Here is a 119,412-nt window from a genome sequence, read left to right on the forward strand (position 1 = left end):
CCACCTCCCACTGCCTGTTGACATCTAGTGGAAGGCGTATGAAGTGCATGTATATCCATAGATTTCAAGCTTGCTGCAAAATGAGTTCTGTTTTACTCACAGATATAATTCAAACGGTTTTAGAAACTTGAGAGTGTTTTCTATCCAATAGTAATAATAATATGCATATTGTACGATCTAGAATAGAGTACGAGGCAGATTAATTTGGGCACGATTTTTTACAAAGTGAAAACAGCGCCCCCATATTGACAAGCAGTTTTTAACAGCAAAATATATTGTAATCAGATTACCGATACTTTTGAAAAACTAGATGATTACTTTTAAACTCAGAAAGGATGTTTGCGAAACAAAATCTTTGACACTTCTCTGTTTTCTTAATGACATTCAAATCAGCATTAAAAAAAGGCGCAATTTTAAGTTTATTCCACCTGAGCGAGTCAAAGACCAATATGATGACACACCAAATGTGTTTGATGGATCTCGGGAAAAGAGCTGGAGTAGGTTTTTGTAGGCTACAGTCCAAGCTATGTCTTTCAATGGTGTGACTGCTGTCGGCATCCAAGGATTATCCAACTTGAATTATCGCTTGGAGGTAAGGATGACAGTAGTCGTGTAGTCTACGGCATAGGGATATCACTTATTATTGATATCTACATAGCGCATTGATGTAAATCACACTGCTGCTCTCTCATGTAGCTATTTGCGCCTTACGGATTGTGGTTGTTGTGGATGGCTGTTCACAAATCTAAATGTGTATTTGAAACCAATAATGGTTGAATTCAAGAAGTTTAAACTGCCTATACATTGTTTTTGAAACCAGTGAACAGCCAGTGAAAAATGTGCTCTTGCAACAGCTGCAGAGTGCAGATCCAAGCCTATGGAATAAAAGTGGGGCTTTTATTGCTCAATCTAATTTATGCTGATAAAAACCCATAGGCCTAATGGACACATGCTCAAACTTGCACTCTTTTGATAGACTTAAAAGGGCAATCTGTAGTTGCTATCTATTTTTGGATGTATAGGTACATTATATAATAAGTACCAGTCAAAAGTTTGGACACACCTACTCATTCAAGGGTTTTTCTTTATTTTTACTATTTACTACATTGTAGAATAATAGTGAAGACATCAAAACTATGAAATAACACAAATAATCATGTAGTAACAAAAACGTGTTAAACAAATCTAAATATATTTTAGATTTTAGATTCTTCAAAGTAGCCACCCTTTGCCTTGATAAAAGCTTTGCACACTCTTGGCAAACCATGCCATTCCATGAGCACAGCATTTATTTTTCAACTCAAATCACTGAGCCCCATCAGTCCTCCATGACAACAAAATCATAAACAACAGAGTAGGGCTGGCTAATAAGTCCTTGGTTTGGGGGTTATGCTCTGGTAAAACAATTTGGCTAATATGCACTTCCATATTTCCAAGTCCTATTCTTGAAGATCAAGGGGTATAACATTTATTGGAATGACTGGAATTCTGATAGACTTTGGTTTTTAATGTAAAGATATAATTTAATCGTGTTATTATATGTAGCAGAAAGCGATGGGTTTGAAGAAGCCTACATAACCATCCCATGAAGTAAAATGTAACATCCATATATGGCCAGCTATGTAAACTTTAACATTGATTTATCCTGCAATAGATGTCGTTCAATTGGTAACATACATTTTTTTCTTCTTCTAATGAGTCTTAAGGGTAAAGTAATCTAAAAGTAACGGTATGTAAACAGATTTCTGAGTTTGGGTAATTCAAAAGTCACGTTACTGATTACAATTTTGGACAGGTAACTTGCAACTGTAACGGATTACATTTAGAAAGTAACCTACACAACCCTGATTAAGTTACAGCCTTATTGTCACGTTGGTATAAAGGATCGGGAGATAGGTGCAGGAATAAGTAATAGGGGTTTTTATTGACCCAAATTACAGCGTGCCATGTAAAGGCACAGGGACGAAGACCAAACAAACACGTATACAAAACACAGGGTTGAAACCCAAACAAAAGAGCGAGGAGTACCTCGAATAAATACACCGGGGCGAGACCCGTAAAAGACACACACACAATGATACCACACACACACAATGATACCACACGGGATGAGACTCGTAATCATCTGCGCAATACAAGCGGCATGAAAGCCAAAACAACACAGCACAGGTACTCACACGACCAACGGACATTGGAACAATAATTGACAGCCCAATGGAGAACAGAGGGCACGTTTATACAATACACAATCAGTGGGAATGGGGACCAGGCGTGCGTAATGACACAGTTCTGGAGGGATCCGTGAGACTTATTGTAAAATTTATTAAATAGTCCCCCCCCCATCAATCTACACACAATACCCCATAATTACATTTTTGCATATTTATTAAAAGAAAACTGGAATATCACATTTACATAAGAATTCAGACCCTTTACTCAGTACTTTGTTGAAGCACCTTTGGAAGCAATTACAGCTTTGAGTCTTCTTGGGTATGATGCTACAAGCTTGGCACACCTGTATTTGGGGAGTTTCTCCCATTCTTCTCTGCAGATCCTCTCAAGCTCTGTCAGGTTGGATGGGGAGCATTGCTGTACAGCTCTTTTCGGGTCTCTCCAGAGATGTTCGATCGGGTTTAAGTCCGGGCTCTTGCTGGGCCAATCAAGGACATTCAGAGACTTGTCCCAAAGCCACTCCTGCATTGTCTTGGCTTTGTGCTTAGGGCCATTGTCCTGTTGGATGGTGAACCTTCACCCCAGTCTGAGGTTCTGAGCGTTCTGGAGCAGGTTTTCATCAAGGATCTCGCTGTACTTTGCCCCATTCATCTTTCCCTCGATCCTGACTAGTCTCCCAGTCCCGGCCGCTGAAAAACATCCCCACAGCATGATGCTGCCACCACCATGCTTCACCGTATGGATGGTGCCAGGTTTCCTCCAGACGTGATGCTTAGCATTCAGGCCAAAGAGTTCATCTTTCGCATGGTCTGAGAGTCCTTTAGGTGCCTTTTGGCAAACTGCAAGCGAGCTGTCATGTGCCTTTTACTGAGACGTGACTTCCGTCTGGCCACTCTATCATAAAGGCCTGATTGGTGGAGTGCTGCAGAGATGGTTGTCCTTCTGGATGGTTCTCCCATCTCCACAGAGGAACTCTGGACCTCTGTTAGAGTGACCAAGGCCTTTCCACCCCGATTGCTCAGTTTTGCCGGACGGCTAACTCTAGGAAGAGTCTCTGTGGTTCCAAACTTCTTATAATTTAAGAATGGAAGGCCACTATGTTCTTGGGGACCTTCAATGCTGCAGACATTTTTTGGTACCCTTCCCAGATCTGTGCCTCGACACAATCCTGTCTCGGAGCTCTACGGACAATTCCTTTGACTTAATGGCTTGGTTTTGGCTCTGACATGCACTTTCAACTGTGGGACCTTGTTAAAACAGGTGTGTGCCTTTCCCAATCATGTCCAATCAATTGAATTTACCACAGGTGGACTCCAATCAAGTTGTAGAAACATCTCAAGGATGCTCAATGGAAACAGGATGCACCTGAGCTCAATTTCGAGTCTCATAGCAAAGGAAACAGAATACTTATGTAAATAAGGTATTTCTGTTTTTTATTTTTAATAAATTTGCTGAAATATCTAAAAACCTGGTTCGCTTTGTCATTATGGGGTATTGTGTATAGATTGACGAGGGCCATTTTTTTATTTAATCCAAATTAGAATAAGGCTGTAATGTAACAAAATGTGCAAAAGGGGAAAGGGGAAGGGGTCTGAAAACTTTCTGAATGCACTGTATATAGTTTTATAGTTTTTATAGTTTCATCTAAAAAGGATATGTTTGTTAATGTTTCACTATTTTTATGAAATTCACTGAGGAGGATGGTCCTCCCCTTCCTCCTCTGAGGAGCCTCCACTGTGCTCTGTTTATCAATGGAAACATGCGTAGCCTCTAGTACATCCTAGAATCTCCACGTACGCCAGAATTTCAGTAAGAAATGTACGCATGGTTGATAATGAGGCCCCAGAGTAGGCCTACTGTATTAGAATTTGAGTTAGGCCATTTCAGTTTTTATTTGCTGTTTCGTTCATCGTCCTGTTTGTTATTTTTATTTGTTGACTCCATTCTGATCCTTACTCCTCCGCCAAGAGCGTCCTCATCATAGGCACCGGCCAAGGCTCAGGCTTTAGAAAGCCTGAGCTGGAATATAATAAGGCCTAGGTCAGGAGCTATGCAGAATGTAGACCTACATGTTTTACTCTATAACGTTTCTATTTTGTATAATGTGGCCAGATAAAGACCCAGCCGTTTATTAAACCCTGCAAGAAGTTATGCTTCTAGTGTTGCAGGTGAACAAGTGTTCTTCTACAATGCCCCTGTTAGGCCATCTGTTATTTAAAGCCTACTTAGGCAAGGCCCTACAAATTACCGGACTATTTAGTCCTTCACTGTATTTTGTTCATTACTTAATGTTGTTCATGTCGAGGGGACACAGCATGCATTCTTTCTTGGAGTTGGATCAATTGTGCCACAATTGTGCCTGTCAGCGAGAAAATGTAATTTGTCAGCTTTCTTGGCTGATCTCCAGGAAAGGCTTGACCTCGCGACCCTTCCCATCAGGAGGTGAGCCAGTTACCGAAGGTATAAAAACCCTGTGTGTCCCCGGAGACTCCAGTCCAGTGGGTTCTGAAGACAAGGGCAACATTAAAGAAGTACCAAACTTACAAGGCTACGTACGGTAAGACGTATTTTCTTTGCCGTTATAGTTTAAAAGTTGAAGAACAGAAGAGTAGTGAGACATAATGAGATATAACAATTTGCTTTTTAAGATGTAATAATTTGTTAATTAATGTCTCTTATTAAATTGCTTTCATCATTGCTTAATTTTCAGTGAATAAATCCTTCTATTCTTTCTAGAGATGACGATCTGGCAACTGCCTTCCATGCTCCTTGTTGTTATATCAAGTGTCTCTCCTCATCCTCATCACTTATTTGAGTATGATGAGCTGAGCCAGTATGTTGACAGCCATCAGGAGGAATATGTACAGGCAAGTTTCTAAACAGAATAATGATGTTGTCTGTTATATTATCTGATAATTCATTATAAATAAATACTGTGTGTGTGTGTGTGTGTGTGTGTGTGTGTGTGTGTGTGTGTGTGTGTGTGTGTGTGTGTGTGTGTGTGTGTGTGTGTGTGTGTGTGTGTGTGTGTGTGTGTGTGTTAGACTCTGAGGGACTGGGTTGCTGTAGAGAGCGACTCCAGTGATGTCTTGAGGAGGCCAGACTGCCATCGCATGATGGATATGACGGCTGAGAAACTACAAGCCATGGGAGGGAAGGTGGAACTAGTGGACATCGGCGTACAAGAGGTCAGTTTTCTGAAATGTGGTCAAGTTAATGATTATGTTATAGGATCTTTTTGTTTGCTTTTAGCTTAGTCTTTAGAGTCCTTTAGTAGCAGATCAGAATGGTTTGCAGAAATAAATACTAAAAGTTGGGTGTTAACAGAAATGCTCCCTGCCTTGAAAACTGTATTCAGGTCATTTTCTGCATCTACCGTGTCTTTATCACCATGCTTAGCTACCTGATGGCAAGACAGTGGCCTTACCCAAGGTGGTGACAGCCCAGTTTGGCAGTGACCCCAGTAAGCAGACAGTCTGTGTGTACGGACATGTGGATGTCCAGCCTGCTAAGCTAGAGGACGGCTGGGCCACTGAACCCTACAACCTGACAGACATCGATGGTAGGCTATGGCTTCCAACAGTAGGCTGTGGGTTCCAACAGTAGGCTATGGTATCCAACGGTAGGCTGTGGGTTCCAACAGTAGTCTATGGTATCCAACGGTAGGCTGTGGGTTCCAACGGTTGGGTATGGCTTCCAATGGTAGACTATGGGTTCCAGCGGTAGGCTATGGGTTGCAACAGTAGGCTATGTTCCAAGGGTAGGTTATGGGTTCCCAGTGTAAACTATGGATACCAGGCATTCACAATCACAGCAATCAAATCAAATCAAATTGTATTAGTCACATGTGCCGAATACAACAGGTGTAGATCTTACAGTGAAATGCTTATTTATGAGCCCCTAACCAACAATGCAGTTTAAAAAAAATACGGATAAGAATAAGAAATAAAGGTAACAAGTAATTAAAGAGCAGCAGTAAAATAACAATAGCGAGACTATATACAGGGGTATACCGGTACAGAGTCAATGTGCGAGAGCACCGGTTAGTTTAGGTAATATGTACATGTAGGTAGAGTTATTAAAGTGACTCGTGAAATGTATTATAAGGATTTTTTACAGTGCTTTACATTAATCCATTCTAGACTCAACACACAGAAACATCTATCTACAACTAACAGCCATGAGATATTGTAGCTAACGTGAAGGAATGAAGCAAGTACTTGGGTGTGGGATGATTTTTACCATACATATTTTGAACCAATGTAATGTAACTGATGTATTGATACATGCATGTTAAATGTCAATGTAAGGTGAACAGAATGGACATTTATTTGAAAATAATTACTTTGATTCTACCCCTAAGGACACCTCTACGGCAGAGGGGCGTCTGACAACAAGGCCCCTGTCTTAGCCTGGATCCATACAGTGGAGGTCTATCAGGCCCTCAGCATTGTGAGTGTCCAGTAAGAAGAGATATCAGAGTGAACTCATAGGAGATGTAGAGACATAAGACGTGGTGAAATAAGTTAAGTTGTAGTCTATCTGCCCATTATTAGTGAGCATTCCTTTGTTATAACAAAAAAAAATCCCTCCTCCTCCTCTCCACCCCCTGCCCTCTCCCTATGCAGGACCTGCCAGTCAATGTGAAGTTCATCATCGAGGGGATGGAGGAGACCGGGTCCAATGGCCTGGACGCCATGATCGTGGCGCAGAAAGACACGTTCTTCTCTGACGTCGATTACATCATCATCTCAGACTGTGGTTGGCTGAGCCGACGCCCCGCCCTCACCTACGGGACCAGGGGGAACTGCTACTTCTTTGCTGAGGTAGGATGGGCTGGGGGCATTTCCAGTTCTGTGGGACTTTCCCAAGGAAACTCCTTTACTTTTTCAAGATCATTAATGAATAGCCATGGTGACTTTGTATGTTTGGTAGGTAGAGGGCCCAAAACAGGACCTACACTCAGGGGTGTATGGAGGCACTGTTATAGAGCCTATGACAGATCTGATCGGCATATTGGGTGAGTTTGTAACCTCTTTGAGTGACAGAATGTAATACTATCTCAACACCTACTGTATAGGTATCTCTGGGTCCTGTTTGCACGCAAAGCTATCGTCCGTGTGTCTGTGTGAGCTCTCTATTGGCACAAATAATAAAGTATTAGATATCCCTACAAATGTGTGTCCATAAGGACTGCTTGTGTGTTGACCTATCTCTCCCCCCCAGACACACTGATCAGCCCCAGTGGAAAGATCCTCATTCCAGGCATCAGAGAGGCCGTCGCCCCACTCTCAGACGAAGAGTGGAAGATGTACCAGGACATTGAGTTTGACATTGAGAGCTTTAAGTCCAAGATTGGCGTCAGCCAACTCATGTACAGCAACAAGGTGATGCACAGGGGACTGGATTTATTGTGTTCTTTTAAGGTTTTCGGTCCTCCTATCTCTGTTTCTCTGTTTGTATATAGCCAGTATGTATATAGCCTCGTTATTGTTATTTTTAATGTTTTTTTTATTGTGTTATTTTATTGTCTTTTATCTATTTGTACATTTTCGTACTTTTTAACTGCCTTGTTAGGAAAGGGCTCGTAAGTAAGCACTTCACGGTAAAGTCTGCACTTGTTGTACTCGGTGCATGTGAGTTGATCTGATTTGATTTCTCAGGTAGATCTGCTGGCCCATCGTTGGCGTTACCCTACCGTTACCATCCATGGCATCGAGGGAGCCTTCTCTGGCCCTGGCTCTAAGACGGTCATCCCTGCTAAGGTCATTGCCAAGTTCTCCATCCGACAGGTCCCCAACATGGACCCAGCAGTGGTCAAGAAACAGGTGGGTGGTACACACCTCTCACCCAGTGCATTGTACAGTTGCAACAAACACAGTTACATGCAGTTACACACGGTTCACACACATTTCTGGAATTGTTCTCACCTTCAGACTCTCTATATACAATACATCCAAGATCAGGAAACATTCATGCAGGTTGTTACACTATTATAATGTCCCTCATTCTGCTCATTCAGTTAATTTACTATTCAGTTATTCACTATTTCAGTTTGGTTTCAGTTAATGAAATAGACGTGAAGACTGCATGTATGCCTGTTACATATTTGTTCTGTTGTAGGTCACAGACTACCTGAACTCTGTGTTTGCCAAGAGAAAGAGCCCCAACAAGCTGAAGGTGACCATGATCATCGGGGCTAAGCCCTGGTTAGCAGACACCAAGCACCCCCTGTACGAGGCAGGGAAAGCAGCCGTGAAGAGAGGTACAGTTAGTCAACTCTGCTGTGGAGATGTTCAGAGGACGTTTCTTATGCTGTCTGTGTGTGTGTTTGTATGAACAGTGGTCATAGGGGTAATGATTACTGTATGGTAGCTGACTGTGGACATGTATTGCACAACAGTAGCTTCACAGTCATAGGCCTATCTGTAGTCGTTAGAGTTAAGATACCAGACATAGATACATATCCTTGTCACTAAAAGAAGCCAGTGTGCTGTGGTTCTACTGTAGACCTATCAGTGGTTAAGGCATGACAGTGCAGCGGTATTGTAATGTTTGTGTAGCAGAAAGGACTTGGAATGACAATCTCGCGAAGAGGTAGCCCTGTCTGAGGCTTATATTCCCAAATGACACCCTTGGACCTTGCAGAGGTACTCTTGGTCTAACGGTTAAGACATTGACTTGGTGAGCAGGAGACCTGGCTTCTAATCCCACTGGTTGCAGTTGGTTTTCCTCTACTGCAGGTATAATGCATTATGACTTGTCATTGTTTTCCTCTAGTGTTTGACGTGGAGCCAGACCTGATCCGTGAAGGGGGAACCATCCCCATCGCCAAGACCTTTGAGGACGTGACCGGGAAGAGCATCATCATGATGCCTATCGGAGGCTTCGACGACGGCCTGCACTCCCAGAACGAGAAGATGAGCAGGTTAGCCCTTCAATCTGCTAATACTGTCTTGTATCTATACATTTTTTAACCCTGAACATTTATAGATTTTTACGCATGCACACACACACAGATGTATCAACAGTTTTATTTCTGTTTAAAGGATTGGTTGAGGACATATTGTTTTCTCTCACCCATTCCTTTCCCAGGTACAACTACATAGAGGGGACCAAGTTGTTCATCGCGTACCTCCATGAAGTGGCCCATCTCAAGAAGGACTGAGAGCACCTCTTTTCATCACCACTGTTGAAAGACAGTTCTATAATGTTTAGCTTGTATGTGATCCCATCAGTGGAGTCTGGCTTTGTTTAGCCTTTTTCCTGACATTAACTTGTAACTTTTCTTGTTTCTTTCCCTCTAATCAAAACATTCCAGAAACCCTGTGAGTTCTTGGCATCTAATATAGCCTCAACACTCTGCCTCTCTCTCCCTCCCTCTCGCTCTCTCTCTCTCTTTCTGTATCTTTCTTCCTCCCTCACTTTCCTCCATTCTCTCTCAATGTCTCTCTCTCTCAATTTCTCTCTCGTTCACACAAATATCTACTTGAAACAGCAAATAAAACTGGTTTGACGCATTATAAGTTTTCTTAATCCTTTTCATCTGGGATTCCTTAGAAAGAACATTGTCAAGTGTAAACCACTCCAAGATATAAAAAGTGTTTCACAATACCACCACTGAATCCAAGACATAAGAGTAGCCACAAAAACAAAGAGCAGCAAAAATTGCAGTTCTCTCTTTATGTCTTGCACATAGACACTCTTTTCTTCAGCATTATGGTGAGTCTTTACTATTTTAGCAAAATATGTATACATTTTTTTCATGGACTTCCTTAATTAAATGCACTACAAAGACTTTGTCATGGAAAAACAGAAGTGGCAGCATGTTCATAGATGGTATGATGAAGAAGAAGGGTGAAATTACTTAACAGAAAAATGTGTGTGATATTGAACATCAATATGATTGTATGACGACCTGAGTGGGGTCGTGAGTGTGTATGCATAACAGGGTTTGCATGAGCAGCTAACCTTGCTGGTGTAGTGTACTGTAGCCTAGATATTGTTAAGACAGTATTATGGCATCACCAACTGTAACTTCTGGGATCATCCTTTCCGGTCTCTGTATTAGTTCTGTTAGAAAGTTAAACAGTAATCCCAGTTGAGACAGTGCTAAGTCGCGTGTTGTGTCATACTGCACCCTGATCTTTGATCCTCGAGCCCTGGCAGAGTCCAATCAAGTCAATCAGATACCAGAGACTACCTACAACCATAGACATTGAATTACTAGAACAGACAATTCCATTCAAGTCACTGCTGTGTGTTGTTTTGGAATTCTATTTCTATGCCCCTACACTCTCAGGAGGAACATGGAAATCTAAACTCACCAAACCACCGATACCTGTACAAGTATATAAATCAGTAGCTAGAGACAAGTAGAAGCCAGTAGAACTAGATTGAGGCAAATATTGCTAGAAAGTACGGTATGGAGTAAGTTGTTGGTTATTATTATCACTGGCTTCCTGTGGTGTCTTACTCTCCCTCACAGACAAAGCTCATTGTTGCTGCGTTCCTGTTACTCCACACATCGTATTCCTCTTCTTCCTCCTCTTCCTCTTCTCCTGGAGCAGCAGGCATGTTGAAACCACTGTTTCAATACATAGATGACCACCAAAATCAGTTTGTTCAGGTGAGGAACGAGCACTATTATGACATTCTACTTGGAGTTGGGACTCATACCTACTCTCTGTTACTGAACTGTAGAATGATACAAATAGAAATGTTTTTGTGCTGTAGCGAGGTGAATAGAGAGAAACCGAAGCAAAATAATGAGAGAGAGTGTAACGGCTCTCGTCGAAAGGAGTGGACCAAAGCGCGGCATGGAAAATGTTCATGATTTTATTTATTTTTATACAAAAAAAACAAAAAAGCGCACAGCTCTGTCAGGTACAGACATGAAACAGAAAACAATCTGAGACAACGATAGACAGCTGCCTCTGATTGGGAATGACACTCGGCCAAAAACAAAGAAAGAGAAAACATAGACTTTCCCACCCGTGTCACACCCTGACCTAACCAAACATAGAGAATAATAAGGATCTCTAAGTTCAGGGCGTGAAAGAGAGAGAGAAAGAGAGAGAGAGAGAGAGAGAGAGAGAGAGAGAGAGAGAGAGAGAGAGAGAGAGTGAGAGAGAGAGAGAGAGAGAGAGGGGGGGGGGGGAAATGGGAAGGGGTTTAACACTTTCATGATAAATACTGTGATCTCTGATTAAACCATCAAAATGATTCTGAATGTGGGTCAGTGGTGCTGTTACATTGTTCTCTGCACATATCCCTGACCTAGACAAAACATATCCCTGACCTAGACAAAACATATCCCTGACCTAGACAATCTATGGCTGTGTCTAGTTATTATTATACAGTCTATGCAATATTCTGACCCTCTCCTGGTTGGTGCCTGACTCAGAGGCTGAAGGAGTGGGTTGCTGTTCAGAGTGACTCAGGAGATCACACAAAATGGGGAGAAGTTGAAAGGATCCTGAACATGACAGCAGTGAGGATCCAAGAGATGGGAGGCACAGTGGATTTTGCAGATGTAGGCACTCATCAGGTAGGCTACAATACACACCACCAGTCAAGTGTATTATTTTCCAGATAATGTCACACAATTGGGTGTAATAATGTGTCTTAAAATACCTTTTAAAAAGAATGTACCTTTCCGGTCTATCACATAAGCTGCCCAGTGGGGAGACTGTGCCACTTCCACCGGTGATACTGGCTGAGTTTGAGAGGGACCCAAAGAAAAATACTCTCTGTATCTACGGCCATGTGGATGTCCAGCCAGCCAAGATGGCGGACGGCTGGACCACTGACCCCTTCAATCTAACAGAAATCAAAGGTATTGCTGCATGTTACATGCCATGAATGGAGGGGTTTGATGTACATCCAAAATAATAACAGGAGCTGGACAAAAAGAAAGTCAATTTTGAGAGAACGTAATGTCTGTTTTCCTGGGCCAAAATGGGATATTTTAAACAAATCAAAGTTTGATTACTTGGAGAAGAGGAATGTCCACTCACTGTTTTGCTGCTCCCATACGGGATCTTTTAATAAACCTTAGATGATATAACCACAACCAGGTTGCCTGCCTGCTATTCATAGGCCAGCTTCAGCTAGCTAATGTACCCTGGTATTACAAATGTGACAATATGACGATGATGGTGGCTCAAGATTTTGGTTCCCTAGGTAACCTGTATGGGCGAGGGGCCACGGACAACAAAGGGCCGGTCCTGGCCTGGCTTCATGCTGTGGAGGCCTACCAGGCCACAGAGAAGGTTAGGATTTGCCCTGAAACAGCACAGCTGAAATCTGAATGTTAATGTTCTGCTTTCAGTCTCTAGTTAGTTTTTAGACATTATCTAACCCATGCAGTGTTGCTTTACATAGCAATGGTTATTAAAGGGATTATGTAATGTATGTATTATAACCTCAATGTTTGGGGTAATCTGTGAGTCTGAATATAAAACAATTTGTGGGATTGTAGTGGAGTCAAACAGTATGTGAATGAGAGAAGGGTCACTGACTGGTAGGATTGCCTGGATCTATTGGTTTCAGGAGATACCAGTGAATATAAAACTCATCATTGAGGGTCTGGAGGAGGTGGGCTCATACGGTCTGTTGGAGTTGACCAGGAAGAGAAACGACAGCTTCTTTGCAGATGTGGACTTCATAGTGATCTCTGACAACGTGTGGGCGAGCAGAACCCCAGCCCTGACCTATGGAGCCAGAGGGAGCAGCTATTTCTTTGTGGAGGTGATGATATAGCTAATTTGATTGGTCAAATAAAAATATGACACACTCTACCAGTGCACCATTTGTTCAGTATCTTCCTCTGTTATGTGTTTCAGGTTGATGGCCCTAAAATGGACTTCCATTCTGGAGTGTATGGGGGTTCTATCCAGGAGCCCATGTCAGATCTGATAGCCTTACTGGGTGCGATACAGAGGCATTTGACTGACAGCTCTATCCAATCGTCAAGAAAATATAGGCGCAACTCTTGTCTGATAGTAAAAATGATAATTTCATTCCGTTATAGTTCAGGTCAGAAGTCCCTGCGCCGAGCAAAAAAAATAAGATAAAGGTGTATGTGAGCTAAGGTGCTTACCCAAACTCAGTTCTAGTTAAAACATGTTTCATTCCAAAATGTCTTCGTTATTTCTTATTCCTCCCAAACAGGAAGTCTGTTGGACCACACAGGTAAGATCCTGGTTCCTGGGGTCACTGATGATGTCGCGCCCCTCACTGAGGATGAGAGGAAGCTCTATGACAACATCAGCTTTGACCTGGAGGAGATGAAGAGTGTGGCTGGGGTCAAACACTTTCTACAGGACACTAAGGTACTTGTCTTACCAATTATGCTCATTGTCATGCCAAACATTGATAATGGCATAACAACCATTGGAGTTGGCTATACTATTTTACCATTATTTAACTAGGCAAGTCAGTTAAGAACAAATTCTTATTTTCAATGACGGCCTAGGAACAGTGGGTTAACTGCCTTGTTCAGGGGCAGAGCTACAGATTTTTACCTTTTCAGCTCGAGGATTCAATCTTGCAACCTTTCGGTTACTAGTCCAACACTCTAACCACTAGGCTACCTGCCGCCCCATACTAAACTAATCTGGGCGTGAGGAAGACATGTTCTGTAGAAGTCGATGTTTGACAGAGGGTGATTACTTTTTTGGGGATACACACTATCTGAGCTGTATAACATGATACAAACAAAGTGTGTTAATATATATACAGGAGGAAGTCCTCATGGCTCGATGGCGTAACCCATCCTTGTCCATCCACGGGATCCAGGGGGCCTTCTCAGATCCAGGCACCAAAACTGTCATCCCCAAACAGGTCACAGGGAAGTTCTCCATCCGACAGGTCTCCAACATGGACCCTCCAGATGTGGAGAGGAAGGTACAGAGTATCTACCTGTCATGGTTTGAATGACAGGGGTAGCACGCTTGAGACAGGAGAACACCCATAACAAACCCTTTAAGGATCAAATTACAAACACGGATACCCCATAACCCCCGCAACCCCCATAACCCCCATAACCCCCGCAACCTCTGCAACCCCCGTAACCCCTGCAACCCCCGTAACCCCTGTAACCCCCGTAACCCCTGCAACCCCCGTAACCCCTGTAACCCCCGTAACCCCTGTAACCCCCGTAACCCCCGTAACCCCTGCAACCCCCGTAACCCCTGTAACCCCCGTAACACCTGTAACCCCCGTAACCCCTGCAACCCCCGTAACCCCCGTAACCCCTGTAACCCCCGTTACCCCCGTAACCCCTGTAACCAGTGAGTGAGTAGTAAGTGATTATAAGTTGCTCTGGATAAGAGCGTCTGCTAAATTACCAAAATGTAAATGTATTGGTCTCTGAGTAAGTGTACAGTATAGAAAAGTTGGCTCGCTCTATCTTGGTCACTCTAAGAGTCAATGTGTATATTTAAAACCCAGAGACCAATGTTAACATAACCACCCTCTTCAAGCCTCCATGTCAAACTCTCCCCTGTCACAATGCCATGTTTCACAGGTGAAGGAGCACCTTCAGCAGGTCTTCTCCACTCTAAAAAGCCCTAACAGGCTGAGGGTGACCGCAACTGTTGGGGCTAAACCATGGGTGGCTAACCTGAAGGACCCACAGTACGTTGCCGGACAAAGGGCAGTCAGAGAGGGTCAGTTGTAGAGGCCATTTACATAACCTCTCTCATTTGAAACCATGTCTAACTTCATTGTTTAAGTTAAGATGCGGTTTACCCTTGTGCTAGTGTTTGGAGTGGACCCGGAGCTTATCCGTGAGGGCTCCACCATCCCTATCGCTCAGAACTTCCAGGAGGAGACAGGCAAGAGTGTGATGATGCTGCCCATAGGTGGCCATGATGATGGAGAGCACTCTCAGAATGAGAAGATCAGCAGGTAAGAGAAGATGAGAAAAAGAAGAGATAAGATTCCAGACGTTTCTCCCCTAAATTCATTTTTAATTTTTTACATGGCAGATGAATCATGGCAAACATCATCTTCAGTAAAATACTGAATATTGTTTTTCTCTCTCAGGTACAACTACATTGAGGGGACGAAGCTGTTTGCTGCTTATTTTTATGAGCTTTCACTACTAAAGTAGGTGTAGCATATATTTCCATCAAAGCTGTGACCATGATAATTATGCTGTAGGTGACAGTATTGTGCTATTTGAGTGCCCGGGTTGCCGTCAATAATGTCTGAATCCATGCTGTGACTCCACTCTCACAGGGTGTCTCAGGGGGAGTGGGATATGCAAACAACACATGTCCATTTCACCACACAATGAATAGGTTACACACTTGTACATGTGTGTAACAGGAAAAATATAACCACCCCTATTTGACCTTTGAACAGGTATTATTACATAGCCTGAATGAGGGTTATTGCTTACCATAAGTACAACATTTTAGGCCCCTCTAGAATAACTATTTCTACTATTTGTATTTTATGCATGTATTCTACTGTGGATGAACTAATAAAGGGGGAAAAGACAAATGGTGGCATGTCTTGTGAAATCAATGTATTTGTCAGAAGGTGGGTGTAGCTGGTGCATGAAGTCAGGCGCAGGAGAGCAGAATGAGTGAGCAATGTACTACTCAAAATAAAGGCACACGGTAACAATACACTTGACCAACAATAAACGGTAATCAATTACGCACGGGTGAAAACAGCACCCGTCGAAAGCCAGCCATAACGTACCGAAAGAACATAGAAACAAACACGCAAAAAATCATGGGGGAAACAGAGGGTTAAATAGATGAACATGGAATTGGGGAATGAAACCAGGTGTGTAGAAAACAAAGACAAAACAAATGGAAAATGAAAAGTGGATCAGCGATGGCTAGAAGACCAGGGACGTCGACCGCCGAACGCCGCCCGAACAAGGAGAGGGACCGACTTCGGCGGAAGTCGTGACAGTATTGATGATGGAGGAGTGGCTAACAGGAGACAATCAATCAATTTCTCTCTGAAATGTCACCCTTAAACATTGTGACCCAATTATTACTTGTTATTACTTAATTATTAAGTGTTATCCAAGTGTCAAAAGATCCAAATGTTTAAAAAAAAAACTTGGGTCTTGTGAGAACGTTTCCGGAAAAGAGGGGAGTCATCACACTTGCGTCTTTCACCTTAAACAATACATTTTTATATTGCACTTCAGATAGATATCCTCTGTTACTTATTTGTGTGACTTGTCTGTCTGTCATCTTTAGCTGAAAGAAGGTGAGTCAGTCAGTGTGTTGTCCAGACCATAAGAAATTGACAAGGGTCCTCTGAAGCTCTTGTATCATCTCTTATTAGAAACAACAATAGAGCGTTCAGGTAGGACTGGTCCTTGTGGACCAACGGCCCCGGATATTCTTTCAAACTGTTTGAGAGACACTTAGATATCATTTTATATTCTGCACACAGCAATGCAATAGGTCGGCAGTTTAAAAAAAAGAGCCAAATCCCCCTTTTTTGGCAACAATGAAAGCACAGCACGTTGACAGGATACAAGAAGAGAACCCTCATGAAAAGACTCACACACCACTTCATATAAATCCCCCCAATAGACCCCCAAAAGTGCTTATAGAAATCAGTGGTAAACCATGAATGCCAGGGGCTCGGCCTGATGAGAGCTGCATAACTGCAATGGACAGCTCCTGTTGAGTAATGTCAGAGTCCAAAGTAGCTCTCTACTCAGGGCCTAATTGAGGAAGTCCATGTAACAACTGTTCAGCACACAGAGGATCACAATCCTCCGCCTTATAGAGAGTAGAGTAGAAATCCACAGCATGTTGGCGCATCTCACCATCATCCATGGTCACCTTCCCATCAGGGAGACGAAGGCAGACCATCTGTTTGCGTTGCAATGTCTACTGCCCTAGGTAAAAAACAAAAGGCACTAGGAGTATCCATATCCTTGAGGGTAGCAAAGCGAGACCTAATCAAGGCACCCTTAACCTCTATGGGATTGTAAGCAACAAGAACATTTCCCAGGACTTAGACATGTCTTACATGGGAAGAAAGCTTAAATTCTTGTTAGTCTAACTGCACTGTCCAATTTACAGTAGCTATTACAGTGAAAAAAACATGATATTGTTTGAAGAGAATGCACAACAACAAAAAACTTGTATCATGGTAACTGGTTTGATACATTCACCTCTGAAGGTAGATAATGTACTTAACATTCAATAATCTTGTTCTTATTTGTCATCCTGAGGGTCCCTGAGATAAAAATGTAGCATAGTTTTGTTTGATAAAATACATTTTTATATTCAACTGTAGGAACTGGGTTCTACAGTTTGAATCCTTGCTGTGTCTGGCTCCACACCCACCCCACCCAGCCATCTAGATGTGTGAAAGTTAGTGTATAAGCTAATGATCCATCATGACATTCCTGGGAGTGTGTTGGCTTACATTTTGTCTTACCATATCATTTTTGTATGTTCTCTATAGTTATGTACTTCAAAATGTATCAATTGACCAATTCGGCACATTTGGGCAGACTTGATACAAAATATTGTCCAGTATTGAAATGCTTCACTGGATCAATCTGAAACTTTGCACACACATTGCTGCCATCTAGTGGCCAAAATCTAAATTGCTCCTAAACTGCAATAATACATTCAGGCCTTTCTCTTGCATTTCAAAGATGATTGAACAAAAGACAACAAAGCAACACATGTTTTTTTGTTTGTATTATCTTTTACCATTTCTAATGTGTTATAGTTTCCTACATTCATTTCCCATTTCCACAAACTTCAAAGTGTTTGCTTTCAAATGGTATCAAGAATATACATATCATTGCTTCAGGTCCTGAGCTACAGGCAGTTAGATTTGGGTATGTCATTTTAGGCAAAAATTGGAAAAAAGGGTCTGATCCTTAAGAGGTTTTAATTAAAGGGTCTGGATAATAATGTAAATGTGATATTTCAGTTTATTTTTAATACATTTTTTTTTTAATTCTAAAAACCTGTTTTCGCTTTGTCATTATGGGTTATTGTGTGTAGATTGATGAGGGAAAAAAACGTTTAATTAATTTTAGAATAAGGCTGTAACGTAACAAAATGTGGAAAAAGTCAAGGGGTTCTGAATACTTTCTGAATGCACTGTAAGTGTTATCCAAGTGTTAAAAGATCCAAGTGCTAAAAAACCACTTCGGTATTGTGAGAACATTTCCGAGAAAAGAGGTGAGTCAACAAGGTCTTTCACCTTCAACAAGAAATGTTTATATTGTACTTCAGATAGAGATCAGCTGTGACTTACATTTGTGTGACTTTTCTGTCTGTCATCTTTAGCTGAAAGAAGGTGAGTCAGTCAGTGTGGATGTCTGTCAGAGAGAGTGGCCTGGGCTGGGAGGGGGCAGGGTTATGCAGACATTAGATGAGATTAGGAGGAAGCAACAGGTGTGTTTTTACTGAAGATACTGACAGGTCACTGTGTCAGTCTGCTAGAGGAGCTTACAGAGTGAGAGACAAAGAGAGAAAGAGAGACGGAGGCAGTGAGAGAGAGAGAGACGGAGGCAGTGAGAGAGAGAGAGAGACGGACAGACACAGTCGGGGAGAGAGCGGGAGTGTGTGAGAGAAACTGCAAAGGAGAGACACCGAAATTGAGAATTGGACAGTACCACCAGAGAGACGTGATGGAACCCATGGGTGATGTTCTCCACCTGTTAGTCATCCTGTCCTTGTTGGAGACAGGCAATGCCAAAGTGGGAGACTTCAAAGCACCAGGAGCTACAGCACCAGGAGATATCATCATTGGAGGGCTGTTTGCCATCCATGAGGGAGTAGAGGAATCAGCCAACCTCTCAGCACCCCATGCATCACAGTGTGTCAGGTGAGTGCCAAGATAAGATTGGGTGTTGTAAAGAGAATCCCGAAGATTCTCTCTCTCCCTCTCTGTGGGGTGTGTGTGATTCTGTCCGCATGTATGATTAAGTGTTCGTGAGAGTTGATTTACTCTGACAGGATGACCACAGACAGTGTGATGATCCAACCACGCCTTATGTACCTTTCACAAACACACACACACACACACACACACACACACACACACACACACACACACACACACACACACACACACACACACACACACACACACACACACACACACACACACACACACACACACACACACACACACACACAGGTTCAACATGGACGGGTTCACCCAGGCATTGGCTATGATCCACGCTGTAGAGTCGGCCAACAGATCCCCTGTCCTGACTGCACTAGGGATCTCTCTGGGGTATCGTATCCACGACTCCTGCTCTGATGTCACCACCGCTCTGAGGGCCTCAACTGACTTCACACAGGTAAAAGCTCTTTAGCCGAAACGTTGGTCAAATCAATCCACAGCAAGTATAGATGAGTGTGTGACCTGTTTTTCATTTGTATAGTTTATCTTCCATTAGCCAGCATCTCATTTAAATGGTGTACATTCTTTACTTCACAGGAGCCTACCACAGACTGTGGGGGAGGGGCCAACACCTCTAACTCTTCCCCGCCGATCATGGCCGTCATTGGGGCCTCTTCCTCTGAGATTTCCATCTCCGTTGCCCGGCAACTCAACCTAAAGCTCATCCCTCAAGTAAGCAGCCAAAACCCACCCACAGAGTGACGACTGATGGACAGTAACAAAAGGGTTGATTAAATAATAAAGACCTGAGTTGTGTTGAATAAATTAAATAGACAGCAATGATGATACAGATGAATGACAAAATCACTCCAACACAATGTAGACGGAAATTCATTCTCTCTTCGAATCATCACAGATCAGTTACGCCTCCACCGCCATCATCCTGAGTGACAAGAACCGTTTCCCTACTTTCCTGAGGACCGTACCTAGCGACCTGTACCAGACACAGGCCATGGTCCAGTTGCTTAGCGACAGCAAATGGACCTGGGTGGGCGTGGTCACAACGGATGGAGACTATGGCCGTTCTGCCCTGGACAGCTTCGTCTCCCAGGCAACCGCCTCAGGGATCTGTGTGGCCTTCAAGGAGATCCTCCCTAATTCGCTAACCAGTCCTGGCGGTGAATCAGCAGTCAGACAAGCCGCCGCCACCCTCCGCCGGAACCCCAATGTCAAGGTGGTGGTGTCATTCGCCAAGCCTACTCAGATGATGTACCTATACCAGGAGCTGAGGAGTCTGGGGTCGGGGCTGGGAGAGAGGGTGTGGGTGGCCAGTGACAGCTGGTCCTCGTCCAAGGAGGTCCTGGGAAAGATGGACCTCCCAGATATTGGTCATGTGGTGGGCTTCACCTTCAAAAGAGGGAACCTGGCTCCTTTCCATCACTACCTGATGAATCTGAGTGACAGCAATGATATCATAGGAAACAACTCCTTCCTAAAGGAGTTCTACTCCCTGACAAATGGGTCGGGAGACCCCAAGGTTGTGTCCTCCTCCACAGCCGCAGCAGAGATTCTGTTAAACAACAGCTATGCGAACGTAGTCTTCAACGTGGAGATGGCTGTCAGTGCCATCGCCCATGCAGTGGCTAATATCTGCAGCAAAAAGGACTGCAAGACACCAGGCACTGTCCAACCCTGGCAGGTAGCTAATGCACAATTCCTCATGTCTACAGCACATCAAACTTTACTTATATACTGTATCTCATCTAATATACACTGAATATACCAAACATGAGGAACACCTTCCTAATATTGAGCCGCACCCCCACTTTTGCCCTCAGAAAAGCCTCAATTTATCAGGGCATGGACTCTACAAGGTGTCAAAAGTGGTCTACTGTGATACTGGCCCATGTTGACTCCAATGCTTCCCACAGTTGTGTCAAGTTGGTTGGATGTCCATTGGGTGGTGGACCACTCTTGATACACACAGGAAACTGTTGAGCGTGAAATACCCAGAAACATTGCAGTTCTTGACACCTGGCACATACTACCATATCCCGTTCAAAGGCACTTAATAGCACATATACACAATCCATGTCTCAATTATCTCAAGTCTTAAAAATCCTTCTTTAACCTATCTACTCACCTTCATCTACACTGATTGAAGTGGATTTAACAAGTGACATGAATAAGCAATCACAGCTTTAATCTGGATTCCATCTGGTCAGTCGATGTCATGAAAAGAGCAGGTGTTCTTAATGTTTTGTATACTCAGTGTATTTTGGAAATGGCTTGGGTCTATGGTATGAGAACTTGCATTTCAGGTGCTTGAAGCCCTGAGAGGCAGTCAGTTTGAGCTGGAGGGGAAAAGCTACACGTTTGACCAGAAAGGAGACATCAACATGGGCTATGATGTAACACTGTGGAGCTCTGCGAGAGGGGTCATCAACGTCCATGACGTTGTAGCTGAGTACCATCCAATCAACATCAGCTTCAGCTACACCAGCGGAAACACCAAAAATATCACTAACCTGAGGGTAAGGGTTAGGTTGAGGTTAGGGTTAGGGTTAAGGTTAGGTCTCACTCTCCTTTAGTCTGTTTTCTAGGCTGCCACACAAAGGTTCAAGTACACATCCATATTAACCTATCCCACTTGACATAGAGAGACACAAACACAAACAATCTACTTTTTCTTCCTCAAAGTGACGAAAGAAAACTAAACATACCTGTTTGAGAGACTTCTCAGCCAAACTACAACAAGTAAAGATGGAAATTAAATAACCCCTACTCAATGAAACAATGGGGATTGTTTGAAATTGAAAACCACATACCTTCCACACACTGGGAGCACCTGTCTGTTATCACACATTTTTGTTGGATCTCAGTGATGATCTAAAAACAAAACAAAAACACAAAACTCATAATTACCAGAGCATATTGGTTGAATACTTTGAATACACCTGGTCTATTGAACATGGTTTTAAATCGAGAGCTAGGTTAAACTGTGTCCAGGAAACTGGCCATACATATAAAGCCTTGTTTGAATGCTACTATTAATAGATTTCAGTCACAGTTTTCTTGGGTCATCCATTTAAATTAGTGCATTGTATCCCGGTGCAGGATGTGGTGTCTGTGTGCTCAGCTAGCTGTGAACCTGGGGAGTTCAAGAAGACTGCTGAGGGTCGGCACACCTGCTGCTATGAATGCATCAACTGCACTGAGAACCACTACTCCAACAACACTGGTTAGTTCTCCTGTACTGTCTCTCTATACACACCAGTGTACTCTAAGTCTCCTCAGTAAACTGGAGTTGCCCTGTTGTTCACACAATCTTCCTCCATTTCTAAGATTTCCCAACACTGTCCTTATCCAAAAAGTTAGTACTAGGCAACAACACACATATTTCTAAATGCTAAACAGTTGTTCAAGTACTATCCTCCCTTCCAACCCTCCTCTCCAGACATGGACCAGTGTCTCTCTTGTGACACAAAGACAGAGTGGTCCCTGGGAGGGAGCTCTGGGTGTACCCATAAGACCCTGGAGTTCTTCTCCTGGCAGGATAGTTTTGCAGTGGTGCTGCTGGCGCTCTCGGCCCTGGGCATCGTCCTGGTTCTCCTGGTGGGGGCGCTCTTCCTACACCATCAACAGACCCCCGTTGTGAAGGCTGCCGGGGGGCCTCTCTCCCAGCTCATCCTGCTCTCCCTAGTGGGAAGTTTTGTTAGTGCTGTGTTCTTTGTAGGACATCCCAGCAGCCTACAGTGTAAGGTAAGTACGGTACACACACTTTGGGAAACACTGCTGTAATGCAGTGTTCTGTGACGTCTGAATGTACCAGTGTTATTTTGTAAATTCATGGTTTATTGTGTGTGTATTGTTCTGAACCTTTTGTACCTTTGTGGTAAGGAATTTAGTTTGTAAACGGAAAGCAAATTTAAATACAAAGAGAGAATACGGCTCTGTCTCATTGTCTCATCTCTTCTCATCTCATTGTCAAGGTGCGTCAGGTGCTGTTTGGCCTCAGCTTCACCCTGTGTGTTTCCTGCATCCTGGTCAAGTCCCTGAAGATCCTGCTGGCCTTCCAGCTCAACCCTGACCTGAAGGACGTTCTCCGCCGCCTCTACCAACCCTATGCCATCATCTGTCTCTGCGTGGCCCTACAGGTCCTCACCTGCACCCTGTGGCTGGTCCTGCAGAGCCCCCGGGAGAAGGCCACCGTCTTCGCCACCACTGTGCTGGCCGAGTGTGACGAGGGCTCCCACGTGGCGTTTGGCGTGATGCTGGGCTACATCGCTGTCCTGGCGCTTGTCTGTTTCGCCTGTGCGTTTAAAGGCCGCAAGCTGCCACAGAAGTACAACGAGGCCAGGTTCATCACCTTCAGCATGCTCCTCTACCTCATGTCCTGGGTCATGTTCGTGCCTGTCTATGTGACCACCTCGGGGAAGTACCTGCCAGCGGTGGAGATGGTGGTCATCCTTATCTCCAACTATGGCGTCCTCAGCTGTCATTTCTTCCCCAAGTGCTACATCATCCTCTTCAAGAAGGAGCACAATACCAAGAGTGCCTTCATGAAGAACGTGTATGAGTATTCCAGAAAGGGCATTACTGTCTCTAGCTCTGCCTCTGAGACTTCAGTCTCTCAGACAGAAGGGAAGTGCATCAGTAACTCTTATTCCATCAGTTCACCTTCCTTCTTCATGTCTACTACACCAATAGAACCCACAGCACCTCAGAACTGTTGGTCCGTTGGCCAGGACATTCAGAGCATTGACCCTGCAACCCATTGCACCGTAGTAGACCATGGAGTGTTTTTCACAGGTCAGCTGACTCGACCACATCGTCTGAGGAGAAGCATGAGCCTATGAGTGGAGTGGACCACTGTCTGGAATTTTTACGTCTTACGGTACATCACACAGTGTGTCTCTGTGATTTTCTCTTTGGTGTGACTGTTCCCATTTTGCTTAGTCTACTGGCATGTTTTTTGCCCAAGTGGGTTGTGGATTTTACATTCAAGGCAATTTAGGTAACACTTTATTTGACACTGATATGGACATGATAAACAGGCATAAATTCTGTCATACAATGTCATGTTTATCCAGGGCCGCAACTTTGGTTTTATAAATGGGGGGGTCATAATATATATATATGCACTCCCGGTCAAAAGTTTTCAAACAACTACTCATTCAACGGTTTTTCTTTATTTTTACTGTTCTCTACATTGTAGAATAACAGTGAAGACATCAACATTATGAAATAACACATATGGAATCATGTAGTAACCAAAAAAGTGTTAAACAAATCAAAACATTTTATATTTGAGATTCTTCAAATAGCCACCCTTTGCCTTGATGACAGCTTTGCACACTCTTGGCATTCTCTCAACCAGCTTCATGAGGTAGTCACCTGGAATGCATTTCAATTAACAGATGTGCCTTGTTAAAAGTTAATTTGTGGAATTTGTTTCCTTCTCAATGCGTTTGAGCCAATCAGTTGTGTTGTGACAAGGTAGGAGGGGTATACAGAAGATAGCTCTATTTGGTAAAAGACCAAGTCCATATTATGGCAAGAACAGCTCAAATAAGCAAAGAGAAACGACAGTCCATCATTACTTTAAGACATGAAGGTCAGTCAACATGGAACATTTCAAGAATTTGAAAGTTTCTTCAAGTGCAGTCGCAAAAACCATCAAGCGCTATGATGAAACTGGTGAGGACCGCCACAGGAATGGAAGACCCAGAGTTACCTCTGCTGCAGAGGAGAAGTTCATTAGAGTTACCAGCCTCAGAAATTGCATCCCAAATAAATGTTTCACACAGTTCAAGTAACAGACACATCTCAACATCAACTGTTCAGATGAGACTGTATGAATCAGGCCTTCTTGGTCGAATTGCTGCAAAGAAACCACTACTACAGGACACCAGTAATAAGAAGAGACTTGCTTGAGCCAAGAAACATGAGCAATGGACATTAGACCGGTGGAAATTTGTCATTTGGTCTGGAGTCCAAATTGGAGATTTTTGGTTCCAACCGCCATGTCTTTGTGAAACATAGTGTGGGTGAACGGATGATCTCCACATATGTATTTCCCAATGTAAAGCATGGGGGAGGAGATGTGATGGTGTGGGGGTGCTTTGCTGATGACACTGTCAGTGATTTATTTAGAATTGAAGGCACACTTAACCTGCATGGCTACCACAGCATTCTGCAGCGATACGCCATCCCACCTGGTTTGGGATTAGTGGGACTATCATTTGTTTTTCAACAGGACAATGACCCAACACACCTCCAGGCTGTGTAAGGGCTATTTTACCAAGAAGGAGAGTGATGGAGTGCTGCATCAGATGACAATCAGATGACAACTCCATTGTGTCCTCCTCCCAGAGCGCTAAGAACCTTGGCGTGATCCTGGACAACACCCTGTCGTTCTCAACTAACATCAAGGCGGTGGCCCGTTCCTGTAGGTTCATGCTCTACAACATTCGCAGAGTACGACCCTGCCTCACACAGGAAGCGGCGCAGGTCCTAATCCAGGCACTTGTCATCTCCCATCTGGATTACTGCAACTCGCTGTTGGCTGGGCTCCCTGCCTGTGCCATTAAACCCCTACAACTCATCCAGAACGCCGCAGCCCGTCTGGTGTTCAACCTTCCCAAGTTCTCTCACGTCACCCCGCTCCTCCGCTCTCTCCACTGGCTTCCAGTTGAAGCTCGCATCCGCTACAAGACCATGGTGCTTGCCTACGGAGCTGTGAGGGGAACGGCACCTCCGTACCTTCAGGCTCTGATCAGGCCCTACACCCAAACAAGGGCACTGCGTTCATCCACCTCTGGCCTGCTCGCCTCCCTACCTCTGAGGAAGTACAGTTCCCGCTCAGCCCAGTCAAAACTGTTCACTGCTCTGGCACCCCAATGGTGGAACAAACTCCCTCACGACGCCAGGTCAGCGGAGTCAATCACCACCTTCCGGAGACACCTGAAACCCCACCTCTTTAAGGAATACCTAGGATAGATAAGTAATCCTTCTAACCCCCCCCCCCACCTTAAAAGATTTAGATGCACTATTGTAAAGTGGTTGTTCCACTGGATATCATAAGGTGAATGCACCAATTTGTAAGTCGCTCTGGATAAGAGCGTCTGCTAAATGACTTAAATGTAAATGTAAATGTAATGACATATGTGGGAACTCCTTCAAGACTTATGGAAAAGCATTCCAGGTGAACCTGGTTGAGAGAATACCAAGAGTGTGCAAAGCTGTCATCAAGCAAAGGGTGGCTACTTTGAATAATCTTAAATATAAAATATATTTTGATTTGTTTGACACTTTTTTGGTGACTACATAATTCCATATGTGTTATTTCATAGCTACAATGTAGAAAATAGTACAAATAAAGAAAAACCCTTGAATGAGTAGCTATTCGAAAACCTTTGACCGGTTGTGTATATTTTTTTATCCAGCCGGATAAACACTCCAAACAGCCTACCCGACCGCTTGGAGGCATCCGCATGGTCCTAAAGCACACTGTTGTTTGGTTTTGTATTACATTCCAATTATAAAACTGGGGGGGAAATGCAATTTCAGAATGTGAAGGGGACCCCCCCGTCCCCAGTGAAAAGCCCCTGTGTTTATCTATCAATATTTATTTTGGTTAATTTTCTATGGTATACAGGGCTGATTTATTTGTGAACTGCATATGGTGTCTAAACCCACATTAATGTGAAATGTTCTAACTGTAAAAATCATGGGGGATGTTGGAATTTGCTATGGGCATACTGTCATGTCGTGTGTTGGATCCCTAAATAGGCAGTTTCTGTACGCGATGTGTACAGTAAACAGCATTTTTCTAGGAGCTGATCCAGCAGGATACATATGAGATATTAAACAACAGGTGGGTCTAATCCTGAATGTTGGTTGGTTAAAACCACATTCCAGCTGGTGTCTATTCCACAAGTTACCACAGACTAAATCTATTACATTAAAATGCCTATTTAGTCTGTTCCATCTGACTGTGCAATCCACTATCTCATCAGCCCAGCCAAGCAATTTATAAACTTGATATCCACTATAAAAAGCATCTAGACATTATCTCACATTTATTTTAGACTAACATTTAGTTTTCAACAGCGGAGATTTGTTAACCTTGCTGATAAAAAGTCAAACAAAACGAAGTGGAGCTAGTTTGCTGTCTTTCCAGCTTCAGTTTGAAGTGATTGTGTTAGCTGTGTTGTTGGCTAGCTCCTCTGAACCACAGTGTTCTGACGAGTGAGCACATTTGCTTTGCAAGGCAAAATCGCGCTTCATTAGTTCATTGTTGTGGATGTATCCAAATAAATGTCACTATAAAACAGCCTTTCAAATTCAAATGCAGCTACTTTGTTGATATTCTTGGTGCACTTTTTGACGTGACTCTAAGTTATTTGTAGTTGGCTAGCAAGCAATGGATAAGAATGTTGTTTGGCCGGTCGGCCAGCTCTAGGAAGGGCCTTGTGTCACGTTCCTGACCTTATTTCCTTTGTTTAGTCTTTGTTTAGTTGGTCAGGACGTGAGCTGGGTGGGTATATTCTATGTTTTGTGTCTCATTGGTTTAGGTGTGTCTGATTGGCCTGATATGGTTCTCAATCAGAGGCAGGTGTTTTACGTTGTCTCTGATTGGGAACCATATTTAGGTAGGCTGTGTTCACTGTTTGTTTATGGGTGATTGTTCCTGTTCATTGCGTTCTTTGTTTTCACTAGGTTCACATGTTCAGGTCTGTAGCGTCGTTGGTTTCATTCTGTTTATTGTTTTGTTCGGGTTTATAAGTGTTCCAATAAATATGGAAACGTACCACGCTGCGATTTGGTCCTCCTCTCTTCCACCTAACGACGAGCGTTACACCTTGGTGGTTCCAAACTTCTTCCATTTAAAAATGATGGAGGCCATTGTGTTCGTGGTGACCTTCAATGCTGCAGACATTTTTTAATTTTAAATGTTACCCTTCCCCAGATCTGTGCCTTGACAAAATCCTGTCTCGGAGCTCTACAAATTCCTTCAACCTCATTGCTTGGTTTTTGCTCTGACATGCACTGTCAACTGTTGGACCTTATATTGACAGGTGTGTGCCTTTCCAAATCATGCCCAATCAATTGAATTTACCACAAATGGACTCCAATTAAGTTGTAGAAACATCAAGGATGATCAATGGAAACAGGATGCACCTGAGCTCAATTTCAAGTATCATAGCAAAGGGTCTGAATATTTACGTAAATATGGTATTTCTGTTTTTTATTTTGAATAGATTTGAAAAAATGTCTATAAACCTGTGTTTGCTTGGTCATCATGGGGTACTGTGTGTAGATTGATGAGGGGAAAAAATGTATTAAAGTAACAAAAATGTGGGGTCTGAATACTTTCCAAATGCACTGTATTTACCCATTTAAGCAGGTGTAACTTTTCTCTCTGTGTCTGTTGACATCTTGTCACCGTATCTGCTTCTTCTCACTGTCTGCTCACCTGATGAGCACACATATGCTGTCTATTTAGGCTGCTGGCCTAATGGCACAGTGACACGGGAAGAAAGAGAGTGAGAGAGAGTCAGAGTGCTGCTGGCATTTTCCTAGAGCCCAAACACATGTGCTTGTAGTAAATGTATATACACTGAGCTCTTCCCTCCATATTCTGGAGCCCTGTCCTTCAAAGCTCAAAAGTCCTTCGACAGTAGTAGAATATACCATGAATGAACTCTGGGCTGCTGCTCTGCTGCTGAACAGTCAGAAACCTGACCCTAGGCAACAGCAGAGACTAGGGTCTAGTTTCAATCACAAACTATTTTGGCAACTTTGATGAGGGAAAAGAAAATCTTGTGTGGGTTGTCTTCAGACAGACAACTCTCCTAACAAATCGCAAGGTAGACATGCCAGAACGGAGTTATTGGAAACCAAAGTTTTCAGGCAAAACCTTTACAGTGGTTTTAGTGAAAGTAGTTGATCCAAACTAGTTCCTTGCAAAATGCACTTATTAAAATGACTCTGTGATCTCTATCTTGCTAGCTACTAATTTATTCAAGCGGATAAGGTAGTGAATTGGGTAGTGACATAATTCCCCTATGCCAAAAGAGTCTGTTATTGAAACCAGACCCTAGTCACAGCTGTTCGAGACTAGCTGAACAGCATCTCTAGTCTACGTCACTATGTTTTTGTGGTAAAGGAGCCGTTTGCAGACCGGAGAGCACATTTCTGTGCAAACGGATAGGCCCAAACCAAATCAAATCAAATTTTATTTGTCACATGCGCCGAATACAACGGGGTAGAGCTTACTGTGAAATGCTTACTTACTAGCCCTTAACCAACAATGCGGTTCAAGAAATAGAGTTAAGAAAATATTTACTAAATAAACTAATGAAAAAACAAAAGTAACACAAGATAGTTACATAACAATAACGCGGCAGGTAGCCTAGTAGCTAGAGTGTTGGACTAGTAACCGAAAGGTTGCAAGATTGAATCCCCAAGCTGACAAGGTAAAAATCTGCCGTTCTGCCCCTGAACAAGGCAGTTAACCCACTGTTCCTAGGCCGTCATTGTAAATAAGAATTTGTTCTTAACTGACTTGCCTAGTTAAATAAAGGTCAAATAAAATATACAGGTACCAAGTCAATGTGTGGGGGTACAGGTTAGTTGAGGTAATTTGTAAAGTGACTATGCACAGATAATAAACAGTGAGTAGCAGCAGTGTAAAAACATTGGGGGGGGGGTCAATGTAAATAGTCCAGTGGCCATTTGATTAATTTTTCAGCAGTCTTATGGCTTGGGGGTAGAAGCTGTTAAGGATCCTTTTGGTCCTAGACTTGACGCTCCAGTACCGCTTGCCGTGCGGTAGCAGAGAGAACAGTCTATGACTTGGGTGACTGGAGTCTTTGACCATGTTTTGGGCTTTGGTCTGACACCGCCTAGTACAGTGGGGCAAAAAAGTATTTAGTCAGCCACCAATTGTGCAAGTTCTCCCACTTAAAAAGATGAGAGAGGCCTGTAATTTTCATCATAGGTACACTTCAACTATGACAGACAAAATGAGAAAAAGAAATCCAGAAAATCACATTGTAGGATTTTTAATGAATTTATTTGCAAATTATGGTGGAAAATAAGTATTTGGTCACCTACAAACAAGCAAGATTTCTGTCTCTCACAGACCTGTAACTTCTTCTTTAAGAGGCTCCTCTGTCCTCCACTCGTTACCTGTATTAATGGCACCTGTTTGAACTTGTTATCAGTATAAAAGACACCTGTCCACAACCTCAAACAGTCACACTCCAAACTCCACTATGGCCAAGACCAAAGAGCTGTCAAAGGACACCAGAAACAAAATTGTAGACCTGCACCAGGCTGGGAAGACTGAATCTGCAATAGGTAAGCAGCTTGGTTTGAAGAAATCAACTGTGGGAGCAATTATTAGGAAATGGAAGACATACAAGACCACTGATAATCTCCCTCGATCTGGGGCTCCACGCAAGATCTCACCCCGCGGGGTCAAAATGATCACAAGAACGGTGAGCAAAAATCCCAGAACCACACGGGGGGACCTAGTGAATGACCTGCAGAGAGCTGGGACCAAAGTAACAAAGCCTACCATCAGCAAGGGCATTGAAGATGAAACGTGGCTGGGTCTTTCAGCATGACAATGATCCCAAACACACCGCCCGGGCAACGAAGGAGTGGCTTCGTAAGAAGCATTTCAAGGTCCTGGAGTGGCCTAGCCAGTCTCCAGATCTCAACCCCAAAGAAAATCTTTGGAGGGAGTTGAAAGTCTGTGTTGCCCAGCAACAGCCCCAAAACATCACTGCTCTAGAGGAGATCTGCATGGAGGAATGGGCCAAAATACCAGCAACAGTGTGTGAAAGCCTTGTGAAGACTTACAGAAAACGTTTGACCTCTGTCATTGCCAACAAAGGGTATATAACAAAGTATTGAGATAAACTTTTGTTATTGACCAAATACTTATTTTCCACCATAATTTGCAAATAAATTCATTAAAAATCCTACAATGTGATTTTCTGGAATTCTTTTTCTCATTTTGTCTGTCATAGTTGAAGTGTACCTATGATGAAAATTACAGGCCTCTCTCATCTTTTTAAGTGGGAGAACTTGCACAATTGGTGGCTGACTAAATACTTTTTTCCCCCACTGTATATAGGTCCTGGATGTCAGGAAGCTTGGTCCCAAGGATGTACTGGGCCGTACGCACTACACTCTGTCGTGCCTTGTGATCGGAGGCCGAGCAGTTGCCATACCAGGCGGTGATGCAACCAGTCAGGATGCTCTTGATGGTGCAGCTGTATAACTTTTTGAGGATCTGAGTACCCATGCCAAATATTTTCAGTCTCCTGAGGAGGAATAGGCGTTGCGTGCCCTCTTCACGACTGTCTTGGTGTGTTTGGACCATGATAGTTCATTGGTGATGTGGACACCAAGGAATTTGAAGCTCTCAATCTGCTCCACTTCAGCCCTGTCGATGAGAATGGGGGCGTGCTCGGTCCTCCTTTTCCTGTAGTCCACAATCATCTTCTTTGTCTTGATAACGTTGAGGGAGTGGTTGTTATCCTGGCACCACACTGCCAGGTCTCTGACCTCCTCCCTATAGGCTGTCTCATCGTTGTTGGTGATCAGGCCTACCATTGTTGTGTCGTCGGCAAACTTAATGATGGTGTTGGAGTCGGGCTTGGCCATGCAGTCATGGGTGAACAGGGAGTACAGGAGGGGACTGAGCACACACCCCTGAGGGGCCCCCGTGTTGAGGATCAGCATGGCAGTTGTGTTGTTACCTACCCTTACCACCTGGGGGTGGCCTGTCAGGAAGTCAAGGATCCAGTTGCATAGGGAGGTGTTTAGTCCCAGGGTCCTTAGCTTAGTGATGACCTTAGACGGCATTATGGTGTTGAATGCTGAGCTGTAGTCAATGAAAAGCATTCTCACATAGCTGTTCCTTTTGTCCAGGTGGGAAAGGGCAGTGTTGAGTGCAATAGAGATTGCATCATCTGTGGATCTGTTGGGGCGGTATGCAAATTGGAGTGGGTCTAGGATTTCTGGTATAATGGTGTTGATGTGAGCCATGAACAGCCTTTCAGAGAACTTCATGGCTACAGATGTGAGTGCTACGGGTCGGTAGTCATTTAGGCAGGTTACCTTGGTGTTCTTGGCCACAGGGACAAAGATGGTCTCCTTGAAACATATTGGTATTACAGACTCGGTCAGGGACAGGTTGAAAATGTCAGTGAAGTTGGTCAACGCATGCTCGGAATACACATCCTGGTAATCCGTCTGGCCCTGTGGCCATGTGAATGTTGACCTGTTTAAAGGTCTTACTCAAATCGGCTACGGAGAGCGTGATCACACAGTCCTCCAGAACAGCTGATGCTCTCATGCATGCTTTAGTGTTACTTGCCTCGAAGCGAGCATAGAAGTCATTTAGCTCGTCTGGTAGGCTCGTGTCACTGGGAAGCTCGCGGCTGTGCTTCCCTTTGTAGTCCGTAATAGTTTGCAAGCCCTGCCACTTCCGACAAGCGTCGGGGCCGGTGTAGTACGGTTCAATCTTAGTCCTGTATTGAGGCTTTACCTGTTTGACAGTTTGTCGGAGGACAGCGGAATTTCTTATAAGCGTCCGGGTTAGAGTCCCGCTCCTTGAAAGTGGCAGCTCTACCCTTTAGCTCAGTGCGGATGTGGCCTGTAATCCATGGCTTTTGGTTGGGGTATGTACATACAGTCACTGTGGGGACAACGTCATCGATGCACTTATTGATGAAGCCAGTGACTGATGTGGTTTTCTTCTCAATGCCATCGGAAGAATCCCGGAACATATTCCAGTCTGTGCTAGCAAAACAGTACTGTAGCTTAGCATCTGCGTCATCTGACCACTTCCGTAATGAGCAAGTCACTGGTACTTCCTGCTTTAGTTTTTGCTTGTAAGCAGGAATCAGGAGGATTGAGTTATGGTCAGATTTTCCAAATGGTTTCACGCCGTGATCTGTTTCACCTGTCCTTGTGCTTGTCTCCACCCCCCTCCAGGTATCACCCATCTTCCCCATTATCCCCTGTGTCTTTATACCTGTGTTTTCTGTCTGTCTGTTGCCAGTTTGTCTTGTTTGTTCACGCCTACCAGCGGTTTGTCTCAGCTCCTGTTTTTCCTTAGTCTCTCTTTTTCTCGTCCTCCTGATTTTTGACCTTTGCCTGTCCTGACACTGTACCAGCCCGCCTGACCACTGCCTGTCTCTGACCCTGAACCTGCCTGCCGTCCTGTACCTTTGCTCCACCTCTGGATTACCGACCTCTGCCTGACCTGACCTTGAGCCTGCCTGCCGTCCTGTACCTTGGCCTCTGCTCTGGATTATCAACCCCTGCCTGCCTTGACCTGTCGTTTGTCTGCCCCTGTGGTTACAATAAACATTGTTACTTCACACAGTCTGCACTTGGGTCTTACCTTGATTCCTGATAAATGGAGGGCGAGGGAGAGCCTTGTACATGTCTCTGTGTGTTGATGCAAACCTGCATGCAAACCAACAGACATTCATAGATTCACACAGATACAAAGATACATCACAAGCCAATGTATTTGAATAAGAAATAGTAACCATATGTATGTACCATATGTACGTACATTCAGAGGTACAAGGTAAAAACAATATACTCATTGTCTAATATGGGAGGAGAGGGTTGGTTTACCATGGATAATAGCAGCTCATTGTCGTCAGTCTGCTAGCGTAAGATGATAGCTTCTGGCAAATCTACTGTCATGTAGTTTCTTCTACTCTGAGAATTCCCCATTCTGAACCTGCATGTCTGGTTATGACACAATAACACCATGAGGAGAGAAACAGTGAGAGGGAGAGAGAGAAGGGATGGAGAAAGAGAGCAAGAGAGGGAGAAAGAGAGTTGGTAGAGTACAGAGATTGTAACAGGTGTCCCTAGGGATAGTGTCTTGTAGAAAGAAGCCTTGAGGTTACAGGCAGCATCAAAATGAAACCATGATCTCTGTCAAGAATATCTTATATCTATCAAGAATGGGTGTCCTAATCAATTCAGATGAAACCCTCACTAAGTATATAACAGCTAAATATTAGTCAGAAAGAGTTCCACAGAAACTCAGCTTAGACCATTCTCACACTTTGAACCTATCTCAGCAGACCATAAACTCAATTCCGGTTAACTGACATTGGACAAATACTACACTGAAATAGGATGTGGATGGAATTCTTTTCTTAGAATGCCTAGTCACTAACACTCTGAGGAAATAATCGCCCTTGAGCAGGAAGAGCCAGCTTTAACTGAAAGTGTTTATACTTTACTATTCTATGACAGCAATCCTGATTCTGGATTGCTAATCAACTTGTTAGTGAGAAAAAGTGACAATGTGTTATAAATAGGGATAGTTTGGGTGTTTTTTATGTGGATCACAACAATTAGAACAACAAGGCAAAATATGCAAGCACTGTAGACCTGCTATCATGATGTGAACAAAAAATATGCTTCCACGGTCAAACATAAAAATACAATAAACAACACTATTTCATTTGATGGGACCAATTTTGAGACACAGTCTGTGTCTGTCTAGCTATGGTAAACAGTGGTGTGAAGTGAAGTTGTCGTTGTCGTTGTTGTTTTACAGTGGTTGTCTCCAATCCTGTGATGTATGACCCTCTCAGGTAGACTTCTACCGGTTTCTTCTCGTAGTTGGGTTAGGTGAAATGGCTGGGGGGTAGAAATGGATCAGCTGAATAGACAGCACCCACATACAGAGTGTCTTTAGGTGTGTGTGTGTGTGTGTGTGTGTGTGTGTGTGTGTGTGTGTGTGTGTGTGTGTGTGTGTGTGTGTGTGTGTGTGTGTGTGTGTGTGTGTGTGTGTGTGTGTGTGTGTGTGTGTGTGTGTGTGTGTGTGTGTGTGTGTGTGTGTGTGTGTTTCATAGGAACTGAACTAGTTCTGTCGAAACCATCATCGCTTTTGTGCAGAAGAATAGACAGATGTCCTGAAGACAAAATCCCCAATATTCCAGTCGACAAGAGGCCTTGTGTAACAGATCATTGTATTTCTTTATTCTTCATTATTTTACAGTCAACTCCACATGAACCCCTCAAAGTAGAGCCAGACAACAGCTCCATGAGTAACACAGAGAGGAGCTGTTTAGTCCAGCTTCACACACAGGCCTCTGTGGTCCATTGGATTAAAGGAAACAGAACCACAATGGCGGCATGATACGGTAATCACCTAAACTACGGGATTCTGGACAGAATACCACAGCAGTCCTTATAGCCTCTGTATCAAAGCCAAAACAATTCCCAAATGGGGGAGAAATAAATCAACCTAAAACATAAAAATAATATATCATCCAATCGTACAAACATAAGAAATATTAGAAAACTATACACAATTTTTGATGTGCTTGACAAAATGTAGCATTAAACTGTTTACAGTTATAAATAGGGAGAGTTTAGGTGTTTTTGTGTGCAACACAACAGTTAGAACTACAGAGCAACATATGCAAGCTCTGTAGACCTGCTATCATGATGTGAAAAATATACAATAAACAACAGTTTCCTTTGATGGGAGTAATTTTGAGACGCAGCATCTGTGTCTGTCTAGCTGTGGTAAACGGTGGTGTGATGTGAAGTTGTTGTTGTTGTTTTACAGTAGATGACTCCAATCCTGTGACGTACTGTATGACGCACTCAGGTAGACTCCTACTAGTTTCTTCTTGTAATCACACTGAGGTTTCGTTAGGTCAGCGTTTCCCAAACTCGGTCCTCGGGACCCCGAGGGGTGCTAATTTTGTTTTTTGCCCTAACACTAAACAGCTGATTCAAAGGATCAAAGCTTGATGATTAGTTGATTATTTGAATCAGCTGGGGGTGGAACTGGATCAGCTGCATATACAGTGCCCACATACAGAAAGTGTCTGGAGTTATACGTGCCTTCAGAAAGTATTCATACCCCTTGACTTATTCCACATTTTGTTGTGTTACAGCCTGAATTAATAATGGATAAAAGTATCTAATTTACATAAGTATTCACACCCCGGAGTCAATACATGTTAGAATCACCTTTGGCAGCGATTACAGCTGTGTGAGTGTTTTTGGGTAAGTCTCTGACAGCTTTAAACACCTGGATTGTACAATATTTGCACATTACTTTTTTTTAATTATTCAAGCGCTGTCAAGTTGGTTGTCGATCATTGCTAGTCAGCCATTATCAAGTGTTACCATAGATTCCCAAGCCGATATAAGTCAAAACTGTAACTGGGCCACTCAGGAACAATGTAATCTTGGTAAGCAACTCCAGTGTATATTTGGCCTTGTGTTTTAGGTTATTGTTCTGCTGAAAGGTGAATTTGTCTCCCAGTGCCTGTTGGAAAGCAGAGTGAACCCTTTTTTTTATCTAGTAATCTGCCTGTGCTTAGCTCTATTCTGTTAATTTTTACCAAAAAAGAACTCAGTAGTCATTACCAATGACAAGCATACCCATAACATGATGCAACCACAACCACCTTGAAAATATGAAGAGTGGTACTTAGAGATGTGCTGTGTTGGATTTGCCCCAAACATAACGCTTTGTATGACGGACAAAGTGAAATTCTTTGCAAACATTTTTGTAGTTTTACTTTAGTGCCTTATCGCAAACAGAATGCATGTTTTGGAATATTTTTATCCTGTACAAGCTTCCTTATTTTCACTCTGTCATTTAGGTTAGTATTATTGAGTAGCTACAATGTTGTTGATCCATCCTCAGTTTTCTCCTATAACAGCCATTAAACTTTGTAGCTATTTTAAAGTCACCATTGGCCTGAGCGGTTCCTTCATCTCTGGCAACTGAGTTAGGAAAGACGCCTGTATCTTTGTGGTGACTGGGTGTATTGATACACCATCCAAAGTGTAATTAATAACTTAATTTTACCCATCTACCAATAGGTGCTGTTCTTTGCAAGGCATTGGAAAACCTAATTGGTCTTTGAGGTTGAATCTGTGTTTGAAATTCACTGCTCGAATGAGGAACCTTACAGATAATTGTATGTGTGGGGTACAAAGATAAGGTAGTGATTAACAAATATTGTTAAACACTATTAATTCACACAGAGTGAGCCCATGCTTATGTGACTTAAGCAAAATTGTATTCCAGAACTTATTTAGGCTTGCCAGAACAAAAGGATTTCAATAGTTGACTCAAGACATTGCAGATTGTCATTTTTTATTCATTTGTAAACATTTCTAAAGACATAATTCCACTTTGACATTATGGGGTATTGTGTATAGGCCAGTGACACAAAATCTCAATTTAATCCATTTTTAATTCAGTGTGTAACACTTCAAGGGGTGTAAATACTTTCTGAAGGCACTGTACTTCCAGCAGTCACACATAGGACTAATGCCTCCATGTAGTGTATGCACTGTTACCGCAAAGAGGCTCTGATAACAGGGCCAGGAACAGACTTCTAAAATCAGCTGCAGTCAGAGTCCCTACTAGTCTTCCTTAGGAACTGTAACAGGCTAGACAAGGTCTATTGTAAGGTCGTGTGTGTTTCATTCATAAGAATTGAACAGACAAGTTCCTATGAAAACAAATTGAAGACAAAATCCCCAATATTCCAGTCGACAAGAGGCCTTGTGTAACAGATCATTGTATTTCTTTATTCTTCATTATTTTACAGTCAACTCCACATGAACCCCTCAAAGTAGAGCCAGACAACAGCTCCATGAGTAACACAGAGAGGAGCTGTTTAGTCCAGCTTCACACACAGGCCTCTGTGGTCCATTGGATTAAAGGAAACAGAACCACAATGGCGGCATGATACGGTAATCACCTAAACTACGGGATTCTGGACAGAATACCACAGCAGTCCTTATAGCCTCTGTATCAAAGCCAAAACAATTCCCAAATGGGGGAGAAATAAATCAACCTAAAACATAAAAATGATATATCATCCAATCGTACAAACATGAGAAATATTAGAAAACTATACACAATTTTTGATGTGCTTGACAAAATGTAGCACTACAAACTGTTTCCATCTCACGTAAATATATCATTTCCAAGTCCTAGGATCAATTAATATGGTACTCAAAATGTATACAGCATCAATTTAAAAAAAATGTAACATGCCAAAAGTAAGGAGCCAGGTTTCAGGAGTCATGAGTTTAAAACTAAAAGAAAAGTAGAATGCTGAAATACTTGTAGTCACACACTAATAAAGGCTCAGCAGTTCAGTTTAGCCAGGTTGGGTTTCCTTCACCAATCAAGAGTTCATATCATTTTTTTATTTAAAAAAATGTAAGGAGTCCTTAACAAAACATGTTCCAGAAGCAGTTTTAAACAAAACATGTTCCAGAAGCAGTTGTAAAGTTGAGGGGAACCAGAGGAGACAAACACATACCCAACAAAATATCAGAATAAAGCAGCAACAGGTAAGTGTGCAAAGACTCAACAATAAGTACAACATTGCATATCTCAGTCAGAAAACACATTATACTGCAATTAATAAATCACCCCTTCCAATTTGTAGGTATTTTTTCCCCCATATAATTTCTTACATGTATATATAATATACAAAGCACTCAAGTTCAACTGAGCATTTTATATCAACGTCCAATAGCGTTAAGTCCAATGTAAGGTTAACCACCACCGATAAAACAAAAAAAAGACTTCAGCAAAACAAATAAGTCATGACATCATAATAACTCATGGTGAGATGACGGGAAAAAACAACAACTACAAAAGAACTCTGAGAGCCTGTGTTTTTATTCACCTGGAGATTGTTACAGACAGACACTGCATCACACAACAGATACTAGTCACTGAACCTAACCCGTCTGGCCCTGTACTGTGGCTGGCTGGCGGTGCTTCAATAAAGGAGAACTCACACAAGCAGAACACTCCTCAACGTTGCCCTAACGTTGTGTCAATCCTACCGTAACGTTGTTACAGATAAGCATAAGCCTGGCTGAACGCTATGCTGACTAACGCAGCAAGTGACATGCAGTGTTGCCCTACACAATGCATCTACATTACTGCAGTCAGTTCGATGCAACTGGTGTTCTGATGTTATTCTAAAGTTAATATTGCAGCCAAGGTCAAGGAACTGAAAGACATTTCAACAGAATAAATAAGATTAGGAATCTCCAGGTCAACCATTGTCAATTTTATCATTGAAGAGAGACCCCAGCGAAAGATGTCCACCTGCTTTCCAACTTAAATAATGTCACTGGAATACACACATCATCATCATCTTGACACAATGTACATCCTCCAATGAAAACAGTAGGCTGTCTGTAGCCAACTGTTCTCTCAGCTCTGGTCAAAGGGTACAAGAAGTTAGGAAATGAGCTGATACAGTCACTAAACCTCTTCAGGACACTAGTTGGGATAGGAGTTTTACTTGGACTATCTGGTGAAATCCAGAGAATCATCAGTCAAATGCTTCATATCTTTTGTTTTCTTTTTGAAGACTGAAGAGGTAGTTTCACATTTAAAAAGGAGATATGGAGGGTGATTGAGACACCAGTGTCGTAATAATAATATCACAGGAAATTATAAAATAAAAAAAAACATTTTAGGGAGTAAGACAAAATATTAGCCAACTCTTTCTTTCCTATGCCTACCATGTTAGGCTTGCCACTGCACAGACGGTATAGTCTACAATAGAGCGAATGAGCTGTCCTCAAACACTAAGAATGAGCTGTCCTCAGTCAGTCTTTCAGTCAGTCAGGCTCTCTCTCTCGTGCTCGCTCTCTCGCTCTTTCCAGATAGGGTGCTGTGGCAGGGCAAGGCTAGCCTTGCAGGACAGGAATATTTGGAGAGAGAGGTAGAGCAGGTGTGTCCAGTGAGAGAGGAGAGATGGGGTAGTGTCATCAGTTCAGGTCTAAACAGCCCTATGGAGACTGGCCTCCCCCGGGGGGGGGGGGGGGAGTAGATACTCAGAGGGGTGAAGGTCAAAGGTCAGGGTGTGGTTAGAGCTGGAAGCCCTCCATGGGCCCATCTTGCTGCTGGAAGATGAACTGGCCTTGGTTCTGGTCCACCTGCGGGGCGATGCTAGCGTCCTCTTCCTCCACACCAAAGTAGTGCTCGATCAGGTCAAAAGCCTTCTGGTAGATCTCCTGATTCTCATGGCTCTGCAGGAACTCTATCTTGTCCAGACCTGCCGTGGACATTTTTACATTTAGCAGATGTTATTATCCAGAGTGACTTACAGTCAAGTGCATTCAACGAAGGTAGGTACGACATCCACACAGTCATTGCAAATAAAACTCTCAAGTAAAGCAGCCATAAGCTAAAATCAGTGCTTGTAAGAAAAGCCAGCGGATACACATACAAATTAATATCAGGCCTTAGTGACAATACTGAGTCATAATCACTAACTAATGGCTGTTTAAATTTGGCAGCATGTGTCCTTGCATCTCATTAGATAAGAACTACAGAGTAGACTAATCACATCACAGCAACATCTCTACTGCCATCTAGTGGAACAGTGTGTGCAATCCACTGGCTAAGTGATTATCCATAGCCTAATGACATTTCTCCTTCTTCCTGAAGAGTGCAATCGTTCCCTCTGCCTCCTTACGTCAGTGCATTCCTTATAAATCCACGAGAAATGTGCAATTTCAGGAAAAGGTGGAGAAACAGAATTGAGCGTACATTTAAGGGTTGATGCCTGTCCCATTCTCTTATGGTGTGTGTGTATGTTGAACATACCATAGGCTTCCTCTATGAGGGCACAGTAAGGATTGATGCCGGTGCCGTTCTGCTTGGCCTCTTGCTCTCCCAGTCTCAGGATGTTCTCCAGGCCGTTCAGTGACACCTGCACTATCTTACTGTCCATCACTGTCAGCAGGTCACACATGGGCTTGATGGTGTTCAGACTAACCAGGTACCTACAGGGACAGCAAGACAGACAGATTTACATTTACTCACATTTGTTAAATTTGGTTTAGCAGATATATGGTTATACAGGCCTGCTACACTGGGACAAAACCTTTGCCGTGCATGAGACTACTCCCATTAATTTCATGAATTCTTGGTGTAAGCAACAAGTCTCCAAAATGATGCTCCGGTTCTATTTAAGAATTTGACGTGCGTTATTACCTAATCTGCTCAGGAGTGCCCCCAGAGGTAGCGTTGGTTATAGCCCACGCTGCTTCCTTCCTGGTACGGAACTCTGCCTTCTGAAGAATCTCTATCAGCACTGGGAAGATGTTGGCATCTATCACAGTCTGACAAAGACGGAGAGATAGAACAGTGAGATTACATATTATATACACACCCCCTCTCCCCCCAGAACTACACAGTTCAGATTATTCCACATTCAGCTCTATCAGAGTTATAAAGCAAGTAATTTTTTAAGGGGATGCTATAACAACCAAATAGTTAACATTATTTCAACAATCCCTTGACAACAGCATGTAGTTGTCAATGGTTTTTCCAGAGCTGGGGGTCTCCTTGACCCCAGGAGGCAAATTGAACGCTCTGCACCTTGTGACACTTTAGCAATAATGTCCTAGAGTGTACAAAACATTATGAACACCTGCTCTTTCCATGACAGACTGACCAGGTGAAAGCTATGATCCCTTATTGATGTCACTTGTTAAAGGGGAGGAGACACGATAAAGAAGGATTTTTAAGCCTTGAGCCCTGGATTGAATGGGCAAGACAAACGATGGGCAAAAGTATAGGCAAGACAAAAGCCTGAAGTGCCTTTGAACAGGGTATTCTAGCAGGTGCCAGGCGCACCAGTTTGTGTCAACAACTGCAACGCTGCTGGGTTTTTCACGCTGAACAGTTTCCCGTGTGTATCAAGAATGGTCCAACACCCAAAGGACATCCAGCCAACTTGACACAACTGTGTGACGCAACGGAGTCAACATGGGCCAGCATCCCTGTGGAACACTTTCGACACCTTGTAGCGTGCATGCCTCAACGAACTGCAGCTGTTTTGAGGGCAAAAGGAGGTGCAACTCAAAATTAGGAAGGTGTTTAATGTTCTGTACACTCAGTGTATAACTCAATGATAAAAGCCCTCAGACAACTACTTAAAACACTGTGCTACCATCAAGCACAGGTACACACACACACACCTGGATCTGTGCTCTGTTCCCAGCTGTAATGTTAGACACAGTCCAGCAGGCCTCCTTCTTGATGGACTCCTTGGGACTGCTGAGCAGGTGTAATAGGCATGGCAACGCCGAGCAGTTCAGAATCACCTGGAACAATCAACACACACACACACACAGTGAAGATTACACACCAGTCCACACACACAGCTAGGACCATGTGAAGGATCAAAACTCCACACACATCAGGGTGACGAGAGACAAAGCCATTGGGAGGTAGCAAGAAAATAAAAACTAGTTCTACCTGAGTCTGAATGTCATCTCCTGTCACTATGTTTCCCACAGCACGCAGAGCAGGAGAGACCACCTTATAGTCACTGTGCCTGGGGAAGACCAAAAACACCAGTCAGTGTGCACCAACATCTCAATTTCTTGTGTGGGTTTGTGTCTAGCAGTACTTACATGAGTAGCTCCACCAGTCTGCGGCAGACACCAGAGTCGATGACGGTCTGTATCTTGTCATTGGGTCCGTCAGACAGGTAGGAGAGGGCCCAGCAGGCATCAGCCAACACGTCTGGGTCACTACTGAACAGCAGCCTGGACAGCACACTCAGACAGGGAGACACCTGGGGAGGAGAGAGAGAGCCGAGAAGAAGAAAAGAGCGAGGAAGACGACAGAAAGAGGGATAATGGTGAAAGGAGAACATTAAGTTTTGCTAAGAGAATGGCTTTGAGAGAAATTAGTCAAAATCCCAGAGTGGTTTGTGCATTTGACAGGTGAGATCTGTTGGACTGTTAGAACTGTCCTCTGATTGGGCAGTGTGGGAATAGACCCTATTACCTTGATGAAGTCTGGAGGGGGGTTCTTCCCTCTACACAGGTTAGACAGAGCCCATACAGCATTCCTAGTTGTGGTGAGACGGTTGGATTTAGCCAGCAGCCTGCGGGGGCAGAGAACAGTTTTTAGTACACCTTGTTTCTCTGACCACAATTAAACTGTTAAACCTGACTAATCGGATTATACAACATATTAGGTAATGGTATGAAACTCTACTTCTCCTTGTTAAAACGACATGGGCCTACAGATTGATAAAACCAAGTGTGCGCACACACACGTACTGTTGTAAGGAGGGCAGGATGCCACAGTTGAGAACGTAGTCTCTGCACTCTGCGTTGTCCCCGGCGATGTTCCCCAGGGCCCACACGGCCTGAAATACACCAATCACTCATCACCTCTAACTCAGCAGCCATGCATATTGCCATTCTGTAACAGTGCAGCTATATTTGCATGCAGCTAGGAGCCATAGTATACAGTGCTGCAGCTGAGCCATATTTCCACACAAACGTCAGCACCATATAGAGCTGGGCTTGGAGGGCCATACCATATACTGCTACAGCTATATAACCACACAGCTAGGACCATACTGGGCTGGGATTGCTTAGTATTTGTTTACGTTAAAACCCATGGAAGGGGAGTGAATAAGAGAACACTTCAGGGAGAACGGTAGAAAATCAGAATGCAGCCACAGCGTTTATATTTAGGGAACGCAAACATAGCTGGTTTACTATCCAGATAGAATCTTCTTAGCGGGACAAATCCAATGACATCTTATTCCCATTCCTGCTAGCTATCACTGTGACCCATGTGTTAGTGTCCCATCCTGCTGCAACCCTGCCCCAAGGGCTTCAGCCTCCCCCCCAGGGCCTTGCCCAGCCCCAGGCTGTTCAGTCACCTGCTCCTGGACGTCCTCGTAGTCTGAGTTGAGCAGCTCGATGAAGATGGGTACGGCTCCCGTCTCGATAACCACCTTGGTGTGCAGGAAGGTCCCAGAGGCAATGTTGGTCAGGGCCCAGGCTGCCTCAAACTGTGTCACAAACACATTTCACACCACGGTCACATGGGGAGCATAGTACAAGCCCTCATAGACAGATACACAGGCTGAAGAGTTACGATTGACTGGGTGTCATAAAGAGGCAGAGGAAAGTTCACTAGCTATGTCTTTTACGATTTCTAAAAGACCAAACCAAGAATTCCCAGCACATCCAACTAACAGACAGACAGAGACCCAGCCACCTGACCAACCTGAAGAGTGCAGTTCTCACTCCTCTTGAGGAACTCCACAAACTTATTGACGACCCCTGGGGTGAGGATGACCTCATCGATGGGGGGGTTGGGCTCTGATGAGGAGGGAGAAGAGTGCATGACAATGACATCACACTACTAGCTTAAATACATCCTGGTTCATGGCTGAAAACATGTGATGCTGAAACATTCCAATACGGTGTGGAAGGAATAGCATCAGTTCCAACAAAAGCATTACTTGCAGGCATTTGGAAAGAACAATCCATCTTTGTTTTTGAGAAAACATACTATACAAGACCAAACTATGTGTCTGTCCCAAATGGAACCCTATTCCCTATATAGTGGGCCCAGGTCAAAAGTAGTGCACTAAATAGGGAATTGTGTCCCATCGGGGAAGCAACCTAGATAATACAGGTGGCATGAGCCCTGCATTGGGGGTGTTATGAATTGAATGATTCACACAGACCTTTGGAGAGTAACTTCCTAAATTTCTGTGTGGCGATCAGCTGCTGGTCTGGATCCTCAGAGAAGATCATCTGGATCATGTCTGGAGTTATGACACCTTCCTACACACACACACAAGTCAACATACATAAAGACGTGAATGACATACAAAACCATGTACTCTGACAATACACACACATATTGCAGGGCAAGCGATGTAGTGCTACACCTGACAGGTTGATCACGTAAAGTGCACTTAGGACTTACGACCTTCATCTAGTTTTAATCACAGATTGATTTGAAAACCAAAAACTCTTGTCTTGTTTGGATACTGAAGAGAAAAGACATGGTCTACACTCTGCACTGAGGGACTAGTTAACTGTTGAAAGACAATGCCATTACTCCATAAAATAAGTAAAAAGAATGTTGGGGAAAAATAAGATTCTTAAACACATGGTTACTGTGTTTAAGAATACATGTGTTTAAGAATCTTCTTTTTCCCCAACATTCTTTTTACTTATTTTATGGAGTAACGGCAATGTCTTTCAACAGGTAACTTGTCCCTCAGTGCAGAGTGTAGACCATAAGAGTAAGAAAATGTGACAATTGGAGTAATGGTCACTTACACCTGAGACTGGTGCAGTGGAGCTGATGTCAGGGTCCTGGATAGGGCATTCCAACATGGACTCATCGCCCGAGGGCACACACACATTCCTCCTCTTGAACAGCTGGGGGGAGAGGTAAGTGTTAGTAGGACACTGACTCACTACAACACAAACAAACCAAAAATAACTATAACAGGCCAATAAAAAAATTACTCATATCTGGAGAAGATTTACCATTCAAAAGGCATTTACATGGTCAAATTGAATGAGATTAGGTTTGTCTCCACAGAATCGCGCGGCAGGCAGCCTAGTTGTTAGAGCGTTGGCCAGTAACCGAAAGGTTGCTAGATCAAATCTCAGAGCTGACAAGGTAAAAATCTGTCGTTCTGCCTCTGAACAAGGCAGTTAACCCAGTGTTCCTAGGCCGTCATTGTAAATAAGAATTTGTTCTTAACTGACTTGCCTAGTTAAATAAATAAAAATGGAGAGTAGCTGATTCAGTGGTCCAGGCATAAGAACTAGAAGCACCCTACCTGCTCTTCTCTCTTCTGTTTGCGGAGTTGGATCCCCTCCTCCTCTCTCCTCCGGCGCATCTCCTGTGGGTTCAGCGCTTTGTTCTTGTAACTCTTCATTCGGTCATTCCCTGGGCTTGCCATCTCGTCTGGGGAAATAAGGATAAACATAATGTTATCCTAAACAATCAAATATACAAACTTGTGAATTCATAGCAGCCACAACCAGGCAAACTTGACTGACTAGCTAGCTAAGGTTGTTGTTAACATAGGCGCTTAATGGAAATTCAAATAAATGAAATAACTCTCGATGTGAATTTGGATTTGTTGGCCAAAAGGGGATTTGAAGACAAACCCTGCCATGCACATCTTCACACGAAAACAGCAGTTTGGGTGACAGTTTGACAGCTGATGAAGAAGACTGGTGATCAAAGAAACACAATACCAAATGTTTCTCGCTCGCTGTCATCATAATATCATCAACGTTAGATTAGTCAAGCTAAAACAAAAATAGCGTTCGATGATCTCAGCTGTTAGTAATCTTTGTGTTAGCTAGCGAGTCAAATAATGCCATTCCTGGCTAGCTAGTTAGCTAGATAAAGATGGCATGCGCATCAGCCAGCTAATGAATGTTAGCTAACATTAACCACTGTCTTGCTGCAGCGTCATATTTACATTGTTTGTTGTATTTTCTGGGGGAATCAGTCGTCTTCCAGGCTGGATATCTCCAATCGCAAGAAACCGGGTTCCTCTCTAGCTAGTAGTACAGTACGGCCTAGTACAGTGGTTCCAAACCAGCGGTACTACCTAGTAGGACCCCTGGCCTGGGGAGGGGTACCTGGCCTATCCAAAGGGTGTACTTGAGAAGACTCACGAGACCTTAGGCTTACTGGTAAAATGCACATGATGGGGTACTTCAGGGGTACTCCTGGCAGAACAAAATTCAGTTGGTGGTACAATAACCCAAAAAGGTTGGGAGCCACTGGCCTAGCACACAGTAACCAGTAGTAGCATGCTGGATACCTAGCTAAAAAAATATTAGTGTTAATTGAATTAAATTACATGGTGTTCAAAAACCTAACGTATTCGTATCGTTAGCAAAATAATACTTAAATCAGCTGTAAAACCAATTATAATAGGCAACGGTAGTTAAAACTGCCATTAGACCCAAACCGCAGCTTTTTAAGAGATTGTTCTTGCTAATAACACAGCCAGCTAGATAGCTAGCTAACGTTAGCTCCTTTACACCCCTCTCCTGTCCCCTCGTTTAGCAACCATCGTCATGCCAAATTACCAGATAATTCGTGATAAAAAAAAGAAAACAACAATAAAAAGGTTGTGACGATTGTATTGCTCTTACCCATTTAAGATGAATGATGTCAGAAACGCCTAGGTGTAGCTAGGTATTATTATTTCCTTCACGCAAACTCCCGAGTCCAGCTGAGAGCAATATGGCGTCTTGTATCGCTTAAAAATTTCCCAGTAACCCTCCTTGGATCAACAACCAGTGACGTTAAATCCATCAGCTCAAACTGAAGGAGGAGAAGCCAACAGGGCTGACAAGTCAAGTTGTTAGCTAGCTAGCTAGCATTGCTAAGATGGCATATGAATGAAAAGTGAAACAGAAACACATGTATTTTGAAAGTAGTCACATAAGTCAAGCATTAGTACGGCACATCGTCCATATTCTTGAAATCGGTGAGTAACATGATGGTTAGATAGCTAGCAAACTTTCAGCGTTTTGAAGTCACGTTTTAGTCCATAGCCTGACATGTTGACTAGCTAGACAAATTCAGAATTAACTATGATAGCTGAGTTAGAATTTGGCTAGCTATCTTGGCTGACAAAGATGGGAATTGCGTTGTTGCATCTTGGCTGACAAATGTGGGCATTGCGTTGTTTCGTTATTGGGTATATTTGGTGTACATTGGATTGATATCCTTCCTGTTAATTCCTATTTATTTACTGACAATTAATGTTATCTTCGTTTATCTTCATTTCAGTGTCCGTGTGACAGCTGAGCACCAGAAACAACAAGCCATGCTGACGTGTGAGATCTGTGGCGAGGAATTGGTGTTGGAGGAGGACATGAAGACACATCTCCTCCTGAGCCACATGGAGAATGACATGGGCTGCCCCCTCTGTTCCTGGTCCGGAGTCGCCTATGACGAACTCTGCTTCCACATCAATACCACACACAAAGAGAAACAGGACCATGACGGAGGAGCAGAGGGTAGAGGTGGTCACAGTCTTGTCAGGCCCAGCTCAAGTCCTACTCCCACTACCACCATAGTGGACAGTCACTGCAAACAAGCCATTGGTTTGTCTAGGTCTGAGGGTTCTGAAGAAGGAGTAGCCAATGGGAACAGGTTTGACACCATTGGAGGAGGGGTCTCACTCAGGACATCCAATAGCACACTGGAGTCTAAGGAGCGAATGACTGTATCCCCCCAAGCTTTTATAAGGGGGGAGTTCGGTGGAGGAAGAGCAGTGGCCATTGTTGAACCCGCCTCTTCAGTGTCTACGGGCTTTCTGAGATCAGCTCAGGACTCCAGTAGGCCTACTAGCAGACACTGTAATGCTGAGGACTCTGTGGGAGTGGGATCCGCAGAGCACACCAAAGTCAAACAGAAGCGTTTCTCCTCCCCACTTAAAGGTTTATTTTAGAGGGTGTCCGAAGTGTGTTTGTTTATTCAACATGTTGTTACATCTGTCCTGGTTTGTCGTACTGACTGATATTAGGTGGTTTGTCGTACTGACTGATATTAGGTGGTTTGTCGTACTGACTGATATTAGGTGGTTTGTCGTACTGGCTGATATTAGGTGGTTTGTCGTACTGACTGATATTAGGTGGTTTGTCGTACTGACTGATATTAGGTGGTTTGTTGTACTAACTGATAGTGATGCACTGATATGACATCTTTGGCCGGTACTGATATCCGATATTTTCCTTACCGATAACCGATATTTAACATTTTTGCGACCTTTTAATCTTTTAAGTAGAGTTAAATAGTTAACACACACACATGGATGCAGCGGTCTAAGGCACTGCATCTCAGTGAAAGAGGCGTCACTACAGTCCCTGGTTCGAATCCAGGCTCTATCACATCCGGCCGTGATTGGGAGTCCCATAGGGCGACACACAATTGGCCCAGCGTCGTCCGGTTTTGGCCGGGGTAGGCTGTCATTGTAAATAAGAATTTGATCTTAACTGACTTGCCTAGTTAAATAAAGGTTACACACTACACTGACCAAAACATTATTTTGTTGGCGTTTACGTATGTCCCCATTACCAGTAAAACATAATCAAAACCTATTTCTTTCACTTACTTGCTGTGCCGTTTTGTTGTTCATTTGTTCAGTCGTTTCATTCTCAACCAGGATTTCTATAGAACGCCGTTTGGGTCTTTGCATGTCAAATAAGATTGTTGACCAATCAGTATCAGAATATGACAGCACATCACATAATAATTTAACGCGTTCATACATCTTTTACGTAGTTATTACACATTGATTACACTATCGCTCGTATTTCATATGTCACAACGATTCATCGATACGTATGCTACGATGCTGGGAAAGTTGTCTCGCGCACCTACAGTGCTCGTCATTTTTAAAAAAACTAGCTAGCTCATGGATACAAACAATGCTCTTTCCCAAAAACATAGCAAAACAACATCTGTTTCAGTAGCTATAGTTAACTATATAGCTAGGTGTCATCATCTAAAATAACCCTAATTTATAAGACAGTTCTTATTTGATTAATGGTGGTAGGACCCATCTATGTGAAGATAGCCATAATAAGGATTAGTCACAATAGTGGACTTTGCGGTTAGCCTTCAAGATAAAAGTATGGCCTAGTTCTACTATTTGTATTTGTTTGCATCACTGTCAATGACACACTTTTATTTTTGAAGGAAAACTGCAAATTCCACTATTGTGCCTAATCCTTATTGTGGCTAGCTTCACAACCCGGTCCGGTCGAGCTATTTATTTTCATAAACTGAAGTTCAATTTCAATAGGTGAACAACAAGTGGCAACCTAGCTAATACTTACTCACAAGGTTTCCAAAATCATTGCTAAGAATAATGAAAATGACTGCAGTTTCTACTGGTCATTGTTTTCAGGCTGGTTGTATTGGTGCTAGCTTAGCTAGGTAACAATCTAAAGCTAGCTACCCCAGAAGTTGCGATCAAACAAATGATGCTTTATTACCAACGCGGTATTGTAAACACATCATTCCTGGCCAGTGTTTCCTTGTTTGCAGACTTTTTTTGTACAGCTTTGACAGTGCTACTGTATCATTTTTGACACGCAAAGACCCAAATGGTGTTCCATAGTATGTATGTCGTGAAGCTAATAGCAGTGACGCTATTACTGTGTCACTCCAGTAGGGCAACATCTGAAAAATAGCGCACTTGGTAGTGAGTACCGGTGCTCGACCAACCATTCGGCGAAAGCCAACATCGCCCACGACAGAGAACAGTTGATTGTCAAGAGCAATGAATTCCATTATGTTGGCTTTAATGGATTTCACCTTTGAGTTGTCTCGCTGAAATTTCTTACTCTTTCAAATGACTGCTCGACTTGTTGACTGCTTGATCCACACAGCAGACATTGTGGGCTAGGTTAGAATTGCTGTGTTACACGTGTAGCGCAACATTTTACGTGGCATCATTACGTCATGTACCTACGCAATATAGGTATGCACGGCAGCTTTGACATCGGTTTTTAACATCGCCGTTAAACCTGACATCGGGCCGATACCGATGTTGGCATTTTTAGCTAATATTGTCTGATTCCGATATGTTCACCGATATATCGTGCATCCCTACTAACTGATATGATTTGTCGTACTGACTGATATTCATTGGTTTGTCATAATAACTGAAGTTAGTTGGTTTGTTGAACTGACAGATATTAGTTGGTTTGTCGTACTGACTGAAATGGTTTGTGTACTGACTGATTTTAGTTGGTTGAGTTGAGTGTTGAGTTTGAGTTTATTTTTACAGGGACAGTGCACATTAATCAACGTTTCAGTAAAAGTGCCGGTTTTAGCCAGCCGGCTAATTTTCAACCGCAGTCCCTGGGCAGGTTATTAAAAACAATTACAATATAGACAATAGCAACATAGAACAAGACATAGCATACAGACATAGCAACATAGGACAAGCAAGACGTAGCATACAGACAGAGCAACATAGAACAAAAAGCAGCAAGACAAAATTCATAAAAGCAACAAAGTGTTTCCACACCTCACAAGTTACAGACAACAGACATGGAAAGCGGCAACACACAGCTAGGGACCATGTTCACAAATCTGATTGACCTTTAGCCATGTCTTCAAGCATTTTGTGAAAGTGTGATATGTGGTGCAGTTATGTGTGTCTGATGGCAGTGTATTCCAGACATGGGAAGCTCTCACAGAAAAAGCGGATTTACTAAAGGTGCTTTTCCTTAGGGGAACTACACAGTCACCTCTCATGGCAGACCTTGTGGATCTGCTGCCATATGTTTGGGTTTTCTGTTTAACAAAAATACTGAGTGGAGGGGGAGCCAAGCCATTTAGGATCTTGAATACAAGACATGCATCGGTGTATTGCACAAGATTTTCCCAACTCAGGAGCTCATGCTTTCTGAGGATGTGACAGTGATGATGGCTATTGGGCTTCCTATCAAGCACTTTGAGAGCCTGTTTGTAGACAGACTGAATAGGTCTTACTGTTGTACAGCAAGCTTGGGCCCAACTAGTCAAGCAGTATGTTAAGTGGGGGAGTATCATAGATTTGAAGTACAGTTTTGCTACCTCTGTAGTCAAACAATTTCGTATAAATCGGAAATTAGCTAGGTTGAATTTGGTTATTTGAATTACCTTTTTCACATGCTTTTTAAAAGAGAGTTTGGAATCAAGTATGATGCCAAGGTACTTAAAATCAGATACCACCTGGAGCTTCTCCCCTGACACATAGACATCTGGCTCAGTAGCATCTGTTGCCCTCTTTGTGAAGAACATGCAAACAGTTTTTTTCACATTGAGATGCAAACACGAGTCACTGAGCCACTTTGTAACCTGGACCATTACAGTAGTGAGTTCTTGTGCAGCTTGTTGTTTGCTCTTTGCATGCACATATATCACTGTATCATCTGCATACATTTGAACTTCAGACCCAGTACAGACAGAAGGCAGATCATTAATGTACAGGCTGAACAGGAGGGGCCCCAGTATTGACCCTTGGGGCACACTTTTGTCATACTGACTGATACTAGGTGGTTTGTCATACTGACTGATACTAGGTGGTTTGTCGTACTGGCTGAAATGGTTTGTCGTACTGACTGATTTTAGTTGGTTTGTCGTACTGGCTGATATTAGGTGGTTTGTCGTACTGGCTGATATGAGGTGGTTTGTCGTACTGGCTGATATTAGGTGGTTTGTCGTACTGACTGATATTAGGTGGTTTGTCGTACTGGCTGATATTAGGTGGTTTGTCGTACTGGCTGATATTAGGTGGTTTGTCGTACTGACTGATATTAGGTGGTTTGTCGTACTGACTGATATTAGGTGGTTTGTCGTACTGGCTGATATTAGGTGGTTTGTCGTACTGGCTGATATTAGGTGGTTTGATAGCCCATTGATGAACTGTCAATGCATCCCATTAACAGTCCATGCTATCTGGTGCTCGCGGGCTCTGCCTCACTTTAATCAGTCTTCGATTGCAACACGTTTTTGTAAACCTCATCAGTTTTTTTTTGTACTGACTGATATTAGGTTTAGTTGGTTTGTTGTACCGAAGCGGAAGAGAGAGGCCCAACTCAGCGGACAATCTGTCTGTCTCCATCAGGTGGTGTTGTTTGTTGTTTCGTCCACCAAGCAAGAGATTGTCGAATTTAGCCAACAATAAAATGAATGGCTTATTTGCTACGTGAAGTTTATTTGTAATATAAGTTTTGTAATGCTTAAGTTATGAGTGTACTGATATAAGTAGGACACATGACATCATTGTCACTTGAGAACAAACACTATCTCGGAGATGGCTATGCATATTCATGGGATGAGGCTAGCAGCATCTCTCGCCATTGAATACAGGCAGTTAACGTCAACAACCCTTGTCGAATATTCAAAAAAGGATTACAATAATCCACCAATCCAAAGAAAAGATAGGCAGGAGCTAGACAGTCTGCCTTGCCGCTTTGTGGACAACGACGCCCATCGTTAAGGCGGGGAGATGTATATTGTCAGTATATCCATAATCTTTGGTTTGAGTAGAGTAGCACTTTATTGATCCCAACTTGGGAAATAGTTTTCACTCAGCATCACTAATAAATTACAAAGACAATGACAAACACATGATAAAAATGAATTAGAAGACACCTAAGAAGGCACCTGCATGGTAATAGCCATAAAAGATGGAGACAAGTTTAAGATAAATACTATTGTCTATCCTACTCCTGGGAAACAAGCAATAACAACATTCCTATTGAGAAGGCATCATAAATGAGTCATTTACACTCGTTAAAAAGCCTCATGGCTGTGGGTAAAAATGGCCTTCTGAACTGCTCTGTGGAGCTTCTGGGCAGGACGAACCTGCTACCGAAGCTGCTCCTGTGCGGCATTCAAGTGCTGTGTGGAGTGGGTTGAAAAACTCCTCGCTATGGATTGCATTAGTCTTCTCATCATCCTGTGTCTCATTGTTATGTACTGTGTGTCTGTTGTTGTAGAGAAGCAGTTTTCCTGTCCTATGTGTGCTCTGGTCTGCACAGATGCCTTCATCCTACAGGAACATGTTGAATTGCACTTGCTGGAAGAGAGCCCAGCTGAAGGTGCAGTATCTACAGTTCAGAACATATAGACCACACAGTTCAGCACAGAACACACTGTGACTGTACAAACTCATGACAGTCTGAGTCTACACAGTTCAGCACAGACAGAACATGAGGCCCAATCCATTGTGTTAAGTCTCTGACTCCGACATAATCTGTATCTGTCTTTTCAGAGGCTGTCCTGGGGGCCACATCATCAACCGAGGCAGCATCAACCAGCAACAGCTCAGGTTTGTCTCATGCTTTTCTTCATAGGAACAAATATAGTTCAACCAAACAAAGGAAGAAGCCTGCCTATGGCAGATCCACAGAGGTTGAGGCTCTCTCTCTGCCCATGTCTTACTGATTAAGGTATAATATTACCCCAAAAAGCAAAATGAACTTGCAAGAGAGGTTTTATCTCAACAAGAATAACCTGGATGAATAATGATTTAAATAAAAATGCCCCGTTGATATCCCTTTTAACCACTGTGTGTGTCTCTCACCTTGTCCTTAGGTGGGAAGAGTTATGAGTGTCCCCTGTGTTCTGTGGTGTGTGGAGACTGCTACTCCCTACAGGAACATGTGGAGCTGCATCTTGACTATGGTACAGCCACTAGTGCAGGTATGGCTTGATTTAAACAATCATATGTGATGGGAACACAGGTTTAATTGGGATTTTGTGTTTACACTTGTGGGAATTGTCCTATAGGGATAGGGCTGAATTAGAAGTGTATCTTAAGGAAGAAATATGAAAAGCAGATGAATAACCATGGTAGCAGTTGAAGGGGAACAGTTTGGCGATTATGGGGAAATTATTAGACCAAAGGTGAGGACACAACAGTTCACAGACTGAATCCAAACATTAGTGTTGTTTGTATGTGCATTTTACATTTACTGTACTTTCGCTGCATTTGTAGATAACGAAATCTGAAAATACTCTGGATACATTCAGTAACATGATAAGAATATTCCTGGAAAATGTGGGCATAGGTGCACATTTGAATACAAAATGAATACAAAAGTTTGAGTGAGAGGACTAACTGGTGTCTCCTAGTGGCCACACACCTCTCCAAAGTGTGCAAAGTTCCTAAGTAATTTCAATGCACTTTTGACTCAAAGAAAATTCTTCAACTATAAGGTGCTTTGTTTGAGCTCTCCTAGTTGTGCCATTGAGGAACTAGAGCAAGCACACTTGTAGTTGTTTTGAACACAGCCCTGCGTCCCCGCCATCACACAATTACTGTTGTTTACACAATCCAAAAATTGTCCATTTATAAATCGCAATCTGGGTCAGATGGGCATCATTTGAAAGCCTGTTCTATTGCCAACATGACTAGCTAAGTTATAAAATACAACAGTACAGGGATAGGCTTTCACAATGCAATTCAGAGAACCAGATCATCATTTTGGTGCGCATAGAAACGAGTCATGAGTGCATTCAGGTGTGTGTGCCTCTGCAAATTATCTTCACAATTAACAAACATGGGCTCATTCTGTTCAGAACAACCCAGAATATTACGCCATGTCATCTTGTAACTGCACATCAAACATAGCGATCATAAATGTTGACACTGTATTTGACACAAGTTTTATGACATAGAAATGTGAAGTGCACATTTCGACTCACGGGTGTGTGGTTTGCTTGTATGACATCAAAGCGATATTTATTCTAATCATCGATGTCTCATCTTTCAAAATACATGGAGTCCTTTTAATTTACAGCATTTCCCTCACTCAGACAACAAAACATTTGCAAAAGTTGCCCAATTAGCAGGAGGTATCGGCACAACTTCTTGTTGCGCGAGATGCTCAAGTTCAGAACTGCTGTCAGGCAAAACCCATACAGTGCTGTGAAGCGCAGAGCCAGAGCTCTGATGTCATGTATAGCATGTTACTGTATAGCCAGTGAGTTCCAGTTTAGGCATTTATTAGTGCCCAAATCTGCTATTTTCTACCTGTATATGGGTGTAAAGGGTTCATGAGAAATCTATTTAGTTATGCTTCCAACATGTTTTATCTCCTGCTTAGATGTAGCCATGTTATAACAATGTTATGACTGTTATTATACCATAAACATGTAAACACAGGGTCTCGGTAGAGATAGAGAATGGTGTAGTACCCCCTATTTGATTTGATTTGCACATGCACTTTATTGCCAGGCAGCTCCTGAAGTTGCAATATAATGATGTGTAATTTGTCCTTTGTGTGATCAGTTTTGAACTATGAATTTCCCTCTGGGGACTATAAAGTTTGAACTGAATGGAACTTATACAACCTGCCAGCTCATGCCGCTGAGCTCACACATGCAGCTGTCTTCACATCAGTTTTGTGTCTACTAGGTTGATTCCCATGGTGTATTAGAGAGAGGGAATTGTGACTGACGCTGTGTGTGTTGCAGTGAGCCCTGGCTCAGACCTGAGGCTGGCCAGACGGCTGCAGGAGGAGGAGAAGCAGAGGAGGAAGGAGCAGGAGGCCAAGAGGGAGGCAGAGGAGTTCAAGAAGCTGCAGGTTCTTATAAAGCACAACCATAATAAGCCTGGAGTAGTGGATTTGACCTTGCTGCATGATGCACAATATGATGCGTGTCTGTGCTTTGTCACATGGCTTATGTAGGAGTGTGTGGTATATTTGTGTTTCTGCACGTCAGCAAGCATGATTTACAGTATATGTGTGTCTGCTTATGTATGCTGAGTGTGGTGGTGACCTCACCCTGACCCCTTGCTGTGTGTGTGTGTTTAGAGGCAGTTTGGTGTGGACGGGAGGGGCGGCTACCGCAAACAGATGGAGAGGACCATGGAGAAAGCCGTGTCTCAAGGTGTCATGGTGCCTGCTGACTTCCACAACAAGAGAGCAGAGATGATGGAGGCTCTGGCCTCAGGGGTCGACGATGGCAGGACCAGAACGCAGGGTGTGTGTGTGATTACATTTCTTATCCGGATCTTGACTAACATAGCTCCCTCATGATTTACTATGTTCTCCAACTGAGTTGTTTAGATGACATCAGTTATCTGTTTATACAGCTGTCTATCTACCATCTCTCAGGAAATTAAACCATGTTTTAGAAATCTTTTTCCTACATTTTATTTAGCCCATTTGTCATTAATAACGGTCTTCTTTCAATTGAGGGGAGGGGGGGGGGGGGGGAAATGCCATCTCCACCTTAGCCCCCCCCCCCCCCCCCCTTTCTCTCTGTCTTTGTCATTCTCTTTGTTTATTGTATTCCTCTCATTCTGTCAGGTGGGCTGGGTGCTCTGTATGTTTACTACCAGAGGGAGGTCAGAGACTGTGTCCACGTGTGGCTGAGTGCTGACACAGACCACTTCTGCTCATCAGAGGGGGATAAGGGCTGGGGATGTGGCTACAGAAACTTCCAGATGCTCCTGTCCTCTCTGCAAAAAATGGAGCCCTACACTACCTGTCTCTCAGGTACACACAGACAGAGACACATCTTCTAAAACATCACATTCTACAATTGTTTACCATTCTCTCAAATCCAGTAGCTGTCTGGATCGCTTAATGAAACAGTTGAATGCAGCCCTCTCAAAAAGCATTTTTACCATGTAATCTCCTAAACTAATTTTCTCTTACATCTTCTATCATGGCATCTTTTCCTTGCCCCCCTCTCCCTCCTCACCCAGAGGGGTCAGTACCCAGCATCCCCCGGGTGCAGGTTTTGATAGAGGGGGCGTGGCGGGAGGGTTTAGACCCACAGGGCGCCACCCACTTTAACCAGCGACTACAGGGCACACGGGCCTGGATAGGAGCTACGGAGATCTACGCTCTCTGCACCTCCCTCAGAGTCAGGTTAGAGCCCAGAGAGTCACACACAGAACGATAACATACAACACGCATTAGAACATCACACATTTGTGTAGCCAGCTATATTTGAATTAGATACACCTGAATGGACACACAGACTGAGTATACAAAATAAAAAGAATACCTACTCTTTCCATGACATAGACTGACCAGGTGAATCCAGGTGAAAGCTATGATCCCTTATTGATGACACTTGTTAAATCCACTTCAATCAGTGTAGATGAAGGGGAGGAGACAGGTTAAAGAAGGATTTTTCAGCCTTGAGACAGTTAAGACATGGATTGTGTGTGTGCCATTCAGAGGGTGAATGGGCAAGACAAAATATTTAAGTGCCTTTGAATGGGGTATGGTAATAGGTGCCAGGCACACCGGTGTGTGTCAAGAACTGCAACGCTGCTGGGTTTTTCACACTCAACAGTTTCCTTTATGTACAGTTGAAGTCGGAAGTTTACACACACCTTAACCAAATACATTTAAACTCAGTTTTTCACAATTCCTGACGTTTAATCCTAGTAAAACTTCCCTGTCTTAGGTCAGTTAGGATCACCACTTTATTTTAAGAATGTGAAATGTCAGAATAATAGTAGAGTGATTTATTTATTTCATCACATTCCCAGTGGGTCAGAAGTTTACATACACTCAATTAGTATTTGGTAGCATTGCCTTTAAATTGTCTAACTTCGGTCAAACGTTTCGGGTAGCCTTCCACAAGCTTCCCACAGGCCTCCTTGCTCACACACACTTTTTCAGTTCTGCCCACAAATTTTCTATAGGATTGAGGTCAGGGCTTTGTGATGGCCACTCCAATACCTTGACTTTGTTGTCCTTAAGCCATTTTGCCACAACTTTGGAAGTATGCTTGGGGTCATTGTCCTTTTGGAAGACCCATTTGCGACCAAGCTTTAACTTCCTGACTGATGTCTTGAGATGTTGCTTCAATATATCCACATAATTTTCTTTCCTCATGATGCCATCTATTTTGTGAAGTGCACCAGTCCCTCCTGCAGCAAAGCATCCCCACAACATGATGCTGCCACCCCCCGTGCTTCACGGTTGGGATGGTGTTCTTCGGCTTGCAAGCTTCCCCCTTTTTCCTCCAAACATAACGATGGTCATTATGGCCAAACAGTTCTGTTTTTGTTTTATCAGACCAGAGGACATTTCTCCAAAAAGTACGATCTTTGTTCCCATGTGCAGTTGCAAACCGTAGTTTGGCTTTTTTAAGGCGGTTTTGGAGCAGTGGCTTCTTCCTTGCTGAGCGGCCTTTCAGGTTATGTCGATATAGGACTCGTTTTACTGTGGATATAGATAATTTTGTACCTGTTTCCTCCAGCATCTTCACAAGGTCCTTTGCTGTTGTTCTGGGATTGATTTGCACTTTTCGCGCCAAAGTACGTTCATCTCTAGGAGACAGAACGCGTCTCCTTTTTGAGCGGTATGACGGCTGCGTGGTCCCATGGTGTTTATACTTGCGTACTATTGTTTGTACAGATGAACGTGGTACCTTCAAACGTTTGAAAATTGCTCCCAAGGATGAATCAGACTTGTGGAGGTCTACAATTTTTAGAGTCCAAGCCCTGGCGATTTGAAACTGTTCTGAGGGAAAAGGGGGGGCTCAATATTAGGTGTTCCTAATGTGTTTTGTATACTCAGTGTACACACACGGAATCACTATAGAATGTACATGGTGGAAAATGGAGTCTGTTCTCAGTCAGTTACCTCTAACCTGTGTCCCCACAGTGCCCGTGTTTTAGACTTCCACCAGCCCACAGGCCCAGGGGACACCCACCCCCGCCTCTTTGACTGGGTGAAGCAGTACTTCTCTCAGACTGCCACCAGAGGCGCCAGACTACCGCCCCGGGTGGTGCAGACCACACAGCCGCCCCTCTACCTCCAGCACCAAGGTAGTCTTAACATGGGTTTGGTGGATTAGGTGATGATGGGTTACTGATATCCAATGTAGAATTTGTTTATGGCATGTGTCTATTTTATGTTTGCTTGTGTGTCGTTTAGTGCTGAGCGATTAGTGCTTTTTGAGGTCGGTTGTGTTTTGGTTCGATCATTCCAAAATAATCACGGATTTCGGTTTCGATATAATTATTTTTTACATTAAATGCACTATACATTTTGTGGGTTGAATGCTGTAACAACAATAAAAGTCCCATGATGGTAGTGACTGCCCATTACTGCTTATCACTTAACTATCACTTATTCACATTTAATAAAATATTTCAGTTGTTGTGTATATTACATTTGTTTTATTTGATGACTTTATTATTTAATTCCAAGTCATCATCTCATCTCTATAGAGCTGCTGCCTATGCTGTCTGACAAAATCACTATTTTAGTGGTTCTTCAAAGTACATAAGACATACTTTAATGACTGCTGAATACCAACTATCAATCACTTAGATCATGTATTTTCAGGTAGAGATACCTCTCGAGGGTAACTGCTTTCTATCTCACTCGATCAAGCGTGCTCCACACAGACCGGACAAGTAGGCGGGCGCGCAATGGATTATAGTCATTATAGTTAATTACCATGTCTGCTCCACACAGACCGGACAAGTAGGTGGGCGTGCAATGGATTATAGTCATTGTAGTTAACTACCACATTTTCTGCACTTAACTATGTCGAAAAATTACCTGGTGGAAGCTTTAACTCCCTCAAGTTCGGGCTTGATCTGATTTATCTCTAGAGAAACTGCACATCGAGCTCACAGAACAAAAACTAATGAAATGGAATTAAAATAATTGAATCTATGTGGGGCAATTAGTTGATTAAAAACTGTAAGAAATGTTGGTTAATCGCTCAGTACTAGAGTGTTTCAGGGAGATTTGTTTGTTTTGTCTGTGTGTACAGTCGTGGCCAAAAGTTTTGAGAATGACACAAGTATTAATTTTCACAAAGTCTGCTGCCTCAGTTTGTATGATGGCAATTTGCATATACTTCAGAATGTTATGAAGAGTGATCAGATGAATTGCAATTATTTGCAATGTCCCTCTGCCATGCAAATGAACTGAATCCCCAAAAAACATTTCCAATGCATTTCAGCCCTGCGACAAAAGGACCAGCTGACATCATGTCAGTGATTCTCTCGTTAACACAGGTGCGAGTGTTGACGAGGACAAGGCTGGAGATCACTCTGTCATGCTGATTGAGTTCGAATAACAGACTGGAAGCTTCAAAAGGAGGGTGGTGCTTGGAATCATTGTTCTTCCTCTGTCAACCATGGTTACCTGCAAGGAAACACGTGCCGTCATCACCGCTTTGCACAAAAAGGGCTTCACAGGCAAGTATATTGCTGCCAGTAAGATTGCACCTAAATCAACCATTTATCGGATCATCAAGAACTTCAAGGAGAGCGGTTCAATTGTTGTGAAGAAGGCTTCAGGGCGCCCAAGAAAGTCCAGCAAGTACCAGGGCCGTCTCCTAAAGTTGATTCAGCTGCGGGATCGGGGCACCACCAGTACAGAGCTCGCTCAGGAATGGTAGCAGGCAGGTGTGAGTGCATCTGCTTGCACAGTGAGGCGAAGAATTTTGGAGGATGGCCTGGTGTCAAGAAGGACAGCAAAGAAGCCACTTCTCTCCAGGAAAAACATCAGGGACAGACTGATATTCTGCAAAAGGTACAGGGATTGGACTGCTGAGGACTGGGGTAAAGTCATTTTCTCTGATGAATCCCCTTTCCGATTGTTTGGGGCATCCGGAAAAAAGCTTGTCCAGAGAAGACAAGGTGAGCGCTACCATCAGTCCTGTGTCATGCCAACAGTAAAGCATCCTGAGACCATTCATGTGTGGGGTTGCTTCTCAGCCAATGGAGTGGGCTCACTCACAATTTTGCCTAAGAACACAGCCATGAACAAAGAATGGTACCAACACATCCTCCGAGAGCAACTTCTCCCAACCATCCAGGAACAGTTTGGTGACGAACAATGTCTTTTCCAGCATGATGGAGCACCTTGCCATAAGGCAAAAGTGATAACTAAGTGGCTCGGGGAACAAAACATCGATATTTTGGGTCCATGGCCAGGAAACTCCCCAGACCTTAATCCCATTGAGAACTTGTGGTCAATCCTCAAGAGGCGGGTGGACAAACAAAAACCCACAAATTCGGACAAACTCCAAGCATTGATTATGGAAGAATGGGCTGCCATCAGTCAGGATGTGGCCCAGAAATTAATTGACAGCATGCCAGGGTGGATTGCAGAGGTCTTGAAAAAGAAGGGTCAACACTGCAAATATTGACTCTTTGCATCAACTTCATGTACTTGTCAATAAAGGCCTTTGACACTTATGAAATGCTTGTAATTATACTTCAGTATTCCATAGTAACATCTGACAAAAATATCTGAAGACACTGAAGCAGCAAACTTTGTGGAAATTAATATTTGTGTCATTCTCAACTTTTGGCCACGACTATACATCTGGTGTCTATGTTATCTCTAAATCCGTGTTCACATTGGCAGTTTGAAGTGACTCAAATCCTATTTATTTGCATAACCGATTCAAATCTGTTCTGTTTCCTGCAGTCTGAACTGCCAAAAAGCACATGGAATCTGATATTTCAAGCCACATTTCAAACCACCTTCATAGGTGTTTTTAAAGTCAGATACAAATCTGATTTGTGACTTGTGTGAACGGTCAAACCAGATTTATTTGCCCTCAAGTGTTTTTTAGACTTTTTTGGCATATCTTGTTGCTTGCTAGCTACTCTGTTGACAGTTTGACACGAACATGTGGTAGTAACTTGCTTGTTAATTGTTTACAAACAAATGAGTGAATGTGCTAGAAAGCTAAACTGCTAGCTAGTTGACTGCTGTGGCTATCCAGAAGATTCCATTTGAAAGTTGGATCATCTTATCCTTTTGAGGCTTTAAGTGTTCTTACACTATGATTTTTGAACATGCAAAGCAACTGGGGAAGCATCCATGGCAGGCATTGTTATTACCTTAGCTTGCTACATAACTTCTGAGTGATAGGAAGCATGAGCACCACCACCAATCAGCCTACACCACTGTGCACACACCCGTTGTTACTATGACAACTGGCGTAGCCATGTCAGCAAATGAATGCTGTCTGAACACACACGAATCCGATTTGGTCACTTGTAACATGCTGTGTGGAAAGTCAGTAGTCCAAAATGCATTTGAAAAACAAAACTGATTTGGGCATTAAGACCTGCAGTGTGAACAAGGCTTTAGTGTGTTTCCTCCATGTATTCTATCGACATCCTCAGGCCATAGCCGCTCTATAGTCGGAGTGGAACAGAAGAAGAATGGCAGCCTGTGCCTGTTGCTCCTGGACCCTGGCTGTTCACCTGGAGATGTAAGGAAACTGCTGAGCCAAGATGGCTCCACTGTTAGCACAGCTGTCCGCCGCATGAGGAAGTTCCCTGGCAACCTGAAACATAGGCAGTACCAGGTGGTGGCTGTAGATGGCGTGCTCTCCCCCGAGGAGAAACAGGTTAGTCCAAGTGGCTCTTAACTTCTACTTCATCACAATCCCGGATCCGGGAGCACCCCCATCAGTAAAAAAGCTGACTAGCATAGCCTAGCATAGCGTCACAAGTAAATACTAGCATCTAAATATCATTAAATCACAAGTCCAAGACACCAGATGAAAGATACACATCTTGTGAATCCAGCCATCATTTCTGATTTTTAAAATGTTTTACAGGCAAGACACTATGTAAATCTATTAGCTAACCACGTTAGCAAAAGATACAACTTTTTTTACTTCACCATTTTTTTCCTGCATAGGTAGCTATCACAATTTCGACCAAATAAAGATATAAATAGTCACTAACCAAGAAACAACTTCATCAGATGACAGTCTGATAACATATTTATTGTATAGCATATGTTTTGTTAGAAAAATGTGCATATTTCAGGTATAAATCATAGTTTACCATTGCAGCCACCATCACAACTCTCACCAAAACAACTAGAATAACTACAGAGACCAACGTGAATTACCTAAATACTCATCATAAAACATTTCTGAAAAATACACAGCGTACAGCAAATGAAAGACAAAGATCTTGTGAATCCAGCCAATATTTCAGATTTTTTAAGTGTTTTACAGCGAAAACACAATATAGCATTATATTAGCTTACTACAATAGCCAACCACACAACAGCATTGATTCAAGCCAACAATAGCGATAACGTATAAACCAGCAAAAGATATTAATTTTTTCACTAACCTTCTCAAACTTCTTCAGATGACAGTCCTATAACATCATATTACACAATACATATAGAGTTTGTTCGAAAATGTGCATATTTAGCGGCACAAATCGTGGTTATACAATGACAATAGTAGCCAAGCTGCCAACAATATGTCGGGAGAAATCTTGGGAGAGGCACCTATTCTAATCAGTAACTAATCATAAACTTGACTAAAAAATACAGGTTGGACAGCAAATGAAAGATACATTAGTTCTTAATGCAATCGCTGTGTTAGATTTTTTAAATTAACGTTACTACGACATACAGCGTGCGTTAAAGCGAGACCGCACCGAGATTAATGGCGGAATATGAGTTTTACATTTTTCAACAGAACAACGAATTAACATCATATATAGTTCTTACTATTTGATGAGCTTCCATCAGAATCTTGGGCAAGTTGTCCTTTGTCCAAAAGAATCGTTGCTCGGTTGTAGAATGTAGTCTTGGAATTAGCAGTAAACATTAGCCATGTGGGCCAGACGTGCCCAAGTCCCTAGAACGCAGCACAAATAAATACCCGAAAATCTCAATATACTGATATAAACTGATATAACTCGGTTTAAAATAACCACATTATGATGTCTTTAACACCTATATCGAATAAAAACAGAGCCGGATATATCTAAGGGCTATAACGGCAGCTTTCTAGAACGACTTCCAGAGGTCCTTTTTGCGTCAGGGCGAAGAGCAGAAAGGGGGAACCCCACGTTGCCAGCCCATTTATAAGCTCTCAGATCTGCCTAGCAACTCCATTTAAATTCTCACTATTCGCTGACATCCAGGGGAAGGCGTATGCAGTGCATCTCAACCAATAGAAGACAGGCAAATTTATAAACCGACCTCAGAACAGCCAGCAGAATTCAGCATTCTCACATCCTCATAGGGAAATTGCTCTAACTCCAGTTCTGTTTTACTCAGATATAATTCAAATGGTTTTAGAAACTAGAGAGTGTTTTCTATCCAATAGTAATAATAATATGCATATTGTACGAGCAAGAATTGAGTACGAGGCAGTTTAATTTGGGAACGAAATTATTACAAAGTGCCAACAGCACCCCCTATTGAGAAAAGGTTTTAACTGCTTACAGGTACAGTATTTAGTCCTCTGGATGGTGTTCTGTAAGGATAAAACCCTTTGAAACGAAGTGAAACAGGGAGGTTGTACCTGAAATTCTCCAATAGGAACACAGATTTTGACTTTAAGTTGTGAAGTGTTTTGCTACGATGTGCACTGAACTGGGAATCAACTATTCAATTTTGATATTGATTTGTTTTTTGTTTGTCAGACCCGCGTTCTCAACTCAAGAACACTGCAAGCCGAGAGGATCCCTTGATGCTGGAATGCAGTTGTCACATTCATTTTACTGTGAATGTAAATTTATAACTGCCAAAAACATTTAATGTTGAATTTTCTTTGATATTTTATGAAGGTAATAAATGATATATTTTTAACGTTGCCTTTTTCTCTGTTCTGTTCAAATCCTCAACATATTCCTGTGTGTAAAATTGGGACCTTGTAAAAGGCGTAAGGACGCACTCTGAGAATGGAACATGTATTCATATATTTATTGAACTACCAGAAATGACTGTAACCAAACATTGTATATTACTGGTAAATGACAAGAATTAACTGTAAAAAACAATTTATTAATATATATATATATATATATATATACACACTACCATTCAAAAGTTTGGGGTCACTTAGAAATGTCCTTGTTTTTGAAAGAAAAGCACATTTTTTGTCCCTTAAAATAACATCAAATTGATCAGAAATACAGTGTAGACATTGGTAATGTTGTAAATGACTATCGTAGCTGGAAACGGCGGATTTTTAATGGAATATCTACATAGGCGTACAGAGGCCCATTATCAGCAACCACCACTCCTGTGTTCCAATGGCACGTTATGTTAACTAATCCAAGTTTACCATTTTAAAAGGCTAATTGATCATTAGAAAGCCCTTTTGCAATTATGTTAGCACAGCTGAAAACTGTTGTCCTGATTAAAGAAGCAATAAAACTGGCCTTCTTTAGACTAGTTGAGCATCAGCATTTGTGGGTTCGATTACAGGCTCAAAATGGCCAGAAACAAAGAACTTTCTTCTGAAACTCGTCAGTCTATTCTTGTTCTGAAAAATGAAGGCTATTCCTTGAGAGAAATTGTCAAGAAACTGAAGATCTTGTACAACGCTGTGTACTACTCCCTTCACAGAACAGCGCAAACTATCTCTAACCAGAATAGAAAGAGGAGTGGGAGGCCCCGGTGCACAACTGAGCAAGAGGACAAGTACATTAGTGTCTAGTTTGAGAAACAGACGCCCCACAAGTCCTCAACTGGCAGCTTCATTAAATAGTACCCGCAAAACACGAGTCTCAACGTCAACAGTGAAAAGACTACTCCGAGATACTAGCCTTCTAGGCAGAGTTGCAAAGAAAAAGCCATATCTCAGACTGGCCAATAAAAAGAAAAGATTAAGATCGGCAAAAGAACACAGACACTGGACAGAGGAAGATTGGGGGAAAAAAGGTTATGGACAGACAAATCTAAGTTTGAGGTGTTCGAATCACAAAGAAGAACATTCAGAAAAAATTAAGAAGAACACGCAGAAAAAATGAAAAGATGCTTGAGGAGCCCATTAAGTCGATGTGAATTCTCTTCAGATGACCTCAACAAATTGACAACTAGAATGCCAAAGGTCTGCAAGGCTGTAATTGCTGCAAATGGAGGATTCTTTTACGAAAGCAAATTTTGAAGGACACAGTTATTTCAATTAAAAATCATTATTTATAACCTTGTCAACGTCTTGACTATATTTCCTATTCATTTTGCAACTCATTTCATGTATGTTTTTATGGAAAACAAGGACATTTCTAAGTGACCCCAAACTTTTGAATGGTAGTTATGTGTATGAATGTAATAAACTCAGCAAAAAAATAAACGTCCCTTTTTCAGGACCCTGTCTTTCAAAGATAATTTGTAAAAATTGAAATAACTTCACAGATCTTCATTGTAAAGGGTTTAAACATGGTTTCCCATGCTTGTTCAATGAACCATAAACAATTAATGAACATGCATCTGTGGAACGGTCATTAAGACAATAACAGCTTACAGACGGTAGGCAATTAAGGTCACAGTTATGAAAACTTAGGACACTAAAGAGGCCTTTCTACTGACTCTGATAAACAAAGGAAAGTTGCCCAGGGTCCCTGTTCATCTGTGTGAATGTGCCTTAGGCATGCTGCAAGGAGGCATGAGGACTGCAGATGTGGCCAGGGCAATAAATTGCAATGTCCGTACTGTGAGACGCCTAAGACAGCGCTACAGGGAGACAGGATGGTCATCCTCGCAGTGGCAGATCACGTGTAACACCTGAACAGGATCGGTACATCCGAACATCACACCTGCGGGACAGGTACAGGATGGCAACAACAACTGCCCGATTTACACCAGGAACACACAATCCCTCCATCAGTGCTCAGACTGTCCACAATAGGCTGAGAGAGGCTGGACTGAGGGCCTGTAAGCCTGTTGTAAGGCAGGTCCTCACCAGACATCACCGGCAACGTCGCCTATTGGCACAAACCCACCATCGCTGGACCAGACAGGACTGGCAAAAAGTGCTCTTCACTGACGATTCGCGGTTTTGTTTCACCAGTGGTGATGGTCGGTTTCACGTTTATTGTCGAAAGGGTTAGCGTTACACCGAGGCCTGTACTCTGGAGTGGGATCGATTTGGAGGTGGAGGGTCTGTCATGGTCTGGGGCGGTGTGTCACAGCATCATCGGACTGAGCTTGTTGTCATTGCAGGCAATCTCAACGATGTGCGTTACAGGGAAAACATCCTCCTCCCTCATGTGGTACCCTTTCTGCAGGCTCATCCTGACATGACCTTCCAGCATGATAATGCCACCAGCCATACTGCTCGTTCTGTGCGTGATTTCCTGCAAGACAGGAATGTTAGTGTTCTGCCATGGCCAGCGAAGAGCCCAGATCTCAATCCCGTTGAGCACATCTGGGACCTGTTGGATCGGAGAGTGAGGGCTAGGGCCATTCCCCCCAGAAATGTCCGTGAACTTGCAGGTGCCTTGGTGGAAGACTGGGGTGACATCTCACAGCAAGAGCTGGCAAATCTGGTGCAGTCCATGAGGATGAGATGCACTGCAGTACTTAATGCAGCTGGTGGCCACACCAGATACTGACTGTTACTTTTGATTTTGACCCTCCCCTTTGTTCAGGGACACATTATTCCATTTATGTTAGTCAAGTCTGTGTCATGTCTGTGGAACTTGTTCAGTTTATGTCTGTTGTTGAATCTTATGTTCATACAAATATTTACACATGTTAAGTTTGCTGAAAATTAACACAGTTGACAGTGAGGGGACGTTTCTTTTTTTGCTGAGTTTATATATATATACACACACACAAACATAAACGGAGTGCATTCATGGAGAGACACGCCTGGTGCATCTTTACCCCACACTGTCTTTCACTAGAAGTAGGAATAGACCAGCCTCTCCTCATGTATTGTCAAATCAGAAAACAAGACCAAGTAGTTCTCCCCTTTCTCAAACATGAGTCAGGTTACATGGGGAGACATAGAGACCACTGATGATTTAGTGTTGAGTCACGCTTTATCCTTCTGTCCTGTTCCAATTGAGGAGGAACATTCCGCAGCCGCAGCTTTTATCTTCTTACAGTATCTGGGGGCCGGGGCCCTCTGGGTACGTGCGGCTTCGGTGGAACAGATACACACATACACTGACATTTACTCACACACACATATACCCTCCCACAAACACAGATGACACACACCCTCACTCACACCCTCCTAGCAAGTCACCTGGCAACACGATCACTACTGTGAGAATAGTACAGATTTTTTTTTAAATTGCTGGTGAAAAGGACATTCTGTAAAACAGATTATTCCCAGGCCACTGACTGGAATGTTCTAATTACTATTGAACTGGTAGGACCGCAGTCTGTGGGTTGGTTGGAGGAACTCTTCTCTGGTACATTATTTCCTCCAAGCCTCTGTCCTGATTCCTGTCCATGCCCCCTCAGCAACGTGACAGCTCACTGATAACTGACAGATATGTGGATTGCGACTACGCATGTCCTTATCAGTTCTACTGAGAATAGATATGTATTGTATAGGTACGTATTGGACATATAGTACTGTCATATTAGAGAAATTTCAAAAACTGGTGAAAGGTATTTTTATGTTTTATTGATCTCTAACAAAATATGAATCCAGCAGAAGTATTAGGTTCCATGCATGACAGGGCCTGGCCAGAAAACGTGGAGAGATGACATTTGCCCTAAAACACTTTTCAATCACCATATCAACGCAAAACGTTAAAAAGAGGGGGAAAGTGCTGTATTTTAGACCGATTTGCCTCATGATTTGTCAACTCGAAGACAAGATCTCTTTCAGTCACACTGGAGCCCTGCTACAGGCTCTTTGCATGCCTTAACCAATCAGATTCACAGAAATCGCAGGTCACGCGGGCTGGGCACAATGCACAAAGTTTAAGGCAGTCTCCACTTTCCTCTGGTATTTATTTAGCAAGCCTGATAACACATCACACCAGACAGACACAAACAAAAACTCTTCCATAAATGTATCAGCCTATACACTTAAACTTTAGCGATCTGACATGCTGTATTACATGGAAACAATATAATTTTTCAGTCTGATCACTACTATGTGCCCTATCTCTTGCCAGGGTGAAGGAAGCGGTAACTTGGTGTATTTATAGCCAATTTGTTTGTGAGAAAATGTGAATTGGATCAAATTTGGGTTATATTCAAACTTGGACTGACTATACTACCTAGGCTTTTTCAATCCAAAATGATTAACTGGAAATAATCATTAAACACAATAGCTAACAGACTGAGTACATTTTTAATTAGGCCTAGAGTTGCATAGGGTGGGACAATATGACGCAACAAACCCGCATACAGAAAGCTTTGTCCAATCATGTTGCTTTCTCTGTCTGTGTAAACAACCCTAGTCCTAATATAATTAATATGTAAACTACAAGGTTGCTGCAGTTTGACAGTGTTTTCATCTTCCCCAAGGACATTACTTTGTTTAAACCTTGATTAGAAAAACTCTGGTCCCATCATAGCCCATTTTAAACCTTTTTACAACAGATTAATCACGGCATATCGTATAAGGTCCTGAGTTTTACCTGGTTAGGTTACCAGAACAGGAAAGACTACAGCCACAGAATAATTTTTCACCACACCACTCTAGTACGTGTGGTGCCACCTCTGATGCACAGGGTGGAAAGTGTGCCACCTCTGATGCACAGGGTGGAAAGTGTGCCACCTCTGATGCACAGGGTGGAAAGTGTGCCACCTCTGATGCACAGGGTGGAAAGTGTGTGTGTGTGAGAGTGCGTGAGTGCGTGAGTGCGCAACATGTTGACAAAACAAAAATGAATTTGGCCTCACAAAAACGTTTCTCAATTAATTTTCTTAGTAAAACAAACTAGTTAAGAATACCGTGTTTCCTATGTAGCCTAATCAAAATCGTTTTCCCGTTTCTCGTCGGTCATGGGGGATGTAAAATATGGCACATTGCATGGAGTCTGTAACCTGTGTTTAAAAAGCGCAAATCAATCTGAGGTGCGCCCGCGCAGAAAACAAACCCTACTGCTGCGTGCGCGAAATTGTATAGGCGGTCAGTATTCCTCGAGCACGACACGAATAAAAAACCAAGCGGAAACGTGTTTGTCTTCCACGCGTCTTCTTTTGGGACAGTAGGTGATATTCGGGTGCGCATTGGACACAGAGCAAATTTTACTTGCTTTACTTGCTCTGCCCGCTATCCATCATAAACCCGTATTTTTAAGAATAGTTGTGGATTGACTGCAAGAAACTTCTTGGGGCCAGGGATTTCATAGTAGCCTACACCGACTGTGGATTTTGTCACATTGGCATACAATGACAACTTCCACCCGTACAAAGACAGGTAGAGAATACTGCGCGCTCTGTGTAGTGAGTGGAGTTATAGTTGGAGTTCAAAGAGGTTGCTATATTGCCTATTGCAGAATACAGTGCCTACCCTTGTATTGCCATTTTATCATGTTAATTGAATGTTAAACCAGAATCTGAGTGGCATAGTTAGAAACAAGTAATTACTTTGTTTTCTCTGTGTGATACATAGGTGCGTAATTTTGTTATTGTTGTCATATTTGGAACCTCTCAGTGAGATGTTTGCATGTCTGAAGTGTACATTACTGTCCACAGGCATATATATTATGCACTGTTGCATGCAAGATCTGCCTCACCCTTTAACTAGATGATAGGAACACTGTGGACAATTTTCAGCAAGTTGCAACCATGAAAAACAGTTATAAACACTTTTACATAAACAAGGTCTAAATCATGTTTGATGCACTAGGTAAGTCATTTTTTTGCAGTACTGTTTAAACTAGATGATAGGAACACTGTGGGCAATTTTCAGCAAGTTGCAACCATGAAATACAGTTATAAACACTTTTACATAAACAAGGTCTAAATCATGTTTGATGCAATTTGTAAGTAAACATTTTTGCAGTACTGTTTAAGAGATAGAAAGGATTACATAGGACCATGAATGGTGACCAATGCTTGAGCTTGATGGACACAAACTAGGCAACTTTTTTCCCCTGTGATTCAGACCAGCCTGTGAACAGAACAACATGCTCTCTGCCCCTCTGATTTACAGCTAGAACTGCATTGTTCCACAGCAAACCCACCATTTATCTTTACTGCAATATTTGCTAGTCCTTCATAGAAAGACTTTGTTTTGTACCCAGACTTTGTTTATAGGTACTTGAATGTTATTAAATGTCTCCTTTTGTTAAAGGGGCAATCTGGGATTGTTACATACATTTTAGGACTTTTGAGTTAATGGCATGTAGCCATTGCTTCATGAAGCATATAACTTGTTGTCACGCCCTGACCTTAGATCCTTTTTATGTCTCTATTTTGGTTGGTTAGGGCGTGAGTTGGGGTGGGCATTCTATGTTTTTGTTCTATGTTGTCTATTCCTATGTGTTTGGCCGGGTGTGGTTCTCAATCAGAGGCAGCTGTCTATCGTTGTCTCTGATTGAGAACCATACTTAGGTAGCCTTTTCCAAACTGTGTTTTGTGGGTAGTTGTTTTCTGTTTTGTGTCTGCACCAGACAGAACTGTTTCGGTTTTGTTCGTCTCTTTGTTGTTTTTGTTATTTAGTGTTCAGTTTTAATAAAGAGAGCATGAACACTTACCACGCTGCGCTTTGGTCCACTCCCTCTTCTTCAGACGGTCGTTACAGAACTACCCACCACCAAAGGACCAAGCAGCGTGGTGTATTGGACTCCTGGACATGGGAGGAAATCCTGGACGGCAAGGGACCCTGGGCACAGACGGGAGAGTATCGCCATCCAAAAGAGGAGCTGGAGGCAGCTAAGGCGGAGCGGCGACGCTACGAGGAGTTGGCTCAAGGAGGCGTGCACGAGAGGCAGCCCCAGAATTTTTTGGGGGGGCACACGGGGAGATTGGCGGAGTCAGGTCATAGACCTGAGCCAACTCCTCGTGTTTGCCGTGGGGAGAGATTGACTGGGCAGGCACCGTGTTATGCGGTGACGCGCAAGGTGTCCCCAGTGCGCACTCATAGCCCGGTGCGCACTCATAGCTAAATCGCAGCTCCTCACATCGGCCGGGCTAGAGTGGGCATCGAGCCAGGAGGGATGGTGCCGGCTCAGCGCATCTGGCCTTCAGTGCGTCTCCTCGGCCCGGGTTATCCTGCACCAGCCCTACGCACGGTGTCCCCGGTTCGCCAGCACAGCCCAGTGCAGCCTGTTCCAGCTCACCGCACTTGCCGGGCTACAGGGGGTATCCAGCCAGGACGAGTTGTGCTAGCTCTGCGCTCGAGACCGCCAGTGCCCCTCCACGGCCCAGTGTATCCGGTGCCTCGGCCAAGGAAGAGGCCTCCTGCATGTCTCCCCAGCCTGGTGAGTCCTGTGCCTGTGCTAAGCCCTAACCCTCCTGCATGTCTCCCCAGCCTGGTGAGTCCTGTGCCTTCTCCCAGAGCCAGGCCTCCTGTGTGTCTCTCCACTCAAGTGATGATCCATGGCACGAAGCCTCCAGTGATGATCCATGGCACGAAGCCTCCAGTGATGATCCATGGCACGAAGCCTCCAGTGTGTCTCTCCACTCCAGCGACGATCCCCAGTCCGGAGCCGCCAGAGTCTCCCTTCTGTCCGGAGCCGCCAGAGTCTCCCTCCTGTCCGGGGTCGCCAGAGTCTCCCTCCTGTCCGGGGCCCGCTGCGAGGGTCCCCAGTCCGGGGTCGGCGGCGAGGGTCACCGCTCCAGAGGCGCCACAAGTGGGCCAAGCTTAAGGTGGAGCGGGGTCCACGTCCCGCACCAGAGCCGCCACCGTGGATAGATGCCCACCCAGACCCTCCCCTATAGGTTTAGGTTTTGCGGCCGGAGTCCGCACCTTTGGGGGGGGGGGGGGTACTGTCACACCCTGACCTTAGATCCTTTTTATGTCTCTATTTTGGTTGGTTAGGGCGTGAGTTGGGGTGGGCATTCTATGTTTTTGTTCTATGTTGTCTATTCCTATGTGTTTGGCCGGGTGTGGTTCTCAATCAGAGGCAGCTGTCTATCGTTGTCTCTGATTGAGAACCATACTTAGGTAGCCTTTTCCAAACTGTGTTTTGTGGGTAGTTGTTTTCTGTTTTGTGTCTGCACCAGACAGAACTGTTTCGGTTTTGTTCGTCTCTTTGTTTTTTTTGTTATTTGGTGTTCAGTTTTAATAAAGAGAGCATGAACACTTACCACGCTGCGCTTTGGTCCACTCCCTCTTCTTCAGACGGTCGTTACAGAACTACCCACCACCAAAGGACCAAGCAGCGTGGTGTAATGGACTCCGTAATGGACGGTCGTTACACTTGTAAATGCCTCATGAGTTTAGGTCAACTGTTTTACCCCACCAGAACCCAAAATAGAATCTTGTTTGTAAACAATGTTATTCTTAACAAACCCTATATGGTTTCATAACTATCATTTTGATATCATTAATGGTCAGTCCTTGCATCCATGACTCTGTTTATGTTTACATTTCTCCAGCCCCAACCCTCAGCTGTTTACCAGTGGTTGTCCAATCCCAGATTACCCCTTTAAACATTTCCACTTGGCTTCCTCCTGGCTCCCTGTGATCTGATAGCTATATAAACATTTGTTTGGAATAACAACCTTATTTACTGGAATTTTGGGTGTTTATTTCAGATTTTTGTCTAATCAAGCACAGCGTTTCAACTCTAGATGAGTAAGACTTTGGCCCCGTGCCTTCTCACACAGCTGGAGGTGTATGGTTATTCCCTTTTGTGTGTTAATGCTTACATACATAGATCCAGATTGCTTGAATGAGTGGGCCTTTGACTATGTCTTGTCTTCTCAGATCATTTGGATTCCACTGATCCCCAGGTTCTGGACTATATGCTGGTTCCTCACCGGAACTTCAACCTGATCAATGGGGTCCACTCTCCCGACGAGGTCGACCAGATCCAGAACTGGGAGATCCGAGATTCAGACATATTCGCCGTCACTTATCCCAAGTCAGGTGAGTACTGTAGACAGCATGGATGTACTTACCTAGAATACCCAGTTGTTTACTGCTTTTAAAATATGCCTGCAAACCTCTTTTTATCTCTTCCTATAAGGTCCTCTTACACAGTTTCAACTCAACTGAGTAGATCTCGTTCAGTGAGTTTACTTTGCTTATCTGTTAATGGGCTCTGTTCTCGACCTGTGTCAGTCCAGCAGCCCAGATAAGTGAAAGAAATTTCCTAGTTGTTTTAAGCCAACAAAACTGGTATTTTCGCTTATCTCCCTGCGCAGAACCTTGCCCGCATCCTTACATTAGGTGGAATGCTGCATGCCCTGTTCTCCCCTTGGCTGAAAACAATGGTTTAAACCAGGCTAGATTAAACTGTAACAGACCGATGTCCCATAAGCACCGTATCAGAGCAGGAGTAGCACAGTGACGGTAGGCAGGACAATGTCCACATTCAAATACACTATATACAAAGTATGTGGACACCCCTTCAAATTAGTGGATTTGGCTATTTCTGCCTCACCAGTTGCTGACAGGTGTATAAAACCGAGCACACAGCCATGCAACCGTCATAGACAAACATTGTCAGTAGAATAGCCTTACTGAGGAGCTCAGTGACTTTCAACGTGGCACCATCATAGGATGCCATCTTTCCAACAAGTCAGTTCGTCAAATTTCTGCCATGCTAGAGTTTCCCCGGTCAACTGTAAGTGCTATAAATTGTGAAGTGGAAACGTCTAGGAGCAACAACGGCTCAGCTGCGAAGTAGTAGGCCACACAAGCTCACAGAATGGGACTGCCGAGTGCTGAAGCACGAAGCGCATAAAAATCGTCTGTCCTCGGTTGCAACACTCACTACCGACGTCCAAACTGCTTCTCGAAGCAACATCAGCACAAACTGTTCGTCGGGAGCGACATGAAATGGGTTTGCATGGCCGAGTAGTTGCGCATGGTGATCTTAGACTTGTGTGCAATACCAAGTGTCGGCTGGAGTGGTGTAAAGCTTGCCGCCATTGGACTCTGGATTAGTGGAAACACGTTCTCTGGAGTTATGAATCACACTTCACCATCTGGCAGTCCGACGGACGAATCTGGGTTTGGCGGATCCCAGGAGACCGCTACCTGACCCAATGCATAGTGCCAACTGTAAAGTTTGGTGGAGGAGGAATAATGGTATTGGGCTGTTTTTCATGGTTCGGGCCAAGCTCCTTAATTCCAGTGGAAGGAAATCTTAACCCTACAGCGTACAATAACATTGTAAACGATTCTATGCTTCCAACTTTGTGGCAACAGTTTGGGGAAGGTCCTTTCCTGTTTCAGCATGACAATGCCCCGTGCACAAAGCAAGGTCCATACAGAAATGGTTTGACGAGATCGGTGTGGAAGAACTTGACTGGCCTTCACAGAACCCTGACCTCAACCCCAACGAACACTTTTGGGATGAATTGGCCTAATTGGCAAACATCAGTGCCCAACCTCACTAAGGCTCTTGTGGCTGAATGAATGCAAGTCCCCGCAGCAATGTTCCAACATCAAGTGGAAAGTCTTCCCAGAAGAGTGGAGGCTGTTATAGCGGCAAAGGGGGGACCAACTCCAAATTAATGCCCATTTTGGATTGAGATGTTCGACGAGCAGGTGTCCACATACTTTTTAGTGCAGAATCCCTGAGAAACAAAAGTTCACTACATTTCCCCCCATTAAAAATAACCCCTGCATTGTCAGTTAAACAGTGTGTGGGTGTTATCAAATCAAAGGTAGTGTAGTGAGGTGAAAGGGCCAAGCTATCCAGTATTGTACATTGTATGGTAGGACTGAAATGCCACATTGTCCCTGCATGGACAATTGAAGTTTAAATTGAATTGAAATTACCTCTGGGTGACCTGTAGTGTCCACTCTGCTGTGATTGACAGGGACGATCTGGATGCAGCAGATTCTGACTCTGATAGAAGCCAAAGGTGACGTCACTCCAAACACAGAGCATCTCAACGCGCAGCGCGTCCCATGGATCGAGCTGATTGGCAGTGAGAAGGAGTTTAACGCTACACCTTCCCCCAGGCTACGGGTCACCCACCTGCAGTACAAGTTCATGCCTCTCGCCATCAGACAAAAGAGGGGAAAGGTCAGTGGAATGCAAGGATCATTTTGGTATCACTTGGGTATTATTCTGTGGTATTAGCACTTAGCATAATTAGCACTTTGGTATTGGTGTTAGCCTGCAGGTATAATGCTTTATTACTTGTTATGTATGAGCCTTTATAATGCCTTATAAGGCTTTTAATATTTTATATATCGCTGTGTATCAAAATACTCTAAATGGTCGGTATACATGCTTATTATAAGTCTTAGAATGCATAATACCTGCAGGCTTTAAGTGTTACCCGAAGTCTATTATCACTATTTGTCATTACCTTCAGGATTACTTTCATTAAAGTATTACTACTGATATTAATGGATCGTTTTTTATAGTCAATCTATTAATATGCAGTATGACCTTGCTTCCCTAAGGTGATCTATGTGGCCAGAAACCCTAAGGATGTTCTCGTGTCCTATTACCACTTCCACAAATATGCAGCCATGCTAGAGACGCCAAAGGACTTCAATGATTTCTTTGAGAAATTCATGGAAGGGAAAGGTAAGTAGAATGTGTGCCATTGGTCCTGTTAAGGACTATGAATTTCGTACATGATGTGCAAAGCCAAGTATTTTTTTCTATGGGGAGTTGGCACTAGCCAACAATGCTTTACGCTTTCAGTTAATTGTGATTATTTTGAAATGAATGATGTCGAAAGCCTTCTTAACACTTTCATCTGTAGTATCCTTAGGTTCAACTGTGCTTTCATGGTGGTAGGCTGGGTATGGAGTATCCATTTGAGTCTTTGCTGTGTGTGTTGCAGTTTTTGGGAACTGTTGGTTTGAGCACATCAAGACGTGGTACGCTAATAGAGACAACATGAACTTCCTGTACATCACATATGAAGAGATGATCAAGGTACCAACAGTGGCAAAACCTACCTGTCCATCTACTTGTCCGTCCTGTCCTATACTCCGAGTTGGCTTGTGAGTTTACATGAGTCTCAAAGCATGAACGGTGTGTGTGTTGCAGGACCTGCGCTCCATGGTGGAGAGGATGTGCAGGTTTCTAGGGAAGGATTTGACAGAGGAGCAGATGGCCAGTGTGGTGGAACACAGCACCTTTAGAACCATGAAACAGAACCCGCAGGCTAACTACAAGACAGTGCCCGACTCCCTGCTTGACCACAACAAGGGCACGTTTATGAGGAAAGGTATGCACGTCACACCTTCTAAATCATAATATGATAACAGAATGGTCACCTGTCTCCTTATCAATACACTTTAGTATGAGGATTGCACAAGCTGCATATTATTTCAGCCTTATTCAAGCCAAAAATCAAACCACAAAGGGCTTACAGTACTATACTTGTAACACCAGGCCCCCACACATTTACACTGAACCAATGTTCCGATAGATATACAACCATCTGGATTATAATTTGTGCAAACCTAAAGAACAATTACATTTATGATTTTTTATCGTATAGGGCAATTCCGCCACTTTTCAATCTCATATTCATGATCTCTAGAATCATACCAGTGTCTACATATGTGAAAACGACGAGTTAAAAAGCTACGGTCCTATTCTTTTTGTAATCTGTGACATCACAGGGTAGGATTAAAAGTAAGAAAAACTGTGATTTACAACAAGTGTCTAGCCAGAGGGAGGGTATGTTCTTGCTCCGCACGTCACCGCGAATCTCGTAGTGTTTGATGTTGTCGGGTAGAACTTTAACCTTAGATGTTTATGTACGAAATGTAGAAATGTGCCATTTTCACATATGTACACTGGTATTGTGCTGGAGATAATGAACATGTTGAAAAGTGGTGGAATTGCCCTTTAATACTCTTTTACATTATTGACTGATTTCCATCCACACTCTGACAGGGACCATTGGGGACTGGAGGAACCATTTCACTGTTGCACAGAGTGAGAGATTTGACAGTGTCTTCCAGGAGAAGATGAGGGATCTGCCCCTCTCCTTTGCGTGGGACATCAATGACGTCAATAGTGCCACGTAATGACATCCTAGTCACGTCTTGCAGGGATTTTTTAAATCCTTGGGCGGGCCCCCTAAGCATTTTTTCGGGTCACCTAAGTCCAAACAGTGTAAAAAGAAAAAATTCAGGATGGAAAAACGCTTTCACTGTAAACTTAAATAACTAAATGTCTTTTTTTTATACCACAGCATTGTTGAATACTTGTTTATGATGTACAGAACGTGGGCATTTATCCCTTACATAATAGAACCTTTGAAAACTAACAGTCACCTAAATAAAAGCTAGACAGTCAGGGACAATTGAAAAATCCCCCAAACAATTAATTTAGCACTACAGATTTCATGTTTGAGCAAAAGAACACAGAATTAGCCATCGCAAAATGCATAGAATTGCAGAAAATTTGCTTTTAAACGGAAAATGTTTCTCGGCTCCATGGCAGAATATGTAGAATCGCAGGGAATTTGCTTAAAAACGGCGAGGGCCTCTAAAATGTTCTCTAAAATTCATGCCCCTGCCACGTCCACCACCTAAGCCCATTATTGATCCAGAAAAAACACTGCCTTAGTTACAAGTTACCCTAGATAACTTAATAAGCTAGTTATAAGCTATAGTGAACAAAAATGTTTCATGAGTTGAAATAAAAGATCCCATAAATTTTCCATACACACAAAAAGCTTATTTCTCTCAAATTTTGTGCACAAATGTGTTTACATACCTGTTGGTGAGCATTTTTCATTTGCCAAGATAATCTATCCACCTGTCTCAAGTTGAGGGAGTGTGCAATTGGCATGCTGACTGCAGGAATGTTCACCAGAGCTGTTGAATGTTAATTTCTCTACCATAAGCCACCTCCGTTTTAGAGAATTTGGCAGTACGTCCAACTGACCTCACAACCGCACACCACGTGTAACCACGCCAGCCAAGGATCTCCACATCCGGCTTCTTCACCTGCGGGATCTTGAGACCAGCCACCTGATAAAACTGTGTTTACACAACCAAAGAATTTCTGCACAAACTGTCAGAAATCATCTCGGGGAAGCTCATCTGTGTGCTCGTTGTCCCAACCAGTTTCTTGACCTGACTGCAGTTTGGCGTCATAGCCAACTTCTGTTGGCAAATGCTCATCTTTGATGGCCACTGGCATGCTGGAGAAGTGTGCTCTTCACAAATTAATCCCAGTTTCAACTGTACCAGGCAGACAGCATGTATGGCGTTGAGTGGTTTGCCGATGTCAGCGTTGTGAACAGTGCCCCACGGTGGGGTTATGGTATGGGCAGGCAAAAACTACGGACAACAATTTTATCGATGGCAATTTGAATGCACAGAGATACCATTACAAGATCCTGAGGTCTATTGTCGTGCCATTCATCCGCCGCCATCACCTCATGTTTCAGCATGATAATACACAGCCCCATGTTGCAAGGATTTTCACATTCCTGGAAGTTGAAAATGTCCCAGTTCTTCCATGGCCTGCATACTCACCAGACATGTCACCTGTTGAGCATGTTTGGGATGCTCTAGATCAACATATGACAGCGTGTTCCAGTTCCTGCCAAAATCCAGCAACTTCACACAGCCATTGAAAAGAAGTGGGACAACATTCCGAAGGCCACAATCAACAGCCTGATCAACTATGCGAAGATGTTGCTCTGAGGCAAATGGTCATACCAGATACTGACTGGTTGTCTGATCCACGCCCTTACCTTTTCTTTTGAAGGTGTCTTGTGACCAACAGATGCTTATCTGTATTCCCAGTCATGCAAATCCATAGATTAGGGCCTAATGAATTTATTTCAATTGACTGATTTCCTTATATGAACTGTAACTCAGTAAAATCTTTGAAATTGTTGCATGTTGCATTTATATTTTGTTTCAGTGTAGTAGCCATCAATCCAAATTGTATATTAAGGTTTCTATTTTACAGAGGGAAAAACTGTTTTGCAAGTGTACAGTAACTGCTCATGTGCTGTACCCACAATGTTTGTCAGTTTTGAACGTGTATAAAAAATGTATTCATAAAGTTGAAAGAATTGAAATATATTTTAAAAAAGCAATTGTCTTGACTCATTTTAGCTATATGGTGATTGAATAAGGAAACAGTGAATTCAACCAGTGTCTTTTGAAGGTTATGTTCTGTAACAAAATGTGCTGCTGCCCTCTGTGGGCCAGTCAGAGTTTCTACAACTGCCTTGTGAATTCCAAGCCGGCAAGCACTTATTCCCTATTTTTCCACATTCAGATTATCTAGATGGCAATGGCAAGTCCTTAGTCACCCACATCCAAGAAAAGTACTTAACACAAAATTCACAAATGCGAGTTATAGATCTTTCATTCTCATTGAAAGCAAGTCTAAGAAGCAGTAGATCTGTTCTATGTGAGCTATTTCTATGCTACCTGTTTAAGTATCTTTAACTTTTGGTTTTGTACACCAGCTTCAAACAGCTGACAATACAAGATTTTTGTTTATGGAAAAGACATTTCACAGCGATTTAGATGGTACAATGATTCTCTACACTATACTTGTTTTGTCAAACTGAAATTAAGCAAACTAGAATTTTTGTGACCAGGAAATGGTGAAGAGATTTCTGCATAGTGCATCTTTAATGGCATCAGGGTATAAATCAATTCATTGACAAGGGTGTATAAATGCCTTGAGGTGATTCTGTGTTTACAGTCAACTGGAGTTATAGTTCATGTTTAGAACATAAATGTGGGTGTTATTGGTTGTCTTCTCTGTGCTTGGTCAGATACTGTGACTCCCCTTCCTGTGATGATCCCCTCCTGTTAGTATCGGTTGCGTTCAAGGTCGTAAATATTACAGTCGTGCTGCGCATCTCAGAAGAATTCTATATCACATTGATGTCGTTCCTGAGATGCTAAATACTTCTCCAGGCATTGGGGGATCTGAATCTGTGTGGCACAACGTGACTGCAATAAAGATGATCTGGGACCGGACCTTGTTTCAAATACTATTTGAAATAATTTCAAATGCTTTCTTCTGGGCTTGATTGAGCTTGCCAGGCACAATGAAAACAATAAAATAGTTGCAACACTGCAATCCCCACTCATCTGGCACCCCAGGCAGGCTAGAGCAAATGCTCAAAGTATTTTAAAGAATATAAATAGTATTTGAAAACAGGTCTGCCTGGAACATGCCCATGGCCTCTTTCTCTTCTTCCTAGTTCAGTCCTCATCACTGCCCAGTGCCAGAGGGTCAAAGTCAGGGTCGTCTTCATCCAGGTCGAGTTCCTCAAGGTCCTGGAAGAGGGACTCGTCCACTTCAACACTGTTTCCAGCTGAACGGGAGGGAAGAGCAAAGTTATTGTACAACCTTTTACAGATCCCCTCGCTAATCACCATACTTCTCTTACCTCAGACATACTCAAACAAACCCGCACAAACATACACACACTACAGTTGTATGACTCCGCTATACTTACAATCTTCCAGGAACTGTATATCTGATGTGTCAAGATTGTGATCGGTCTCAAATAGCTTTTTTCCTGGTAGAGAAAAAAAGTGTAAAGTGTTAATCATGTACAAATGCCAAGACGCTCACCAACCATTGAGAACCTCGTCTCAAATGGTGGGCTGGACCTGGCTTTACATGCACTGACAGCTACATTGGTATGTGTTCATATTTTTATTTTATTTTATTTCACCTTTATTTAACCAGGTAGGCTAGTTGAGAACAAGTTCTCATTTGCAACTGCGACCTGGCCAAGATAAAGCATAGCAGTGTGAACAGACAACAACACAGAGTTACACATGGAGTAAACAATAAACAAGTCAATAACATGGTAGAAAAAAAAGAGAATCTATATACAATCTATATACAATGTGTGCAAAAGGCATGAGGTAGGCAATAAATCGAGTAATTACAATTTAGCAGAGATACTGGTGTGCAAAAGAGCAGAAAAGTAAATAAATAAAAGCAGTATGGGGGGTGAGGTAGGTAAATTGGGTGGGTAGTTTACAGATGGACTATGTACAGCTGCAGCGATCGGTTAGCTGCTCGGATAGCAGATTTTTAAAGTTGTTGAGGGAGATAAAAGTCTCCAACTTCAGAGATTTTTGCAATTCGTTCCAGTCGCAGGCAGCAGAGAACTGGAAGGAAAGGCGTCCAAATGAGGTTTTGGCTTTAGGGATGATCAGTGAGATACACCTGCTGGAGCGCGTGCTACGGGTGGGTGTAGCCATCGTGACCAGTGAACTGAGATAAGGCGGCACTTTACCTAGCATAGCCTTGTAGATGACCTGGAGCCAGTGGGTCTGACGACGAACATGTAGCGAGGGCCAGCCGACTAGGGCATACAGGTCGCAGTGGTGGGTCGTATAAGGTGCTTTAGTAACAAAACGGATGGCACTGTGATAAACTGCATCCAGTTTGCTGAGTAGAGTATTGGAAGCTATTTTGTAGATGACATCGCCGAAGTCGAGGATCGGTAGGATAGTCAGTTTTACTAGGGTAAGTTTGGCGGCGTGAGTGAAGGAGGCTTTGTTGCGGAATAGAAAGCCGACTCTAGATTTGATTTTGGATTGGAGATGTTTGATATGAGTCTGGAAGGAGAGTTTGCAGTCTAGCCAGACACCTAGGTACTTATAGATGTCCACATATTCTAGGTCGGAACCGTCCAGGGTGGTGATGCTAGTCGGGCGTGCGGGTGCAGGCAGCGAACGGTTGAAAAGCATGCATTTGGTTTTACTAGCGTTTAAGAGCAGTTGGAGGCCACGGAAGGAGTGTTGTATGGCATTGAAGCTCGTTTGGAGGTTAGATAGCACAGTGTCCAAGGAAGGGCCAGAAGTATACAGAATGGTGTCGTCTGCATAGAGGTGGATCAGGGAATCGCCCGCAGCAAGAGCAACATCATTGATATATACAGAGAAAAGAGTCGGCCCGAGAATTGAACCCTGTGGTACCCCCATAGAGACTGCCAGAGGACCGGACAACATGCCCTCCGATTTGACACACTGAACTCTGTCTGCAAAGTAGTTGGTGAACCAGGGAAGGCAGTCATTAGAAAAACCGAGGCTACTGAGTCTGCCGATAAGAATATGGTGATTGACAGAGTCGAAAGCCTTGGCCAGGTCGATGAAGACGGCTGCACAGTAATGTCTTTTATCGATGGCGGTTATGACATCGTTTAGTACCTTGAGCGTGGCTGAGGTGCACCCGTGACCGGCTCGGAAACCGGATTGCACAGCGGAGAAGGTACGGTGGGATTCGAGATGGTCAGTGATCTGTTTGTTGACTTGGCTTTCGAAGACATAAAGTCCTTCTGGGCAAACTTCCTCTACCTCTGTAGCCTGCTCTCCTTCACCACTAGCAGTTACCAGACATGGTCTTCAAGGTGGTTGCTACTTAAAGTCCCCAGGGCCATTACCAAGCTGGGACTACCTTTTCCTACTGTGCACTAGAGGCATGTAATTAACTATGTTCAGGAAGGTGTGTAAATGTTTCCGGTAGGCCAGATCGTGTTGTGCTGATTGTATGTTTTACATTATGTAATGTTGTATTGACTACTGCTGCTTTCTTGGCCAGGTCTCCCTGTTAAAAGAGACTCAATGGACTTCTCCTAGTTAAATAAAAGAAATGCAGAAACTTGAAGCACTTGGGTTCATGTTTTGACTGCACATGATGGCGGAGATGTAGCATCCAGATTAGGCTTGAATATTTTCCAGGTATTTTGCAAATGTTCCATCCTGTGAATAAATAATCTCTCTCCCGGTAACCAGGTATTTCCCGCCAAAACTGGAAGTGCCATTCAATTGCATATAAATAGGCCTGTCTGGATTTGATTGAAAATTCAAGCCTGATGCTACCTGAGACTGATGAGCCATACATTAAAATACATTGTAGGCCGCATGTGCTGCTCAGTAAAAGTTACAAGTATAGGCTAGCGAATTTGATCGAAATATAATAGGGTCTGTTTGTATAATTAGTAGGCTGTCGCATATATACCTTTCATAATATTTCCCCAAATGTTATTAGCCTACCTCTTGTTGATTCATTCCTTCCTCACTTTCAACAGTTAAAAAAAGTTGGCATTATCTTCATCATTCTAAAGACATCCTTGAATAATACAGGACTAGAATTAGATGTAGAAGGCTTTCACTTCACGAAGATTGAATGGTTAAGGGTCTGAACAAATAACTGCTATAGCCTACAGGCATCGCACATTGACTATTATTTCAAACTACCCGTGAGTTTTATTGGCTGCTGTATTCAACTTTCAGTAAACACGAGCTTGCGTCTCTTCGAATAGTCTATTGGTATAAGAAATGCTACGAAAAATCATGTCCATCAAGCTATTCTAGTCTAGCTTTTCCTGCATGGGAAAAGAGAGAGGCCAGCGGCACTCCGATGCGTGCGTATTGCGCAAGAGACAGAGGCTATAAGTTAGAAGATTATGCATAACCTATCATTAATTAGCTAAATATAAGGCCTAATACTGCATTGAATTTATTACCTGAAAGAGGTAGGCTAGGACATCTAGAACAGGATTATCTATTTTGGATGCAATTTTAATGGAATTGATGGAGAGAGAGAAACTGACAAAGTGCACTGATTTAAAGCAATGATATTCGAGCCTGAAATAAAAAAAGCCAGATGCAGATGGGTAAATTAGACATATTTGGTCTTTATATTACTGGAGCATAGACTATGCTGCAGCAAATGTAGGCGTACCTATCACTAGAAGAAAAGTTACCATGATGAAATGATAGGTCTACATGCATTGTGAACTGTACTCCATACTGAGATGGGCTGTCTGTCCCCACCCTAAGCACTGATGATTTATCATACAGAGGCCATAGAGAAGCCAGATTTAGACATCGCATATAATTTGACAGTTCCATTTCAAGCCAAGCTGTTCGTATAAATAATTGAATATATTTATCAGTGTCTCGCAGTTATTCATCCTGGAAAAAGGGAGTGATTTTGGGCTGTAAATCACAGTAAATCTCAGTAACCAGGTTCCCGCCATTCAACCCTAATCCAGATGGCTCTTGGCTGGGGATGAAGAGAGATTTGGGGGGGTAGACACATACCTGTTAGTTTAATCTTCCCAGCCTGCTGTTGTTCCTCCTCTTTCTGCCGTTTCCTCCTCAACTCAGCCATCTCCAGCTCAAACTTGGCTTTCCATGACAGGAAGTTCTCGATGGTGACCACTGTTCCTTGGAAGAGCACCTTCTCAGCCTCCTCTGCCGCCTCCTCTTTTCGCCTCTTCTCTTCCTCTCTTCTGTTTTTTATCTCGTCGACTAATTCGTTCAGTTTGTCCTGAACTGCTGTAACTAGGGTGAATATCATCACCATTCCAAGGTTTTCCTCAGCCTAGAAAAATAAATAAACACAGATGTAAGCGTTCTCATTGCCGAGTAAGGCTGAATAGACAGGCGGAGAGAGACTGACGGACAAACAAACATACAGAGCTGCAGTAAGGCGAGAATGGTGGACCAGACAGAGAGAGTGACTGAGTAGGGCTGTTAGCCAGTGATTGTAAAGCAAATAACTGCCGGTCTCACGGTAATTGACCGTTAATTAACAAACACATTTAGCATCTCCCGTCTTCCACGCATAGCCTACAAGCCACTGATGCAGACCCTTGGAACATCTACATTTGGAAAAAGTCTAATAAATCCATGTAATATAGCCTACACCATCACAATAAATCCATTACTTATTTTAGACCGGTCTAAAGAAACATGATATGAAGAAAATGTAGTCTATTTCAGAAGAACAGAATAGCATATTCTGCATTGTCCCTATGTTCTGATCTGGCTATGCCATATGGCTGTAGTTCATTTAGCATTTGCTTAGAATTCCGTGGCATTATTTTATAGTATGAAGAATACAATTAAACAAAGCTGAATAAAATAGAAAGGGTATTTTCTCCAAATTATTTGAGCAAGTGCGCACATGCGGCTATTCTGTGATGAGTGGTTAACAAAGAAACAGGTACTCATACATGCTTAATTTAGAGTTATTTATGTAACTTTAGTTGTGATACAAATGTTGGGCTATATGTTTACATTTTTTAATACATTCTAAGGCCGCATGATGCGACTAAAGATTATTTGAAAAAAGTTGTATGAAAGGCATGAGCTTTGCTTTGCTTTTTGTACAGGCTGTAAACACTTCATCAGTCTCTTTCACAAATTTGACAAGCACTTGATAATGCCTCAAATTTCCCAGCTGCATCCCCTTTGTGTGGCCATAATGCCCCTAAAACAAAATCCATGTCTTCTGCTGCCTCCACAAGTCTGGTTCATCCTTGGGAGCAAATTCCAAATGCCTGAAGGTACCATATTCATCTGTACAAACAATAGTACGCAAGTATAAACACCATGGGACCCTGCAGCCGTCATACCGCTCAGGAAGGAAACGCGTTCTGTCTCCTAGAGATGAACGTACTTTGGTGTGAAAAGTGCAAATCAATCCCAGAACAACAGCAAAGGACCTTGTGAAGATGCTGGAGGAAACAGGTACAAAAGAATCTATATCCACAGTAAAACAAGTCCTATATCGACATAACCTGCAAGGCCGCTCAGCAAGGAAGAAGCCACTGCTCCAAAACCGCCATAAAAAAGCCAGACTACGGTTTGCAACTGCACATGGGGACAAATTTCAAACTTTTTGGAGAAATGTCCTCTGGTCTGATGAAACAAAAATAGAACTGTTTGGCCATAATGACCATCTCTATGTTTGGAGGAAAAAGGGGGAGGCTTGCAAGCCAAAGAACACCCTCCCAACCGTGAAGCACAGGGGTGGCAGTATCATGTTGTGGGGGTGCTTTTCTGCAGGAGGGACTGGTGCACTTCACAAAATAGATGGCATCATGAGGAAAGAAAATTATGTGGATATATTGAAGCAACATCTCTAGACATCAGTCAGGAAGTTAAGGCTTGGTCGCAAATGGGTCTTCCAAATGGACAATGACTCCAAGCATACTTCCAAAATTGTGGCAAAATGGCTTAAGGATAACAAAGTCAAGGTATTGTGAGTGGTCATCACAAAGCCCTGACCTCAATCCTATAGAAAAGTTGTGGCCAGAACTGAAAAAGTGTGTGCTAGCAAGGAGGCCTGACTCAGTTACACCAGCTCTGTCAGGAGGAATGGGCCAAAATTCAACCAACTTATTGTGGGAAGCTTGTGGAAGGCTACCCGGAACATTTGACCCAAGTTAAACAATTTAAAGGCAATGCTACCAAATACTAATTGAGTGTATGTAAACTTCTGACCCACTGGGAATGTGATGAAAGAAGTAAAAGCTGAAATAAATAATTCTCTCTATTACTATTCTGACATTTCACATTCTTAAAATAAAGTGGTGATCCTAACTGACCTAAAACAGGGAATTTTTACTAGGATTGAATGTCAGGAATTGTGAAAAACTGATTTTAAATGTATTTGGCTAAGGTGTATGTAAACTTCCGACTTCAACTGTACATACGGTCACTATGGGGACGCCGTCGTCGATGCACTTATTGATGAAGCTGTTAACTGAGGTGGTATACTCCTCAATGCCATTGGATGAACCCCGGAACATATTCCAGTCTGTGCTAGCAAAACAGTCCTGTAGCGTAGCATCCGCATCATCTGACCACTTCCGTATTGTGCTACTCCCTGCATTAGTTTTTGCTTGTAAGCAGGAATCAGGATAGAATTATGGTCAGATTTACCAAATGGAGGGTGAGGGAGAGTTTTTTTATGTGTCTCTGTGTGGGGAGTAAAGGTGGTCTAGAGTTTTTTTCCTTCTGGTTGCACATGTGACATGCTGGTAAATATGACAATAATTGACAAAAAGACACACCCCCACCCCTCGTCTTACCAGACGTAGCTTCTCTGTTCTGCCGGTGCATTAAAACTCCCTCCAGCTCTATATTACCCATGTCGTCGTTCAGCCACGAGTGAAACATAAGATATTACAGTTCTTAAATGTCCCATTGGTAGGACAATCATAAGTCATCAATTTTATTTTCCAATGATTGCATGTTAGCAAGTAGAATTGATGGCAGTGGGAGTTTACTCGCTCGCCTTCGGATTCTTAAAAAGGCAGCCCGATCTGCGTTCTCTTTTCCTCACTCAAATGACGGGGATCTGGGCCTGTTCCCGGGAGAGCAGTGTATCTTTCTCGTCGGACTCGTTAAAGGAAAAATCTTCTTCCAATTCATGGTGAGTAATCCCAGTTCTCATGTCCAGAAGTTATTTTCGGTCATAAGAGATGGTAGCAGCAACATTATGTACAAAATAAGTTGAAAAATAAAAGTTACAAAACACAAAAAATGAACAAAATAGCACAATTGGTTACGGCATGTAAAACGACAGCCATCCTCTTCAGCGCCATCTTACCACATCATTCACAAGTGATAGGCTAATATTGTCACCCATCACAATATTATTGATTAAATTTAGTCTTTACATATAGTAAATAATATGTGTGAAATTTGTTTTGAAATGGACCATTATGCACCGGTCTCGAAATAGGGGCAGCGGGAAAAAAAATACATGTCATCTTTGCACTTAAATAGAGAATGGAAGGACGCTATTCCTGTGGTTCATTTTCATGCCAGCCAGGTAGGCTATACTCCTGTTTTAAAGAGAAGCAATGTGCTTAATATTAGGAAGATTGAGAAATAAATATAGTAGGCCTAGCCTATAGAAAGCTGATGGGATCCTCCTCTATTTACTAGAGGCCATTACTCTGTTTTCTCACGCAATTGCAAAGCCTATAGAAATTTTGCGCAACATAAGCTCATGAAGTGTTTGATTTGATTTCCAATTACATTGATGTCAGTGATTTGAGGGACAATAGAGTGCGGAGTACCAGGCAGTTAGCAAGTTTGGTAGGCTACTAATGACCATGAGCAGCATCAGAGCTTGGAGAAGCCTAATTACAGTGACTAAACTGTCACATGGAATTTGACTGCCATCATGACTCGGTAATACCGCCACCGTAACAGCCCTATGAGTGAGTGTGTGCACATGCGTGTAACATACCTGCTGCTGCAGTAAGGTGAGGATGCCCTCTGCGTCTGAATCCTCCAGGTTCTCCTGGGAGTATATCTCCCACAGCGGCACCTCATCGGGATACTTCTCCACATAGGTGAACTGTAGAGTCACTTCAATCGCTACAATAACACAGAGGCATTAGGTTAACAAATAAACAAACAACAAATGTAGTAAAACCCTAGCCTGGTGATAGGTTAGGTTATTGCTTACTTTCATCGTTTTCCCCTGCGTCCGATGTCACAGTGATGGTGAAGCTGGTGGGCACCTCTGATAGCACTACAGGAGGGCCAAAGCAAATATGAAAGTCAGCAGAGCAGTCACATCATTGTTATGCAAATGAATGAAAATCAAAAGGTTTGACAGAAAGTGGATCCCGTTGCTCTAAAATAATTTCGTTATTGAAAAGTGGAAGACGTTGACTATGATCAACTCACCTGCTGGAGAGCCTGACTAACTGTATGGCACTGTAAGTGCAGTTGAATTTGTTTAGCTAGCTAAACAGGGCAGTGGCACTGACTAACTTTGAGTGTGTGGTGATCGAGGGCGTTTCATTATGTGATCGTTAGCTAAAACAATTTCTCCTCGATATTGTGGGTTGTTGGCTTGCTAACTAGCTAGCCAGCTAAATTGGCACCACACTGCTAACCTGAGTTAGCCAGCTGGCTAGCTAGCGTTTGCCAGCTTGGAAACCAACCGAGACAGACTCGTAGGAAACTAACCTGTAAACGAGTCCGGGTAAATTGACTCTATAGCTTCCAGCTCGTTTCGCTGCTCCTCAGCGTAATCTGTCATTTTCTTCTACTATGGTCCATCAATGAGCTAGCAAAGTTAACCAACCGGGCACAGACGTGTGCGTGCTCAAAGAAGGGCCCACCAAAGACTTTAATATAACCAAGATAGACCATAGCTTGTCATTTCCAATGGGAACAAAATAGTCATAGTGGGCAGGATCATAGTGGGCAAGAAGAAGGGCAGAGCCAAGCACGCGCTAGCGCTATCCTATTGGCGCGTTCTAGTATATTTTTGCATATTTCCGTTAGGGAACGCCTACCCTGTGAAGTGCACGTGTGCAATAACTCAATTCGACTTTGCACTCCTAAACAGCGTGATTTTGTAAAACGTTTGCAAAGGGCGGAGTCTACAAGTCTGTTCTGTTCATAACAGATTCTAGTTTTGGGAACAGAAAACTGTATTGAGATCAAATGTTTAATTGATGAGAAGATGTGCAGAATGTCGGCCAAAATCCATCTCGTTACATCTTCTCCCACTGCGCGCCAGTGGGCTTCCACTCACTACCATATTTGGTAGTGAGTGGAAACGCCAACCGGATGCTTCACATTTATACATCCACTGAAATATCTGTCTGCGGGCCCGTTGTTGATCGACTACATCGGCAATCCTTTTACGTTCTCACTCTGGGTCGCAGAAGGTTGGTTTGACAAAGTTAACTCATCGAATGGCTAATTATGCAATTATATCTGTTAGATACGGATACATTTTCCGCTCAAATCTCTTAGGTTATTATCTACTCATTAGTATTATTAGTTCGGTATCATGTATGAAACGTTTTATACTTTTCTTCAATAGATTATTTTAGTCTAGTATATTCGTAAAGGGCCATGGCATTGGCCTTTTCATTTATACTGTAGTCATTGACCTTTCCTCAATTGGTTTGCTCAAATCCTGCATCCTCTCTCCTCCGTCCTCTGCAGTGGTGTAGTGGAGGGTATATGCTGTATTATCATATACAAACGTATTTTTCAGTGGGCATTGGGTATACAAGGTAATGGAGGGATATGCCGTATCAATTTATAAAGCTGATGGAACAGATCAGAATGTTTAACTTATAATGTTGATCAACTATTATTTATTCATATTTTAGGCGCAGCAATGTGCACACAGCAGTAAGGCCTACACGCAAATGTTCCTAAATGCAATTTACAGGAAAACACCTTTCTTAAATGTGCATATGAACAGAGATGAAAATATCCTAGAAATGTAGAAAGAGGGAAGATCTAAAGATGCAGGATCTATCATGGGATTGGTTTCTAATATAACTAGGATAATGCCTTTAGCCGCTAGACAATGAAAGAAAGTTGAAAGAAAACCAACAGAACAGCAGAACGCATATGAGGAAGTCTTTATAAAATAATTGCCTCCATGTTTCAATGGTGGGATTTTGGCTATAGGCTACTTTGAAGAAAGGTAAGACCTGCTTCATAATATGAAGTAAAATGTCCAGGTTTCAAACCATTAAGGAACAGGAAAAATATGGCGATGCTAACAATAGGCCTAGCCGTCTTCTGGTAGATGGAAAGGCTTTCCCAAAAACCTTGTCAATTAAATGTTAACTGGCTACAATGTAGCCTACCTGACAGAATGATATCATGATTATTTGCATCAATCCAGTGGCCATTTGTTTAGCAAACTCCATCTCATGTGCTACAGAAACAAGCTAGCCAAACAGTGCTAGGTGCCTGCACACTTTAATTCAAGGGTAACTGCACTCCGGAAAAAAAAGATTTTTTTCCCCCCCAGGCCATAAAAGTGGTCTCATGATGTGGTTTAAGCATTGTTTTGGACTTAGAACATCCAATTTAGTTGTTTTTCTATTAAAACTTGTGATTTTCTGACTAAGTTGACAGCCTAATTTATCTGTTTCAATAGTTGGCCTACTATTAGCCTACTTGCACAATACAGATTGGGTTGGACTGACTGTGAAAGACCAATACGGGATTTATAATTTTATGTCATTTTCTCATAGTATTTTTCAAACACGGCACCTTTCCTTTGCCGGGCGGGCCGTTTGGGATATTTGGGCCAAAATTTGAGTATACCACTTCTCCAGGCACCACTACACCACTGTTCCTCTGTCCCCTCCTTTTAAAAAAAGGTCAAAGGTAATCGATGAGAGGAGGCAAGGAAAGGGAACGTGAATGGAAATGTGCTTGTTTGAAATGAGACAGTCCTTCTCCACTGCATGTCATCAGGCAAATTACGTTTACAGATAAATGTGTAAAATAAATGTGTAAAGTGCTAAAAATGTATTTAGCTAGCTGTGCAAGCGATTTTAAAGATAAAAGGATAAGTAGCATATTGTTTTTAAATGTTTGCATTCTTTTGTCCTTCGAGAAAACAATAGCTAATTCAAAGGGGTTGTGGCAGATTTCAAAACTTCCGCGGAGGACTACAGATAGGATACACATGACTAACCTCGACGAAAGGTGGCTATCGAGAAGGGGAGGACACTTCCATCTGCTTACTAAAGAATTGGCACTTCCTCGACCACTCAACCACTTATCGGTTTCCAGGTCACAGAGGAGAGACGATGGAGGAAAGAGGATGGACTTTTACCCAAATGAGAAAAGGCCATTGTGAAAGCGTGTGTCTGTGTGTCTGTGTGTCTGTGTGTGTATGATGCACCATCGAGAGTAGCCCCAAGGTCCGCTGAGGGCGCTATTACTTGACAACAGGATAATAATAGCACCCTCTAGCGGACCTTGGAGCTGCATCGAAAGCATTATGACTGACTGCATCATCGCCTGCTACGGCAGCTGCACTGGTCTCGGACGTGGATCTACAGAGGGTGAGCTCCTAGCCCTACAGGAAATTTACACCAGGCGGTGTCTGAGGAAAGCCCGGAAGATTGCCAGAGAATTCAGCCACCCCAGTCATGGACTGTTTACTCCCTTACTGCCTGGCATGCGGTACAGGAGCATCAGGGCTCAGAGACAGTTTCTACCTCATGGCCATAAGACTGTTGAACAGCTAACCCATGGCGGCTGTCCACCTGCACCTTAAGACTATTTGCACAGAATCTCTGCATTCCCACTTCTCTCTCACTCTCACACACAACACACACACCTATTTATTATTTACCACTCTACCTTGCTCCTAACTAGTCACTTTTCACTTACTACTTACTTGTATATAACAGTACACTGACATACAGTAGTATATTCACAGTATATTATTATTACCTTGTTTTTTTAACTCCTTTTTTTTTATTATTGACAGTATTTTGGACTTGACACGAGAATTTTCAATCCCAATGATGATAACTCAACTATTTTATAACTTTGAACAATTCCCAGAGGTTTGTAAGACCCTGGGTTTAATAATAATTAGGCTCAGATTCTCAGATTCTGCAAAAGGTTAATTCTTTATTCAGAGCTCTGAAGTCAAAAATGCAAAACAGTCATTTTATAACTCCCACCCCCACCTACTTACACACACACACAGTTTTATCACTTTTCTACCAGCCTTGGCAGTTTCTCGCCGTTCCTCTCCTCCCTAGATTAGAGAGGCCTTGGAAGAGCCCTTTTTCCTGTTGTCAGTTTTCAGAGTTACAACAAGGTCATCTGTAGTTCAGTTGTCCTTTTTGCCTCAACTCTCACATTGCTACATAGTAACACAATGGCCTAGTCACACACACATTTCATACAATTACATGGTTTCAGGGTGGAATTCTTTAGTCATTACTTTAAACATATAAATTCCTTTATCAGGACTGCGTTAGTTTTACCGCTCATTTTATTATTTCTGCAATGTTGAGGAAGCTCGCAAGTAAGCATTTCATTTCACCGTTTACGCTGTATCCTGTGCATATGATGAATAAACTATGATTTAAGTGTGTGTATGTGTGTAAAAAATAGGATTTTGACATAATCCATTTTTACCTTTACGTTTTATCTTCCTACACATTCACTGTAAACTTAATTAAATATACAAATACACATAGTATGTTCATCTCTATTATCATTAATTCAAAAGTAAGATTATTTAAAAGTTGAGGGTCGGTTTCCAGGACCCAGATTATACCTATTCCTTAAAAAAAGGATGCTCAACGGAGCAATCAATTGAAACTAATTGCTTTTTAGTCCAAGACTAGGATTTCTACATCAATGAAACTGGTCCTTATTGTTCAAACTACATTTAAAAAAATGACAACATTCAGTGAAAATCAACGTTCTGTACATACCCTTCAATAAATTGAAAGCAAACATTTGGGACATAAAAACTTAGCATGGGTGCTGCTCACATAAAAAGTTACACTTTCACTATGCAGTGAAAAGGTGCCCACAGCCAAAACACATGACATTACCAACTGTATCAAACAATGTGGGCTTCTTTGACAAACAATAGATTATAAGAAATTACAGTGAATCACATACATTTGGACACACCTACTCATTCAAGGGTTTTTCTTTATTTTTACTATTTTCTACATTGTAGAATAATAGTGAAGACATCAAAACTATGAAATGACACATATGGAATCATGTAGTAACCAAAAATGTGTTAAACAAATCAAAATAGATTTCAGATTCTTCAATGCAGCCACCCTTTGCCTTGATGACAGCCTTGCATACGCTAGGCATTCTCTCAACCAGCTTCATGAGGAATGCTTTTCCAACAGTCTTGAAAGAGTTCCCACATATGCTGAGCACTTGTTGGCTGCTTTTCCTTCACTCTGCGGTCCAACTCATCCCAAACCATCTCAACTGGGTTGAGGTCAGGTTATTGTGGAGGCCAGGTCATCTGATGCAGCACATACTCTCCTTCTTGGTCAAATAGCCCTTACATAGCCTGGAGGTGTGTTTTGGGTCATTGTCCTGCTCAAAAACAAATGATAGTACCACTAAGCGCAAACCAGATAGGATGGCGTATCGCTGCAGAATGCTGTGGTAGCCATGCTGGTTAAGTGTGCCTTGAATTCTAAATCACTGACAGTTTCAACAGCAACGCACCCCATCACACCTCCTCCATGCTTCATGGTGGGAACCACACACACAGAGATAATCCATTCACCTACTCTGCGTCTCACAAAGATACGGCAGTTGGAACCAAAAATCTCAAATTTGGACTCATCAGACCAATGGACAGCTTTCCACCGGCCTAATGTCCATTCCTCTTGTTTCTTGGCCCAAGCAAGTCTCTTCTTATTATTGGTGTCCTGTAGTGGTGGTTTCTTTGCAACAATTAGACCATGAAGGCCTGATTCACGCAGTCTCCTCTGAACAGTTGATGTTGAGATGTGTCTGTTACTTGAACTTTATTTATTTGGGCTGCAATCTGAGGTGCAGTTAATTACCGATTTCTGAGGCTGATGAACTTATCCTCTGCAGCAGAGTTAACTCTGGGTCTTCCTTTCCTGTGGCGGTCCTCATGAGAACCAGTTTCATCCTAGCACTTGATGGTTTTTGCGACTGCACTTGAAGAAACTTTCAACGTTTTTGAAATTTTCCGGATTGACTGACCTTCATGTTTTAAAGTAATGATGGACTGTCGTTTCTCTTCGCTTATTTGAGCTGTTCTTGCCATAATATGGACTTGGTCTTTTACCAAATAGGGCTATCTTCTGTATATCACCCATACCTTGTCACAACATAACTTATTGTCTCAAATGCATTAAGAAAATTGATTCCACAAATTAACTTTTAACAAGGCACATCTATTAATTTATATTCATTCCAGGTGACTACCTCATGAAACTGGTTGAGAGAATGCCAAGCGTGTGCAAAGCTGTCATCAAGGCAAAGGGTGGCTACTTTGAAGAATCTCAAATATAAAATATATTTTGATTTGTTTAACACTTTTTTGGTTACTACATGATTCTATATGTGTTATTTCATAGTTAATGTCTTCACTATTATTATACAATGTAGAAAATAGTAAAAATAAAGAAAAACCTTTGATTGAGTAGGTGTGTCCAAACTTTTGACTGGTACTGTACATGCTATGAATAGAAGGGCTATGTTACTGTGCTTGGCATATACCCCCAACCTACAGTCCACTCCCTTTCAGTCATGAGCCTCTGGCTCCACCGTTGGAGCCCGCTCTGTGTTCATATTGTTAGGTTGAGACTGTGCAGGGGTGTCACCATTGCTTCTGGAGCCGTACAGCTCATTGTCCACCATAGGCTGCTGGGCTTGACTTAAGGGTCTATTGGGGACAGGTGGGGCAATATGGGATGGGGGCACAAAAGGCTGGTAGATGCCCACCTCTGGACGTTCAGTGACTGTCCCCAGAGAGAGGGGCTTAGTCTCTGTGGGCCCAGTAAAGCTCTGGTACACATCCACAGCCGGGTCTCCATAGACATCCATCTCTGCCCCATCTCGCAGAAGATGGCTGTATACAAGTGTGTCCTCGATCGATGCGTAGATGTGGGACTCGTTGTCTTTTCGTGATTTGGGGAAACTCCCGTTGTGCCCTGGCAGGAAGCTGGTCCCGTTGGGGTTGTAGATGGACACTTGGTGAGACAGCTGCCTTTTCTTCTTCCTACTCAACAGGAGGGAGATCAAAACACATTATTACACACAAGATAGGCTACTGTAAAGAGAGCAAATTATGTTGTCTTAAATAGTCACACTTATTAAGTCCCATAATTATATAAAGACCCTATGTATGTGTGCACTTATCATGACAAATCAAATCAAATTTTATTAGTCACATGCGCCGAATACAACAGGTATACAAGTTACAGTGAAATGCTTACTTACGAGCCTCTAACCGACAATGCAGTTTAAAAAAAATACGGATAAGAATAAGAAATAAAAGTAACAAGTAATTAAAGAGCAGCAGTAAAATAACAATAGCGAGACTATATTCAGGGGGGTACCGGTACAGAGTCAATGTGCGAGGGCACCGGTTGAGGTAATATTTACATGAAGGTAGAGTTATTAAAGTGACTATGCATAGATGATAACAACAGAGAGTAGCAGTGGTGTAAAAGAGGGGGAGAGGAGTGGGGAGGCAATGCAAATAGTCTGGGTAGCCATTTGATTAGGTGTTCAGGAGTCCTATGGCTTGGGGGTAGAAGCTGTTTCGAAGCCTCTTGGACCTAGACTTGGTGCCCCGGTATAGCTTGCCGTGCGGTATCAGAAAGAACAGTCTATGACTAGGGTGCCTGGAGTCTTTGACAATTTTAGGGCTTTCCTCTGACACTGCCTGGTATAGAGGTCCTGGATGGCAGGAAGCTTGGCCCCGGTGATGTACTAGGCCGTTCACACTACCCTCTGTAGTGCCTTGCAGTCGGAAGCCGCGCAGTTGCCATACCAGGCAGTGATGCAACCAGTCAGGATGCTCTTAATGGTGCAGCTGTAGAACCTTTTGAGGATCTGAGGACCCATGCCAAACCTTTTCCATTTCCTGAGCGGGAATAGGTTTTGTCGTGCCCTATTCATGACTGTCTTGGTGTGCTTGGACCATGTTAGTTTGTTGGTGATGTGGACACCAAGGAACTTGAAGCTATCAAACTGGTCCACTGCAGCCCCGTCGATGAAAATGGGGGCGTGCTCGGTCCTCTTTTTCCTGTAGTCTACAATCATCTCCTTTGTCTTGATTATGTTGAGGGAGAGGTTGTTGTCCTGGCACCACACGGCCAGGTCTCTGACCTCCTCCCTATAGGCTGTCTCATCGTTGTCGGTGATCACGCCTACCACTGTTGTGTCATCGGCAAACTTAATGATGCTGTTGGAGTCGTGACTGGCCGTGCAGTCATGAGTGAACAGGGAGTACAGGAGGGGACTGAGCACACACCCGAGGGGCCCCTGTGTTGAGGATCAGCGTGGCGGATGTGTTGTTACCTACCCTTACCACCTGGGGGCGGCCCGTCAGGAGGTCCAGGGTCCAGTTGCAGAGGGAGATGTTTAGTCCCAGGGTCCTTAGCTTAGTGATGAACTTTGAGGGCACTATGGTGTTGAATGCTGAGCTGTAGTCAATTAATAGCATTCTCACATAGGTGTTCCTTTTGTCCAGGTGGGAAAGGCAGTGTGGAGTGCAATAGAGATTGCATCACCTGTGGATTTGTTGGGGCGGTATGCAAATTGGAGTGGGTCTAGGGTTTCTGGGATAATGGTGTTGATGTGAGCCATGATCAGCCTTTCAAAGCACTTCATGGCTACAGACATGAGTGCTATGGGTCGGTAGTCATTTAGGCAGGTTAACTTAGTGTTCTTGGTCTGCTTAAAACATGTTGGTATTACAGACTCGGACAGGGAGAGTTTGAAAATGTCAGTGAAGACACTTGCCAGTTGGTCAGCGCATGCTCGCAGTACACATCCTGGTAATCTGTCTGGCCCTGCGGCCTTGTGAATGTTGACCTGTTTAAAGGTCTTACTCACATCGGCTACGGAGAGCGTGATCACACCGTCTTCCCGGAACAGCTGGTGCTCTCATGCATGTTTCAGTGTTATTTGCCTCTTAGCGAGCATACAAGTAGTTTAGCTTGTCTGGTAGGCTAGTGTCACTGGGCAATTCTCGGCTGTGCTTCCCTTTGTAGTCTGTAATGGTTTGCAAGCCCTGCCACAGCCGACGAGTGTCAGAGCCGATGTAGTATGATTAGATCTTAGTCCTGTATTGATGCTTTGCCTTTTTGATGGTTCGTTGGAGGGCATTGCGGGATTTCTTATATGCTTCCGGGTTAGAGTCCCGCTCCTTGAAAGTGGCAGCTCTAGCCCTCAGTGCGGATGTTGCCTGTAATCCATGGCTTATGGTTGGGGTATATACGTACAGTCACTGTGGGGTTGACGTCATCGATGCATTTATTGATGAAGCCAATGACAGATGTGGTGTACTCCTCAATGCCATCGGAGGAATCCCGGAACATATTCCAGTCTGTGCTAGCAAAACAGTCCGGTAGCTTAACATCTTCTTCATCTGACCACTTTTTTATTGATCTAGTCACTGGTGCTTCCTGCTTCAATTTTTGCTTGTAAGCATGATTCAGGAGGATAGAATTACGGTCAGATTTGCCAAATGGAGGGCGAGGGAGCGCTTTGTATGCGTCTCTGTGTGTGGAGTAAAGGTGGTCCAGAGTTTTTTCCCCCTCTGGTTGTATATTTAACATGCTGATAGAAATTTGGTAAAATGGATTTAAGTTTCCCTGCATTCAAGTCCCCAGCTACTAGGAGCGCCACCTCTGGGTGAGCGTTTTCTTGTTTACTTATGTTGGAATACAGCTCATTCAATGCTGTTTTAGCACCACAGTCAGAGGCTGGCACTATGTAAACAGCTACAAAAAATACAGATGAAAACTCTCTAGGTAGATAGTGTGGTCTACAGCTTATCATGAGACACTCTACCTCAGGCGAACAATAGCTCTAGACTTCCTTAGTAATCGTGCACCATCTGTTATTTACAAAAATACATAGTCCGCCGCCCCTTATCGTACCAGACGCCGCTGTTCTACCCTGCCGGTGCCGCGTATAACCAGCCAGCTGTATTTTGATAGTGTCGTCATTCAGTCATGACTCCATGAAGCATAAGATAATACAGTTTTGAATGTCCCATTGGCAGTTTAATCTTCCGAGTAGGTCATCCATTTTATAGTCCAAAGATTGCACGTTTGCTATCAGAATGGAAGGAAGTGGGGGTTTATTCGATCACCTACGAATTCTCAGAAGACAGCCTGCCCTCCGGCCCTTTTTCTCCGCTTCCTCTTCACGGAAATCACGGGGATCTGGGCCTGTTCCCGAGAAAGCAGTATATCGTTCGCATCAGACTCGTTAAAGGAAAAAAAGGATTCTGCCAGTCCACGGTGAGTAATCGCAGTCCTGATGTCCAGAGGTTATTTTCGGTCGGAAGAGACAGTAGCTGCAAAATTATGTACAAAATAAGTTAAAAAAATAAAAGTTACAAACGACACAAATAAACAAACAAAAAACACATTTTAATACAAGTAATCCCTTATTACCATTTTTTGAAATTGAAAATACCTCGGAGTGTAGCTATATTAATATAGACAAGCTAGAGTAAAAGTAAAATACACATAGCCTAGTTAAATACAGGTTATCTCCACAACACTCCACCGTCACTGTTGCACTCCACTCCAGCAGGTGGTGATAGTGTAAAAATGTGTTTCGAAAAAGGGCACGTGGAACAGGAAAAACACTTGCTAGCAGCTACTCAGCTAGTTAACTAACAAAATGTTGCCTAACATAAAATCATTGAGAATGTTGCTTAACATGCGATTAAAAGCGGCTGTCGATGAGCTATTCGGAGCAGTTGAAACAACGATAGCAGAGTACCAGCAAGAATTATGCCGTTCAAAAGAGGAGAAAGACCGAACGATAGCAGAGTACCAGGAAAAAGTGTCCCGTTCGGAAGAAGAGAACGCCCGGCTACAGAGGCTGCTGGATGTCGTTCTTAAACCAGAAATAAAGTTACAGAGACTAGAAGGTGCGTTTCCATCACATTTCAACTCTACCAATAGTTTCGTCACAAACTGTCCCGTTAAATAGCAAATGTGCCTACTCTGGTCATGGCACGTGTGTTCTAGCCAACAGCTCGCATAAAGCCTATACTACAGGCTGTAAACTAGTCTACATGAGATTATTATGGAAAACAGCGAGAATATAATTATTTGTCAAGCATCCATCAAGACATTAGAATAAGACCCTCGATATTATTCACCACCCTGTGAAATGTATAATGCATTTCATCTGTTGCCTAATAAACTGCATGGTTTCACGAGTCATAGACGACCATACACCATATAATCCAAATGTACTTAGATATGTTTATTATATCAATATTTGCGTATAAAGGCGTTTGCACCGCCTTTTATCGCATAATTTATTTTACCGACACAAAAAGATCACACTGTCAAACGAACAAATTATCTGTAGGCATTTATACAACTGTACCGAAACTTCCCGTTTCCATCACAGCTATCGTGTTTTTGATATATATATATGGTATGACTTGCATAAAACTGTCTGGAAATGTGGTTACTGTGTAGCTCAAAAGTTACATGTATCTGGCTAGAACACATTTCTTGTAAACCAGCATCTCAGCATTTGAATGTACTAGCCAATGTACTAGCTAAGTATGTCATGCTCTTTTTCCCACAGACCTCCAGCAGCTCACTCTCTCCATCTCTGAAGAGGAGGTTCCCCTTGAGCAGCAGCACTGCAAGCAGGATTGTAGTCCCGGTCTGGGGCAGGAGGACCCTTCTCAGATTAAAGTGGAACAGGAGGAACTATGGGTCATCAGTCAGGGACGAGAGCAGCTTCAAGCGATGGATTATGATACTGATGATACTGATGATTCTGCTGATACAGAAACCTTCATATCTACTGCCAGTGTAAAATGTGACTATAATCAGAACCCAAGTCAGTCCTCACATCTTTACCAAATTTTAACCCAACGTGAAGAAAACACAGAGAGGGATGAGCTACCCAGCACCACAACGCAAATTGAACAGATTAAAATGGAGTTCTTCAGTAACAGTGACTCTCAACCCCCCTCTGCAGTCAATTCAGACTGGTCGGAAACTCAGGGTGAAAGTGTTGATCGGATGGAGAGTGGAGGACCTCCACTCAAGTCAAAGAGAACACAGACTAAAGCTGGACCAAGCTTCCATGTCTGTTGTCCCATCTGAAATCCCCTATCTCCAGTAATGCTGTTCGTCATTGTAGAATATGTGAAAAACCTTATCACCGTGACGTCTCTAGTGATTCATGCCCATAGACATACACAGCTATCTCGGTGTGGTATCTGCGGAAGAACCTTTGAGTCTGTAGAAAGTTTGAAAGAACATCTACATTTTCACGTTGCAAGTACAGGATCACTTTCTTGTTACATCTGTGGTATATGTTTCACAGAGGATGAGGAGGTTTTGCTGGAAGAGCATATGAGCAATCACAAACTGAAACTGGATCGCTGTCTTGTGTGTAAGAAATGTTTAGAAACTCGCCAGGGTCTGACATTGCATATCAGGAGTCTTGATCAGGATTGAAAATTGAGAGCCCCGACCTGGGCCTATGACCTGCAGCCTGAGCCTGTCCATATTATGCCTTTACAAGCAGTGTTTTTACAATTTCAAAATAAAAAAAGAATGTGAACGTGAGGGAGGAGTAGCCTATATTGTCGTAATCAAACTTCATTAAAACACTACAGCAGTTTTTGCTGAAGAAATCACTCTGATAAAATGCTCCAGTTCCATATCCTAGTAAAGGAAGCCTGAGTAAGACCCATGCGGGTCTGCTGAAGGTCTGTGTATACTGAAATGCATTTTTTTTATATCAAATAAACTATTGAATGGAGAGTGTCACGAGTCGCCTTCTAATGCATAGTTGCCATATGTACTCAAAAGGATGGTTTCTCAGACAGATTAAGCCTAATCCTGGACTAAAAAGCACTTTCAATGGATATTAATCTCTAATTGAATAGGAAAAATTATAACCACAAATAGGTGCTGTGGAATAAAAAACTCAAAAGGCCAGACACTTTGAAAGTTAAAAGCCTTCAACGTGGGCTAAAACATTAAAGTACACCAACGCGTATTGGCTTAGGCCTTCATCAGGGTGTCCTTAGCACCTAGTTGTGGTTATAACTTTTGCATTACCATTCCTCTGCAAGAGCAGTTGTGGTTGTTTTGGAATATGCTCCTGCTACTTTTTCTTGGAGATGAATCTGTCTGAGAAACCATCCCAACATTTATCATGAAGGGCTAGAGAAAAGGTAGCTCACTTACTTGATCACCACACAAACCACAGCCAACACAACCACCATGAGAACCAGCAGAGCTGCCACCGCACTCAGAATGCTGGTCAGAAGCAGGTCTTAGGAACAGGAACACACACACAGGTCAGTATTCACTGATATCCCATTATCAACCCACTCACTTAACATAATGTTTCAAATCCAGAGGCTGATAACACTTAATATACAAAACATTAGGGACACTTTTTCCATGACATAGACTGATCAGGTGAATTCTGGTGACAGCTGTGATCCCTTATTGATGTCACTTGTTAAATCCACTTCAATCAGTGTAGATGAAGGGGACAAGACAGGTTAAACAAGGATTTTTAAGCCTTAGGCAAGAACAGGGTATAGTAGTAGGTGCCAGGCACATCGGTTTGTGTCAAGAACTGCAACGCTGCTGGGTTTTTTAAGCTCAACAATTTCCCATGGTTATCAAGAATGGTCTACCACCCAAAGGACATCCAGCCAACTTGACTCAACCAGGGCCGGTCCTTGCCGTTCTGCCACCTGTCGTAGAATTACAACATTATGTTAATCACATTACTTTTATATTAGAATGTATCCCTATTTTAGTACATTCAGACTGTCTGTTATATCTAATAGGCAACAGAATAGTGTTCTTAGAACTCTATGTCCATGTGTCTGAGAGGAGCCGCTGAGATTTTAACGCTGACAGTAGATTTACGATGGCTTGGTGATAAGACATTCCATGATTAGTGTCTGTGTGCCTGTCTGTCGGTGCCAGGGAGACCCTATAACCTTTTTCTCTCCCATATGGCAGATGAACACTGAACTTAATAATTTGAGGGAATGACCTAGTGTCTATGTTACATTAGTATTTCTGTATAAACAAGCAGTAAACGACCTTGAGACAGAAACCTGTTGCGATGTAATCGTGATGTCTGTTGCATGAGAGCACAATGTACCTTTGTATAAATTCTCTCATCTGTGATTTGTCATGAACATCCTGGATGGACTTTGCTATAAAATGCTGTTTTAGTCCTGCTGGTTGAGTTCTCAGGGATCACCTCCAGGGTGGTTACTGACCAACTCCATTACTGCACTAATTAAATAATGAAGTTAAATTGTTTTGAAGAAATCTAAAAGTCTCTCCGTTGATTAGAATAATTCCACCACGCCCTAGGCGAGACCACAACTAGAATACTCCCAGTAAGCGAGAAAAAATGTCTAAAAGATTTGGTCTGGATTGGACCAAAAATCAATGTCCATGGATTTGTAAATCAAGGCCGATCCGGACTGCACCAAAAAATGACACCCAAAAGGTGTTGGTCCGTGCTTCCGTGCTCACTGAGGTGTAGCCTGAAATTGAATTCTATGAATGCCCATCTATGTGGTAAGCCTAACGTTTGTAAAACACACAAAAAAGACTTCCAAAAGACGTCGGCTTGTGCTTACTGGGGTGTAGCCTACCATGTGGCCCCCAATGGAATTTTATGAATGCCCATCCATGTGCTAGGCCCACTGTTTGTAAAACAGGCCGTTTCATTGGCGTCATTACTACGGATTCCTGTGACTAATCAATTTGGCTATTTAAGCTCTGAATAACAGCTACCAACTTTATCAGGAGTTATCGTGAGCCTATTTGCACAGCGTGAAATGCAAAAGTACTTTTTTGCTATGATCAGCTTGTCAAAAATGGAGGGATACAAAATTGAAATCACTGATCACGACAATGGGTTGAAACTCCTGGAAAACAGTTGTGATTGTCCATTCCATATTGTCCATTTAACTTTGACCTATCCTGCTTTTAGGATATGTTGTTAACATGACAGCGCATTTTTTATTTGATTGAGCGCCATTTAGATTAGGCTATTTAATGGGAGAAACCTGTATGATGTAAAAAGTGTCCTTTTCATTACATTATCATACATTTTATCTCCAGTCTGTAGGCTACAGAAAAGGCCACATACTCTTTCTACCATATCCTATATCTGCTACATGATTTCATGTTAGATCATTTTTTTGACTGAATGTTGGTGCAGAGCAGCGATGCGTCTCTCCAACAGAACCCCGGAGAGGCTCGCTGGGAATGGACAAGCAAAATATTTTGCACCCTTGCCTTTGACAAAGTGGGCACTGCTAATCAAAGGGCGTCATCAACGCTCAACTAAAAAAAAGGCCATATGCCACTGGTTGAGAAAAATGGTCATTGTTTGGTCAGTTTAGCTCAGAAAATGGTCAGTTTACCTCAGAAAATGCCACCCTCGTCAAACTGCCGCCATAGGCAGCTGCCTAATCCTACCTAATGAGTGAGTCCAAGCTCCAATGAATTCAGTTTGTTCTGAGGGCAAAATGGGGGGAGTGCAACTCAATATTAGGAAGGTGTTCCTAATGTTTGGTATACTCAGTGTAGTAAGACCAGAATTAACAAAATATCAGAATGGTATAGAGAAATGCTGAGAAACATGGAGCGTTAGATTTTCACTGCAATTTCAAATTCACTTTAAACTAACAACCTATGGAGAGGGAGTGAGAGGAGATAGAACAACACTGCTTATCATGATGAATGCTCCACACGGTCGGTCACTCACTCTTGTCCTTGTGCAGTGTGATCTGTGTGAGCACGCTGAAGTCTCCTCTCTCAGGCATACAGTTGGACATGTTGAGGTAGAAGCTCTCTGAGACAGTGATCTTCCTGCCTGCCTCCTCGTCCTCCCGCCGGCTGTACATCTCCTCCAGGGAGCCCAGGATCTGCACCCTGATCAAATCAAATGTATTTATATACAGCACATCATAAAGTGCTTTACAGTAACCCGGCCTGGACCCCAAGACCAAGCAAGAAAGAAGCAAGACCACAGTGGCCATGAAAAACTCCCTAGAATGAAGAAACCTAGAGAGGACGTCTCAGAGGGGTACCCCATTCTATTCTAGTTGTACCTGATGCCCGTGTGGCGGTTGCTGCACTTAGGCTGGCTGATGTTGTCGAACATGAGGTGGGCTTCCAGCTTGGAGGGGACAACGACGATCCAGGACACAGTGGAGTAGGACTTCATTCCCACAGGCCAACTAGGGGTGGCCAGGAGAGTTGGTACTCCTTTCATTGGGTATACCGTGAAAATGTATCTCTCTGTGTGTACATCAGGGGGAGAATAACATATTTGCAGTTACAGTACTACTTTTATATAAAACAATTTATTAAAGATGTAACTTCATGGCCAAAAGTATGTGGACACCCGCTCGCCAAACATCTCATTCCAAAATCATGGGCATTAATATGGAGTTGGTCCCCCCTTTGTTGCTATAATAGCCTCCACTCTTCTGGGAAGGCTTTCCACTAGATGTTGGAACATTGCTGCAGGGACTCGCTGCCATTCAGCCACAAGAGTATTAGTGAGGTTGGGCACTGATGTTGGGCGATTACGCCTGGCTCGCAGTCGGCATTCCAATTCATCCCAAACATGTTCGATGGAGTTCGAGGTCAGGGTTCTGTGCAGGCCAGTCAAGTTCTTCCACACCGATCTCGACAAACCATTTCTGTATGGACCTCGCTTTGTGCATGGGGCATTGTCATGCTGAAACTTTGCCACAAAGTTGGAAGCACAGAATCACCTAGAATGTCATTGTATGCCGTAGCGTTAAGATTTCCCTTCACTGGAACTAAGGGGCCTAGCCCGAACCATGAAAAAAAACAAAAAACGTTGGACTGCCAGATGGTGAAGCGTGATTCATCACTCCAGAGAATGCATTTCCACTGCTCCAGAGTCCAATGGCAGTGAGCTTTACACCACTCTAGCCGACGCTTGGCATTGCGCATGGTGATCTTAGGCTTGTGTGCAATTGTTCGGCCATGGAAACCCATTTCATGAAGCTCCCTACAACCGAGGACACTCGATTTTTTACGCGCTACGTGCTTAAGCACTCTAGAGGTTCCATTCTGTAAGCTTGTGTGGCCTACCGCTGAGCTGTTGTTGCTCCTAGACGTTTCCACTTCACAATAACACAGTTAAAACTTTAATTAAAACATGTTACCTGCAATCTCCCTGGTGAAGGAGATGTTGAGTAAAGGGTGTGCGAATGGCCACCTCTCTTTCCCTCCCATGGTCGAGGCTGAAGCTGTGATGGACACGTTGGTGTGGACCTGGACTTTGCGTATGGCTCCCTGAGGGCAGAACTGACCCACGGTGGTGCCGTCATCGTCCTCGGCCACGGTGAGAGTGACAGAGCCGTTGCAGGGTTGTTCTGGCAGGGACTGCCTGAGGTCGCCAGTAGTGGGCAGGAGCTCTACCGTGCCATGCCGAGGTGGACGGAGGATCCAGGTGACATTGCCCAGGGGAGCGGGAAGACACCTCTCCAGGACGGGCGCCGTCAGAGGGACAGGGGCTGCTGCTGCTGGGCAGCCCCTCCAGTGACGGCACTCTGAGAAATGGAGAAGAGGTTGAAGGATACAAACCAAAATATAGTTGAATATATACCATGAGTTTGTGGTGCCTTAGGATCTCAAGAAGGACAAAGAATTTGTTCATCCTAATTACCACACTCCATATATTTTTTAAAGTGGAAGGGAAGCCAAAAATGTAGCATTGAATTGCAGTGATTGTTTAGTTAGGGTTTAAGGCCACACTCACACACACGTTGAACGGTATATCATGTTATTCTTCTATGACGTCAAGCCAGACCAACACAATGAGAAGTTAGTGACTGGGCGAGCAGCATAGTGTTAATAATAATGCTTATGGTTATATAACTCAGAGCAGAGCAGTGTTGCTAGTTAGTCCTTAGTTACCTATGATTCTGATGGCAGTCAGTAGCAGCTCCTGACATGGGCAGTCCTGGAAGGACAGCTGAGAGATCTTCCCTGAGGGAACAGTGATTTTCTCCTGGATGACAGAGTTCAGCTTCAGCTCACAGTCAGACATGAGGTTAGTTTTCTCAATATGGAGGGAAAGCCTCCGCTCTTTCCTCAGGTCCACGTTGCACATCACTGCAAAGTATGTCACAGTAACAAATCATATACATGTAGCTGCACATCCACTTCCACTGACTAACTTACTATAACTCATGCAGGCACACAGCAAAATTAAGACAAGGATTTCACATTTAAGAAGAATACCAAAAGTCTGCCCCAGTGGCAATCTGCAATGTTAAAAGCTGTATACAGTTGAAGTCGGAAGTTTACATACACCTTAGCCAAATACATTTAAACTCAGTTTTTCACAATTCCTGACATTCAATCCAAGTAAAAATTCCCTGTTTTAGGTCAGTTAGGATCACCACTTTATTTTAAGAATGTGAAATGTCAGAATAATAATAGAGTGATTTATTTCAGCTTTTACTTCTTTCATCACATTCCCAGTGAGTCAGAAGTTTACATACACTCAATTAGTATTTGGTAGCATTGCCTTTAAATTGTTTAACTTGGGTCAAAATTTTTGGGTGGCTTTCCACAAGCTTCCCACAAGAAGTTGGGTGAATTTTGGCCCATTCCTCCTGACAGAGCTGGTGTAACTGGGTCAGGTTTGTAGGCCTCATTGTTCGCACACGCTTTTTCAGTTCTGCCCACACATTTTCTATGGGATTGAGGTCAGGGCTTTCTGATGGCCACTCCAATACCTTGACTTTGATGTCCTTAAGCCATTTTGCCACAACTTTGGAAGTATGCTTGGAGTAAATGTCCATTTGGAAGACCCATTTGTGACTAAGCATTAACATCCTGAGATGTTGCTTCAATATATCCACATCATTTTCCTTCCTCAGGATGCCATCTATTTTGTTGATGCTGCCACCCCTGTGCTTCACGGTTGGGATGGTGTTCTTCGGCTTGCAAGCCTCCCCCTTTTTCCTCCAAACATAACAATGGTCATTATGGTCAAACAGTTCTATTTTTGTTTCATCAGATCAGAGGACATTTCTCCAAAAAGTACGATCTTTCCAATGGTCATTATGGCCAAACAGTTCTATTTTTGTTTCATCAGATCAGAGGACATTTCTCCAAAAAGTACGATCTTTGTCCCCATGTGCAGTTGCAAACCGTAGTCTGGCTTTTTTATGGCGGTTTTGGAGCAGTGGCTTCTTCCTTGCTGAGCGGCCTATCAGGTTATGTCGATATTGGACTCGTTTTACTGTGGATATAGATACTTTTGTACCTCTTTCCTCCAGCATCTTCACAAGGTCCTTTGCTGTTGTTCTGGGATTGATTTGCACTTTTTGCACCAAAGTACGTTCATCTCTAGGAGACAGAACGCGTCTCCTTCCTGAGCGGTATGACGGCTGCATGGTCCCATGGTGTTTATACTTGCGTACTATTGTTTGTACAGATGAACATGGTACCTTCAGGCGTTTGGAAATTGCTCCCAAGGATGAACCAGACTTGTGGAGGTCTACAATTTGTTTTCTGAGGTCTTGGCTGATTTCTTTTGATTTTCCGATGATGTCAAGCAAAAAGGCACTGAGTTTGAATGTAGGCCTTGAAAACATCCACAGGTACATGTCCAATTGACTCAAATGATGTCAATTAGCCTTTCAGAAGCTTCTAAAGCCATGACATCATTTTCTGGAATTTTCCAAGCTGTTTAAAGGCACAGTCAACTTAGTGTATGTAAACTTCTGACCCACTGGAATTGTGATACAGTGAATTATAAGTGAAATAATCTGTAAAAAATAATTGTTGAAAAAATTACTTGTGTCATGCACAAAGTAGATGTATAGTTTGTTAACAAGAAATTTGTGGAGTGGTTGAAAAACGAGTTTTAATGACTCCAACCTAAGTGTATGTAAACTTCTGACTTCAACTGTATATTAAAGCTACAGTAATCCCCTTTTGTGGCTGTAAACATTAACCACAAGACAGAGTGGTTTGTCAAATTACCGCTGATCTAAAAGCTCCATGTTATTATAATGAATTGTAATATGTTGGATCTGTACAACTACAGTAGCTATTACCACTACTACTACATTATCTAAATACATCTGACACTACACAACAATTGGCCTTAAAGGGATGGTCACCAATCCCTTTGATACTTTATGATAATTTGGACAAGATGAGCAAAAAATGCTAATATACAGTGCATTCGAAAAGTATTCAGACACCTTAATCTTTTCCACATTTTGTTAAGTTACAGCCTTATTCTAAAATGGATGCAATACATTTGTTCCTCATCAATCTACAAACAATAGCCCATAATGATAAAGCAAAAACAGGTTTGTACATTTAAAACATTTTAGAAAAAAATACCTTGTTTACATAAGTATTCAGACCCTTTGCGATGAGACTCGAAACTGAGCTCAGGAGCATACTGTTTCCATTGATCATCCTTGAGATGTTTCTACAACTTGATTGGAGTCCAGCTGTGGTAAATTCAATTGACTGGACATGATTTGGAAAGGCACATGCCTGTCTATATAAGGTCTCACAGTTGACAGTGCATGTCAGAGCAAAGACCAAATCACAAAGACTCTTTTTAAAGCTGGCTGCCCAGCTGAACTGAGCAATCGGGGCGGAAGGGCCTTGGTCAGGGAGGTGACCAAGAACCCGATGGTCACTCTGACAGAGCTCCAGAGTTTCTCTGCGGAGATGGGAGAACCTTCCAGAAAGACAACCATCTCTGCAGCACTCCAACAATCAGGCCTTTATGGTAGAGTGGCCAGACGGATGCCACTCCTCAGTAAAAGGCACATGACAGCCCGCTTGGAGTTTGCCAAAAGGCACCTAAAGGACTCTCAGACCATGACAAACAAGATTCTCTGGTCTGATGAAACCAAGATTGAACTCTTTGGCCTGAATGCCAAGCATCACATCTGGAGGAAACCAGGCACCGCTCATCACCTGGCCAATACCATCCCTAAGGTGAAGCATGGTGGTGGAGGCCTCATACTGTGGGGATGTTTTTCAGCGGCAGGGACTGCGAGACTAGTAAGGATTGAGAGAAAGATGAATGGAGCAAGTCTCTGAACATCCTTGAGTGGCCTAGCCAGAGCCCGGACTTGAACCCGATCGAACATCTCTGGAGAGAGCTGAAAATAGCTGTTCAGCGACGCTCCCCATCCAACCTGACAGAACTTGAGAGGATTAGCAAGAAGACTCGAGGCTGTAATCACCTAAACCTGTTTTTGCTTTGTCATTATGGGGTATTGTGTGTTGATAGATGAGGGGGAAAAAAACGATTTTATCAATTTTGGAATAAGGCTGTAACGTAATAAAATGTGGGAAAAGTGAAGGGGTCTGAATACTTTCCGAATGCACTGTAGGAACCATGACTTCAGTTGAGTCTCAGTGGGAGGAGCTATAGGAGGATTGCCTCAATGTAATGGCTGGAATGGAAAAGATTGCCCTGTGTTCATATGTGTTAGGAATTGAGAGGGAAAGAGCAGGGCTTTCCACAAACTAACACATGATTCATCCTCTCCTTTTTACTAAAGCTGTGTTTTCCAAACCTTTCCTGGAGAACACCTAGCCATTCCACTTCCCTATTCCAGTACCTGCACACCTGATTCAAGTTATCAAGAGCTTGATGTAGTTGACCAGTTGAATCAGGCATGCTGGTAATGGAAAAGATAAAGTCAGTCAAATTGCTGGGGATACTCAAGGAGGGTTTTTGGAAAAAGTTTTCTAAAGCCATCTAGTTTATTGTACACAGTGTCCTGTAGTGACCTGGAAGACTCCTCCTCTTGGCTGAAACCTTGAAGCGGAGGGAGAGACCAGTGGAGCCGTCTCCGATCCTGTTCATCTCACAGTTCCTTAGGATCAGGGAGAAGGAGTCCCGACGTTGGGCCGGCTGGGGGTCCGACAGCTTCTTCACCACCGCGAACCGCCCGTTACCGTGGTGATACTCCACGGCCGGCTCCTTCTTCAGGCACTGCGGCTGGGTCTGACCCAGGAAGACAACCGTAGCGTTGTGTTTGGGAGGGACCACAAACTTCCACTCCATCTGGTCATCGTCAGGGAAACTATTCGGGTAGTTTGGAGAGAGCAACTCCGAAGACGACGTCCCTTCCGGTAAAGTCACTTTGAGGACAGCAAGTGCTGAGGGACAATGATATGTTGATGAAGTGTCAGCAAATACAAGGTTAACCAGGTCCATTAAATTATGTCTGTAGCCATGACTAAAAACATACAGACATAAGTAATCCATTTATATTAATGAAAACAATGTGATTTTACGTCAGTTGTCTGAAACCACTGTCTGACCAACTCACATTTGATTTCCTCTCCAACAGACACGTTGAACATGGTGGGGTTCAGTTTCCGTCCTCCAGTGACCTCCAGAGAGAGCCTGCCCTGGTTCAAGACCTGAGCCCCAGAGACGCTGCCGTTCCTGCAGTACGTCCCGATGGCAGCCTCCCCTGTCCTCTGGAGGGCTAGCAGGGTATACGTGTGCTGGTCTTGACATCTCTCAGAGGGCAGGATCTGTCTCATCCCCATCTGGGTGAAGTCCAAATGGAACGCCCGTGGAACCGGGGCCTTCAGGTTCCAGATAAAGGTACGGTTGAAGTTCTGGAGTGGAAGCGTTCCGGTTCTAGACTCAATGGGGGTGATGTCTCCATTACAGGACTTTGTGGTACAATCTGATGGAAGGAGGGTAGGAGTTAGAGGAAGTCAATACAGAGACGAACACACAGGTATGCTCACACACAAAGTCCCATATGGACTATGTATTATGAAAATGCACACAGGTATCCCACTTGTAAACACTATGTAATAGCAATATAACTACAGTGTACAATGTGCCTATACTGTAATGACACTGTATTTCTGTACCATGTGGACAAGCTATAGACACTCTAAGGACACTATGGACACTCTAAATACCATGGAACCACCACCATTATATATTTCATAGAGAGTTCTTACCTATTTCCCTGACCACCTCCACAGTGAAGACTTCCTCTGGTTTGGGGCAGGTGAACTCTATGTTCACAGCAGCTTTGGGGTCTGTCAGCAGCACCACATAATCACTTCCAGCTCTGGAGCAGGACTTCTTCAAGCCTGTACCGGTGCATACAGTACACTTTGACCCCCTGCTGCGCTCTGAACTCTGGCTGATGTTGAGAGTAGTGCCCTGGTCAGGGGTGAGGGTCAGTGTCACACCCTCTGAATGAACAACAACCAAGGAAGGGATTGATGAATTATGGTAGAAGAGTGGCATCAGTTGGGGAGGCAGGGTTGTTCTATACCACATGGGTATTTACATAACCACACCTCTGTCAAAACTATATTAATTTGTACAAAACATAAACAGAGTCTTAGAATACAAAACAATGTCCTTTTTTTCTCTGACTGACATGTAGGACTACTACTCAGTAGACAGAAAAGACAACTGATGTTTTTCTCAGCCTGACCTCATGTCCTTTTTTGCTACAGCGTGTTAGAAAAGACTCATATGACTGAGGGAGTGTGTAGGGAGATGATCATGTCAACAGCTTGGCTCCACTTCCTGTATGACTAACCAGCCCCACGTCTGTGAGCTAGGGCCTACTGAACAAACATAGGCCTTGTCGTTCAACAGTTCAGACTGACATATATCTGTGATGCTGTATCCGTAAACGTCCTTATCTTTAGACAATCACTCTCTTCATCTGCCTCTCCCTCTCTATCTGAAGCACACACACACACAAGCGCTCTCTCTCTCCTTCTATCTGTCTGACTTATGCTTTCCCCAAAACCTTACCTAGTAACATAGCCGAGATATAATCTGATTGTGTGACTGTTTGACATTGGAGATGTTACTGGGAAGCCTTGTTTGTCCCTCGCTGTTACATGTACAGCTATTACAGTCCAGCTGTCACTGTTGACACTGGGATAAGATGTGTAAGCCACAACTTACGGGGGCTTGACTAAACATTATTCTGCCTACCTAGCTATATCATTACAAACCAAACTGCTCCTACAGATTGTAGAAAAAAGAACAAAGGGAAGTTCTGCTAGAATACAATAGTAGATATTTGTAAATTGAAGGTGCTCTTGATAAAGGGGTTAATTGGCCATCAAAAAAACAAAGAGGACCAAGGCACTCTAAGGCCTTTTAAATATATGAAGAGTGCCTGGTCCTTGACCTCCTTGTGTTTGATGCTGATCCTATTGTCTGACCTATGCAAATACTGCCCCCCCCCCCTGTAATCTTCAATGCAAACTCAGTGGCCCTGGTCTACATATAGAAACCGATAAGCCGTTGTTCCACCTGATTCCTAATAAAATATTAGATGAGTTGGAAGTTTTTTCCTCAGTTAGTTGGTCTTTGGATAGAACCAATGCATCAACAATCCTCACATCATTCCTATTTATCCACTGAACCAGACTCATGCATTAAAGATATTTCCTATGTTTATTCATAAAGCACAACATGGGCCAGTCAACATCTATGTTGTCTGTCATTTGCATCCCATCTACACACTTTTGTTTTAGGAAACTGACAAGGTCTGTGTGTGGTTGTGCCAGTGTCAACAACAATTATTTAATGCATAGTCTACCTATAGAATACATCCTCTTCCAATTCAAGAATATCCCTGCAACTTCATAATACTGTTAGTGTCCATCAGTAAGTGTTATCATGGGAAACATGTCATAGAATATATCATTGTATACATATCTACATTTCAATCTTTATAGTAAAGGAACAAATGCAATGACCTAGTCGTAAAATAAAAGGAACTAAAATAATTTCCCTATTCTTCAGTTACATTAATTTTTTTTACAGAATCACAAAAATCACAAATGTATTACGGTTCACTTCTAAATGTTTAAAACTATTACCAGATTAAAACAAAATCTTAAAATTATAATTCTGTTTACTGACACTCAGCAGTGACTAGCCATATATTGGACTAAACACTGTTTTCATTGGTTTTAACACAGTTGCAGCAGACAGTATTGTGGCATCTGTCTTCCATCTAACCACAGGTGTTTGGAGAAGATAGTTAACCCTCCTGCTGTGTTCTGGTCCAATTGGACCGATTTACAAGTTTCTCTCTGAAAAATTTAGTTCATTTCATCTGATTGTCATAAGGTTCCATGACTTATTCCACACAGGGCATCTGAACACACAAAATACATTTTGATGATTTTCATAACATTTTGGGTGTTTTATTTCACTTTTGTACACCTGTGGTGTTCCTGGTCAAAATTAACCGGTAATAAGAAATTAATGGGTGAGACTACAATTAGTGTATAAAATTGAGTTCACGCACATGCCCATTCATCAGATAGACACCCTTCCCCCCCCAGACCCCCACATGCATGTGTGTTTGAGCACACACACGCACACGCGCACACACACACACACACACACACCTCACTCCCCTTCTTGGCTTCCATGGCAACCCCCATGGGAACCTTTCCCCAATATAATCTTTCCCCCACGGGAACCACACCTGTTGGCATTCTCACAAACAATCGCAACATTGTTTCAATAATATATCGAACTTTTCTCGCAGCTCTGGTATATAAAGCTTTTTTGAGGCCTTGCTCACAATTCATTCTGTCGCAGCACAATGACCAAACGATTTACTGGATGTGAGGCTCTTGATCATATCTTTGATCATGACACTGGTGAGGAGGAGAGAGTCCTTGTTGAACATTGACACAAAGTAGTCTGTGCTAAATAGCACAATATGTTTCATCTGAGTATTTGTTACAGTCAAAATAATCCATACATTGTGCTTTTTTTACTCAAAAAGTAGTTGTATGAGCTCAGGTCAATGAGGCCTACAGGCCATAAATAGCAAATAGAAGTTCAAAACTTGTAATGTTCACAAGAACTTAAGTTGATACAAATATCTAACCCAACATTATGTGATAATGTATGTATTGTTATGGATTTATAATCAGCTATTATGGGGCGGTCTATTTGTACCGGGAACACAGAAATAATGAACACGAAACGAACACAACAGGAGGGTTAATTAGCACAGGTAGTCCACTATGTCTTCAATCTAACCCTATAAGGATGTGTATCAATTTAGCCGAAATGAAAGACAAGATGCTTCCAAAACCGTACCGCATCCGACGCTTGTTATCGTTCAGACCGAGCATCGCGGCTCTTAACAAAACTCCCTATTATGTGTAATGTAATGGAACTGAGTAAGCAGTGACTTACCAGATATAACGAACACGGTGTGAGCGATCCCCAAAAGCTGAAGAGCCCAGCCGACTGTTGATAAAGTCATGCCTTTATTTTCAGCGTCGGTATCTCAAACGATAAGCTATATAACTCAACTAAAATTGGCACAAACTACGGCTTTGGACCTCCGTGTAGTTCTTTCGCTTTGAGTAAAATGGGTTACACCTACATTTGCTTTCCTGCTGTGTGACATCACTTCTCAGGTAAGGCGTTCCTCTTGCAGTCATTTTGACAGGTGAGTTGTTGCTTGAAGAATTGCAACATATTTGAACTCGGTGCCGTTTTTTAAAAAAGTTTATAGAAAAATAAGCTGTAATGTAATACAAAATGAACAGACCGGGGTCTGATAGGTATTTAGTCAAATCTAGCCTTTTAGACCTCGGTAGCAAGCTTCACTGGACCAATGGCACATATAATTTGGCCACACCATGAACTGTTGTTTTTCTTTACCAAACAAGTTCAACTTAAAAAAATAGTGTGATCATCATTAGACTACGTGGTGCTCAAAAGTCGAAATAAATGACTTGTTATTATGTAATAACTCAATAATAATGCCATCTTAGATTGTCCAGCAGAGCAGAAGCCATTTTTCTGTAACACCCGAGCACACATGGCAAATATAGCACACATACCATCTATGCATTAGAGCCATGTGCTGAATTCACCTGACACTCCTAGACACCGCAATAGCTAAAGTTCCTAGACAACGCAATAGCTAAAGTTCCTAGACAACGCAATAGCTAAAATTCTGGGGATTGGGACTGAGAGTGAAAGAAACAAGATTGAACAAGCAATGTTATTGGCTATCCGTGAATTCACCAGAGAGATGGTGGTAAGGGCCTGAGATGCAGGAGTGTTCCCTGCAAGGATAAGCTATGACGGGGATAATGACTGTGAACAGGAGCAGCAAGGAGGATCAACAAAAGGGGATGCGAGGAGCTTGTTGAGAGAGATTCTTCTCTCCTTTCACAGATATAATTTAACACAAGGATGCTTCCCACTGGGCACACCATGTCATTTCAACGTGGAAATGTGGGTCATATTTGGTTGAGATGTTGATCAATGAGTTTTCAATCTTTATTCACCCACTCACAAAGTCAGCCAGAATTTGTTTGAATTCCCAATGTATCACTGTGCTTTCAACCATCCTAAAAGCACAACCAAATTCCAATGAAAAAACGATGCGTTTTTTATTTAGTTGTCATCTAAATGTGTTATCACTGCACTTTCAACCATTTAAAAGCACAACAAAGTTCAAATGGGAATACAATGTCAGATATTTTGTATTTATACAACATTTAATGTGTAATCATTGTGCTTAATCTCATAGCACAACCAAATGACCTGGATTGCAGTTGAGATTACATGAAAGTACATAGTGCAAGTGATCAATGCTGTTCGAGATTCTGCACAGATTATTATAACAATTGTGAAGATCTCCACAGACCTGCAACCTTTGCGTGCTATCTTGAACATGCACACTTTCTATGATGACATAAGAAGCCATTTATAGCTACAGTAGGCTAACTTCACGTTGTGACCATGGATGTGTTACTCATTTTAAGGTTAAATAGATACTGCTACATTAGTTTGTAAGATATACTTCATTTTAGGCTATTTACTCTATTACAAAAGTAATATTGAATTGTGTTTGGTTGACAACACAACCAAAAATCAACATTTAAAGGATATCGAATGCTTTGATAGTTTCCTCTGAGCCACTGGCTTAATCCTATTCTTTAACGTTTATTTTTGGTTTAGCTGGAGACGTGAATCGAACATACAATTTGTTAACTTGTCGACAAGTTAATAGGCTATTTACTGTATCGCAAAAGTGATATTGAATTGTGTTTTGTTTCTCAACGCAACCAAATATCACTATTTGAAGGAGATTTATATTTTGTGCCACTGATTTAGTCTGGCGTTAATTCCAGTTTGTCTACAGATTCATATTTTATATGTTGGATTTACGTCTCCATCTCAACCAATAATCAAAGTAAAATAGGATTAAATCCAATAAAACTGTATTTAAAGTGCATTTAACGTTTGATTGATTTAGTCCTATTCTTTAACTTTGATTCTTGGTTGAGATGGCGATTTGAATCCAACATATAAATGATACTTTGTAGACAAACTGGAATCAAAGGCAGTGGCATTCAGTGGCACCGATGGAACTATCCAAACAGAAGATACATCTCCTTCAAATGGTGATATTTGGTTGCGTTGACAACCAAACACAATTCAATGCCCAGTTTGTATAAACATGTATCATTTATATGTTGGATTCATGTCTCCATCTCAAACAAACATCTAAGGTAAATAATAAGACTAAATCTAATCTAATCAACGTTTAAATGCACTTTAAATAAAGTTTAATTGATTTAGTCCTACTCTTTAACCATGCTTTTTAGTTGAGGTGGAGACGTGAGTCCAACACAACATTTCAATTATTCATTTGAAGATTAAATTTGAACTCAACCAAAGCTTGAAACCCTAGGCCTATATGTATGGTCTATTTTTTGTTGAACCCTGGGTTGAATTGAAACAATAGCTGTAGATTCCATGTCACCATATGTTGACAAATTCAACCAATTTGTACACAGTGGTTTGTGTGTTACTCAGAAACACATAAGCACATCAACTTGCTTACTTACATATTCTCATCGCCTACTCACATTTGAAAGTTGAATGCAAATTCCCAGCTGCTATTCCCTGAAGCTTTCTCAAACAGAGAATGGAGCTTTATCGTTTCTCTTTCAGTTACAGGCCATAGCTCATTTCACCGACCTAGTCTATTCGCGTAATCGGTCACGAAGCCTTTAGTTCAAAATAAATAGGTCTCCTTACCTCCGTATTATGTAAAACAAATACATTTTATTTATTTATTCACTCATGTTATCTCATACAAATAAATACAAATATGTTATCAGCTTAGATTTAATTGTGTTATATATAGATAAATCTAACATTATAAATAATATTAAACATTATCAGAGAGGGGTTGCCTATACGTCAAAATATTTGATACAACATCCAAAATAAATTCAGGTAGGCCTATGACATTTATGCATTTATTCTTGACAAGATCTACCCACCACGTATTACAGCACACTTTTTCATTCAAGTTCATGAGAAAACTATAATTTCTCTCTACCTAAACACAACAAATAGCAGGCCTCAGTGGTGTGTGTAGCGGAGGGTATGCGCAGGTTTACACCGTATACCCACTTCTTTTTCAGTGGGCATTGCGTGTATTTCTTAATGCTTAGCCTAAATGTTGATTAACTATTATTTCTTCACATTTTAGATGCAGCAATGGGCACACGGCGGTAGGCCTACACGGGAATGTTCCAAAATGCAATTAGCAGGAAAATACCATTCTAAAATGTGCACCGCACATGTGAGAGGTTTCATGGATGGAGATTGAAATATCCATAAGAAATGTAGATACTATGGGAGATCTAAAGATGCAACAACCTTCATCAGTTGCTAATATGCATTTGGCTGCTAGACAATGAAATACAGTTGAAAGAAAACCAGTAGAACAGGATAATGCATATGAGGAAGTCTTTATCAAA

At 42.8% G+C, this 119,412-nt stretch overlaps 9 protein-coding genes across 9 annotated transcripts; 6 read left to right on the forward strand and 3 right to left on the reverse strand.

The window, feature by feature from the left end:
- The first annotated feature begins 4,926 nt into the window (after positions 1-4,926).
- Positions 4,927-9,665, forward strand: LOC120047675 (cytosolic non-specific dipeptidase-like). The gene is made up of 11 exons (XM_038993226.1): positions 4,927-5,039; positions 5,217-5,360; positions 5,572-5,734; positions 6,536-6,624; positions 6,801-6,998; positions 7,108-7,192; positions 7,399-7,559; positions 7,836-8,000; positions 8,296-8,437; positions 8,953-9,100; positions 9,268-9,665. Exons 1-11 carry the CDS (start codon positions 4,935-4,937, stop codon positions 9,338-9,340), a joined length of 1,473 nt encoding a protein of 490 aa, XP_038849154.1. The 5' UTR covers positions 4,927-4,934; the 3' UTR covers positions 9,341-9,665.
- Positions 9,666-10,650: 985 nt separating this feature from the next.
- On the forward strand, positions 10,651-15,617 carry LOC120047676 (beta-Ala-His dipeptidase-like). The gene is made up of 11 exons (XM_038993227.1): positions 10,651-10,801; positions 11,579-11,722; positions 11,848-12,010; positions 12,358-12,446; positions 12,727-12,924; positions 13,020-13,104; positions 13,348-13,508; positions 13,918-14,082; positions 14,705-14,846; positions 14,940-15,087; positions 15,226-15,617. The coding sequence occupies exons 1-11, from the start codon at positions 10,748-10,750 to the stop codon at positions 15,290-15,292; spliced, it is 1,416 nt and encodes a 471-aa protein (XP_038849155.1). The 5' UTR covers positions 10,651-10,747; the 3' UTR covers positions 15,293-15,617.
- Positions 15,618-18,820: 3,203 nt separating this feature from the next.
- On the forward strand, positions 18,821-23,900 carry LOC120047197 (G-protein coupled receptor family C group 6 member A-like). Its single transcript, XM_038992728.1, has 8 exons — positions 18,821-19,017; positions 19,333-19,498; positions 19,642-19,773; positions 19,958-20,740; positions 21,363-21,575; positions 22,159-22,282; positions 22,499-22,803; positions 23,034-23,900. Exons 1-8 carry the CDS (start codon positions 18,821-18,823, stop codon positions 23,898-23,900), a joined length of 2,787 nt encoding a protein of 928 aa, XP_038848656.1.
- A 13,745-nt stretch (positions 23,901-37,645) lies between these two features.
- On the reverse strand, positions 37,646-47,222 carry LOC120048519 (importin subunit alpha-6). Its single transcript, XM_038994579.1, has 14 exons — positions 47,089-47,222; positions 45,750-45,877; positions 45,238-45,339; positions 44,634-44,733; positions 44,168-44,262; positions 43,818-43,949; positions 43,204-43,292; positions 42,926-43,025; positions 42,547-42,710; positions 42,389-42,467; positions 42,109-42,234; positions 41,120-41,247; positions 40,730-40,908; positions 37,646-40,175 (listed from the first exon to the last, which is right to left on the reverse strand). Exons 1-14 carry the CDS (start codon positions 47,090-47,092, stop codon positions 39,988-39,990), a joined length of 1,614 nt encoding a protein of 537 aa, XP_038850507.1. The 5' UTR covers positions 47,093-47,222; the 3' UTR covers positions 37,646-39,987.
- Positions 47,223-47,274: 52 nt separating this feature from the next.
- Positions 47,275-65,039, forward strand: LOC120048518 (zinc finger containing ubiquitin peptidase 1). The gene is made up of 12 exons (XM_038994578.1): positions 47,275-47,426; positions 47,732-48,384; positions 53,446-53,547; positions 53,721-53,777; positions 54,044-54,151; positions 55,928-56,037; positions 56,269-56,437; positions 56,767-56,955; positions 57,168-57,333; positions 59,089-59,252; positions 62,589-62,815; positions 64,869-65,039. Exons 2-12 carry the CDS (start codon positions 47,769-47,771, stop codon positions 64,914-64,916), a joined length of 1,956 nt encoding a protein of 651 aa, XP_038850506.1. The 5' UTR covers positions 47,275-47,426; positions 47,732-47,768; the 3' UTR covers positions 64,917-65,039.
- Positions 65,040-73,887: 8,848 nt separating this feature from the next.
- On the forward strand, positions 73,888-78,937 carry LOC120047198 (amine sulfotransferase-like). Its single transcript, XM_038992729.1, has 7 exons — positions 73,888-73,891; positions 74,024-74,185; positions 76,090-76,298; positions 76,685-76,811; positions 77,074-77,168; positions 77,283-77,463; positions 78,141-78,937. Exons 1-7 carry the CDS (start codon positions 73,888-73,890, stop codon positions 78,272-78,274), a joined length of 912 nt encoding a protein of 303 aa, XP_038848657.1. The 3' UTR covers positions 78,275-78,937.
- A 1,894-nt stretch (positions 78,938-80,831) lies between these two features.
- On the reverse strand, positions 80,832-90,160 carry LOC120047677 (RWD domain-containing protein 1-like). The gene is made up of 6 exons (XM_038993229.1): positions 89,984-90,160; positions 89,475-89,540; positions 89,253-89,383; positions 85,304-85,586; positions 81,694-81,756; positions 80,832-81,549 (listed from the first exon to the last, which is right to left on the reverse strand). The coding sequence occupies exons 1-6, from the start codon at positions 90,054-90,056 to the stop codon at positions 81,437-81,439; spliced, it is 729 nt and encodes a 242-aa protein (XP_038849157.1). The 5' UTR covers positions 90,057-90,160; the 3' UTR covers positions 80,832-81,436.
- A 9,975-nt stretch (positions 90,161-100,135) lies between these two features.
- On the forward strand, positions 100,136-102,315 carry LOC120047678. The gene is made up of 2 exons (XM_038993230.1): positions 100,136-100,445; positions 101,120-102,315. Exons 1-2 carry the CDS (start codon positions 100,193-100,195, stop codon positions 101,647-101,649), a joined length of 783 nt encoding a protein of 260 aa, XP_038849158.1. The 5' UTR covers positions 100,136-100,192; the 3' UTR covers positions 101,650-102,315.
- A 425-nt stretch (positions 102,316-102,740) lies between these two features.
- Positions 102,741-113,396, reverse strand: LOC120047199 (CUB domain-containing protein 1-like). The gene is made up of 9 exons (XM_038992731.1): positions 113,387-113,396; positions 112,570-112,809; positions 111,915-112,283; positions 111,370-111,741; positions 107,503-107,700; positions 106,749-107,135; positions 105,657-105,846; positions 105,311-105,477; positions 102,741-102,832 (listed from the first exon to the last, which is right to left on the reverse strand). The coding sequence occupies exons 1-9, from the start codon at positions 113,394-113,396 to the stop codon at positions 102,741-102,743; spliced, it is 2,025 nt and encodes a 674-aa protein (XP_038848659.1).
- Positions 113,397-119,412: the final 6,016 nt, after the last annotated feature.

The sequence above is a fragment of the Salvelinus namaycush genome, chromosome 5, assembly GCF_016432855.1.
Source record: "Salvelinus namaycush isolate Seneca chromosome 5, SaNama_1.0, whole genome shotgun sequence".
NCBI lineage: Eukaryota > Metazoa > Chordata > Actinopteri > Salmoniformes > Salmonidae > Salvelinus > Salvelinus namaycush.

Coding starts and splice junctions, on each gene's coding strand:
- LOC120047675 (XM_038993226.1), top strand. CDS start 4,935: ATGCTCCTTGTTGTTATATCAAGTGTCTCTCCTCATCCTCATCACTTA. Junction 7,193..7,398: donor AGATCTGATCGGCATATTGG/GTGAGTTTGTAA, acceptor TCTCCCCCCCAG/ACACACTGATCAGCCCCAGT. Junction 8,001..8,295: donor CAGCAGTGGTCAAGAAACAG/GTGGGTGGTACA, acceptor GTTCTGTTGTAG/GTCACAGACTACCTGAACTC.
- LOC120047676 (XM_038993227.1), top strand. CDS start 10,748: ATGTTGAAACCACTGTTTCAATACATAGATGACCACCAAAATCAGTTT. Junction 12,011..12,357: donor CAATCTAACAGAAATCAAAG/GTATTGCTGCAT, acceptor TTGGTTCCCTAG/GTAACCTGTATGGGCGAGGG. Junction 15,088..15,225: donor CAGAATGAGAAGATCAGCAG/GTAAGAGAAGAT, acceptor TTTCTCTCTCAG/GTACAACTACATTGAGGGGA.
- LOC120047197 (XM_038992728.1), top strand. CDS start 18,821: ATGGAACCCATGGGTGATGTTCTCCACCTGTTAGTCATCCTGTCCTTG. Junction 19,018..19,332: donor CATGCATCACAGTGTGTCAG/GTGAGTGCCAAG, acceptor ACACACACACAG/GTTCAACATGGACGGGTTCA. Junction 19,774..19,957: donor ACCTAAAGCTCATCCCTCAA/GTAAGCAGCCAA, acceptor GAATCATCACAG/ATCAGTTACGCCTCCACCGC.
- LOC120048519 (XM_038994579.1), bottom strand. Junction 41,248..42,108: donor GGAACAGAGCACAGATCCAG/GTGTGTGTGTGT, acceptor CGTCTTTGTCAG/ACTGTGATAGATGCCAACAT. Junction 40,176..40,729: donor CCTCATAGAGGAAGCCTATG/GTATGTTCAACA, acceptor TGTCCACGGCAG/GTCTGGACAAGATAGAGTTC.
- LOC120048518 (XM_038994578.1), top strand. CDS start 47,769: ATGCTGACGTGTGAGATCTGTGGCGAGGAATTGGTGTTGGAGGAGGAC. Junction 56,956..57,167: donor CTACACTACCTGTCTCTCAG/GTACACACAGAC, acceptor CTCCTCACCCAG/AGGGGTCAGTACCCAGCATC. Junction 59,253..62,588: donor CCTCTACCTCCAGCACCAAG/GTAGTCTTAACA, acceptor CGACATCCTCAG/GCCATAGCCGCTCTATAGTC.
- LOC120047198 (XM_038992729.1), top strand. Junction 76,299..76,684: donor TCAGACAAAAGAGGGGAAAG/GTCAGTGGAATG, acceptor TGCTTCCCTAAG/GTGATCTATGTGGCCAGAAA. Junction 77,464..78,140: donor GGGCACGTTTATGAGGAAAG/GTATGCACGTCA, acceptor ACACTCTGACAG/GGACCATTGGGGACTGGAGG.
- LOC120047677 (XM_038993229.1), bottom strand. CDS start 90,056: ATGACAGATTACGCTGAGGAGCAGCGAAACGAGCTGGAAGCTATAGAG. Junction 89,541..89,983: donor TTACCCGGACTCGTTTACAG/GTTAGTTTCCTA, acceptor GCCCTCCTGTAG/TGCTATCAGAGGTGCCCACC. Junction 81,757..85,303: donor TGGGAAGATTAAACTAACAG/GTATGTGTCTAC, acceptor TTTCTCTACCAG/GAAAAAAGCTATTTGAGACC.
- LOC120047678 (XM_038993230.1), top strand. CDS start 100,193: ATGTTGCCTAACATAAAATCATTGAGAATGTTGCTTAACATGCGATTA. Junction 100,446..101,119: donor AAAGTTACAGAGACTAGAAG/GTGCGTTTCCAT, acceptor TTTTTCCCACAG/ACCTCCAGCAGCTCACTCTC.
- LOC120047199 (XM_038992731.1), bottom strand. Junction 107,701..111,369: donor CAAGAGGAGGAGTCTTCCAG/GTCACTACAGGA, acceptor CATACTTTGCAG/TGATGTGCAACGTGGACCTG. Junction 105,478..105,656: donor AACCGCCACACGGGCATCAG/GTACAACTAGAA, acceptor TGATTTGATCAG/GGTGCAGATCCTGGGCTCCC.